Source organism: Siphateles boraxobius, unplaced genomic scaffold, assembly GCF_051911475.1.
Source record: "Siphateles boraxobius isolate OS27281-9 unplaced genomic scaffold, OSU_SipBor_1 6, whole genome shotgun sequence".
Taxonomy (NCBI): Eukaryota; Metazoa; Chordata; class Actinopteri; order Cypriniformes; family Leuciscidae; genus Siphateles; species Siphateles boraxobius.
In genome coordinates this window covers 35,078,468-35,215,000 of record NW_027509186.1, presented here as the reverse complement: position 1 = coordinate 35,215,000, position 136,533 = coordinate 35,078,468, and the positions used below count along the sequence as shown (strand labels likewise).

Sequence of the window (136,533 nt, the reverse complement as noted above, 5' to 3'; positions counted from 1 at the left end):
TCAGTGACCTATTAGGCTACCTTGACAGAGGTTAGTGCTCTCCGAGTGCTTTTCTAGTTATTGAATATTTTTTCACCGCTGGTTGGATTATAACTTTGTGACATGAACAACAAAATGATGACATGGCATCGGCGATGATGTGAAGTTACAGAGAATAAAGTTACAGCTCGAAGCAGGGAGGATCAGGGGCAGGTTAGCAAAGCTATTTAAAACATCGCCTGTCAATTAGCATAATGCTATCTGAATGGACCTCTGAGAGGAAGTCCCGCCCTGGCGGCTGACAGGAGTTTATATTGTGATAGCCTAGCCTCTAAATGTTTAATCTGTCACTCTTACTTACCATTCTCCGGGTATTTTCTTTTCAACGCCAGTTCGACCATCTTCTTTCCCCGGCTTTGTGCCATCTCAAACAAAATTTGTGTGAAGTTAGAAGGGTAAAAATGTTAAAACCGTCCCGTGAGGATGCCGTGAAATCAGCTGTGTGTTCACCATGGCAACAGTAACTACACTGCGCAGCAACACGGTTATTTTTTGTTAGGTAAAACATAACAAGAATACAGTAATGGATGTTACTGTATTCTTGCTTTGTTTCACTAGGGCTTTTTGCAGTTACTGTAGAAACGACTACCATTTTTCTCCAAAACAACACACATTTGAGATAAGATGTTTTGTCACATAACAAAGGATGCCTTGAATGTCATGAAAATGATAATAACTCATTTTTGACCAAAAATGCAGTTACTGCCTTTTTGCTTTGTAGGGCAGTGCTGTAGTACAGTCGGTGAAATGAAAAGATGCTATTCTTATTCTAGAATGAAATACTGATTCATCATTATTGTAATACTCCCTGTTGTTAATATTAGGACAATGAGTTATGAGTGACAATAGTTATAAGTGTATGCTTTCTGAGTGAGATTTGATGCCAGTTTCATGCTGGAACAAGCTTATTTTGAGACATAAATGAAATGCTTTGTTGGTTTAGTTGAGTTTTGGAGGTGAACAACTATAAAATCATCCACATGAGTGTTCGTGATCATTGAAGAAAAAACATTGTGCTGCGAGTCAGAATCTAATAAGCCTAATGGAAAGAGCTGTGGAAACATGTCTGGTGTTTAACAGTGACGCGTGTATCATCAAGCAGCAGAGCATATTCTTCTTTGGCAACTTGTACACAGACAAAGACATCGTACCAGCTGAAGTCCACGATATACAAACAATGCCAATCCAGCAGTCATCCTCACACTGAAGTAGAGGCATCACAGAGAGACATTGGTGTAAAAGACAACAGGCCCGTTGCTTTCGATCCAAAGACACTGATTTAATGTTAGTCAAACAGGAGATTATTAGAACTGAGACTATAAAAGAACCCAAGCTAAGTACAAAAATTAAATGACATACAATGCTATATTTTGTGTTATATTTCCTTGGCAGTTCATTACAAAAAAATTAACTAAAGAGATAGTTCACCCAAAAATAAAAATGATACCATGATTTACTCACCCTCAGTCCATCATATGTGTATATGACTTTCTTCTTTCAGACAAACACAATCTGAGTTATATTTAATAATATCCTAGTTCTTACCAGCTTTATGATGGTAGTGAATGAGGGACGAGATTTTGAAGGCATAAAAAAATGCTTTCATCATAAAAATAATGCTTCTGATAATAATCCCAGAAACGGCTTCTGGGGGTTAATAAAGGCCTTCTGAAGTGAAGTGATGGGTTTTTGTAAGAAACATATCCATATTTAAAACTAGGTTTTTTTTTTGGGTCGGGGGGCTTCAAAATCTCACCCTCCATTCACTCCCATTATAAAGCTTGGATGAGCAAGGATGGTTTTAAATATAACTCAGATTGTGTTTGTCTGAAAGAAAATAGTTATATACACCTAGAATGGCTTGAGGAGTAAATCCATTTAATAACACTTCTGCAAGGGTGTTTCTAATGCAATGGCTGAGGAAGTGAAAAAAAAATGATTGTATGCATTTTGACTGCAATTACAATTACTTAACATTGTTAATTATTAAATTATTCATTTTCATATTTATGTTCCTGCGCATTATTTCGGGCTCAAGGCAATTGCCTGCCTTAAATCCATTTACTTGGAGAGCTTTATTGGAGGAACCCATGACAGTTTTAGAGTTCTTGGAGGAATTATTAATTGTTTTATTTCTTATTGACCATTTTGAGGAAGTCCAACATACATGTCCAACATGGCGACACACAAAGATGTTCAGTGACATTATTATAGGAGTCAGTGCTGCAAGTGTGAACTGTTTTAATTGGTCTGTTCGTGGTGTTGAAGAAGAGGGCTGGTCGAGTGTCAGAATAAAAAGCATCTACTTCCTCTTCCTCATCACTCCTGCTTCACTGCAGACTCACACAACATCTCTGAACCTTCTCATCTCAGCAACAGATAACATGGTAAGTCATATTCATACTTCTTTATCAATTAATAATTGTTAGCTAAAGCACCACAGTTGCTCAAGTTTTTTGGAAAACTCATAATTTTTACCAAAAATATTCAGAAAAGGTGGGCATAAGATATCAAGGAAAATTCTATTCCTACAACTAACAGAATGCTGTTTTAAATTTCTATGTAATTTCTATGCACTTTGTGTGTACTGTGTATACTTTTGTATAAGTATTTGTATTTGTGTGTTTGCTTGAGGTTTTCGCTGTCCCACTGAGGATCATCCTGAGTAGTTAATACCATATAGCAACTGTCAAAATGATTGATTGACAGGTGGGCGTGGCTTTCCTTTGATCTTCCCCCGCCCCTTCCGGTTCCTCCCCTTCCTGTCCCGCCCCTTGTCCCGCCCCTTCCGGTTCCTCCCCTTCCTGTTACCTTTGACCTAGTTCCGCCCCTTCCTGTTACCTTTGACCTAGTTCCGCCCCTTGCGGTTACAGCTTCTGTCAAAATGATGGATGGTTACCTTTGACCTAGTTCCGCCCCTTGCGGTTACAGCTTCTGTCAAAATGATGGATGTGTGACAGTTAGTTTGGTCGTTTGAAGTTCATTTGATCAAGAAAAGGGAGGTATTGGCCTTTGATATTAACATAAGCTTTGATGTTACAGTTACAAAGTGATGTGACAGTTAGTTTGAGATGTATTGGCTTTGATGGTGACAGTTACTTTGATTGTTTGAAGTTGGTGTTTTGGTCACCGCATTCCTGAGCTTTATCAAGGGGAGCTGTGAAAGTGATAAGAAAAAATGCTGGAAGTTTATCTGTTCTGTAAAAGAATATAAAATAAAACCTCACACAAAAAGTTTGAATAAAATGTAGAATTATTCACTGAACCAAGCATTTCAGTTTAAATAAAATGGAGCCACAAAAATAAAAAATTTACAACTATTCACTGAACCAAGCATTTCAGTTTAAATAAAATGGTGAAAGTTTATCTGTTCTTTAAAAGAATATAAAATAAAACCTCACACAAAAAGTTTAAATAAAATGGAGTCACAAAAATATTCCAAACAGTTAAAAATGTATTAGAGAGTTGAAGAAAAAAACATACAGCTTATGTAAAACCTCACATAAAAAGTTTAAATAAAATGGAGTCACAAAAATATTCCAAACAGTTAAAAATGTATTAGAGAGTTGAAGAAAAAACATACAGCTTATGTAAAACCTCACACAAAAAGTTTAAATAAAATGGAGCCACAAAAGTATTGCAAACAATCCAATGTATGAATGATCTGACTCTGTCTCAAAAACATAGGGAGCACGCGCGTCTATGTGTGTGTGTGTGTGTGTGTGTGTGTGTCAAAGCAGGAATTTCCCCACCTCCGCATTGCTGAGGACCTTGAAAGTTTATCTCACACAGAAGTTGAAAAAGCATTATGTTCATTTAAATGAAATGATTATAAAATTTACATTTAGTCATTCACAAATATTTGACACTGACTCAAGTTGAAAAACCATGCTGTTCAATTAAAAGTATATAAATTAAACAAAAATAAAATCATCTTACTGTTTCACCATGGTTGAAAAAAACCCACAAGTGTTTCCCCTGAAGTCTTTTCTCTCTGTCACACCAGCGTGTGGCTGGCCTAGTATCTGTTTTTGTGACACGTTCCTGAGCCCATTGAAAAGCATTGTGTTCCTTTAGAAGTGTATAAATTAAAATATATCATATATAAAATAAATAGTTTACTAATTGTTGTTCATTTAAAATCTTACTAAATTACTGAAGTTGAAAATCATGCCGTTCATTAAAAAATCTTACTAAATTAATGAAGTTGAAAAGCATTCTGTTCATTTAAAATAAATAATTTACAAATTTACTGTACCAATTATGTTAGATTTAGATAAAAATAAAATCATCTTACATTTTCACCAGGGTTGAAGAAAAAAATCACACAGGTAGTGCCTGCCAGCATGGACAGTGTGCGTGACAAATAAGTGATATCATCGCTGTTTTCGAACCACCGGTAATAAATTACTTTTAATTCATAAGACTTATTTTCAGGAGTGACAGTTATCAAAAGGTCTGCCTAAATGCTGGGAATGTGAATTGGCCTTGAACCTGAACAGTTCCATTCATAGAGTACTGAAAGAATATAGTGGACACACAGCTCCGCCGTTTTCCCATAGTTTTCCACAGGCTCTTACTGTAAAAGGCTATAAAATAGCCAAGACACATGGTCGTGTGCCATACCCCATGTCTGGACCAAAAACTTTTGCACCCTCTCTTCTATGACCACCTCATCAAAAATGCAAAACAGTGAGTACTTTCTCTATAATTAATTTATGCTACGGTGCTGTTTATCTGTAATATGCAATGATGTTTAATCTGAAAAATTGTTTATACATAAGGAAAAGACGGTATAATTCATTAGTGGTGATACAGATATTAAAATGTATCTACTATATTAATTTATCAAAGTGGTTTAAAAATATGGATCATTGTATTATGATATTGATGTGATACAGATATTAACATGTATCTACTATATTAATTTATCAAAGTATGATTTTTTTTTTAAAAATATGGAGCATTGTATTATGATATCGATGTGATACAGATATTAACACGTATCTACTATATTAATTTATCAAAGTATGATTTTTTTAAATATGGAGCATTGTATTATGATTATGTATTATGTTTTTTTTTTAAACCATATTACAAAAGTATCAGTTTAACACGACTGTTTTACAGCAATGTTTATCCATATCACAAAAGTATCAGTTTAACATGACTGTTTTACAGCAATGTTTATTTTGCATTATGCTATGTTGTTTTAACTGTTGTATTTTTTATCCGATGTAACTAAAATCTGCAGCATTGTTTATTTAAGCTGCGGGGTTTCCATAAAGGACCTTAAAATAAATGTTTTGGATTTATTCAGTTTTAAATCTTATTTAGAGATTATTTTAGTCAGACATGCTTATATGTGAATAGGCCTATTTAATTCCTCTTCAGTTACTTACTTCTTAAATTTTGCTAGGTTACTTTTTAATTCTTCTTTTACTCTGTCTTTGATTTTAACTTTTAGCAATTTGCATGATAAAATTGTTTAAAATGTAAGCTATAAATATGAATGTCACAATGTGATAACCAAAATATATAAAAATCAAGTCAAAGCTATTTATATAGGCTAGCACTTTTCATTGCCATTTAAAATAACATGGTCTTTCCTTTTCTCTCTAGAGACAGCAAACACTGCAGGACAATCAGGCACCCAAGTAACATGTTAGTATGGTTTATATTTTATTTTTAATGAGAAAACATTATAGAGCGCAACAGGCGGTATCTGGGAGTAAAAACATTTACTTTCTCCATACGGAAATTAATTTAAAAGACAGACCTACTGTGAGCTAAGAGGTTGTTAATACATGGTATTTGCTTCTGATCAAGCCTTCAGCTTATTTTTTTTGTAATTAATCATGTTTTACAGTTGAACTCCAGGTGAATACTACATTACCCATGAGCCATGATGCTGTAGTGAAAATTATGTCAAACATAGTTTTAAAAAAAAAAGCAACACACTCCAAAATAGCTCTGCCCCCTCCCATGAAGCACTGCGAATGACATAATCTCCCTACCCTCTCAAAATACTGAAATGTTTGTATAAGCTATATATGTGTATTTATATATAAATATATATATTTTTTAAAATCACTATGGGAAATAAGAATGAAAAAGGGGTAGGGGAGGCACTGTTGCACTCTATGTATAATGAACAATTGACAGATGAACTGACAGATATTTTATGTAAACAGGCAAAATCTCTGCATCTGATGGTGGCCATGTGTTTTCACCGATCATAACTGGTTTAACTCTTGGCTCCTTTGAGATCAACATGACTTCTGCCAAATCAAATGTACCGGCACATTGTAAGTGTAATAAAACAGTTTCGCCTATGTATTAAATTAATCTTAATTAACCAGTCCGAGTTAACTATTTGGGACCAATTTTAAGGAAGGTTACATTCTGGTCTAACAGAGTCATGTACAAATTTGCAATACAGAATTGTTTTGTGTTTTTGGTACTATTGGATCGAGTTTTCTAGAATTTATTTTATGTGCTGTCCTGCTCCTGGATTATTCAGACTCAGAATTGTAACTATTACTATAGCCTTTATCAGCCATTTATTTTACTGCAGACTTATCAACCTTATTTATTTACTGCAGATTTTATCAAAGCAACTAATTAACTCAATTCATGGCAGCAATAATTAAAGAAGAAAAAAAAAATGAACAATTGACAGATGAACTGACAGATATTTTATGTAAACAGGCAAAATCTCTACATCTGATGATGGCCATGTGTTTTCGCCGATCATAACTGGTTCAAGCTCCTTTGAGATCAATATGACTTCTGCCAAATCAAATGTGCCAGCAAATTGTAAGTGTAATACACGAGAAACTATTAAAACAGTTTTTTTGCGTATGTAATGTATAAAATTAATCTTAATTAAGCAGTCCGAGTTAACTATTTGGGACTAATTTTAAGGAAAGTTACATTCTGATCTAACAGCATCATGTACAAATTTGAAATATTTTTGGTACTATTGGATCGAGTTTTGTAGAATAAACCCCAGATTAATTTATTTTATGCGGTGTCATGCTCCTGGATTATTCAGACTCAGAATTGTAACTATAGCCTTTTATTTTACGGCACTTATTTATTTTACTACAGATTTGATCAAAGCCAAATACTGTCCAAAAGGGACGACTGGGAAAGAAGAGAAACAGGTCAATACAAGGTTAGATTCAATCTTTATATTCTTTCCCATTTTGCCTTCATTTTCCTTTTCCTGTTTTAATTTTTCAATTTTTATATTCTCAGATCATCAAGGGTTTCTGAAAGCAAACACCAGTCAGTTGGTCGAAAAAATGAAGAACATTGATTCAATCATTGACAATCTTGATTGCTCAATGAATCAGTTACAAATGTGCGAGCGAATCCGACATGAAGACGAGGGAACCGCTGGACTATGTGAATTGTGAAAGCATTTTCAACGACCTGGTCAACGCTTTGTTCAAGCATGAAGAATCTCTCATGAAGAAACTGCAATAACCACTGTTGTAGCCTATTGTTTGGCATTATGTACTTAAATAGTTTTTTTAAATTGATTGGTGATGGAGTTTTAATTTTTGTATTTAGAACCAAGTATATTGCACAAGTAAGAAGAAACCAAACTGGCCATATAATGATATATTGCACATAATAAACAATGGCAAAATTTGTATTCCTTAAAAAACAGGCAATGTTTGAGAACCCTAATATTGGTGTAATCTCTGCGAGGTCTCAACCACAAACGCAAAACTTTGTGGTGGGTGATACGGGCATAGCTTTACTAAAGGAAAATATTATGGAAGTAATTTTCAAACTATATTTTATTTATTTATATTATGGTTTTCATGTTGATTTAAAGTTTTTGTTATTAACTAATACCTTTATTTTTTACATCCAGCACAAAATTTTGTTCAAAAATCGTTCTCTGACCCCAAATAATCAGATAATGTTGTGTTCACAATCTATAATTAGATATTCTCCTGCTTAGTATGTGTGTAAATAGTTGTGCTTAAATATTTGGATGTATTTTTACAAGCCAACATATTTTGTCACACTGTAGCGATTTTTATATAACATATTTTGTCACACACTTGTAAAGACTATGGCCTACCTTTAAAACATAATCTTTATACAGGAATCACCCGTGTCCAAAACATCCATGTAAGATTCAAAAGACCAAATCACTAAGAAGACAGGGGATGAAAAGCACCGTTTATAATAAATACACAAAGTATTAATGCAAAAAGTAAGTGTATGCTGTTTCACACTTAAACTATTACAACAGAATCACATCTGACTATGCAGATAAAATTGCACATAAGTAAATTCTAGTGATCAACTTGCTAAAGAGTCAATACAACATGAGCCATTTAAAGCAAATACGAAAAGCCACTTGTGTACAAAAACAAAAAGAAGCAAGATGTAAACGGCCTAATTGACTATATAAAATGTCAATTACAAACATACAAAACTGATCACAAGTGGCTTTTCGTATTTGCTTTAAATGGCTCATGTTGTATTGACTCTTTAGCAAGTTGATCACTAGAATTTACTTATGTGCAATTTTATCTGCATAGTCAGATGTGATTCTGTTGTAATAGTTTAAGTGTGAAACAGCATACACTTACTTTTTGCATTAATACTTTGTGTATTTATTATAAACGGTGCTTTTCATCCCCTGTCTTCTTAGTGATTTGGTCTTTTGAATCTTACATGGATGTTTTGGACACGGGTGATTCCTGTATAAAGATTATGTTTTAAAGGTAGGCCATAGTCTTTACAAGTGTGTGACAAAATATGTTATATAAAAATCGCTACAGTGTGACAAAATATGTTGGCTTGTAAAAATACATCCAAATATTTAAGCACAACTATTTACACACATACTAAGCAGGAGAATATCTAATTATAGATTGTGAACACAACATTATCTGATTATTTGGGGTCAGAGAACGATTTTTGAACAAAATTTTGTGCTGGATGTAAAAAATAAAGGTATTAGTTAATAACAAAAACTTTAAATCAACATGAAAACCATAATATAAATAAATAAAATATAGTTTGAAAATTACTTCCATAATATTTTCCTTTAGTAAAGCTATGCCCGTATCACCCACCACAAAGTTTTGCGTTTGTGGTTGAGACCTCGCAGAGATTACACCAATATTAGGGTTCTCAAACATTGCCTGTTTTTTAAGGAATACAAATTTTGCCATTGTTTATTATGTGCAATATATCATTATATGGCCAGTTTGGTTTCTTCTTACTTGTGCAATATACTTGGTTCTAAATACAAAAATTAAAACTCCATCACCAATCAATTTAAAAAAACTATTTAAGTACATAATGCCAAACAATAGGCTACAACAGTGGTTATTGCAGTTTCTTCATGAGAGATTCTTCATGCTTGAACAAAGCGTTGACCAGGTCGTTGAAAATGCTTTCACAATTCACATAGTCCAGCGGTTCCCTCGTCTTCATGTCGGATTCGCTCGCACATTTGTAACTGATTCATTGAGCAATCAAGATTGTCAATGATTGAATCAATGTTCTTCATTTTTTCGACCAACTGACTGGTGTTTGCTTTCAGAAACCCTTGATGATCTGAGAATATAAAAATTGAAAAATTAAAACAGGAAAAGGAAAATGAAGGCAAAATGGGAAAGAATATAAAGATTGAATCTAACCTTGTATTGACCTGTTTCTCTTCTTTCCCAGTCGTCCCTTTTGGACAGTATTTGGCTTTGATCAAATCTGTAGTAAAATAAATAAGTGCCGTAAAATAAAAGGCTATAGTTACAATTCTGAGTCTGAATAATCCAGGAGCATGACACCGCATAAAATAAATTAATCTGGGGTTTATTCTACAAAACTCGATCCAATAGTACCAAAAATATTTCAAATTTGTACATGATGCTGTTAGATCAGAATGTAACTTTCCTTAAAATTAGTCCCAAATAGTTAACTCGGACTGCTTAATTAAGATTAATTTTATACATTACATACGCAAAAAAACTGTTTTAATAGTTTCTCGTGTATTACACTTACAATTTGCTGGCACATTTGATTTGGCAGAAGTCATATTGATCTCAAAGGAGCTTGAACCAGTTATGATCGGCGAAAACACATGGCCATCATCAGATGTAGAGATTTTGCCTGTTTACATAAAATATCTGTCAGTTCATCTGTCAATTGTTCATTTTTTTTTTCTTCTTTAATTATTGCTGCCATGAATTGAGTTAATTAGTTGCTTTGATAAAATCTGCAGTAAATAAATAAGGTTGATAAGTCTGCAGTAAAATAAATGGCTGATAAAGGCTATAGTAATAGTTACAATTCTGAGTCTGAATAATCCAGGAGCAGGACAGCACATAAAATAAATTCTAGAAAACTCGATCCAATAGTACCAAAAACACAAAACAATTCTGTATTGCAAATTTGTACATGACTCTGTTAGACCAGAATGTAACCTTCCTTAAAATTGGTCCCAAATAGTTAACTCGGACTGGTTAATTAAGATTAATTTAATACATAGGCGAAACTGTTTTATTACACTTACAATGTGCCGGTACATTTGATTTGGCAGAAGTCATGTTGATCTCAAAGGAGCCAAGAGTTAAACCAGTTATGATCGGTGAAAACACATGGCCACCATCAGATGCAGAGATTTTGCCTGTTTACATAAAATATCTGTCAGTTCATCTGTCAATTGTTCATTATACATAGAGTGCAACAGTGCCTCCCCTACCCCTTTTTCATTCTTATTTCCCATAGTGATTTTAAAAAATATATATATTTATATATAAATACACATATATAGCTTATACAAACATTTCAGTATTTTGAGAGGGTAGGGAGATTATGTCATTCGCAGTGCTTCATGGGAGGGGGCAGAGCTATTTTGGAGTGTGTTGCTTTTTTTTTTTAAAACTATGTTTGACATAATTTTCACTACAGCATCATTGCTCATGGGTAATGTAGTATTCACCTGGAGTTCAACTGTAAAACATGATTAATTACAAAAAAAATAAGCTGAAGGCTTGATCAGAAGCAAATACCATGTATTAACAACCTCTTAGCTCACAGTAGGTCTGTCTTTTAAATTAATTTCCGTATGGAGAAAGTAAATGTTTTTACTCCCAGATACCGCCTGTTGCGCTCTATAATGTTTTCTCATTAAAAATAAAATATAAACCATACTAACATGTTACTTGGGTGCCTGATTGTCCTGCAGTGTTTGCTGTCTCTAGAGAGAAAAGGAAAGACCATGTTATTTTAAATGGCAATGAAAAGTGCTAGCCTATATAAATAGCTTTGACTTGATTTTTATATATTTTGGTTATCACATTGTGCCATTCATATTTATAGCTTACATTTTAAACAATTTTATCATGCAAATTGCTAAAAGTTAAAATCAAAGACAGAGTAAAAGAAGAATTAAAAAGTAACCTAGCAAAATTTAAGAAGTAAGTAACTGAAGAGGAATTAAATAGGCCTATTCACATATAAGCATGTCTGACTAAAATAATCTCTAAATAAGATTTAAAACTGAATAAATCCAAAACATTTATTTTAAGGTCCTTTATGGAAACCCCGCAGCTTAAATAAACAATGCTGCAGATTTTAGTTACATCGGATAAAAAATACAACAGTTAAAACAACATAGCATAATGCAAAATAAACATTGCTGTAAAACAGTCATGTTAAACTGATACTTTTGTGATATGGATAAACATTGCTGTAAAACAGTCGTGTTAAACTGATACTTTTGTAATATGGTTTAAAAAAAAAAACATAATACATAATCATAATACAATGCTCCATATTTAAAAAAATCATACTTTGATAAATTAATATAGTAGATACGTGTTAATATCTGTATCACATCGATATCATAATACAATGCTCCATATTTTTAAACCACTTTGATAAATTAATATAGTAGATACATTTTAATATCTGTATCACCACTAATGAATTATACCGTCTTTTCCTTATGTATAAACAATTTTTCAGATTAAACATCATTGCATATTACAGATAAACAGCACCGTAGCATAAATTAATTATAGAGAAAGTACTCACTGTTTTGCATTTTTGATGAGGTGGTCATAGAAGAGAGGGTGCAAAAGTTTTTGGTCCAGACATGGGGTATGGCACACGACCATGTGTCTTGGCTATTTTATAGCCTTTTACAGTAAGAGCCTGTGGAAAACTATGGGAAAACGGCGGAGCTGTGTGTCCACTATATTCTTTCAGTACTCTATGAATGGAACTGTTCAGGTTCAAGGCCAATTCACATTCCCAGCATTTAGGCAGACCTTTTGATAACTGTCACTCCTGAAAATAAGTCTTATGAATTAAAAGTAATTTATTACCGGTGGTTCGAAAACAGCGATGATATCACTTATTTGTCACGCACACTGTCCATGCTGGCAGGCACTACCTGTGTGATTTTTTTCTTCAACCCTGGTGAAAATGTAAGATGATTTTATTTTTATCTAAATCTAACATAATTGGTACAGTAAATTTGTAAATTATTTATTTTAAATGAACAGAATGCTTTTCAACTTCATTAATTTAGTAAGATTTTTTAATGAACGGCATGATTTTCAACTTCAGTAATTTAGTAAGATTTTAAATGAACAACAATTAGTAAACTATTTATTTTATATATGATATATTTTAATTTATACACTTTTAAAGGAACACAATGCTTTTCAATGGGCTCAGGAACGTGTCACAAAAACAGATACTAGGCCAGCCACACGCTGGTGTGACAGAGAGAAAAGACTTCAGGGGAAACACTTGTGGGTTTTTTTCAACCATGGTGAAACAGTAAGATGATTTTATTTTTGTTTAATTTATATACTTTTAATTGAACAGCATGGTTTTTCAACTTGAGTCAGTGTCAAATATTTGTGAATGACTAAATGTAAATTTTATAATCGTTTCATTTAAATGAACATAATGCTTTTTCAACTTCTGTGTGAGATAAACTTTCAAGGTCCTCAGCAATGCGGAGGTGGGGAAATTCCTGCTTTGACACACACACACACACACACACACACACATAGACGCGCGTGCTCCCTATGTTTTTGAGACAGAGTCAGATCATTCATACATTGGATTGTTTGCAATACTTTTGTGGCTCCATTTTATTTAAACTTTTTGTGTGAGGTTTTACATAAGCTGTATGTTTTTTCTTCAACTCTCTAATACATTTTTAACTGTTTGGAATATTTTTGTGACTCCATTTTATTTAAACTTTTTGTGTGAGGTTTTACATAAGCTGTATGTTTTTTCTTCAACTCTCTAATACATTTTTAACTGTTTGGAATATTTTTGTGACTCCATTTTATTTAAACTTTTTGTGTGAGGTTTTATTTTATATTCTTTTAAAGAACAGATAAACTTTCACCATTTTATTTAAACTGAAATGCTTGGTTCAGTGAATAGTTGTAAATTTTTTATTTTTGTGGCTCCATTTTATTTAAACTGAAATGCTTGGTTCAGTGAATAATTCTACATTTTATTCAAACTTTTTGTGTGAGGTTTTATTTTATATTCTTTTACAGAACAGATAAACTTCCAGCATTTTTTCTTATCACTTTCACAGCTCCCCTTGATAAAGCTCAGGAATGCGGTGACCAAAACACCAACTTCAAACAATCAAAGTAACTGTCACCATCAAAGCCAATACATCTCAAACTAACTGTCACATCACTTTGTAACTGTAACATCAAAGCTTATGTTAATATCAAAGGCCAATACCTCCCTTTTCTTGATCAAATGAACTTCAAACGACCAAACTAACTGTCACACATCCATCATTTTGACAGAAGCTGTAACCGCAAGGGGCGGAACTAGGTCAAAGGTAACAGGAAGGGGCGGAACTAGGTCAAAGGTAACAGGAAGGGGAGGAACCGGAAGGGGCGGGACAAGGGGCGGGACAGGAAGGGGAGGAACCGGAAGGGGCGTGGGGAAGATCAAAGGAAAGCCACGCCCACCTGTCAATCAATCATTTTGACAGTTGCTATATGGTATTAACTACTATCCTGCTCTGCCTGCTTCACTTCAGCACTTGTGCTGTAGGTCAGGATGTGAAGCCAGTAATCCTCCAGCGTATTATAACGCGATTTCATGCGAAGTAAGTGTCTTTGATTGAACATATTAGTAGAATGTACAAATTTAAAAAAAAAAGAAACAAAGAAAATTACATATACACAACCAAAAATATATAAAGAAATTACAAGAAATATATAAAGAAAAAACGAAAAAGTAGTGGATTTAGTACAACAAAGGTTGTTATAAGTTATAAATCAGAAGTATTTGTCTTTTATAATTAAATAATCATGTATAATTTTAACATTAAACTTTACATGTATTTATTATAATAATAATACATAATTACATACTAATATATACATTACTTTGTAATTTTTAATTTTTAACACACAACATTACATTCCCACTGCTTTCATTTCCAGCTTGGGTTTAGGACAATACACTGTTGTGTTCAGAGTCGAGAGGAACACATGTCTTCAAGATTCTAACTTTCCAGATCAGAACTTACTGGATCAAGTGAGAGAAACTATTCAGAACAATGCGGTTTATCGGAGTAATAACCTCATTGCTGCAAAGGTTGATAAAAATACAGACCAACATTCAGAGTTTCGCCTGATGGATTATCTGGGGGACATCTTGAATGTTGCAAATCAATGTGTGGTTTATTTCACTGTAAATTCACCCTGTTTGTCAAGATGCCTATCAGATAATCCAGGCAACATTCAAGCCAGTCTTACACAGTTGCAAAACTATACTGGAATTAAAGCCCTTGCATTCCGATACTACTGGGAAGACGGTAGCAGGGAGGATGTGATAGCCAGACTGAAGGAGATTGCCCCTGCTTTGCCTTATTATTATTGTAAGCTAAACAAATACCGATGTAACCGCCTGTAATGCTTATACTGACAGTTGCTTTCCTCACACATAGACAGTTTTATTTAGCTGAGGATTTTTTCTTTTTTACAATTGCAGTAAACATTAAAATTGGCAAATAAATTCTACAATCTGTGAAATGCATAAATTGTGATATTGCGTGCTTGATTAGCTGATTGGTATTGTTATAGTAAACTAATGTCAGCATGTCTGCTTACTGCTGGAGCAAATAATAATACCTTTTACTGAGCATCATTCATGGTTCAGAGTATCATCTCATTTAAACACTCTATAAGTACACGTTTTTCAGTAATATGGATGATATCCTTCCATTATCTTGTACTTTTAAGCTGTTGTATGAATATGAAATTATATATATATTTAGCACAGATTTAGATGACACATAAATACATAATTATGGGACCAGAGGTTCAGTGTGATCTTAACTCTACACGACTGTAATGACCGAAAAAAAATGCCAGATCATTGATGTGTCAAACAGATAATAAAAGTATTTTTTTATACAAATGCTGTTTGTACAAGCCACACAGCAACATTTGAAATCATATTTCATAAAGTACAATCAGCATCAGGTTTATTATAGGCATGTTATTATAGAATAAAATATAATAATAATAATAATAATAATAATAATTCTGCCCTGGCTGTAAATACCTATTTCATCCAGGATGATCCGGTCAATCAAACCTGAACACACACATTCAGTCAGTGGAGAAAGGTACAGCTGCTCCTCATTCACACACACACACACACACACACACACACACACACACACACACACACACACACACACACACAGACTCCACAGGCTCCCTGGGGTCTCGACGCCTCTCTCTGCCCAGAGCAGCTCATGACCCTCTCGATGGAGGTCAGGATCCACTCATGAAAACTATTAAATTCAGTCAGCTGGAGATCAGAATCAGAAAGAGCTTTATTGCCAAGTGTGCTTGCACACACAAGGAATTTTCCTTGGTACTGAAAATGAAACATCTCCCACAGCATATTACCCTGAGGAAAAGAGAGACTGTATGAGGGCAGATGCGTCTGGATGCATGAGAGGAACCGGTGTCAGGTGGAATTTAGTCAATACGAGCATTGGGGGGGGGGGGGGGGGGGGGGTTAAATAATAAAATGCTGAGGGTCCCTGCTGTAAACCCCAAGGGTACTGTATTGCATCCAAACAGATGCCCTAAGAATGTGTCTTTCACCAACAACAAACAGCATAATATCGACACATTGGGTTTCTTTTATTTGTGTCTTGAATATGACACATCACCCAGTCGATTGTGGATGAAAGAAATGAAACATCATCCCACGTCACGGTTAATTTGCTGCTGGTGTGCGCGTGGGTTAAGGTATTATGATAATGCTGTTTATTAAGCCTGTTCTGTGGGGATATGGACACTAGATGGCGATATAAGATCAGAGCTCGATTCAATACCCGGCTCTCCGCTCCTCAAAATGTTCTGCTAATCATTATAATAATAATAATGTTGAAATACTTCAAAATAATAGCATTTTTATCCTTAACTTTATCATCTTATTATATCATTTATTCATAATATTTATTATTTTTTATTTTTTATATTATTATTGGTCGATGCATATTTTATAATATTTTTAATAATTATAATAATAATTGAAATTATTAAATGTTTAAAATGAAGATTATATTGGTATAATAATTAGCTATAATTAAATAACAAAATATTACATATACACATATATGCTATATGTAATTAAATTAAAGCTATTTTAAATAATAATTGTAATTTGAATCCATCCTAATGCAATTTTTAACTTTTTTTGTGTACCCACAAGGATAAAATATACATAACATGTTTACATTATTAATATTAATAATAGTTATTATTATAATTATTTTAGACAATCTACTATTTTAAATAATTGTTTTAATGTGTAATCTACATATTTGTTTTTCGAAGAAACTTTTTATTATTAATAATAATGCTTGGACAACAATAACATAAGAACATTGCCAAGAAATAATACAAGTAATAGAAATAAACAAATGCAAATTGAAAACGATACATAATTTCAAAATAATATATATACACACATCTATAATTTAAATAAATGACCACTTCTTTCTTTCTTGATTGATTGATGGGTACGTCACTACAGAATGCCACGCCCCCTCCAGCAGAGATCGCTGAGTGCGCGTCTCGTGCGCCTCAAGATCAGTCGCGCGGAGCAGCACGAGTGACGAGGAGGAATAAATAGGAATAACGGAGAGACAGTTACTGGACGAATGGCATTCATGGCCGGGATTATTTACCCGTTTACCTCGCTTTTCCTGGGGATTTGTGCAGGTCTGTCCGCTCCATGGAATTATCCGGAGAATGAAGGTAAGAGGGGTTGCAATAAAAGAGGAAAAGTTTAGGGCGCACAGTAAAACCCAGGCGCACATGCAAGTAAAACGGTAACGATATTGGCCAGTTAACAAATCCCTCAAGTTAAGAAAAAACGTCGGGCTAAGTTTCTTACAATTTTAAGGAGTTTTAAAGAAGTGTTAAAGGAGTTTGTTGCAAGTGATGTCTGGAAATATAATGCACGATACACACAGCAGGACAATTGACATGTTAACAGCTTTAAAACAAAATACTAATCATATAGATATGCCACATATTTATTATTTACATTTTAGATTTTTTTTTTTTTTAGATCTTTTAATTATTCACTATTCTGTTTATCCTTCCCCTAATTAGTAGGCTATTTATAAAGTCATATTGTCTTTAATTTTACCTTGAAGGTAATCTGGGCCCTTTTTTTTTGTCTTGCGATCACAATAATGAAATAGTAATAATTTGATTTCTGGAAATATAAACATTATCCTACATACAATATTACACATCATAATAATAACTGTTGCTTTATAATTATTATATCTTGTGTGGTCTGGAGTGCTTTTTGTTAAACAGTAATTTTTTTGTAATTTTCAAGAAAAAAAATTCTTTATGTTTTGATGTCTCTTAATTTGAAATTTGATCATTCCTTTGTCGATTACTATTGTTTAATGATTTATAAACCATTTTCCTACTTAAGTCAGTGCAGAGATCAAACCCTTGTGCACTTGTCTGTCACTTTTTGGCCTCCTTTGTAGCTGTTGTCATTATTTATCAGAGATGTATGCCTTCAAAACTTTAGTTTTCTCCACTATAGGGTAAAACACACAAGCTTTGGTGATCTCATTCTCAAGTCTTCTGTCTTATTCTCCTTCAGTCCCGCTGCTGGATTCCAGATCAGTGCTGGGAGAACTGGCATGGGTCGCCAGCCCGACGGAAGGAGGGGTGAGTCAAAAAACCTGTCTCTTGCAGGGTTCCCACGCGTCCTGGAAAACCTGGAAAACCTGGAAAATGAAAGACCAATTTTCCAGTCCTGGAAAACACATGGAAAATGGGAAAAAAAGTAAAATGTCCTGGAAACTTTTGTGTTGTCCTGGAAAATAATTTTCCCTCCTTGTGGATGAACGCAAACGGGTTAAACATTTTACGCATGAATGTCTGTTTTCAGCTGCCTTCAAAGGGTAATATTGGGCTGAAGCGCTTGTCTGCTTTCATTTCTGCATGTAGCCAGCACAGCGCCCCACGTGACACAAACCTGCCAATATGTACGCATTTTGCGTAGCAAGTACGCAATTTGACATCTCAGTATGTAGGACTTGCCCCTGTAAACTACGGACATGTGACAACATGATGCAGCAGCGTGGTGAAGCACTTTCAGCTAATCATTGTAGAAAAGCGGAGAATAACGAGTCTACCGAACCTACAACGTAACATTCCCGTCCCTCTCCTCCTGCCCTCTGCCTGAATGTTCCCCATTCGCTGCAGTTGGGCTTAAAAAGGTAAACTGTGTGTGTGTGTGTGTGTAGGCCTGTCGCGATAGTCAATAAATCAATTAATCGCACGATAAAAAAATGAGCTCGATAATCTTTCCGGTCGCAATAATTTCCATTTGCATGCTTGTGTGTTTTCCTCGTCTCTCTCTACCAAAGAGACTGGATGACAACTCTCGGTTTCTTAGCGTGAACTAGAGCTTAGATTCTCTGCCCGAGCCCGAACTTGACCCGACCCGCGGGCCGATATTTCCCGACACTATCCTCGGGCCGGGCCCTTGATCTAGAGACGTACGCACTCCCAACGCAATAGAGTGCGGCGCGGCACTAGATTTGATGGCCGAGTGCGGGCGCGGCCGGTAATGCACTCACTCTGTGTGTGCGGATTGCGGGAGAATAAAACGCAGGGATGCAAACAGCGCGCTTTTCGGCGCCTCACGCTTTTTTCACTTCAGTTTGGGTGACTTGGGTCTGAGACTGAGAGGGTCTTATTATAATTTCACAAAGTCATCTGAAGCCATTCCATAGCTTAATGTGAGGGACAGAAGTCTATTTACATCATTAAATTAAAGTTTACGGAAACTCGTAAGAAACTCGGAGAAAGTACAATAGAGAAAGATTGAGATGAATAACCATTTAAGCAATATCTGGTTAAATGTACAAAATATAAGGTACAATTGTAGAAAATAGCAATTCTCCAAAGCTTGGGATATATGATATATACCGGTATTTTACCCTAGTTTGTCAGAATATTTTACTTCAGATCCATTTCATACACCAGTAGGCTAAATGGATTTTGCATTTAAACACATTTAGCTTTACAAAAGGTCTATCCATTTCAGCAATATAATTGACAAAAACGGTTACAAAGATTTGATAAATCAAAATAATTTAGAGTCAAAAACACATAACTCATCAGTTTATGCCATTATGTATACCAGATGCGTAATGTGCCTTGGTGCGGGCAGATGCAATTAATTTAGAATTCCGATAATAGTTCATATTTTCTAACGTTAGTGACTGATTGCGAATACAGCTTGACTGTGAGAGTTTGGACTTTTAAACTGATATCAGCAAGTAAAATAGCAGTGTATGAACTAAAGTAGAGAATAACTTCTGTTTTAGTAGTGTGGCATTGCAAGTAGAGGAAAGCAGGTGGCATTGTGAAAGACAACAATCTTTGCACAACTATAATACAGAAATAACGGTATAGGTACAATATCACATTTGTTTCAAAATATATCTCGATATGATAATATCGGTATATCGCCCAGCCTTAGTTGTGATAACTTGATTCGCACTGTAGCAGCTGAAAAAGTCTTGAAAATGTCCTGGAAAAGTCCTGGAAAATCATTTCAAGAAAAGAGTGGGAACCCTGTCTTGCTCCCTCTTTCTCCATCTCCCGTTCCAACTCTTTAGTATTCATACGTATAGTTCTAACACATTTTCATATGTTTAGATAGATACAATACAATATGCAAGATACAAACACATCTAAACATAAAGGTTGAAGAACCTTTAACATCCTTAGAATGTTTCCATTGCACTAAAGGTTATTTAGAGTGAAATGGATTCTTTATTGAACCCAATGGTTCTTCTATGACATCACTGTGAAAACGCCCTTTTGGAACCTTTATTTTTAGTGATACAATATCAATGTACTGAAAGCGTCTTAATTGTTAAGCCTTTAAGGCTTGCAAATGTTTACAAATCATTTGAAGTTCATAGAATATTAAATTAATGGGTAAATTGCATTGTATTATTATTAAGATTAATTGAAGATGTTAAACACATCCCATTTATTTAACACATTTACAGATGTACCAAATTTGTTATAACAGTTTAATTTTTTTCTGCTTTGATGGTTAAACTACACTACACTAGTGTAGGATTTACTGTGAAACAATTTTCACTCAGAAATTACAACTAAATTTCTCAAATAATGACAAGTAACACTATGAATTAAACTTTTAAGTAGAAAGACTGGAAGAGTATTTTCTGGTAAAACATACTCAAATAAACTTTTTTTTTTTACTTTGAATAGTTTCAGAGTGCAGATGACTATTTTTGTTAGATCCATCTGGAGTTCTTTAATGAATAAATTTTCCATTTATAATGTCTTTTTAGGCAAAGTTTCTCATCCTTTACTCAGAAGTGTCATGGTTTGAGTGTTTGAGTTTTAAACTCACTGTTTCAATATAACCAGTTTTCAAAGGGATTTATAAACTTTTACGTATCGCATGTATAAGCATTTACATTTTTGATGCTGTCAGTAAGTTGATATTCAACGTTTCAGTGTCCAAAAATGTTCCTGTCACGTATGAATACCTCCAAATACGAATGAGATCACCCTGCTCTCTCCACTTCCCTGTGATGTAAATTTTGGAAAGCTAGGTTACAGCGACGGGCGTCAAATTTCCTAAATAGTAGAGGGAGACAGAAATGCCCTTTGTTAGGAAACTCTATCCCTTTTCTCTCAAAAGAGGTAGGGGGGAGAGACTTGGCAACCCAGAGGCAGAGAAAAGGTCTGTGTGTGTGTGTGTGTGTGTGTGTGTGTGTGTGTGTGTGTGTGTGTGTGTGTGTGTGTGTGTGTGTGTGTGTGTGTGTGTGTGTGTGTGTGTGTGTATGTGTATGTGTATGTGTATGTGTGTGTGTGTGTGTGTGTGTGTGTGTGTGATTTTAGATCGAGGGGGTCAGCGGGTTCTGTCCTATAATGTATGCTTCTTGGGATCTCTGCACTTTTCGGAGCCCCTCATCACCAATTAGCCGTTTAACATCTTCAGATCAGGTGGATCTAAATGACCACATCAGCGATTCAATAAAACACACAGAATTCCCTTTCACTACAGAGCAGCTCGGCTTCCTTTCGCATCGATCCAAGTTTCGTTGAGCTCCTGAGTTCCTCTCTCTCTGTGATCTTCTCCGTGATGGACAGGCCTTTGGCACGGACGGTGGGCGGGCATTCAGACTTTAATACGGCCAATTAGCTCTTTTCCCCTCTCGTCCTGTTATCGGCATCTCCGGCTTCTTATCTCTGCGCTGCTCCTCTGGGCCTCCAGAGTTACACGGATGAAGGGACGAGCCGAACGGAGACAATCACGGCCCCTGTCGGATGCCAGATCGCTGTCAGTCTTATTATCCCACAAACGCTCAATTAGGTTTAGCGCACGATGAATAATTCCTGGAGATTATTAAGGGCCGTCAGGATGGTCTTTGTGGGACTGTGGCTACTGATATCACAGGAAGAACTAAAAAAAATATTACATTGGTATTGTGCATATGCATTCTGTGGACATCACACTACACAATGCCTATTTGGCACAATACATTTTTGACAAAACAATTTTTTTTTTTGCTTTATAAAAATTGCTAATCAATTTAAAAGCTATCTGTACTTATTAACTGAGATGTGCACACTTGTAAGTCACTTTGGATAAAATCGTCTGCCAAATCAATAAATGCACTTACTTTACCTTCAAAAGTTTGGAATAATTATGTTTTTTTGTAATTAATCATCTTATATTAGAATAATAATATTAGAATGATTTTCATGCGACACTGAAGACTAGAGTAATGATGCTGAAAAATTCAGCTTTAATCACAGGAGTAAATTACATTTTGCAATATATTTAAATAGAAAAAAATATTTTGAATTTGAAAAATATTTCGCAATATTGCCGATTTTACATTTTTTTGTTTACGTGTTTTACGTATATTTTATGACATTTTTAATGAAATAAATGCAACCATGGTGAGCGCAAGATACTTCTTTCAGAAACATAAAAAAATGTTAATTATTCCAAACTTTTGACCGCAGGTTAACATAATACCCAGTCAGACTCTTGGGTATTAGCAGTGTTTAGAGTAAGTTCCTTTGCTGTAATAAAAGTCATTACTGCTGATTAGATGATGAAAACTCAATGAGTCCAATCAGTGGCTGTAATGCTGGTGTAGCAGACGCTGAGAAGTGTTAGGCTGTGCAACATTAATGAATGTCTAGAGTTGTTATTGTATCTGAGGCTAGTCGAAGAAGAAGAATACTGATTTTCTGAGGTTGGTTCAGGCAAACTTATACTCAAGCCTGTAAGAGTGAAACAGATGTTATGTTTCAGATCTAAATGTACTCTACACTTCCCATGGTTCAGTCCCGTTTTCACTCTAAGTGACCTCATGTTTGTTTAGTTAAATGGTCGGTAGTTTTCTGTTTTTTGGGAGTCTGGCGAGTATCATACTTTATATTAGGGATGCGCCGTTTTTACATTTTTGGCCAATACCGATAAACGATATTTCTTTTAATTTGAAAGCTGATAACCGTTATATTAGCCGATATATCTAAATCCAAATTTTTATATAATTTTTGAGAGCCTGATGACAAAAACAAAAGACTGAACATTAAAAGCCATGTCATAAGCCCCAAATTATAATGTTCTCATTATAATTTTATGTAGCCTCTACGACAGACTTGCGCTGCACATGTTGCACTTGACCCTTTCACACCGGACGCGTAACGAAAAAGCGAAACGGAAAAGCGAATAGTTCGCGTGCGAATAGTTCACGTCAAAACCATTCACATCAGCCGCGACACGATTTTGTGATGTTCAAAGCTTCAACATTCCAAAACTTTCGCGCCGACAGCTGAGAAAACATGGACACTTCATCATCATCATCATCATCCAGTGAAGACGAGCTTTTCATTTTCTTTAAAAGACAGAAAAGAAGGTTTTGTGTGCACCCAATCTTAAAGAACAGAGAGTCTGAAGGGGGGAGTATGCTAATCTTGTAAAGGAGCTAAAACTTTGCCACAAAGAACCGGCCAAAGTAAGGATTATGCATTAAACATTTGAATTGTTTATTAATAAACTAGTGTTTTCTTTCAGTTTTCGGTATGACACGCGCTCCAGTTCATGCGCCTCCCTGTACTAATTATATTGTCTACTATATTTGCTTCTTATTTATTAATCCAGGCAATTTGTTGATGAAAATTTGATTAAAATTAAGATACAATTTATACAAAACGAAATTCGCTTTAAAGAAATGCTTTCTACAAAACAAATCTTAATAAGTTGCATATACATGCATGCAAAAATAATATGAAACACACAACCATGAATGTTGAAAATATTCAAAATCAATTATTTCTCTCCTAGTCAAAAATATTATAGGCTAAATCATCAGCACGCACTTCATCAACTCACCGGAGACACCAACTATCCCAGCTATTTTATCCCATTCCTCGTTCTTTTGTAACTGGTCCCTATAAGCAAACAACGTCATGTCATAAATGATAGGGTATGCGTGCGTTGAGATGCGGAATAGGCAAAATAAAAATGCTGTCATTATAAAAGGTTTCTAGTTTCAATGTATTGCTTGTTTTTAGTTTACATTTCATGTTGTGACACTTCTCTTCTCTCGCACATAATGCTGCTACGTCAGAGCGGCCAAAGCGTCAACAAGCTTCACCTTTGTTTCCTTGTATGTGATTGGCTGAAGCCTTTTCTGTCGCTGCAAAAGTAAAAAAAAAAATCGACATCGAAGCGAAAAAAATAAAAGTCGATTTTTCGCCGCAGCACATTCGCATTCGGTGTGGAAGCACTCATTAGACAAACAGCTGATCAAAAAATAAAACCATAGCGCGAATTATTTGTGCGTCAAAATCGCGTCCAGTGTGAAAGTACCTTTAGTGAGTAAATTCTTTGAAGAACTTACTTGTGAATTTGTGAATCCAAACGAGATCCGCTGTTTCTGATTCAGTAAAAAGAACCGGCTTAAAAGAGTAATTTGTTTGTGAATCGGAAAAGGACAACTCAGTAGTAAGACTTGTTTTTTGTCTCATTACCTTTCATTTAATCACATCATTCTATATAGGGCACAGCTGATTGGTTCCTGCTGTATCAGTAGCCAATGAGCTCACTGTTCAACTTTCAAATACTTGGTCAGTAGGGCTGTAACGATAAAGATTCGGTTCGTATAACGATTTTTGACCCATGATTCGATACAAACCTCGATTTTTTTTTTTTTTTTTTGAGGAGGAGGAGGCTGTTGGAGAAGAGAAAAGAAGAGATTTTGAGGGAAAAAAGAGATTTTTATTAAATAACATTTGAAAAACCTACAGGTAAATCTTCTATAAATATCTCTATAAAAGAGTCTTCATTTTCTTTTGTTTGCCTACTCCAGTTCTTGTTAAAACTCACTAGATATTTTTATTCTGTGCATTTTGGGCACTTTTTGTATGAAATCATATTTATTTCATCCATCAAAAGCGTGCTTTCACTTTAATTGAGTGTGAAAATAGACTCAGTGCCGAAACCCCCGCTTCACTGCTGCTCACGTGCTACCGGTTGCACACCGCAAAAAAAAACACGCTGCTCACGCGACGCTTGCGGTTTGAAACGGCCGTTACAGGTGAAATTAAAGAATTTATCTTCAACTAGTTTTGTTGTGTTGGTCTACATATTTTATAATGTTAACTTCAAATTAGGGCTGGGCGATATGGCCTAAAAAAAAAATCCCCGATTTTTTCACAAAAAATCCGATTTACGATTTAAATCGATTTTTTTCTCTCCGTACTTAAAATCAATCTGCAGATGACAAAGAAATTGTTCAAAACAAGTTTTAACTTTATTTTGTTTTAATATTCCCTTCTGGGATTTGATCTCCATTAAAGTGCAATCAGAAACAACAAGCCAAAAAGACAAGAGGACAGGCCCTGTCTTTGAAAACATTGAAAATGTAACATAAAATAAAATGGGTGGATTGGGATTGGGGGGGATGTGTAAAAAAACAAAAGACTTCCATCACAATAAGTGTATTGTGATTGTCAAATTATTTGGTAACTAAATATAATTTTATTAAGTTTACTGGTTTGCTACTGTTTTTATTATTGCTTAACACAAATTTCACAATTTCAATTCACTTCTTGTGATTTGATTCTGATCTTGATTCAATATAAATTCCTTTGGATAAATAGGTACGTAGTAGCTACGTACTACTACCTAAGAACTATCGTACTACTATCTAAAAGTAGATACGTTAATGTGTTAATTGTTCTCCCCAAAAAAAAAAAATCACCTAATGCTGTAAACATACAGAGAGCCCTGTCAGCTGGTATTATTAAAGGTTAAAACTAACTCAAATTAAATATAATGCGTTTTTTATTTTATAATGCGTCTTACTAACATGCGTGCTATGGGTCATTAAAAGCCATCCTGAGGTAAATGTAATGTTACGTGACATGTTGTTCTCCAGCTGTTTTATGGACATCTTGCGGTTGAAAAACACTGATCGATCGATTTTATTACATCTCGGTAAGTTTGTAGTAAAGAGTAACAGATGTTCGGTTCACGTGCCGCTTGAACTGAGATCTGTCAGCGTTCTTTCACGTCACATTTACAAGCGCCAAAACGGTGTTTATTGTTTGAATTTTGTAATAAAACTGACAGAATCTGAGAGCTGAGAATCTGTTTCATATCGATAGTAACCTGCTCTGTCTTGTCTGTCGGTGTCCGTGTCCTCTTTGCTTCGCGATTTTTCTCTGCGTGAGAAAAGGGATGTGTGGCGTGAGAGCGTGTAAAAAGTGACAGAATTCCGTCTCTCACAGTGAACTCGTGAGAGTTGGGAGCCCTGCAGATTCAGCTTGTAAATGTTTTCGGCGGGTGTGCTTCTGCTGCCGCGGTCTTGCTCATTTGCCATGTTGTTTGTGTATCTCTATCATGGCAAGCGCTGAGCCCGGTCGGAACTACGGGAGCCCAGATGGGAGCGTCGGCGGTTGTTAAAGAGAAAACCGATTTTCATTCAAAAAAATCGGCGTAAACTACACATTCGAGTTAATCGATAAAATCGATTTATCGCCCAGCCCTACTTCAAATAATACTAATAGTAATTTAAAGATGTGGTAGCATTGGATCTGGACGGGAAGGATAACTCTGGGAGTTGGAAGGGGTGTGTCGCGATTCTGCCTTCTCACACCGCGACACAGGTTCGCACGATTTCGGTTTCATATTGGATAACGTTACAGCCCTATTGGTCAGCATTTGCAGTGTGCTTTCAGAAACCCTCCACCTTCCCCAGCTCCACCTGTATAGATCTGCTACGGAATTGAGAAGGTCTTAAAAATTATGAAAATCATTTATTTATTTCTCATTCCTAACATTGTTCTTGTGCTGTCTCATGCAGTGGGAAGAGGTGAGCATCATGGATGAGAAGAACATCCCCATCCGAACATACCAGGTTTGTAATGTAATGGAGCCCAGTCAGAACAACTGGCTCAGGACTCACTGGATACGGCGTGGCCCGGCCCAGCGTATCTACATTGAGATTAAATTCACCCTGCGTGACTGTAACAGCCTGCCCGGCGTCATCGGCACCTGCAAAGAGACGTTCAACCTCTACTACCTCGAGTCTGACTCTGATAACGAGCGATACACTCACGAGAGCCGCTTTGCTAAGATCGACACGGTGGCGGCGGACGAGAGCTTCACGCAGGTGGATATTGGTGATCGGATCATGAAGTTGAACACTGAGGTTCGGGATGTCGGCGTTATGAGCCGTACGGGCTTCTATCTGGCCTTTCAGGATGTAGGGGCTTGTATCGCGCTGGTTTCTGTTCGTGTGTTCTACAAAAAGTGTCCGCTAGCCGTGAGGAACCTAGCGCAGTTTCCTGACACCGTAACTGGGGCGGACACGTCATCCCTGGTGGAGGTGCGCGGCTCCTGTGTGAATAATTCGGAAGAACAGGAGGTTCCCAAAATGTACTGTGGTGCCGATGGAGAGTGGCTGGTGCCCATCGGGAATTGCCTGTGTAACCCTGGATACGAGGAAAGGAATGAGCAATGTCAAGGTAAGACACTTCTGATGTTACAGTCAAACTAGCGCAACCGATCTTGGACAAAATGTTAGAATTTTTCAGTTCTTGAGTTGTAATTTTGAATTGAACTGGCCACAGTCAAGTTCCAGAATAATTATTTTTATTTTCTCTATAATGGAATTGATTTTTAATAATAACTTGTAGTTGTAATTATGTAATAATTGTAAATATTAACATAATTGATGGTATATGCTTTTGTTGAAGCCATCCGGCAGCATTGTTATCAAAATTCCTGATGTTAAACTACATTACCCATGATTCTGCAAAGAAATCTCCACCTATCATTTGATCTCTTAAAAAATAGGAGGAAAAAAATAATTTACTGCTGCTCACTCACTCCGAAGAAGCACTGCGAAGGACGTAGAGTCAGTTTCCCTATGCTCTCAAATTACTCAACGTAAAATATATTGTATCTGTATGTATAATCAACATCTTTGAATAATTTTTTTAAATATTTATCCCTCATTTTTTATTTGATTATGCCATTCGCAATGGAATTGTAGTTCTTTCCCTCGTTAAAGCTTTTAATTACACAGTCTTGTGCATTTATCTTTTTCGTTTGATTTTCAAATACTTTTTTGCTTCACATCAAAGTTTGTGATGTTTTAATCATAGAGCTGGTTGACTTGGTTCATAACTCTTAAATGAAGACTTTTTAAAAATCCCTATGGGAGAAGTGAATGGGAAAAATACTTCCAGATCCGAGGCCGTTGAAAAAGTGGGTGGTGGTGTCTGTTGCATTCTATAAAGTTTCAAACATCTAATTAAACTTTTCTATTTAAAAAATGCCGTTATGAGTTTCTTAAAATTTTAAAATTCATTTTAATACTACTTCCTTACATGCAAATTGAAATTCTGCATCATGTTTGTTAATTTTAAATTAAGTTCAAATTCACTTCTGAATGGCGCACAACACTGCCATCCGTCTTTTTCCTTTCTTCTTTCAAGCATCTGTCATCAGGTGGTAATAATAGCACTTCTGATTGGTTTATCAGCATTTGTGGTTGTATAATAAGGAGGACTGAGATCGTTCCTCCCATGAGACCGTTACGTGAGAACAAGAGATGCTGATTACAAACAGAGAGGACGAGAGGAGAGTGCTGTCCTCAACAAAGTGTTCTCACGGAACTAAGTTCATTATAATCATACTAGTTAGGCTCTGGACTTTGTAATTAACAGATTTTTGGCAACTTCATGCGACATAATAGGATGTGGATGTGTGTGTGTGAGAGAGAGAGAGGGATCGCAAGAGAAAGATGGAATGAGTTGAGGCATGTTATCAAGAATCTAAAAATGGCAGAGGGCCCCGAATGTGATGAATGGATCCTTGGAGGAGAAAAAATGTAATTATCTTTAAAACTGACATCTCATTCTGCCATAGATCAAGCAAAATAAGAGCCTGTGACAATAATAAATACGTGTCACACAGAAGTGTTGACAGAGAAAAGGGAAAGTAGGACTTCTCTTGTGCTTAATGACTTCTAGACATGTGCTGCTATTTGTAGATGTGCCGCAAAGACTTCACTGCAAACACTTTTCGTGGTTTCCATCGTGATGATGAGGGAAAGCCGGCGCCACCCTTGACCTTTGCCCCGAGAGGTCACAGATCAAAGGTTACGTTCTCGATCAGGCCGCAAGTGCAGTCATCTGGAGCTGTTTCAGGTTTCCTCAAGAGTGCGTCAAGTCCACGATGAGTTGAATTTCCAAAAGAGTTTTTGGAGAGGAATTGTGTCAGAGGCCGATTATTAGTTATTCAGATTATGAGCTTGCATGAATATGGATGACATCGAATCCACATTAGCCTAATTATTCTGAAAATTAAAGAAAAAAGTTGTTTTCACACTTTGCATAGATATTTTTTTGTGACATTTCCAATATTTCCTACTATGGATGTCAATGTTAATTAGATTAATTAATAGCCACATTGTGTAACTAATATATAATAATATATAATATATATATATATATATATATAATATAATATATATATATATATATATATATATATGTATATATATATATGTATATATATATATAATATAATATAATATATATATATATATATATATATAATGTATATATATATATACATTGTATTATATATTATTTTTTTAAGTAGCAGTTCAGTAAACAATTCTTTTTAAAGTAACAGTTGTTGCATTTCTTTTTGTCATCATCAGCTGATTGAGACTCTTCAAAATGGAAAGGCTTTGCTTGACTTGTATGTGTTTTTTTTATTTTTTTTTTATTCATACGGACAGTTTTTATTCTCCGGCATTATATCGCTGCTTCTTTCAGTTACTTTAAAATGAAGCGAAAACTTTTTCACACCATATAGCCATGTCTAACAAAACATCTCACACACATTTTATAGGTCTGTTGCTAAAAACATTAAGTTTAATGCATGCTATTATTTAGAAAAAGTTACCTCTGTATATACATTAACAGTACTGTGTGAAAAACAGCAATGCATCGCTTCAGTAGTTTCTTCTGTAGAGCTGCATTGCATGTGAAACTATCTGTGGGATGCAGTCGACACTATTGTTGGGCTTCTTCGGGGTTGACGTTGTGCTGAAAGGAATCTGCAGTTGCAATAGAGTCTCGGGGTTCTGTGAGAGTTTTTGGGGGTTCACTGGGGGGGGAGCTGAAGAAGAGGTCTGGGGCAGGTCAAAGGTCACTGACTCTTTCATCCATCTCTGACGCTTGGCTGACAGCTGGAGAGGAGAAATTTATTAAGACATCAAAACTCTTGACAGCTGAGGTTCCACAGGATGCCATGGAGACTCGGGAGCTGTGATCTCGGCTCCTGGTCTCTATATTGGCCCGATGGGGAACGGCAAGAGTGAAGCTGCTGTTTGTTCTGTGTGATTTAAAGCCGCCTGTTGCATGATCAACAACACACACAGGAAAGATACATCTTGACAGTCTCAATTGTTTTTTAGACAGAAATTATATTCAAGGGAGAACAAATATGGATTTATATTTATTTCTTCTGCTTGATCTTATGTGTCTGAGTTTTAGAAGAGTTATTAGACTGTAAATTAGATTTTGAAATTAAAAGGATAAATAATAAGTAAATAAAACATATATTTTACTGAAAAATAATGCAATATATTCTTTGTCTGTCAGTTGGTTCTTTCAATTCCAGAACAGTTGCACTACTTTTGGCTCGGAGGTTTACACTTGGCATGCAAATGCAATCTCTTTAAAGGTTATGCCCCTTTTCACAACATGTAATATAAATCTATGGTGTCTTCAGAATGTGTGTGTTAAATTTCAGTTCAAAATACCCCCAGATGATTTATTATAGCTTGTCAAATTTGCCCCTTTTTGAGTGTGAGCGAAAATGTGCCATTTTTGTGTGTAAATGCAAATGAGCTGCTGCTCCCCACCTCTGTTCAGAAGACAGCCGATCCTTTACACGAGCTTCGGATAGTCTGTCAATAACAAAACGGTGAATCTCACTCATCCAAAATCTCAGTGTAACAAGGTTCGTTGTAATGGCAAGAAGGAGGCGGGAACCGGCGAACATTCAACAATGTAATAACAAATAAACAAATACAAAAACGAAAGTAAAGACGGCAGTTCCTCACGGTCGACTGCCGCCACACATAATATAACAAAACATCAAATAAAATCCAGGCCTGGCCTCTCTCGATCTCCACTGTCGTCGCTCCTCTTTTTATGCTTCCGCTTCTCAGTGAGAGATACGAGACCGGTGGGTCGCGAAGGTGTCGCTCATCAGTAATCACGCTACCGTCCTCGTGCTGCTCTCTCACGGCCCTCGACCTCGTCCTGCTCCCCACACTCAGAAATAACCAGTAGTGGAGTGCAGTCTTACAGAGACTCAGAAGAGGTTGCAACTTCACGTTTCTGAATGGTTAGTGGATACATTTATGCAGTTGTTGTGGAGTTACATTGATCTCATCGACTTGCATGTACCGTCAGGTTTAACTTTTACACAAGTTGGCACAGTTCCCTGAGGTCTTTATAAGACAGCTGTGGCATTTTTTGGTCAAATAGTGTTGAGTGCTCGTCTGTGCAGTAACGACAGAACTGCGTTAGAACTGGTTACACTGTTGTCGCTTTCGAAAACCAAATGGTGGCGTGTAAAATAATTTTGTATTTACACAAAATAATACAATAGTGTTATAAATGAAGTCCAACTGCTACTAAGGCTTAAATTTGAAAGTACCCATTTTATGTTTTATCTAATCTGAGCTATCCACGAGCAATCTCTGAGCTTTAACATGTCCTCTGGGTAATGAAGGAAAGGACAGGAGCGGAAGGAATCAACCTTTTCTTCATCACTTTCCTTGTGCTTTTTTTCTCGTGCCATTTATTTGAGCTGAGGGAAAGTCGGTGTTCCAGCTTTTTGTTGCCTCTTTTTTTTTTTTTTTTGACATGCCTGAACGGTTTAACCACACACCAGGCTAAAAGGAACAGGTCAGAGTTTACCTCTGCCTGAAGAGCTCGGGACAACACAACCCAGTTCCTCACCAGAGGAAACAGAGATAGAAAGAGTCCTGTGTGTGCGAGTCGAACATCATTACAGAGGTGTTGAGAGATGTTTCTGGTCTGGATGGTGTTCTGTTCCCTCAGTTCTTTATCTCCAAATGTCTCTCTCAACGCCGACTCTCCCCCCTCTAAAAGGAGCGTGACAGAACCGAGAGGGACGGCACCACCGTAACATTGATATAATGTTGCAGCTCGCTGACAGTCCCTTATATTAACCAGACTTAATGGACTCTCTGGAAGTCTTACAAGGGAACGACAGGAGACGTGTTGCCTCGGCTGACCTGAATTTCCCTCTCTCGTTTCAGTCAAATTCAGCTCTGAATCAGTGCACCAATACATCACCTACCCACCCTCATGTTGCTCAAATAGGGAGTATTTAGCAAACTTCTTAATTTAAGAGACAAAAACAATTATCCATGACATGTGCTGTGTATTTCAAGTCTTCAAAAGTCATGCATTTTTCCTAAAAGCAACAAAACATTTGGTATATCGTGCACAGGTCATACATCATTATTATTATTATTACTTTTTTTTATTGAGAGGATCCTTCATTTTTAAGTAGATTTAAAATGTTTAATGCAAGAAGCTAAGTACCATATAATTATGCTTGTTTATACTTGTACAAATTATACTTGTACTTCCCACACTGTTTATATAATTTATTGTTTATATATTGTTATTCATAATATATTGTTTATAAAATCCCATATTTAAACCTGGCAGACGTGAATAGCAAATAAATTTTAGGCTCTTTCTCACCCAAAGTTCGAAGTTGACTTCAGCAAACTTGGTATATAGTGCATGATATGAATTACTTTTTCGGTACTTTGCCACTTTTTTGAAGCTTGAAACTTTTCTTAAAGTTTTTTTTTGAAAATGTTTCATTTTGTGCTTCATGAAGACAAAAAAAGTCAGATAATGTGGTTTGGTTATAGTGTTTTAACCATCAGCGTTGGGTTTCGGTATCTTGCTGGAAGTTCTGTATTGTTTTCTCTGTCAGACTCACTTTCCTTCTGCCTTTGAATTTGTCTTTTATTTTCTGTCAAGAGGGGGTTAAAAAGACAGAGAGAGATAGACATCCAGTATGAGGAAGGAGGAACAACAAAAGACAGAAAGACAGCGAGAATAAAGGAGGTGATCGCAGAGAAAAACAGATTTGTCAGCACACAGGGAAGGTCAGCGCCCTCCTCTCAGACAGGAAAAGACGAGAGAATGAAAAGGAGCTGATGTCTAGTGAAAGAGAGGTTTTTAGGTGGTCTTTGATTTCTTTTCCTCATCATTCACTTCGCGTTCCCTTTAAACATCCCTTTGATGTGATGACAGACGCTGTCTCTTTCTCTCTCTCTCTCTGTGTTTCGCTCTTCGCTCTCCTGTAACAATGGGCTGTGATTGCGAGGTTTTGAGTTGTAATCTTAAGCTCGTCAAACCGTAGGAGGTGTGTAGGTGGTCTTTTCTCAGTTTTAGTCTTCTTTGTGATAGAATGATGGATGTAAAGAGGTGTGAAAACTTAATGTGTTAGATAGATACTCTTTTAATACAGTGAGAAAGTCTGTTCCAAAACCTAGTGAACTCCCTTGCTGTTCTTCTAAGACAGCATTGTAACTGTACAGTAACAAAGCAAAACTATAGTAAGCAATAAAAAAAATTAAAAAACATAGTACACACAAATATCACTGAACTATTTTATTTGTTTTTTTTCAGAATACTGCATACATTTTTCTGTGCAAAGCATGCATGTACATTTATGAATACAGCATATGGGTGCTGGCTGTCTTCTGGAGCAGGGATAACATCCGGATTATTTCTATGATGTCCTAAAATGATGTCCTCGCTATGTTTTGAAACAGATCGATACTAATTTAGCACAAACAGACATCAGTGGTTTAGCAATTGACCCACTGAAGCTTCAGGCACAAAGATGTTCAATATCATTATGACATATTTGTTTATGTCAGCCAATAATTTACTGTATCAGGAAGCATAAATTGATCACATAGTTTTGCTGTGTGTGTGTGTGTGTGTGCGTATGTGTGTGTGCACGTATTTGTGTAAAAATAATTATTGCTTTTTTTGCAGTGCAAGGAACCATAACTTTTCAAGATATTTTAACTTTTAGAAGATTCAAAATATTCAATGCAAGAAGTTAAATTTAAATAAATTTCTCCATAGACACCTATTGTTTTATATTTTCCACACTGTTTACAATATAATATTTTAATATATTATTATTAATTATTAATTAATATATTATAAATTATTATTTTACGTAAAAATAATATAAATATGTTATTTACATATATTTATGTAAGACTCATCGACTTGATATTGAGTTATGATGCAGTCAAATCATTGAAATAGATTTCGAATCAAATAATTGAAATGAACAGTTTGAACTGATTCACAGAAATGAATCAACTTGCCCAACTCAATGCTCAGCCCTAATGCACATAGTACATGACAACATACCATAGACTTCTATTGTTTGTCTTCAATTGTTGTTATAGAGAAACGGCTGTTGAATTTTTTGAATCACTGAAACATTTTTATTATATTTATGAAGGATTTTTTGCTTTGAGTATATCCACATAGAGACACATGGTCAGTTCTCTCAATTTACTGTGACCTCATTCCTAAAGGTCAAGAGAAAGTTCCATAGGTTAAAGGTCAAAATAAGCGAGTTTGTCATGCCACTGCTCCCATATTCATCATGTTGCACCGCCACCACAGCATCATTACGTGAACGTGTTTGTACTATAGGTGTGTTTTTTCTTATTGTGTGTTTGTTTTCCCAACAAATAAATAGAAACGTACCAAATTCCCTGTTGTTCACCCACTTCCCTTAAACACGCACATACACACACATGCACAATAGAAGGTGTTGCAGCTCCAGACAGTCTGTCGTCCCACATTTCCAGAGTTTTAGATAAACAAACTAAAAATACACACCCTAATTTTTTTACCCTGGCCCTATAAGTCACATACACACATGGGATCAAAACAGAAAACTCATCCCATGATGTATCATGCTATCATTGTGTGGCATTGTTTTGTAGGGAATGCCAAAAATGGTTGTGCATGAAGAGTATTTATAGATTCACCTGAACTCTGTGTGTGTGTGTGTGTGTGTGTGTGTGTGTGTGTGTGTGTGTGTGTGTGTGTGTGTGTGTGTGTGTGTGTGTGTGTGTGTGTGTGTGTGTGTGTGTGTGTGTGTGTGTGTGGCCTGGTAAACCCTACCTACAAAATGTCCCCATAAGGATGGCAATATCTGAAATCCTTGTTTGTGTGGGGACATTTTTTGGTCCCCATGAGGAAAACAGCTTATAAATCATACTAAGTGATGTTTTTTGAAAATGTAAAAATGCAGAAAGGTTTCTGTGATGGGTAGGTTTAGGGGTAGGGTTAGTGTAAGTGAATAGAATATACAGTTTGTACAGTATAAAAATCATTATGTCTATGGAAAGTCCCCATAAAACATGGAAACACTACGTGTGTGTGTGTGTGTGTGTGTGTGTGTGTGTGTGTGTGTGTGTGTGTGTGTGTGTGTGTGTGTGTGTGTGTGTGTGTGTGTGTGTGTGTGTGTGTGTGTGTGTGTGTGTGTGTGTGAACTCATTTGCATATCCTCCAGTGCCAAAACTTCCTGTATTAGAAAATACTGCCACAACTTTTGATGTTTAACAATACGTGCAGACCTTGCCAGACACACACTCATCTTTCTCTAATCACTCCATTCTTTTCTTTTCACGTTAGTTGCTATTAAAACCCTGTGGTTTTATTAATTGTGCTCGGATTTTAAAGACCCCAGCAGCCCTACAGGGTGTACTCGATTTTACCACAGATAAACGCGCAGTAAATTTTGGGAAATTCCTCTCTCTGAATGGTGGAAGTTGGTGTACGTGTTCAGGGGAGCTTGAAGTTCAGGTCATTTCAGGAAGTCTCGCATCAATAAATTCAAAAACCTGCCAAATCTGTTTTATTAAAACAACAAGCTTTGACACAATATACCAACAGTATTGTGGTTTCATAATGTATATTAATAAATAATTCAGCTGCACCTTTGATGAAGTAAATGATGTGTTCATGTTGAGTGTTGTTGAGGCGAGGTCAAGCTCAGGTGACGTGTCAAATTTACACTGCAAAGGTGGCATAAACGCGCTTCTGAAATAGCATTTTGGTGTCTTTAATTTACACAGACTGTTTAATGCTGCTCAGAGGTGGCATAAATGCATTTACACAGCAATTCTCACTGTATACTTTTAGTTCTAGAGGCTAAAGTGGGTCCGGCAGGCATTATTTAGTCAGGCTTTTATGTGGCATTATGTCTTGACATCGAATTTTTGAGCAGGCACAGAGCAGCCTTAACTCAGCTTTGTAAAGAAGCCTTTAGAAATGTTGTTATTCACTGAAAATCTTTCAGGTGAAGAATTTATTCAGAATTTTGTACTTTCCTTCCAAAACAGTTTCCTCATGTTTATCGCGTTCGGGATCTCGATTCAAACACCCGCATGATCTCATTCTTAAATGAGAATGATTTGGCCATGTCTATTAAACATTTGCGATCAAAATAGAGCAAATCATCTGCTTCAAATAACGATTGTATTAATTACATTGTTACTGTTAAAAATGTATTTGTCATTGAATCAGTAATTCAAGAGATTCGTTCAGAAATCCTGATTCATCCAGTAATGAAACAAGTAAAGTATTTATGTAGTTATTAAATAATGTATTTAAATGAATCAAACATTTTAAATGCAGCAATTAACATTTTGTCAGAACCTCTAGTAAAATACATGTTGTTTTGTTTAGTTGTCGGTTCAGAATCGTGATCTCAGTTTGAAACAAAAAATATATTTAGCAATTTATCCAGAATCGTGCAGCTCTATATTATATTATTTATTAATATTGTGAATTAGCTTTTGTTTTTATATTTTCAGTTTTTTATTTAAATTTTAGTTTTTAATTTAGTTTTTCAATATTTTTTGTGCTTTAATATTTATATTTAGCTTTAGAAAAATATATACTAGACGTTTTTTTCTGTCATAACTAACAACTTCTGATTTACCAAGCAAATTGATTGGTTTTATTGTTCAGAGGTTGTCCTTTTATAGCTTAGCAAACCTAACCGAGATTCTTGACCAAATAATAAGATTTTAGAGCTAAAAATTAAATGTCAATAGCAGCTCAGAAATAAATAGCAGCTCAGATCATTTGGTGAATTTGATGAGAAATATCTGAGTTCATATAGATAGATTCTTCCTAAATCTGAATCACTGTTGAAACCCTACAGGAGATGCATGTGAGAAACTGAGATTCTTTATTTTTGCCATTTGCTCTTGATTTAATCTCATTGCTTTCTAGGAGCAACAGTTGAGATATTACGAAGATCTCATGTGATGCTTTTCTCTGCTTGGGTAGTTGAGATGCCAGAACGAGGACCAGTATCAAAAACTCCACATGACCATCGATATCTACTGAAGAGTTAAAGGAGATGTGCTTTAGTTCTGGTTAATACTATTACTAGAGCTGGTCGGAGGCATCGGGAGATGGACGACTTCCTCTGGTAATGAGAATAGAGTTTGTTAAGGTGAAGTCGGGCTTGTATGAATCTGTTAGTGTTGTAGGCCTCAGGGTGGGGTCAAGGTCAACATGTGGAGCGAGTGAGTCATCAATCAATGTGATCCGCTCGCCCTCTGCATGTTTGTCATCAATCACACTGATGGACCTGTGTGTGTGTGGGGGGGGGGGTTCAGAGGTAATTGTTAATTAGTGACTAAACCATGTAGAACAACAGATGCCAGACTATGAGACAAGAAGCCAATTGATGTTTCTTTCACTTTGTGTGTGTGTGTGTGTGTGTGTGTGTGTGTGTGTGTGTGTGTGTGTGTGTGTGTGTGTGTGTGTGTGTGTGTGTGTGTGTGTGTGTGTGTGTGTGTGTAATGATGGTTTGCAGAGCACTAGGATTTTTTTAGACAAAAACATCAAGATCAGGTTCCTCTCCTGAGGGCATGGGACACACACACACACACACACACACACACACACTTATCTAGCTATCTAAATTGAGACTTCCCATTGACTTCTGTTTTTTCTTAAAGGGGATAGTTCACCTGAAAATTATCTCATCGTCATATAACACCAAATTATTATTTTTTGTGGGGAAAACAATTGTTCATCTTTTCCATACAGTGAAAACAACTTAAAAAAACTAATTTTAATTTTTGTGGACTTAAATTTCAGTCCTCAGTTCCTCAAACAAAGTTGTATACATCAAATAATCCTTTAAAACAATTATCATGGCTTCCACTAAAATATGAAGCAGCACAACTGTTTTCAACATTGATAACAATAATAAATGTTTCTTTAGCAGCAAATCATCATATTAGGCATGATTTCTGAAGGATCATGTGACACTGAAGACTGGAGTAATGATGCTAAAAATTCAGCTTTGATCACAGCAATAAATTACATTTTGCAATATATTCAAATAGAAAACAGTTATTTTACATTGTAATAATAATGTATGGTTGCTCAAATAAATTCAGCCTTGGTGAGCATAAGACACTTCTTTCAAAAACATTACAAAATATGACCTTAAACTTTTGACCAGTAGTGTTTCATAGACGAAAAGGTCAAACAGATTTGACATACAAGTAAAATGCAAGTAAATAATGCCAGCATTTTCATTTCAAATGCATAATTTATCCTCTTAACATGAGCGTCTGTGTTGTATAGGATAGGATGAAGACTTGGAAATAAGTGACAACAGTTTTAGAGTAGATTAAAGAAAATAAGAGAAGAGAAAATCAGAACAAGACGGACATTCAGGATGTTTAATAAAAGAATAAGTGTGTGTGTGTGTGTGTGTGTGTGTGTGTGTGTGTGTGTGTGTGTGTGTGTGTGTGTGTGTGTGTGTGTGTGTGTGTGTGTGTGTGTGTGTGTGTGTGTGTGTGTGTTTTGAGGAGTGATTTTCAGTCCACCCACAGATGCAGTCCGTCTCTCATCGTGACTCGTCCATCTCTCAGCGTCTCACTAATGGAAAGACGTTGATTTGAGGGCTCAGAAATGTAATGATATGCTGCTCTTCATCCTGCAGATGTCAGAAAATGCTGGAATGTGTGTTGGAAACCAGAAGACGCTTTTCTTTGTCCCCTTATCTCAAAGGGTCTTGTCATGTAGTGTGTGTTTGGATGTCTGTGAAGGGTTTTCTCTACAGAAAAATTCATTCAGTTCAGTGAAGATTAAGTTCAGTGGGAAGAGCGAATGAGAGATGATTTCCTCTTCCTTTGGCGTTTCCAGCACCTCTGGATCAATCTTAAACTGAGATTAGAGATTGATGGTGATAATCTGTCGGGAGGTCTGTTCCCTTCATTAGGATTAGCAGAGGAACATCTAAGAGCCTTAGGAGATCCTTGTGGCGTTTATTTTTCCCTTCCAGTTTCTGTTTTATTTATCCTAGAAGGTTTCTAGCAACTTTTTAACCTTATAAAGTGTACTGTATTATATTTGATACATGGATTTTCCTAAACTCTTTGCTGAATCTGTTGCACACAATCCACTACACAACCTATGTCGTCTGATATATAGTTTTTATAGGTTTATATGTTCTTATCAAGTAAAAGGCATTCTAAAAATGTCCACTTTTGGGTCATGGTGCACGTGTCTTTTTGCTGTAAAATCTGATATTGTAAATGTAAGTGTAAGAAAAACTTTTATATTGTAATTAATATTTTATATAATTTTTTTTTGTTGTTGAAAAATCGTGTTAAAATGTGAACTAACAAATATGATACATTAGGTTTTTGAGTAGGATTGGGTAACGGTTGGGTTTTATCCGATACCAGTACCTACTCTGTATTTTTTAAACGGTCCCGGTGCTTAAACGGTTCTTGAAACGGTACTTAAAGGGATAGTTCACCCAAAAATGAAAATTCTGTCAGTAATTACTCACCCTCATGTTGTTCAACCCCGTGAGACCTTCGTTCATCTTCGGAACACGAATTAAGATATGAAGGTCATTTTTGGGTGAACTATCCCTTTAAGAAAACGAAACCGCACACACTTTGTCAAAAAAATAATACCCTTTTATGTACAGGGCCAAACTGGACACAATATGAACTTAAATCTTTAAACAATATAAATACAAGTAACATATATGGTAATAATAAATAAACCAATATAAAATAAAAATTCACATTTACATAATATCAAATAAAACAATATTGTATCAAACTATGTAATAATACTGGAGATTAACAGAAATTACTACCAGGGTAATCTAATCTCGACATGGCTACAGGTTCCCATGTTTTGTCTGCTTGAACCAGTCATGTAAGTTATCTGGTCGTTGCACTAGAACGGCAGCGCTTGGCAAGTTTGGTATTTCATTCTCACTGCGTCTTAGCTACGCAGCGTTGAGTGAGTGAACCTATGAAAGAGAACGTCTCTGGTTACTGATGTAACCTATGTTCTCTGAATAGGGAACGAGACACTGCGTTCACTGCCAAACTCCTCGCGCTGCCGACAAGCTTCCTTTTTCGGCAGAGAAATCTGAGGAGCAGATGATGCGCATGCCAATATAATAAGACGACGTGAGCGTCGAGGCGGCGCCCGCACCATCAGCCAATGGATTGGCGTGATTCTATATGTGCTTCAGACAATCGGCACACCCAGAGGGCTTTCTGACGCGTAATTTTACACGTGAAATGCAGCCAAACCTTGGAGCGTTTTGTCTTCGGCATCTTCATTAATCCCCTCGCAATCAGCTGACGTTCCCGGAGTCTCCCGCATATTGATAACGGCTCCCTGATGCCCGCAAATTAGTTAAAATGTCCCGCAATCTAGAGCGAGCGAGCAAGAGCGCGCATGCGAGAAAGAACAGACTATGTGCTTCAACAGTATGTGCGCGCACGGCGGAGAGGGAGAGAGACCTTGCGTGTGTGCGCCTCATGACACAGAGAGTCAGGCAGAAGGCCGTAACCAGGGTTTGAAAATTAGTGAGGTCCGGGTGTTGTGTAAATAATTGTGCTATAATGGTTAGGCCATTGCATGGACCCACATTTCCCCATGGATTAAGCTGCGACCCTTTTAAAAAAAAAAAGGAATTTTATTTGACAAATAAACCATTAAATGGCACTTTCTGGAGAGTTTTGTGCAAAGAAATATAGAAAAAAAGTTGGTCTAGCAAGTCTTATATTTCTGTAATTCACACAGATCAAACACAAATATGCTGACTGAATAGATTGCTAGTTGAGAAACACTGCTTTAATTAATGTTTTATGATCACTTTGTGAAAGGTTAAAACAGCATAAGCCGTCTTCCTGCTGGCCAGTATGTTATTTGTCATATTTCATTCTGTAACAAACAGATCTGTATTATGCTATTGTTTTTGATAGTGTTATACATTTCTTACAGATAATCACGATGATCCTTGCGTTTGTCTTACCGAATGTGGTAGCTTTATGCAATTACAGTTTGTCTATAAGCTTTTTTTTTATTAATGCCGACAGTAAAATGTTGCCAGATATTACTACGAAAAACAAGCAAAACAAAATAATAATAATAATAATCCGAAATAAGTTCAAAGCTTGTGTTTTGGAAATAAGATTAATATGTCACTAAACCTAACATACAACTTTCCACTTTAATAACTTCCTAAAGTGTCACATTAAATCAGAAAAACAGGTCCTGGAGACTACTGCCACCTTTACCTTAGGTGGATCTGGCAACACGTAGGAACACTCACAACGCGCTCTCAAGCCCCGTTCACTGCGCTAGCTTCTCGCAACAACATGAATTGCAAACACTCATGTGAGGTGGTTTAAACACGGCTAATTAATCATTCAGAGAGCTTGACATTTTATTTTTGAATGTAAAAAAATGACCGAGGTCCGGACCTCGGTGACCTCATAGCTGGCTACAATGGTCAGGCACCGAAATGTTCGTTCTTATTCGATCTGGTTACCACCGTTTACGTCGGAACCGGTTCCCTATTGGCACCGCATTTCGGTACCCAACCCTATTTTTGAGGAATGTTTATTTGTACATCTTTCAATCATCATTGTATTGCTCCCAAAATAAAAATTACAGAGCTTTGATCATACAATTAAGCATTTAAATATCATCTTACTAAGACATATTATTGGGAGATTAATAGCTGACATGCAGTTTATGCATGTAAGATCAGAATTTCATTTTACTTTTTAACCATATAAATTACATCATCAAATTGCATATTTTTGCCAGTTTGGGCCTCTGAATGAAATGTAGGGTTTTTTTCCTCATCTCCATATTCTCACTATATCATAATACTACATGGTAGTATGGTATATGATCCATAAAAGCCTGACGTTTCAAATATGATCCTCGACAAACAAACAAAAAAAGCATATACAAAGTTTTTTTAATATTTTTTTCTCTAAAGGTTCAATAAACTGTTTCATTTTTAAACAATTAGATTTTTATGTCATATGTCAGGCTTTACATGGTTAAGTATCCATGAATGACTCGCTGCGTTCGTATTTTATTTAATACTGTTTAATATTGTAAATAAAAAAATTGCATTAATGACTGAAATAAGTTATTAAGGGGCCGTTTACACAACACAGTTTTCAACTAAAAATGGAAATTTTTGTATGCGTTTTGGCCGTTCATTTATTTTACACGACTTTTTGGGGGCCTGAAAATGCAAACTTTTGAAAACAGGCTTCAAAGTACAAGTTTTTGAAAACAATACAATTATCATTTCTGTAAACTACAAAAACGTGAATTTGTGAAAACCGTGACGTCATGCGCATGCGTATTACGTGTTCAGTCAATAGGTTCGTAGTGTTTCTTTACAAAGTGACAGCCAACTACTGGCCTGGCATGAAAAATACAGCGTTTTCAGTCGTTTTCACGGGTCTTATGAACGATGATCATTTTGAAAGAGTTGTTGTTTGTACGTGACAAATGCAAAGGAAAAACGTTTCCATTTTTATTTCTCGTTGTCATGTAAACACCTTAAAAAACATGACTTTTGGGTGGCTGAAAGTATTTGACTTTTATGAAATCTATCTGTTTGCATTCCCATTCATGGCTACTTTTGAATGGTTATTAATGCAAAAAAATGCTTTTTGCTATCATGTTTTAGTTATTACATCTACCAGTAGGACATAACAGGATCATGCTATTGCTAACCAGCCAAACCTTGACCTCATGTTCCCATTGTTTCTGTTTGGTCTCTGGAGTCGGATAGAAGTTTATAGTAGTGTGCTGGAGTCTATGGCATCTTTCATCCTCCCAGTTTTCATCCATATGTACACAGACGTCTAAACACTGAGCGATGTGCACGCGGGTGTTTGCACGTAAATGAGTGATAAAGGACGATAAAAAACAGTGATGTTTTTCAGGCAGGGAGGAGGAGTAGGAGGACACGACACACTAGATTATTTAAACATCACACATTCTTTATTTATGATGTCAAAATATGTTTTACTCAGATATATGGATGGGAGAATTAAAGGTGACTGGTGCATGCTGGGAAAACACCCAGAATTCCTCATTCATCATCCTCTGGTCTGTCTCTCGTTCTCTTGACTTCACCTCCCTTTCCTGGCTTTTCTCTCCATCATAAATGCATTATTGTTTTGTGTGTGGAAAACTGGCGGCTTTTCATGTTCCAGCTTTGTCTGCTTAATAAACTTTATCATTATTTCATAATCCAATCATTTAATAATGATTAATAATAATGTGATTCATACGTGTTATCTGGGTAACAGTATTCACACAGAGTTAACGTCACCCTGTATCTCTCTTCTCTCGTAGTGTGTAAGGTGGGCTACTACAGGTCTCTTTCTTCAGACAGTGGTTGTCGTAAATGTCCACTGCACAGTTACTCCATGAAAGAAGGAGACACTTCCTGTGACTGTGACAAGGGATATTACAGATCGGAGACGGATCCAGCTGCCATGCCTTGCACACGTGAGTTAAACGCAAACATATGCACCAGTTTGAAGTGGGTTAAACATGTTTTTGGAAACTGCTATGATGGTGATTTGCATGGACCTTGGAGTACCATGTAAATGGGTATTTAAGTGACTTTTAAAGATTTTACTTTAAAATGTATTTGAGTATTTTACTATATTGCGTAAAATAGTGAAGTTTCCATTTAATACGCATTTTTATTAATGCTACAACATGTAAGATTTTTGTAATAAAATATCCAAAAATCACTTGCACAGTGTGATATATTTCCTGCAGTTGTGTACTTACAATATCCCAAAAGTTTCCAAAGATTTTTAATTTCAGGGAAATTCCAATTTTAACTAATAGCACGTCCATGTTCACTTGTGACCTGTTAATGATGTAATATCCTCGTTATCCCTGGTTTGCGTTCGTACTGCCATAGTAACCATGGCGACAAACGTGGACAACTGCGCTACATCTAGCGGCACGCTCACGCTGTTGTTGTTTCGTTCAAACATTATGGACCATGGCAAGCAGACTTTGGGACAAAAGGAGAACTAAAACGAGGATCAATATCAGCGTGGCGTTGAGGTGTCGAAATGAATCGTTTCTACGATGCATCTCGATGCAGACGAGGACGATTCGGTATCGGTTCAGTAATAGACCATAACTGATTATAATGTACTGACGCTTTTCTGACGTCATTTATCGCGTATGTGCTTTGTCGCGGTAGCATACAACGGCAGAGGGAGGCGAGTGCGAGTAATTAAAATTGCTCCAACTACTTTAAAAGTCTACATCTGGGCACATTTTGGCTTTTATGAACAACCTGGTAAGCACGACCTGGAGAAGGCACGCGCTGTGTGTAAATTATGTCACGCACAAATAAAATATGCAGGGGGTGATACCACTAACTTGAGAAACCACGTGAGGCGTTTTCACTTCGAGCTGTTAACGCCTGGCAGAGTCTGACTGCTTGTATTTATTGACAAAATTGTATACATGTGAAGTGAAATTGAAAATTGAGGATGCAGTGCATCGTGATATCGAATTGAACTGAATCGATGACATGATAATCATAATCGAACCAAACCGTGAGACCAGTGTAGGTTCACACCCCTAGCGTGGCGTTTTCGAGATGCCGAGAGCTCCACGTCCGTGACAAACTTCGACTTGACAGAGACGCCACTCTTGCATGGTCTTTTTTAGACAGGTTAGCAAATGTACATAAAACTAATCAATGTTATATAGCTCAACATGATGAAATGTTAGAATATGATCTGTATGTTATTCTAATGTTGATCTAGCTTACTGCTAGTCTCATACAGACAACAAACTAACACATAGAATAACATTATTACTTTCAACACACTCAAATGCAGTTTAGTGTGATAGTGTAGACCAGGCGCGTCGTTAGACATGTTTTTTTTATAGCCCCGGATCTCAAAAAAATTAATTTATTGATAATTATTATTATTTTTTAATAAATTTGTATTTATTTAAAAAAATGACCGGGTCTTTTAATCTATCCTTCGGAATCATGTATTAAAGATGATTAAAATGTGTTCAAGCAGATCAAAGTTACTGTGGTTACAATATGCTTGCATTTAGAGTGCGCACCAGAGGAGAGAGAGAGAGAGAGAGCCTGAAAGAGCCATCGGTTAACTTACAGCTTTAGGGCTTGACTGTCATTGTTGTTTGTGGCTTCTAGTGGTAGCTGGACATTAGAGGGGGAAGGTATACTATATACTATATGAAGCCATACTATAGTATAATGTGAGATTATTCCAGATCACGTAAACGTTTCCCTCCGCTGCGGCTGTCAGTCATTCTCCATTTATGAGCATCTATCTCCTTCAGAGCACTATAATTGTTCTTCACGCGCACAGTAACTGAAATTTAAAACTGTTAAAAGAAAGGGCTCAATAAACTATTGCATAGATAAATACTGTATAATACACTATGCATCGATATGCCTTTCCCTTGTGCTTTGAACTTTTCTGCGCGCTGTGACTCCTTGTTGCTTCAAGCGCATCATTCTGTGCTCGGGATGCGCATACGCGCTTTGTGCCTCACTGTATGAGTCTTTCATAATTATATCATAATACTTTTGCGCAATGAAAGATTATTAATAGCCTTTTTTGTTCTGTTCTGTCCTATCTATCATATGTTGCTGCCTCGTTAAACAGCTGTGCTATACATTTAAAAATGTCTTCATTTTATAGTAGACTATATACATGATAAATGATCTTTCTGATTTTTATCTTATTTTTCATTAATGTATTTTACAACAATACAAAGAGCAATGTGTAACGTTTTACCAGATTTAGTGCTACACTTATTGTCTCTTTGTTCTCCACTAAATAATGTTTTTTTCACTAAATGTTCATATTTTATACAATTATGGTTTTTCTAGACTAAATTTTACTGAGTTATCCACTAATCTAGTTTATAATATAATTTTTGTATTAGGTTATGATCATATTTTTTTTGGATTTGTTGTTTTTATTTATAATGAAGTTGTCTGTATTAAGTAGATTGTGTTTAACACACAAAAGAGTGAAACACACAAAACACAGAGTTATAGAAATTCTACTTGATTTACAAAAAAACTGCGCTGGTATCGGATCGGTATCGGTCGATACACAAAATTTTTGGTATTGGATCGGTTCAGAAAAAATGGTATCGGGACATCCCTAATATTTTCTGGTAGGCTATATCTAAGTTACACAGGAGCTCTGTTGACAGGCTTAGCTTGATGAATTGAGCCGTTGAACACAGCAGGAGAGAACGCAACGTTAGCCAGCTAGCTAAAGCTCCGGTGGAAAATTATTAGCCAACGCTTCGGAGGCCATATTTTTTTTGACTCATGGCTGAAGTTAAGTTTCTCCAGCTCTCCGCAGGTTGGCAAAAATGCATTTCAAAATGCATCAGATTGATGCTTTAAAATATGGAATATTTAAAATTTTCTTCCGAGGGAGCATGCCCCCGGATCCCCCTAGAGGTGTAATATCCTTCTTACCTTTTTCAGCCCTGACCTGTTTTCATGCCTGCATAGTTCCTTTTCCAGACTTATACAAGCAGACTGTTGGAGTGATTTATGTGTGTGTGTGTGTGTGTGTGTCTATAAATAGATAAATAGATATAGATAAATGAAGATAGATAAATATCTATATACACAGTATATATGTATAGTTTTATATTCATTTTTTTAAATATTATTTAATATTCATGTATTATTTATTTGTGTTTCTGTGAATAGCTGTTACAGTTCTACAAATAAAGCATTGTATCTTTTTACCTATCATTTAAACTGCTACAAAAAATGCACCTGAATGCAGGAAATGAAGTGTTTAATGCCCAACGTTCCCGGGGGGAGGTCCCCCAGACCCCCCATTTATATTATTATTGCTTATTATTATGTGCCTCTGAGTAGAAGTAGTAGTTACCAAAAGCGGGGGTGGGTGGGTGGTGGGGACTGGGCTAAGCCCCCAATGTATCAAGACCCTAGCAACGCCCCTGGTGTAGACCAAGTGGAAAAGCGCTGCGTTACCTCACAAGTTTTATTCGTCTAATAAACTGACCTGTGTGAGTATTAATACAGCACTTGCGTGTAGTTCGGTAGAATGAAATGTCCTTATTCCTTTATATCTGCAGGACTCGAGTATGGCGCTGCTATCTGTCTCTCATTAGCAATCGCGCCCTGCTTCATACCACAGACATGTTAAAAACATCAATGTATTCACTCATCCATAAACATTATTAGATCCATCAGCATGATGACAAGTTCCATAATTCCGCTTATCAACCTACGCCTTTGTTATTGTAAGAGGTAAGCGACCCCAAGCGGCGAAAAAAATATGTATTGTAGCTTTAATAAAAAAAGTATAAATATATATTTTAAAAACCAGATTTTCCCTCTTGAACAATTTATAGCTGCATAATGTCATTTCATTTCCAAATTAAGTTTGAATTAATTACAAATTAGCTTTAAAAGGATAAAAACATATTGTCTGAAAAATGTAAATATAAAGAAATTACTAATTGAAAGCAAAATTTCTATGTTGTTCATGGGCATGTGATTATTTCTGTTTACATCCTTTTATGTGCAGCAGATGTTCCTCGCATCAAATAAATTAATTTAAATGAGACTGTATCAGTCTCACTCTACCAGCTGTCCGTCTGTCCTCTCTCTCTCTCTCTCTGTCTCTCTCTCTCTCTCTCTCTCTCTCTCTCTCTCTCTCTCTCTCTCTTCCTCTCTCTCTCTCTCTCTCTCTCTCTCTGTCTCTCTCTCTCTCTCTCTCTCTCTCTCTCTCTCTTCCTCTCTCTTCCTCTCTCTCTCTCTCTCTCTCTTCCTCTCTTCCTCTCTCTCTCTCTCTCTCTCTCTCTCTCTCTCTCTCTCTCTCTCTCTCTCTCTCTCTCTCTCTCTCTCTCCCTCTCCCATACTAATGACCAGCTCTGTCTCTTTGTATAACAGACGCTGTTTCTCCTCTCCTTCGATTTTTGTTTTTTCTCTCATCCTCCTATTCATTGGGGATGAAAAGTTTTAAAGTATACAAAACGGTACACACACACACACACACACACACACACACACACACACACACACACACACACACACACACACACACACACACACACACACACACACACACACACACACACACACATACTAATAAAATGTAACTATGGAACAATAATAAGTGTGGCTCATCCATCATAATTTACATAATTCTAATTAATTTTATTTTGATTTACAATAAATATTTACAGTAAAATATATGTAATATCTAAATTTATGTATGTATATATATATATATATATATATATATATGGCTGCATTTATTTGATCAGAAATACAGTAAAAAACAATATTGTGAAAAATGATTACAGATTGAAAATAACAATTTACTACTGCAATATATTTGATAATGTAATTCATTATGTGATCAAAGCTGCAACAGCATTACACTTCATTGTCACATGTCATTCAGAAATTAGTATAATATGTTGATCTCCTGCGCAATAAATATTTCTAAGTATTATCAGAGTTGAAAACATTTGTGCTTCTTAATATTTTTGTGGAAACATACATATATGTAACATTGTTATTTCAAAATAGACCAATTTTCCATTATATCTCTAGCTAAATGAAATTGCAGCCTATTTTTATTTGAGGTATATGCACTCAGACTCTAAATCTCTTTCTCTCTGTTAATCGCAGGTCCTCCATCCGCTCCACACAATCTGATATCGAATGTCAACGAGACGTCGGTGCTGTTGGAATGGAGTCCGCCCCTCTCATCCGGAGGCCGTCAGGATCTCACATATAACGTGGTGTGTAAGCAGTGTGTGCGAGACACGCAAAGATGCGTGCTGTGCGGGGACGACGTGCGATACTCTCCTCAGCGTCTGAGTCTGCGCTCCACGCGGGTGTCCGTTCACCAGCTGCAGGCGCACACCAACTACACCTTCCAGATCTGGGCCGTCAACGGGGTGTCCAAACACAACCCCAGCCTGGAGCAGGCCGTGTCCGTCACGCTCACCACCAACCAGGCTGGTAAGTCTGTGTGTGTCTCCAAACATGCTCAAATGTAATCATGCCAAAAGTTTAGAATAATTAATAAAAAAAAATAAGTTTTTGAAATAAGTTTCTTCTGCTCACAAAGGCTGCATTTATTTGATCAAAAATATACTAAAAACAGTAATATTGTGAAATATTATTACAATTTAGAATAACTGTTTTTTATTGTAATATATTTTAAAATGTAATTTATTGCTGTGATCAAAGCTGAATTTTCAGCATCATTACTCCAGTCTTCAGTGTCACATGATCCTTCAGAAATCAGTATAATATTGCTGATTTGCTGCTCAAGAAACATTTCTGATTATTTAAAACAGTTCAATATTTTAACATTTCAACATCTGCTCAATATTTTAGTTGAAACTGATTGAAAAGTGAAATAGATCAAAAGTGACAGTAAATACATATATACAAAATTAAGCAGCAAAAACTGTTTTCAACATAAATAATAAGAACCATTCATATTTGAGCACCAATAATAGAGCAAATCAGCTGATTTGATGCTGAAAATTCTGCTTTGATCACACGAATAAATTACATTTTAAAATATATTCAAATGGAAAATAGTTATTTTAAATTTAAAAATAAAATTTCTCAATATTACTGTTTTTACTGTATTTTAGATCAAATGAATAAAGCCCTGGTGAGCAGAAGATATTTTTTTCAAAAACTTTTCCAAACTTTTGGTAATTACAATATTTTTCACCTAATCTTCAGAGAAAAGATTTCACAAGGTTCAGTTTCACTCGTCTAATCACCTCAGAGAACTTCTGCATGACCTTTCTGCTCCATTACAAACACACACACATGTAGAGCGTCAAATACACTCTATTTTGATTCATGACTGTGTGTGCGTGCAATTGCCGACTTGTGATATGCGGTCTGTGCTCTTGATGGTGTCTTGGGTTTCCATCGGAATAGCGCGTTAGCTGGAGATCCGGAACTTTCTGTGACAACCCAAGCCTGTAAATCAGCCTGAGGGATCGGAGTGTGGAGTTTAGGGTGTAGGGTGTAGGGCGTAGTGAGGAAGGGTGGGGTTTTGTCATGCATTGACGTGCCTTTGGCTACAGAACAGAAGACCTGAATATATGTGTCCTACTCAGACGTGCACTGGGCAGCTGTGTGTGTGTGTGTGTATTTACAATAATTAACATATGCTTCTTAACGTAGATGCTACTGACATAACGTTTAATACTTATACACAAAACACAATATATTCCTGCTGTCGTAGTCAGATTTTTTAAAGTTTCATGGAATGGGAAGCTGCGTAAAACCTCCTTAAACATGGTAAAAAAAATACTGTAACATGCTGTTTATTAGAGATCCGCGGATGGGCTATTATTTCATCCGCAACCGCATCACAAAACTCATCATCCGTCCGCCATCCATCCGCACCAAAGCTTTTGACCCGCCATCCGCTGATACAAGGCGCTGCTGATGACAGCCGCGAGACCAGAAACCGTCCGCCACCCGCCCGAATTTAATTAAAATATTTTTTTTGTCACGTCATCCGCCCGATCCGCGGTTTATCCGCGGAGTCCACGACTATAACCGCCAACCGCGCATCTCTACTGTTTATTGCTTTATAAATCTGATAAAAGACACTAATGTTCACTTTTCAAATTACTCATACTCCTCTAATAAGAGAAAAAACCAACAATTATTTTGTATTGCAGATAACTGTTTGCTAACAAACGATACAGCATCACTGCAGCGCATAATGAGACTTTTGTGACAATATATGCAAACTTGTATTTGTGTTTATTTTGCAGAAACCTTTACAACCAAATACACCTATTTTCCAAGTCTGATCAGTATTCAAATATTATTATAAAACTTTGTATGTGAAATTTGTATTTGAGCAGTGAAGACGTATATCATATCGCTCGTCTTCTGGGTGTTTTAAATTTTATACACTGCAATTCTCAGCTTTTTTGTTTCTATAAAACAATATTATGCCAAAAAAAATTATGTATTATGTAAATACTGACTTCCCCAGCATGCGCTTAAGGTGTTTAATAAATGGGCATATAGTATGATGCTCCTAAATCATTATTACTGTATCTTAACATAAATCTTAAAGCTTGAGTGTTCACAATGAGCGAGCGCAGATTCTCATCTTTCCTTTGACGTTATCTCAGCCAGACACACACACACCCACAACTCCATTACGGCCCATATCTGTCAGAGCAGACGGCATGATGGATGTGTGTTAGAGATGAGTGTGTTAGGTGGTTGAAGGGGGGCGGTGACCCCTGTGTTTTTGGCTGGAGGGGGTCGTCTCCGAATCCCCCCGAGGGACGCCCCTAAATCACGTTTAGTCTGTCGGGCCTGGCAGAGGAAGACGGATCTGTGAGATGGAAGAGGGCCGCTGTCGAGCTGCTGCTACAGCTGGCGGGGGATCCAATTGTTTAACAGTCACACACGCTAATGCATGAAACTCTAGCTTCAGCACTTGAATTTAGGAAGCTTATAGATGAATCTGTGCACTTTTTGTACATTTTCAATGCTGATGGTGGGGGTGTGAAATTGGTCTGGATAGTAGGGGCGCTGCATGATTAATCGAAATAAAAATGAAATCGTGTTACGGCTTAGTGCAGTTATCAAATCACAAAGGCTGTAATCTAATTAAATACATGTACAGCATGTTTCAGAGTGAAGCACATCACTGTGTTCATTTACACGTGCAGTTCATCATCATGTGTCTTCAGTGTCTCAGAGCGGCTCGGTTCACAGTAAATGCTGCTCCACATGAACTCATATCTGCATTTGCTTTGAGTTTGGGTCGTTTATAATGTGCATTTGAAAACGCAACATGTGCCAATCATCTTCCTAAACTTTTAATGAGCGCTTATAAACCGGCTGTTGTCAACAAAAGAGAATATTTAAAGGAATAGTTCACCCAAAAATGAAAATTCTGTCAGTAATTACTCACCCTCATGTTGTTCCAACCCTGTAAGACCTTCGTTCATCTTCGGAACACAAATTAAGATATGTTTGATTAAATCTGAAAGCTGGATCACTCCTCCATAGGCTTCTCTGTAATTACTAACTTTTCTGGGCCGGCAAGTTTCAAAGACAATGTTTAAAATAGTCCAAGTGACTTCAGTGGCTCAACGATAAGTTTATCAAGCGACAAGAATACTTTTTGTGCGCAAAAAAACAAAGATAATGACTTTATTCAACTATTGATTTTCTTCTGTGTGGGCCTCTGAAGTGAGTTCACGTAGTGTAACAGCGCAGCGCTTCTGGGTTGTACGTCAGAACGTAGGCTCACTATTGGCCAGCATCACACACGTGACCAGCGTCTGCCAATATTGAGCCTACGTTCTGATGTGGTTTCTTGTGTTTTTTGGTAGGTGGATGTTAGGTGATTGATTGAATGCTCTAGATTGTTCCTAGGTAGTTCATGTTTCACACTAGAGCATTATGCACATATAACATCTTTTTTATATAAAAAAAACTCTTTAATTTTTTTCATTTTCAGTCACCTGAAACGTTGTGAAGACAAAACATCACATTTTCTGAAACATTGTGGCCTTAGATTTATAAGTTTGTTCAACCCCAAATATGAGCAATAGTAATAGTCATGCTTGAATTAACACCCTTAATTAGCCAAAATACGCAGAAGGGCATGTGTAGCACTTCGCCAAAGACAGCATTTGGATTCTGTGGAAATATGGCAAGCTTTCTGTGGTTTAGATATCTGGAGTTGTTCTGTTTGGTAGAGGAAAATAATACAATATAGAGAATTTTCTTCTTCCTTCACATCCCCCAGTTCTGTTTTCACTTTCTTTTGCTGTTTTTCTCTTTTATCATTGTGTTTTCGACTCTGTGTGATGTGTCTTTGGAAAAGCAGAGAAGTCAACGCACATCTCTGTTGTGTCTGATTCTGTCTGTTTGACTTTCTCACCCTCAACAAAAACAGCTTCGGGGGGAAAAGAAACCAAACAGACAATAGCGGTCTTAACTCCAAATCCACGGTTTAGAAGAAGAAAAGGTCTCCTTGTCCTCTGGGTTTATCCTTTCTCTCTCTGTTTGTTTCTGATGTGATAAAAGAAAGACAGATGTCTCAGGAAAACCTGACAAAAGTAAAATTTTGTAAACGTAAACCTTTTATAAATATACAGGTCCTTCTCAAAAAATTAGCAAATTGTGATTAAGTTCATTATTTTCCATAATGTAATGATAAAAATTACACTTTCATATATTTTAGATTCATTGCACACCAACTGAAATATTTCAGGTCTTTTATTGTTTTAATACCGATGATTTTGGCATACAGCTCATGAAAACCCAAAATTCCTATCTCAAAAAATTAGCATATTTCATCCGACCAATACAATTTTTAATACAAAAAAAGTCAACCTTCCAATAATTATGTTCAGTTATGGACTCAATACTTGGTCGGGAATCCTTTTGCAGAAATGACTGCTTCAATGCGGCGTGGCATAGAGGCAATCAGCCTGTGGCACTGCTGAGGTGTTATGGAGGCCCAGGATGCTTCGATACCGGCCTTAAGCTCATCCAGAGTGTTGGGTCTTGCGTCTCTCAACTTTCTCTTCACAATATCCCACAGATTCTCTATGGGGTTCAGGTCAGGAGAGTTGGCAGGCCAATTGAGCACAGTAATACCATGGTCAGTAAACCATTTACCAGTGGTTTTGGCACTGTGAGCAGGTACCAGGTCGTGCTGAAAAATGAAATCTTCATCTCCATAAAGCTTTTCAGCAGATGGAAGCATGAAGTGCTCCAAAATCTCCTGATAGCTAGCTGCATTGACCCTGCCCTTGATAAAACACAGTGGACCAACACCAGCAGCTGACATGGCACCCCAGACCATCACTGACTGTGGGTACTTGACACTGGACTTCAGGCATTTTGGCATTTCCTTCTCCCCAGTCTTCCTCCAGACTCTGGCACCTTGATTTCCGAATGACATGCAAAATTTGCTTTCATCCGAAAAAAGTACTTTGGACCACTGAGCAAAAGTCCAGTGCTGCTTCTCTGTAGCCCAGGTCAGGCGCTTCTGCCGCTGTTTCTGGTTCAAAAGTGGCTTGACCTGGGGAATGCGGCACCTGTAGCCCATTTCCTGCACACGCCTGTGCACGGTGACTCTGGATGTTTCTACTCCAGACTCAGTCCACTGCTTCCGCAGGTCCCCCAAGGTCTGGAATCGGTCCTTCTCCACAATCTTCCTCAGGGTCCGGTCACCTCTTCTCGTTGTGCAGTGTTTTTTGCCACACTTTTTACTTCCCACTGACTTCCCACTGAGGTGCCTTGATACAGCACTCTGGGAACAGCCTATTTGTTCAGAGATTTCTTTCTGTGTCTTACCCTCTTGCTTGAGGGTGTCAATGATGGCCTTCTGGACAGCAGTCAGGTCAGCAGTCTTACCCATGATTGCGGTTTTGAGTAATAAACCAGGCTGGGAGTTTTTAAAAGCCTCAGGAATCTTTTGCAGGTGTTTAGAGTTAATTAGTTGATTCAGATGATTAGGTTAATAACTTGTTTAGAGACCCTTTTCATGATATGCTAATTTTTTGAGATAGGAATTTTGGGTTTTCATGAGCTGTATGCCAAAATCATCAGTATTAAAACAATAAAAGACCTGAAATATTTCAGTTGGTGTGCAATGAATCTAAAATATATGAAAGTTTAATTTTTATCATTATATTATGGAAAATAACGAACTTTATCAAAATATGCTAATTTTTTGAGAAGGACCTGTATGAACTCCTTCTGTCTCTCTTCAGCTCCCTCTACGGTCATGACTGTTGAGAGTAAGGACATCACCCGCCACACGCTCTCTCTGTTCTGGGACGAACCCGAGAAGCCCAACGGTGTCATACTGGAATATGAGGTTAAATACTACGAGAAGGTGAATGATGGGAAACATTTTCTTCTATTGTATTTTAAAGTTCATATCTTTTTAATTTTAGGTGCACTGTTCCTTTAAGAGACAATATAGCATTCCCCTGTGGATACTTGCTGTCTGGATAAACAGGAAGTGAAGTTTTATTGGAGTTAAAATAGCCCTCAAACGTCCCTCTATTGACCTCTTACCTTCCTCCTGTCTTCCGTTCTCTGTCTCTTTATTTTTAAATCTCAGGATCAGAATGAGAGGAGTTACCGCATCGTAAAGACGATGTCTCGTAATGCTGATATTAAAGATCTGACCCCGCTGACCTCCTACGTGTTTCACGTGCGCGCTCGCACCGCCGCGGGCTACGGAGAGTTCAGTGCCCCCTTCGAGTTCAGCACCAACACTGGTGGGTGTAAAGCTCATATTCAACAGTGTGTTTTTAAATTAACTGGAATGATCTAGAATCAAATATATATTTATACTACTCAAATAAAATGAATAAAAACTATATTCGAAATCTGTTTAGTTGTTAGTCACTGGCATTGGAGGCTGACTAAACTGATGAAAAATATGAAATATTTTAGGGCTGATATTTAAAATGATGCGATTATTTCTGATAAATTACAATTGTATTTTTAGAAAGCTGTTTAAAAAAAGGGTTATTTGTAGGACTACGATTTGGCCAAAAATGTTTGTTAAACGCATCTAACATAAAAGTTTGTGTTTTGACAGCCCTAGTTTGATTATATATTATAATATATTATTATATTATACAAGTATAATATCAATTATTATTGATACAATATTACTATAAAATAATACTAATTATTATTATTATTATTATTACTAACAGTTTTATTATTACTTTTATTATCATTACTAAATAAGAAGAATACACAGGATCATGAGCTGCTCATTTGTAAATAAGCACAGTTCTGCGCTTAACTCTGAAACATGCAGCGCATGTATTTATTAAAATAAATCGCAGCCTTGTGATTTGATAATTCCACTAAACCATATCACAATTTCAGTTTTATTTTGATTAGTCGTGCACCACTAGGTTCATTATTTGCAGTATTGTTCCATTAAGAGCCTTTGTGGTTCAAAAGATTCTTCATAGTGACAAATGTTCTTTAAACAGTTTTTCATACTGAGTACAAAACGTTGTTGCTTTTTAAGTTCTTCCTGGCACTTTTTTGTGTATATGAATGCAGTGTTTGTGTTTCTCTCAGTCGCAGCTCCTGTTGTTGGAGGATTCATGAGCTCTGCTGTGCTGCTGCTGCTGGTGGCCGGATGTGTGGTGGTTCTCCTCCTCATCCTCATCATTACCTTCATCATCACCAAAAGGTGACTATTTTTTCTGTACCGATAGGCCAGTGTTGATATTGTTAACTAAAAACTACAACTATTAAAATTAACTGAAATAAAGCTGCCATAAAATAAAATATGAATTTTAGATAACATTTTCTATTAAACTTACTAAAACTGAAATAAAAATAATTTAAAGCCAAATACAAATATTCAGAACAAAACAATAATAAAAAATAAAAATGACAAAAGCTCATAATATTACTAAAACATACTAAAATAACACTGATAGAACAATAAAGGAATAAATGCTAAATAATTGTGTATATTTTCATCTCAGGAGGAGCAAATACAGCAAAACTAAACAGGCCGAGGAGAAAAACCTGAAGCCAGGTAAGCAAACACCTTTTATTAGTCCGCAGCTGGAACAAAAAATTAAAATTTTCCATTCTCAAACGTTCTGTTAAATTTCCCGGCAGGGGTGAGAATATATGTGGACCCTTTCACCTATGAAGACCCCAATCAGGCCATCAGGGATTTCGCTAAGGAAATCAGTACCTCCTGTATCAAGATCGAGAAGGTGATCGGCATCGGTACGTTAACAATCCTTTTATGTCTTTAGTATGTCATCTGTTAATGAGAGATGCATGTAAATATAACTTCCTGTGACTGTAGGTGAATTTGGCGAGGTGTGTAGCGGCCGGCTGAAACTTCCTGGAAAGCGTGAGATCTGTGTGGCCATCAAGACGCTGAAGGCGGGGTTTACCGAGCAGCAGAGGCTGGACTTCCTGAGCGAGGCCAGTGTCATTGGCCAGTTTGAACATCCCAATATCATTCACCTGGAGGGCGTGGTCACCAAATGTGAGTCAACATTGACATCAAGGGCTTTTGTTTGTCTTCTGCATTCATTTTTAATTTGGGATGTCTTCATGAGCTTTGACTTGCCTTAAAGGGATAGTTCACATTAGAAATTAAAATTCTCCCTCATGACATCCCTGATGTATATGACTTTCTTTCTTCAGATAAACACAAACAAAGATTTTTATGAAAGTAATCAATCTTTGTGAGTCCATATAATGCAAGTGAATGGGTGCCGCTTAGTTGACGCTTCAGAAGCAATAATTTATAGTAAACAAGTTACAAAATATTAATATTGTTCGCACAAACTAGGGATGGGCATTCGATTAAATTTTCTTAGTCGATCGTCGGGAGAATTAACGATCGACTATCGATTAATCATTAATATTTTTTTATTCAAATTCATTATTTATTTAACTTTTTATAAATTAAAAAGGCAATGAAAATACAAAAATACAGCGTGTTTTTCCTCGATTAGATCTTTATTACAAGATGATCAACTTGTGGCAGTAAAACTGGACGTTCGGTTAGGCTAAACTTGAAGATATATATGCACTGCGGTGCTCGAAAGCAACGGAACCTGCAGCTGTGAGTTGGCGTTCTTAAACAGAGACCCTTGTTTGTTCCAAAATAATAAATAATAATAAAAAATCATGTTAAACAATAACTTAACCAAAAACATAATAATACTTAGATCTGACAGGTTTTGTCAAAATGTAACTCAAAACTATCCAAGAACGAAGTCGAGAAAGAGGGTGAGAGAGATTACTGGAACAATCAATTAGGCTAGGCTACTTAACAAAGCCTCATATAAAATAACTAGTAACTCACATACAACTTCTACACCAGTCTACTGATTTTTGTTGAGAAAGATAAGCATGTTGATGACATGATCTGGGGTCAGACGCGACCGCAACTTGACCGTCAAGCCTCGTTTACACTTTCGCCTGGCTCTGCAGCGCGAGTCTCCGCAGACTGCGCGCGCACCTACCCAAACAGACGAGGCGTTTATACTCGACGCGCTCGCCTGTGAAACACCGAATACCGCAATGACGTCATTTTTGCCGCGCTAACCTTCGCGCTCGTGCGGACGCCTCGAGTGTAAACAAGGCTTCAGTCCAGCCGCTGAAAACACCTGCTCTGAGGAGACTGACGTTGCCGGGATGCACAGGTACCTCCGCGCTAACTTGACCAGCCCGGGGAACACGTTCACTTTCCGCAGCAGCATTAGTTTAATGATAATCGATAACAAATTAACGTGATCGACGAAATTCTTAATGATCAATAATCGATCGTCGATTAAACATGCCCATCCCTAGCACAAACATCTATTGTTTCGCTTAAAAAATATACATTTTTCCCCTTGGGGTCGTTTGGATTTCTGTCATGGATATCGTCATTACCATTATGGATTAGCTCAACTACTTAGTTTCAATAAAAGCTGTTTTTGGACTAATGAAGAACTTTTGAGTTCTGAAACTTACTGGATATTTTATAGTACAATATCTTCTTATATGTCGAAAGATCAATTCTCAGTCATGACCCCTTTAAGTAGAATTGTATTTAATGGAAACCTTTTTACCATTTGTTACGTGAGGCAAAAAAGTTAGAATCAAGGATAAACAGCATTTTAACAACATCTGCTCGAGTATATAAAGTCTGCTATTGGATCATTGAGGGTAAACATCATATTATGCCACTACATTACAGAGAGCTTACCACCTTCTAGCTACTTTCTGCCTTAAGAACAAATGGTGCAACCAAATATAGTTGCAAACTAACTAGTTGTTACTAAGTTTCTAGTTTGTACTTTACGTTCCAATGTAAGAAGTTAGGAACGGCTGGTGAAACCCTATCCAGAACACTACATGGTCAAAAGACTGGATATTAAGTAGGCTTAAACCCCCTAAAGAAACCGGCTGGTGATGTCGTTTTCCTTTTGATGTGCTAATGGTCGTGTGTGTTTATGTATGCATGTCCAGCTTATCAGTGTGTTTGCTTGCTGAGCGTGTCCTGACAAAAACTGCTGTGTGATGCACACACACTCACCCTTGTGGTCTCCAGATGGAGTGGGCCGCTCCAAGGGGCTAATGTGAGCTAAAAAGCACAGCAGACTCATTAATCACTTCGTCAGGCCTAAATGTGTTTGGGGGTTAGAGTGTCACCCTATATCTCTAACCTACAGCCATTACTGTGTGTGTGTGTGTGTGTGTGTGTGTGTGTGTGTGTGTGTGTGTGTGTGTGTGTGTGTGTGTGTGTGTGTGTGTGTGTGTGTGTGTGTGTGTGTGTGTGTGTGTGTGTGTGTGTGTGTGTGTGTGTGTGTGTGTGTGTGCGCGTGTGCGAGAGTGAGAGAAAGTTAGCCTTCACACACTTCACATTTGGCTTCTTATTAGTCTTGGCTTTCCTTCTACTTTATTTTTCTGTTTACTTACTTTTCTAAATGTCATTTCATGTTTAGTAAACCAGCACTAGTTTATCCCTAAAAGAATGTAATAAAAAAATGTAAAAAATTGTTTTGTGAGTTTAATTAAAAGGTTCTTTTTTGCAATGTCAGAAGCACAATGTCATAACATTTTATTTTTTTATATATATAAATATATTATATTATTTATTATATTATTTATAAATTGTGTATTTGAAAATATATAAAAGTTGAATTAAAAGATTTGCAATGTCAGAGACAAAATGTCATTACATAAATTTAGATTTTTTAATAGCTTTTTTAAAATATTGTATATATAAATGTTTTATATTATATATTATATATAAATTGTGTATATGAAAATATTTAAGAATATACATATTAAAATGTTATTATTTAAAAATGTTTATAAAACATTTAAAAAAATATTTTATAATATATTTGTTTGTATATGTTGATTATAATCACAATGCACACACACGCATATATATATATATAGTTAATATATATAATAGTTTTATATAACAGTTTCTTTTTGAATGTTATTGTTATGTATTTGTGTATATGTGTTTATTTCCCACACTCGGCTGTACATGCTGAAAGAAACTTCATGTCTTGAGCAGCAGGCGACATCAAAACCGTTGATTTATAATTCCTTAGTAAATTAAATTGGTGGGAGACATTTCTAACAGGTGAATACCAGCCAGCACTGTCAATCTTTAATTTAATTTTAGCTCATAAATGTCCCCATGAAACTATAAAGCCGTCTTAAGTGTCCTGCTTTGTGTTACAGCAGAGTTAATAGAGTTAAATACTTCATTTGCATAATGTAAATTAGTATGAAGTGAATATAAATATGTAAATAAGGCAATGTGGTATCACTGGGCCTCTCAGTATCTCTCCTCAATGATTCAACAGCATTTCTTTGCGACTATTTGACGTAGAACTTCTGGTACTCTTGTTTCAAATGCAAGTTATCAGTGTTTTTGTTTTTTAATAAAATATTTATGTTTTGATGGAGATTCTAACCATTATCTTGCAGAGTTCATTGTCAAACATACACATACTTGTAGGCACAACCATACACGCAAAACTTGACAAAGTCAGTAAACACCTCATTAGCATTCTAATAGGGTGGGCGTAAAGGGGCGGGGCTGGGAAACTCAGACAGTGAGTGTGAGGGGTCAGAGGTCACCTGCTCCTCAGGCACTCTGGAAGAGCTGTCAGTCAAACTCGCCTCAAGGTCATCAGAAAGGCCAGCCCAACAAAGATGGCCGACAATGTGTCTGGTCGAGCTTTATTTACCGCACTTCCTCTATAGGAAAGGAGCATTGGTGAGTGTCAATCAGCAGGCCTGCTGTCAGTGTGTGTTGATTCTGTTTGAATTACTGATATTCATGTTCTGTGCCGAGTGTTTACATCAGTTTGTTTGTCACTGAGTTTTGTGCGATGTATGATAAGTTTCAAGAAACAGTGTTGCATACGCCCAATGCATCTCTGGCATTCAAATATTGTCAGTGGGAAAGTTTGTGCTTTTAAAATAGATTTATATGTATTCAATTAGCAGACGCCTTTATTCAAAGCAACTTACAAATAAGGAATGCAACAAAATGATTCATCCTAATTAGGCATTAACATGCTATAATACAAAATTCCACGATTGTTCAGGCTAGATTTGTTGTATTTTTTTTTATAGAAACTTGGATTTATTTAGTTTAATTGTTCTCTTTTTGTCTCTATTTCATTGCAGGCAAGCCAGTTATGATTATCACTGAGTACATGGAGAACGGCTCACTGGACATGTTTCTCAGAGTAAGATTGTGTTTGTGTGTCTATACAGTATGTTTCTCGATTAAAATTAAATATATATCTTAAATTCTGCATTCATTTTCAAATTTTAACATTCTCTGGATAAATAAAAATATATTTAGGCATAGATAGATAGATAGATAGATAGATAGATTGATTGATTGATTGATTGATTGATTGATTGATTACCAAGGTGTCACTATTCAGGTCTGAAGTGTTGCTTCCTCTTTCAGAAGAATGACGGTCGCTTCACCGTTATCCAGCTGGTGGGCATCCTGAGAGGAATCGCGTCCGGTATGAAATACCTATCCGACATGAGTTACGTTCACAGGGACCTCGCAGCACGCAACATCCTAGTAAACAGCAACCTGGTGTGCAAAGTCTCGGATTTTGGGATGTCCAGAGTGCTGGAAGATGAACCAGAAGGAGCGTATACTACCAGGGTACGAGTGTTTACATTTATACATTTATAATGTAACACTAACACTTTACAATAAGGTCCTATTCGTTAACATTAGCTAATGCATTAACTAACATTGAGCAATACAATTTTTTTTTTTTTTTTTTTTTTTTAATCTTTGTTAACATATAGTTAACAATAACAACACTTGTTCCAATACTGTTATATGGAGTTTCAGCCTTCTGGGAATGTCACTTATTTAAATTAGTGGGTTGGAATTTACTGTTGTTTAAATACCCGTTCACACCAAGGAAAATAACTGTGATGATAACGATAAAGATATAGTTCTATTAATCATTCTAAATATCAAAGAATAGCAGAGTCGACACCACAACTATAACAATAATAGCACTGAGAAACAATATTGTTGGAATCACTTTCAGAACGATTTTTTCAGCTGATAAACAATAAAAACATTGACAGCCAATCAGAATCCATCCTGCTTTAAAGATGGATTGTGTGGACTGAATCTGGTTATAGTTATCATGGTGTAACATGAACATGAACCTGTCAATCACAGGGAGGAAAGATTCCAATCCGCTGGACGGCTCCAGAAGCCATCATGTACAGGAAGTTCACCTCGGCCAGTGACGTGTGGAGTTATGGCATCGTCATGTGGGAAGTGATGTCATATGGCGAACGACCATATTGGGACATGAGCAACCAGGATGTAAGTGGCACTGTACCACAAATCTAATTAATTACGAGAGCTTGTCATGCCATCTGCACTGGCGTTCCCATGGTACGCTTAGAAGAGTATTAATACTTTGCTTTATCGTGCTATTGTGTGCCATGCCAAGTTATACAAACCAACTGAATGCGGTAGTTCAGAAAGATCAGCAACTCATTTCCTCTCTCCTGTTTCCTAGGTGATAAAGGCAATAGAGGAAGGCTACCGGTTGCCGCCGCCCATGGAGTGCCCGCTGGCTCTGCATCAGCTCATGCTGGAGTGCTGGATGAGGGAACGCGCAGACAGACCCAAATTCAGCCAGATAGTCAACATGCTGGACAAACTCATACGCAATCCTGCCACGCTCAAGAGGACGGCAGGAGACGCCAGCAGGTGCACATCAACACTTTTATTCTTGTTGAGACTTTTGCATTCACTTTTTTTGCTGTTTTGGGTGTATTTTGGTGCAAATCCTAAAATATGTGTTTGGCTTTTGTAGATACTTATTAAAACAAAAATCCCTTTTGAGCTTTTATTAGGTTTATCTATTCTTCTGGGGACATAAAGTTCATCTCGACAGGAAGCTACTTATAATTGCTGTACACTAGATAGAAAGATAGAATGCTCAATTGCATGTATCATTGAGTCCTAAAATATTTCAGAATGCATTTTAGTTAACAAAAATTCTAGATAAATCCTGTCATTAGCAACAGTTTAAAGAAAACCCAGTTAGCAGTATGTACAACGGCATCATGTTTTTGCAATACATGCATACTGTATAGCATACAAATGTTTGGAAATTAATACTTTTATTCAGAAAGGATGCATTAAATTCATCAAAGGTAACATTAAAGACATTTATGTTAAAAAAAAAAACTTCTATTTCAAATAAATGCTGTTTTTTTAACTTACTATTCATCAAAGAATCCTGAAATGTATCACAGTTTCCACAAGAAATATTAAGCAGCAAAACTGTTTTCAAAATTTTTTTTTTCTTAGCAGCAAATCACCATATTAGAATGATTTCTGAAGGATCATGTGACACTGAAGACAGGAGTAATGATGCTGAAAATCAGCTTTGCATCACCAAAATTAATTACATTTTAAAATATATTCAAATTATTTTAAATTTGTAATAATATATATTTTTTAATTATTACAAAAAAATTCAGCCTTTTTTGAGCATAGAAACATTAAAAAATCAGACCAAAAACAGACCACAGAGTTATGAACAGTAGTGTATGTTTATGGCTTAACCTTAAAATATGCTTTTTAACATTTGCATATAAAAATTATGATTTTATTGAGTTCCTTTATAAAGTTTCCATTATAAAGCCCCTGTTTTTCTAAGGGGAATTTTTAGAGAAGTAATCTCTATTTTAAGTGTAGCAAAACAAGCAAAGTCATGCAAACACGCATAACGCTACATATATATATATATATATATATATATATATATATATATATATATATATATATATATAAACACATAAATTCTGGCAAGTTCATTTTCTCTGGAATAAAATGTATTATGTAATGTTGTTGCCCTCAGGCCCCACCCATCCATGCTTCACCACGCCCCCTCTGAAGGCTCCGCCCCTTCTTTGGGTTCTGTGGACGAATGGCTGAAAATCATTGGACTTGACCAATACAGAGAAAACTTCAACACAGCAGGATACTGCAGCTTAGAGAGCGTCATACCCATGAGTCATGAGTGAGCATCACAACACATTACACACCTAATTACACATCATGATGAGCTTGAAGATGACTATAGCTTACCAAAAATCCCCTGTGGTGCTCTTTTACAGGGATCTGGCCAAAATGGGAATCTCATGCAGTGCACATCAGAGGAAGATCCTGAGCAGCGTGCAGGATTTATTGTCTGGACTGCATCGAAAACAAGACACAAAGATTCCTGTCTGATTTGTGACGAAGGGAAAAAAACAATGCATCATGTTGGTTAGCATGAATTACAAGAGAGACGGAATATTTCACATCACTCTTGCACTTTAATGGAATATGAATGGTATGAAGATCAGAATGAATGAGCTAAACTGCACTTTTCTGGACCGCTCTGTGCTTTTACGAGGATTTTTTTTTTCATTTTCTTCCCTGATTGTCTTCATGATGTCTAAGGATTTTTAAACTGGCCTTTTGCCGACAATTAAAATGACTTAATGCGTCTCTCCGGATGAGATGTTTCTGACCCTCTTGATCCAGGCAGCAAGGCAGTATTTTTTGTCAGGAGAAAGTTTGGGAAGTGTCCTCCTTGTGTAAGTGGAAAGAACCATTTAAACTAAGTGCAAACAGACTACGACGCCTTTCTCTTCAGGATCTTTTCAGGATGGCCGAGTCTCGTCATCCGCAGGAGGGAATTGTTCCCTGTGGATCAAATTTGAACGTTATATTCAAATGGTTCTTTTGCCTCGGGAGATTTTGAGCCATTGTAAACTAATCTAACAGACCTTTTGGACAGTGTGTGCTTGTTTTATGAAGGCCAGATGGAGTTTTTAGAGGCATTGCTGAATGGAAAATTATATTGCTTTTTTTGTTGAAAAAAATAAAAAATAAATAAGGGGAATTTGAAGATAGATCCAGATAAGATTTAGTCTTCAGTTACTCATGTTCTGTGTATTCAATCTTTGCATTTTTTAAGTAACAAAGTAAATAACTTGATCTGACGGTTCTTCCTGGTTTCTTTTTGTCAATCCTTTATTTTCTTTATTTTCCCCTCTTTTCAATTCCATTTAATTTACTTCTGTGTCTCTACCTTTTGAGTTCCATTGAATCTACAACCAGAGGTCATGCGCAAATAATTAAATCTGTGTATGTAATTTGATAAAATGTTCGAAACTGCTGAATTGAATCATTGCAAGAATTTCATAGTCACAGATCTATTTTTAAAACGTTTTTCACTGTACATAATCTAGGATTTTGTTTGTACATATGATAGTTTTTAATAGTTTTTTTCATGATGTATATAATACCAGCAGTCGTTTTCATGTACAGCTTCTGACTTCTGTCATTTTCTTCCTTTTTTCCCCTTTACATGTGCAAAAAATATGTTAACGTAATGTATTTAATTTTCACAGTGAGCATAATATTCATGTTGCAGTAAAATTAACATTGTAAAACAGCAGTATATTTAAGAATGGTTTGGTAACAGGTTGAAGAATCTTTACACAGTTTTCACAGTTTCTGTATTTCCACCTTTAGGTGCACCTAACTTATGAGCTTTATTTATGATCTTTTTGTATCTAGTTCTTAAAATAAAATTTCATAGAAATTGTTTGTAGTTAACACTATAAGTATCCAGAAAAAAATGCATATCCATTGTACAATATCCATATATAGTAAGTATGACATCCTTTCCATGAGTTAATGATGGTTACTGTATTTTATGAGTTATCCCACTCTTTTTTTTTAAGGGTTATCTTAAACATTATTTTTTGTGTTTTTCTGTTTTTATGATGACTTTTTCAGTATCATGGAGATCAAATTCAAGTCTGACTCTTCCAGATCATTCTCAAGTAGATCGATCTCTTTCAGGTGGGATGGATTTGATTTCAGAGCTTCGGTCAGTGCCTTCACACCTTCATGTGTAACATTACAGTTGGACAACCTAAAGAAAGCAAAGGGGTTTTCAGACAGTGGAAAAGTTAACCAATAATGGTATAAATGGTTAAGTTTTTGTGGAAATCTGATTAGGTTTCATTTCTTTTACCTTAGCTTCTCTAGTTTACAGTGAGGATTTTGTAGTCCGACACAGAGCTTCTTCACACATGAGTCTCGTAGATCATTAATACTCAGATCCAGATCTGTCAGATTGGAGGTCTTTGAGCTAATAACTGAAGCCAGAACAGTGCAACTTTTCTCTGTCATTCCACATTTGTCCAACCTGAGAAAGAAATGAATTGTAACATAATGCTTCGTTTTCCAACTTTATCAGAAACATGCACTGATTTCTATATCTGAACCTCAGTGTTTTCAGTCTACAGTTTGGATCGTGGAGAACAGCAGACAGCAGCTCCACTCCCTGATCTCCAGGTCTGTTGTTTCCCAGGTCCAGCTCTCTCAGCTGAGCGTTTGACTGCAGAGCTGAAGCCAGCGATTCAAAGCCTTCTGCATTGATTTTGCAAGTTGAAAGTCTAACAAGTCAAAAAGTTCTTTATTATACAAATTATAGTACACAATATTATTTTAAAGCAATCATTCACCCCCAAGAAAGTTATTAATTCTGTCATTTACACATAAGAACTTTTCTTTTCTCCATTCAAATTGAATGGTAATTTAAATTCCAACCTCAAAACATCATAAAAGTAGACCACATTGATAACGCTTTACTGAAATGTAGTTTTAAACATAACATAAGTTTAAGAGTGAGAGTGGGGTGTTGCTCTGTAATAACATTTCGAAACCGCGACCACATTTTGAACGCGTTGCGATTCGTCACGTGACACGCCAGAAACAATGGGCATCAATGACGTTGATTATAGGCTACAGAAACGCATGTCCAAGTTGTTCTTCAGATAAAGTTATCGTACAGCTTTAGAAGGCTTGAAATATTGCCTACCAGTCATATGGGGTCTTTTTATTAAAAAATTTGTGTCTTTTATTTAGTGTGACATTTTATATAAACGCCAACTGTAATTTTATGGAAACGCTGCCTAATAAAACCTCCTTTTGGATTTAAACGAAAAAAGAAATCTGCATTGTAACGATGGTAAGTAAATAATTTAAATTTGTAGGTGAATTAATACTCTAAAGTTCATGAATTCAAAAGTCAACACATTTACTTTTCGACTAACATCATCAAGGCCTTAGATTTTCTCTCCATTGACCGTTTATAATGCATAACACTTTTAAAATTAATCGATTCAGATAAAGGTCAAAACTTACTAAATAAGTTTGTTGTAACTTACTTTAGTATTTCCAATGCACACTGAACTTTCTCCAGGGCAGCACAGAGATGTTTCACTCCTGAGTCTCCTATGTTATTCCAGCTCAGGTCCAGCACTTTCAGATGAGAAGGGTTTAAACTCAGAGCTGAGCTCAGGAAAACACAGCCTTCTTCTGTCACTCCGCAATTCTTCAGACTACAGATAAGTGAAAATAAGTTCATTATCATTCTGAATAAGAAGGTATGCTGTAATTTAAAGTATGCAAATACCATCTATGCATTTGAAATACTAAATATAGCCTACAATATCTGGAGCTTAGAGAGTAAACCTACTTAATTGATTCCAGCCTACACTTTGTGTCCTGTAGTCCAGCATTAGGAAGAACGGCAAATTGAAGATCGGGATCACAATCATCAGAACCCAGACTCCTCCTGACAATGGATTTATATGTTTGATTAAAACTTGTAAATGTAAACAGGGTTCATTTTGGTTCATTGAAAACTCATACACTAATTCTTTTAAGTCATAGTGTGATCTTTTCAATCCAATACAGAGTATTTCCACTCCAGAGTCCTGCAGGTTGTTGTGGCTCAAGTCCAGCTCTCTGAGATTAGATATTGATGGAAGAACAGCAGAAAGCACCGCACAGCCCTTTTCTGTGATATTACAGTCATGCATCCTGCCAGAACAAATATATTAATTGCATCAGCAGTTTAGACTAAGGTAGATGCTATGTACTGTGTATATAATGGTAGATACTGTTGCAACAAATATAAATGGCATAAAATAGCATCTTTAAAATAGTGATTTATAGTGTAAATAGAAGTAATAAATAAATAAATAAATACATTTTATTTATAATGCACTTTACATTTCAAAGAAATCTAAAAGTGCTCAAAGTAATGTGCTATTTGTAAAATATCTCTTTTTTCATATCATTGACTTCATGTATGCAAGCAACTAAATGTTCTCACCAGATCATTTTTGACAACTTGATCACAGGAAGCAACCAGAACACAGCTGTGTCCGATCTTCCGTATTTACGAAGTTCAAACTCATTGAACTTCTCATTTGATGTCATTAAGATGTACACCAGAGCTGACCAGAGATGTGGGGACAGAGTGTCGCTGTTTATTTTTCCGGAGGTCAGATAGCTTTGGATTTCAGTAATAAGAGAATGATCATTGAGTTCATTCAGACAGTGGAAAAAGACAAGAGTCATTTCTGAGCAAGGGATTGTTTTTATTGTTTGCTTGATATACTCAATAGTTTTCTCTCTTTCCGGGGAGCTTCCTGTCTTCTTCACCAAAAGCCCTTTTAGGAGCTTGTGATTTGACTCCAGTGAAAGTCCCATAAGGAAGCGAAGGAAAAGATCGAGATGTCCATTCATAGTTTCTAAAGATTTTTTAACTGCACACTTGTGCAAGCTCAACATTGTCATGGTCGTTTCAGATTCATGTGCTTCAAGCACGTTTTTGCCATTGTTGTGGAAGGAGAGATGCACATATAGAGCCGCTAGATGTTCCTGAATACTCAGATGAACAAAGCAGAAGATTTTCCCCTGATACCAGCCAAACTCCTCTCTGAAGATCTGAGTGCAAAATCCTGAGTACACCGATGCTTCTGTCACATCAACACCACAGTCTATCAGGTCTTCCTCATAAAAGATCACATTGCCTCTTTCCAGTTGCTCGTATGCCAGTTTCCCTAGTTTGAAGATCATCTCTTTATCTTTGTCCTCCTTCTCAGTATACTTTGTGTCTTTGATGCTAATCTGTGCCATCAGGAAGTGTGTGTACATTTGAGTGAGAGTCTTGGGAATCTCTCCAGTCTCTGCTTCGCTCAGCATCTTCTCCAGAACAGTGGCTGAGATCCAGCAGAACACTGGGATGTGGCACATGATGTAGAGGCTCCTTGATGACTTCAGGTGTGTGATGATTGCATTGGCCAGACTCTGATCACTGATTCTCTTCCTGAAGTATTCTTCCTTCTGTGGATCATTGAAGCCTCGTACCTCTGTCACTCGATGGACACACTCAGACGGGACGAGATCGGCTGCTGCTGGTCTGGAGGTGATCCAGATGAGAGCAGAGGGAAGCAGATTCCCCGTAATGAGGTTCGTCAACAGCACGTCCACTGAGACTGATTCACTTACATCACACAACCTCACATCGCTCTGAAAATCCAGAGACAGACGACACTCGTCCAGACCATCAAAGATGAACAACACTTTATATTTGTCACTGGATATATCAATTTCTTTTGTTTCAGGGAAAAAGACATGAAGAAGATCTGCAAGACTGAGTGTTTTGTCCTTCATCAGATTGATCTCTCTGAAAGGAAGTGGAAATATGAGCTGGACGTCCTGATTCTCTTTCTCTTCAGCCCAGTCCAGGATGAACTTCTGCACAGAGACTGTTTTTCCAATGCCAGCGACTCCCTTTGTCAGCACAGTTCTGATGGGTTTATGTTGTCCAGGTAAAGGTCTAAAGATGTCATTGCATTTCATTGGTAGTGTTGCTCCTGCTGCAGCCTTCAATGATTTCTCTATCCTTTTAATTTCATGTTCATTACTGATCTCTCCATTTCCACCCTCTGTGATGTAAAGCTCTGTGTAGATCTCATTCAGGAGTGTTTGGTTTCCCTGCTTTGCAAATCCTTCCAAAATGTAGAGATGCTTCTTTTTTATGTTTAATTTCAACCTTTGAATCTTGACTTCATGTGTTTCTGATTCATGTCTGTTAAATATATGTTTGTTAGTAGCAACAACTAAGCGCAAATTCAGACACTATAAATTAGTCTTGATACATTTAACCTACTGATATCCAATGCATCTTCCAGGAAAGTTGCTAATATTTTCAGCATCTTGATCTGAATTTCTGTGTAAATCACTTATAGACGACAAAAAAAAAGTTTGTTATTTGAATCTTTTCTCATACATGAACATACAAGCCACAAAGAGAAAATGAAAAAATCCAGTCACACCACAATAACTGTCATTTTCTCGTCTTTCAAGTCAGTGTAAAGTACTCTAATGCTTTCTTATTCATAAGATGCTTTAAGTTTTTGTTTGTCTGAGAACTTTAGAGACTTTGTGTGCATCTGTCTGTCTACCACAGCACTGCAGTTCTGAATTCCTTTAGCATTAATCGTCATTACCTTTTTCCAATGGGAGCTGATCCATTTTTCAGTTGAATTGGTATTTTCATTGATCGATCGCTCTTCATAGACAAAACGCTTGGGGCAGGCGAGTCTGATTTCTCCTGCTGAAGACTGACAGTGAAACGAACAAAAAAAACAGTTTTTTAAGTGAAGTGTAATTGTAGTGTTTTAGAGACTGTAAACAACAAAATATTGAAGTGATCAGAAAATGATTGGAAACTCCCTCCTCAATATGAATGTGCAGTATTGCAGTTCTGAATGTCTTTAGCATAAATCGTCATTACCATTTTCCAGTGGGAGCTGATCCGGTTTTCAGTTGAATTGGTGTTTTCATTGATCGATCACTCTTTATAGACAAAGCACTAGGGGCAGGTGAGTCTGATTTCGCCTGCTGAAGACTGACAGTGAAACGAACAAAACAATAGTTTTTTAAGTGAAGTGTAATTGTAGTGTTTTAGAGAAGGTTAACAACAAACCATTGAGGAGAAGAAGTGATCACAAAATGGCTTGAAACTCCAGTGTGAAACACAAATATGCAGTATTGCAGATCTTTGGCATAAATCGTCATTACCTTTTTCCCATGGCTGATCCATTTTTCAGTTGAATTGGTATTTTCATTGATCGGTCACTCTTCATGGACAAAACACTAAGGCCAGAATAGTCTGATCTCTCCATCAAACTGGAAAACAGGAAACACAAGATCATGTCATGCTATATTATGTAAATTAGGGTGAATGTTATCACGCTCGTGACATTACAGCTCAAATAGCAAGGACTTTTTACTGAAGAAATTGTCACTTTTCTGCTTTTAGTAATCCATCCAGCTTGCCTAAGCATATACACTAAGACTTTTTTTATTTTTACATGCCACATATGGTCTCCATTTATATAGAATTAATTAGGGTACTAAGTGTCTGCATCTTTCTTCATTTGGTTAAAATATTCCCTGTAAGGGTGATTAGAAAACTTGAAATTATGTAAAAATTACTTTGTTGTTGTAGATGTGTCTTATTAATTCAGTGAATAGGCATTTGTACTGATCTGTCACTCCTTATATACAGAACTCTGGGTGCAGGTAAATCTGATCTCTCCTGACCAAAACGGTCAGATGCAACATTACATCACAATTAGTGAAATTAGAAATTAAATTGTTAAATAATTTAGAATTTAATCCCAGCTAGTATCTAGACATATGATAGCTGTACAGTTTCTCCTCCAAATAATCATAGCTTCTTTTAACCAAACTGATGTTGACATTGATCTGTAAATCAGCTAACAATCTTGTTCTATCCTAATTCTGTAAACATACAAATTTATACATGTGCAGAAACAAATTAAAAATATTTTTCTCACCCATTCAATCCACTGACAGAGGTGCTGGAATCATTGTCACCTTTAGTATTTATTAGGGACATGCTGTTTGTCCATATGTCTCACCTTTGTTTTTTTTTTTAAATAAGATTATCAGGAGAAAATAAAGCTTTTTATGCTTAAAGTTTTTGCAACATAGAATGCTGTAAAAGTGAAAGAAACTTTTGGTTAGGCACGCAAGCGTTCTTTTAAGAACTGGTTTTACTTGATTTTTACTAGAGTCTGATGTGTAACATGTTAGTTACTACATAATATTTGACTGAACTTACGTATACAAATATAGTTTGTGGTCATTCAAGATTGTATGTTTAACTTCCTAGAGAAAGCATAAAGATTATTCATGTTTTTTAACATACAACTCAACATTTTGTGAGATTCTGCAAATAAGAATATTGAAAACATTAATAATTCTTTAAATCACAGTTTCAGGTGTATTTTAGCTTTTAACTCAAGAAAATCCATGTTGCCATGTTGTTATCTATCAAACGCTGCAGTGATACTTACCTTGTGTCTTCTGAATTCAACTTGTCGGTTCTCGGGAATAAGTCGAACTGAACGATGTTTTTTGTTTTGTCATGGGTAACCTGCTCCTCCACATGTTGTGGCATCAAGGAAGTTGGCAATGGCCCAGAGTCTCAGCCTCCCCTTACGAAAAAGAAGTATACTTCAAGTCCATTTTATGAAGTATACTTAAGTAATGTTCAAGTATATTTTTAAGTATAATTATGTAGTGACTAATGTCAATATGTACTAGTAGTAAAATTGTAAGTGTACTATTTTAATACTGCTTGGGACTAAATTGGCCCACTTTTAGTATAAAATGGTATAAGTGTACTATAAGTGTAACTGTAGAATAGAGTCATACTATTCAGTAGCCCTCTGCTTGTTTCCATGGCAAGGACCCACCCAATCTCACCTGATCTCACTTCCTCCTAATCAATGGTTCACTTTATAAGCCCCACCCATTCCTTTGTTCTGCTGGCAGCAACACAAACCACATGTGAGGACCCTCAGTCTCTGTGATTCAGATACTATCCATGGTTGTGCGTGATAAAAAAAAACATAACCGTCAAGCCCCATCATCTCACGTTGCTCCTCATGTGTGAACAGTGGCAATAAATGGCTTAAACGGAATCCTTTGTCCCTTCTCCATTCTTATCGATGTACCATGGTGATGCTCAAACTCCTGTGAACCAAAGCTAGATAGATTTTACAAGTGGTCCTTCGAGCCGGAGCCTGAGCATTGTCATGGCTGAAGGGAACTCACCTCTAACCCATGGAGCACTTAATCCTCGACGCAAGATTCGTCCACCCAAGCGCCTGGAGGACTATGAAGTTGGCTATGAGAATAGAGTTACCAACCCAGATTGCACACATGTTCCACATGAGGGTCAACAGGAAGAACTTCAAGTAGATGATGAGGAAGAGAATCCTGAGCACTCTGAAAACAGAATACGCTATATTAATCCTAGTGAGACTCCACCACCTCCTACCCCCGTCACCAGACCATTTCCATCTACATTTGCCACCAGACAGCAAGACGGCACTCCAGAACTGAGCCAAGCTGACATAGTTAAACAGTTACTTGAAACCGTGACAATGGTGAAGCAGCAAGGAAGGATGTTGCAGCGTCTCATGGAGAGACATGAAGCTTCAAGCCCAGAAGGCAGCTATTCCTCTGCAACCAGTCAACAAGACGATCACTCACATGAACGAAATCAGATGACAGTGGGGTCACCCCCACCACCGCCAGCTCTTTGCCATGAACCAACAGCCTTAGCTATGGCTCAGCCCAGAAACCCTCGAAGAGGAAATGAAGTATCAGGGCTTACTCAGGTAGTTTCACGCCCCCTTTACTCACAAAATCGCCCTTCTCCTTCAGTCCATCAATCAGACCTCTTGCATGAACTAGCCCGGCATCAGCTTGCACCTCCTCTACCTCCTGTTCCTCTACAGTCCAGACCCATGTATTCTCTCGGAGGAGCTGCAGCACCCCCTGCTGACAGGCATAGGCGTTACAGACCAGTTGAACCTCCTAAGTTTCCTGACCTTACCAGAGAGGATGAGGTGCAATATAGAATGTTGCGAATGGCACTGACCAACCTACTGGATCCACATGAAACTGAGGAATTTAAGTATCACATTCTTCTCGACCATCTGAAGGTGGACCAGGCCAGACGTTTGGCTTTAGCCTATTCATATGCGCCCCAGCCATTCACCGAAGCCTTAAGGGCACTAGATGAACGCTATGGCCAACCACGCCAGTTGGTACTTAAAGAACTGAGGAACATCATGGCCCTTCCTCCTGTACGCCCCGGAGATGGTCATGCCCTAGATGTCTTTGCCCTGCGAGTCCAAGCACTAGTTGGGCTGTTAAGAACTATGGCTAGCCAAGGCACTGCTGAACTCCTCTGTGGCTCACATGTAGACAGGCTATTGGAGAAACTCCCGAACGAACAGGTTAGCCGCTTTAAACGCCATATGCACAGGAACCAAGTAGATGCCAACTATGCCCTCATCGACCTCTCTGAATGGCTGCAAGTAGAGTCCCGTTGTCAACCCAGGCGGGATTACACAGGTCCAAATCCCTCTCGAGTACACCGACCATTTGCTTCTACTCAAGCAACTACAACTATACTCCACGGAGCAAACGGCATCAGTGAGCGTGGGGATCCCCAAATGCCTTTAAGGTCTTCGTGTGCCTACTGTAGCTCTTCAAGTCATCACATAAGTCACTGTGCTGATTTCAAGGCCCTCAGCAAACAACAAGTTATAGGATGGATCAAGGAAAATAGGAGGTGTTGGCGCTGTGCCCGACCACATGTTGCAGCTAAGTGCACACTAAACAGAGACTGTAATATATGTAAGCGGAGACATCTACAAATACTCTGCGAAATTAACAAGAAACCTGATACAAATTCCTACCTTGTTAATTCCACAGCTCACACCCTGTACCTAGATCGCCCAAGTCATACTGGTCAAGTCCTTTTGAAGCTGGTTAAAGTCATCTTGCGAAATGGCAGACGCACCATGGAGACGTTCGCCCTCCTGGATGATGGTTCAGAAAGAACTATCCTTTTGCAATCAGCAGCTCACAGCCTACAGCTTGATGGAGAACCAGAGGATTTAGCGCTCAGAACTGTGAGACAAGGAGTGGAGATCCTCCAGGGGGCTACCGTTTCCTTCAAGGTGAGCTCTGCTTCAAGTTCTGGTGAACTCGATATTAACCATGCCTTTACTGCTGATCGACTTGCCTTGTCGGAGCACACACACCCTGTTCTTTCCCTTCAACGGAAATATAGACACTTATATGGACTGCCATTGACACCAATGCATAAGGTCACCCCACTACTTTTAATTGGTTCAGACCATAACCACTTGATTTCACCTATTGCCCCAGTTCGATTCGGTCCATCAGGAGCACCAGCAGCTGTTAAGACTCATCTGGGCTGGACATTGCAAGGTCCAACGGGGGAGATTGAATCTCTCCCTTCTGTTGCTACATGCTTCCATACCTCCATTGCCTCTCGATGTGATGAGTTGTATCAAAATGTGGAAAGGCTCTGGCAATTGGACACAATTCCCAGTCGAAATGAAAAGGCAGCCACTCGGTCCAAGCTGGACAATCAGGCAGTGAATTTGCTTGAGGTAGCCACAAAGAGAGTTCTAGTGGATGGAGTCTATCGCTATGCGACACCCCTCTTGAGGATCCCAGATGCGCCCCCCTTAAAGGCCCCTCCACAGGCCACCATGGCCCGACTGCGTGCCATTGAATCCAAGTTGGCGAAGGATCCTAAGAAAGCAGCAGCCTATAACACTGAGGTCTCCAAACTTGAACAGGCAGGTCATGTTAAAATGATTACCACAGAGGAAGCTGAAGGCTCAGCTGAGGCCTGGTATATACCCCATCACATGGTGACACATAATGATAAGAATCGCCTTGTTTTTGACTGTTCGTTTGACTACCGAGGCCAAAACTTGAACAAGATCTTACTACCTGGACCTACACTGGGGCCTTCCCTCCTTGGAGTCTTACTCCGTTTTCGAGAACATGCTGTCGCCATTAGTGGCGACATACAGGGCATGTTTCATCAAGTCCAGCTTTTGACCAAAGACAAGCCCCTCCTTCGTTTTCTTTGGCGGGACAAGAGGAAGGATGCCCCTCCAACCATCTACGAATGGCAAGTCCTTCCCTTTGGGACTACTTGTAGCCCCTGTTGTGCTATCTTTGCCCTTCAAAGGCACATCGAAAATCATACTCAGCCGAATGACTCGGTGCGCCATTCAGTAGAGAGGGGATTCTACGTTGATAACTGCCTTCAAAGCTACCCCACAGTTGCTATGGCCCGTCAGACTCTCGATCAGTTGAGGTCAATTTTGTCCACTGGAGGCTTTAACATTCGACAGTGGGCCAGTAATGACCCGATGGTCATCAGTCACTTACCACCAGAAGCAAGATCTAAAAATAGTGAGTTCTGGCTCTCTAGAGATACTATGCCCTCAACGGAATGTACTCTTGGGCTGCTGTGGAATTGCCAGACAGATCGTCTCGGTTACAGAGGCCAGGCAACAGAATCATCCACCATAACAATGCGGTACATTTACCATGTCCTTGCCAGCCTCTATGACCCCTTAGGGTACCTTATCCCTTATACGACCAGGGCAAAGGTCCTAGTCCAGCGGCTGTGGGACAAGCGACGAGATTGGGATGATCCCTTATTACCCTGTGACCTACTTTCTGCTTGGAACTCCTGGAGTGATGAACTGTCAATTCTCCCGACAGTAACCATGCCTCGATGTTATACGTCTATCAGTGCCCCACTGCCCTCTACACAAGATCTTCACATATTTTGTGATGCATCGGAATCTGCTTATGGTGCAGTGGCATACCTTCGGTCGGAGGGTGGGAACCAAGTTCAAGTAGCCTTCTTGCTTGCTAAATCTCGTGTGGCACCAAAGAAACAGCAGTCCATTCCTAGATTAGAGCTCTGTGCTGCATTAGTTGGTTCCCGTCTTTGTGACTTTCTCAGAACAGAACTGACTCTCCCTATCAGACGTACCATCCTTTGGTCAGATTCAACCACTGTACTTACTTGGTTGCGGACCGATTCATGCCGCTTTAAGGTCTTCGTTGGTACTAGAGTGTCTGAGATACAAGAACTTACTAACTGCCAAGACTGGAGGTACGTCAATACAGCCGATAATCCAGCTGATGACCTTACGAGGGGTAAAGCCCTTGGAGAGCTCCAACGGCCCAACCGGTGGAGCCAAGGCCCTCATTTCCTTTCTCAACCCCCTGGTACCTGGCCTCAACCCCCTGATGGCTCCAACAATGGAGATCAACATCACCTTGAAATTAAACCTTCCTTTTGTGGAGCAGTTGGCACTATCAGGTCGGTCCCAGACTTCAGCCTTTATGGAACTTATCAAGCCCTCCTTGATGCTTCTGTCCAGTTGAAGCACCCCCAAACGCTCAGGTAACCTCAACTCCAGCAGATTACCTTCAGGTAGAGACAGAAATTCTGAGACAGGCACAGATGGATAGCTTTGGAGAAGACCTCACCTATATCAAGGCCAAAAAAACCCTATTGTCAACTAGTCGCCTACTCACCCTTGCACCCGAAGTTTGTACGGACACAGGTCTTATTCGGGTCGGAGGCAGGTTACGGCAGGTTGAACAGGAACCTAACGCCATTCATCCCATTGTCCTCGATCCCAAGCATCCAGTGTCTAAGCTGCTCATCCAGGAATATGATGAAAGACTGAAACATCCTGGCCCAGAGAGAGTATTTGCAGAGCTCCGCAGGCGGTTCTGGATTTTGAGAGGGAGAGAGGCAATACGGAAATATCAACGTGGTTGTGCCCAGTGCCAACGGTGGCGTGCAAGGCCCGTTGTCCCCAGGATGGCAGACCTTCCTATAGCTCGTCTCCAGTTGTACAAGCCCGCCTTCTACTCAACGGGGATGGATTGTTTTGGACCTTATAATGTCAAGCTTGGACGTCGGACCGAGAAGCGGTGGGGCATTATATTTAAGTGTCTAACGACTCGCTGTGTGCACTTGGACCTCCTCTGTAGTCTCGATACAGATTCTTTCCTCCTGGCCCTACGCCGTTTTACAGCCCGTAGGGGCACTCCCTTCGAAATCTGGTCGGACCAGGGTACTAACTTTAACTCTCTGGGGTCGAGAAACGCGCCGGCGCGTTTTGCTGTTTTTTTTCCACATAGCAGCAACATAGACTTAAAATACTCCGTCATTTTTGGTCATATAAATAAAATCAATACATGATTATAAACTATAGAGGGTCTTCTTTTTTTTGTGTACACTCACATTAACATCAAAACCGTGTGCTTTTGTAAAATGAAGAAAATAAACAGGGTGTGCTTTCTGCCTCTCTGTCTCCGTTAAATTTTTTTCTGGTGCATGTCTCTAAACTTAAACAAAGCTCAGCGAATACTATTCACACAAGCATGAGCAAAATATCTTTATAATCATTTAAGTTTGTACTTTTAAAATATCTAATTCAAAACTAAAATAAATATTCTCTGTTTATGTAATCTATTAAAAAAGAGAGAGGTGTCAGCCGATCTCATTATCGTTCTCTCAGCTCATTATTCTGCTAATGTGACACGCCCACGGAGAGCGCGCGCTATTCAAACGCAAATGATCTGAAGCAACACATGCAAAGTGTCAACGCCCCTCATAAACGCAACATAAACACAACAAATGTAATCATCAGATTAATGTAGCCTACTATTTCTTCTTGCGAGGCTGTGTGAGGAGTAATCCTGGTACATTTACCTCAGAACATGTGCTGTTTTTTTTCATTACGAGGAGCAACGGATCCATCTGATAAGTAAGTTCTTTATTATTATTGTTCTAATCGCGATATCATAGTGTATGTAAACCGCAAAAAGACTGTTTAAATATGAATCGCGTCTGTGTGTGAATGAATGAACTGAACAGTTTTTACCAAACCCTATTGCTATACTGAGATGAGTGAAAATCGACTGAAATATGTTGAAATAACGTTAAAATGTCTTTGTATTAGCAACGTATTAAACTGCAAATTAATATTTATATGCCCTAATATAGGCTATCATAAAAACAACAAACGATATGCCTATGTTACAGACGAAATATGAAAGACAACATTTCGTTGACTAGTTTTTGGATAGATTATTAACTGTTTACTGTAGCCTAAACTATAGACTACTGCCACATTGAATAAGCTTTTGTTCACCAATTTCTGCTCAAATGTTAAATATATTAGGCTATGTTTGTTTTGTCGAAAATAAAGTCATCAACTAGGATGCTATTATAGTGTTTGTTCCAATGTAGGCTTTATTCAAACTAATGAATCCTTAACTTTGAAATATGTATGATAAAATGTATACTTTAGTTTTTACAAAGAAATATTACACTTGAAATATTGTTATTTTAATTGTTGCTGTAATTGTAACCTTTTTAATAAAATAGCAAATAATATATTTACAAGGTAGATGTAAACAAAATCTTAAAATGTCAATATAAGCCTTCTCTTCAAATTATTTGTATTGTGTTTTATTAGTGACAAATTTGGGGAGAGGATACATATCCAAAACTTTCTGAAAATACAGTATGAGAATTAACTACACAATTACTAGAAATGTTCACCTTGGATATTATACAATTTGCAAGCAAAAATACAAGTGGAAAAATACTATTTTTTTATAGATGTTTCCAACTGTGAACCAATTTTGTAGTATATATACACATTTCTTTTCTTGTGTCCTTGTATTCTTACTTGTGGCTCAGTGACACACCTGTGAAAAGCTCATTATGCAGGCTCATTAAGCAGGTCTTTTGTCTTCACAGGTGTGAATCAGACCATTATACATGAGTCACGCCCATTTCGCATATTGCCTTTCCAAACAAAAAGTGTTTTACTAAATTTAAATCAATGTATTGTTTTATGTGAATGATTTGGAAGGATGATTTTCAGATCATTTTGAAGCAAAAATTCTAGGCGAGAACATCCATTAGTCAAAGGTCTTGTGGACACATATTTAGTATGTGTTTTGTGGCCTTATTTCAGAGACTTTAAGTTTTAGTTTTTTCAATAACCATGCATAAACAATATTCTCTCAAAAATACAAACATGTACATACATCTTGCTAATATATTATGGTAGCCCAGTTTGTGCTATATAGAGTGAATTTACACCTTTGCCATTAACAGATTTTATAAATAACTGAAAAAAGCACAAATGTTAGAGCATGTCAGAATGCTCCAGGACCCCAAAAACACATAGGACCCCAGAGGGTTAAGGGAGGAGAGAGGGAACTTAGGGAGGCCTTCATAGCACTCAGTCCATCCCTGCAAGTCCAACTCCATCAACAAAGGATTCAATTCCATTTCAACCCTCCCTATGCCCCTCATTTTGGAGGAATATGGGAAAGAGAGATTCGTTCTGTCAAACAGGCCCTGCAGAGCTCCCTAGGCGCCCAGTTGGTGACAGTAGAAGTCCTGCACACTTTGTTGATAGAAGTTGAAAACATCCTTAACTCTAAGCCTCTTGGCTACGCATCCTCGGACATTGCCGATCCTGACCCAGTTACCCCAAATCTTCTTCTGATGGGGCGGCGAGATTCCTCCCTGCCTTTGGTCTCCTATCCGAGCTCTGACCTCCTTAGTCGCCGGCAGTGGCGTCATAGCCAGGTGTTGGCAGATCACTTTTGGGCCCATTTTATTAAGCGCTACCTCCCCCATCTTCAATGCAGACAAAAGTGGCAAACACACAAAGAGAATTTGCAGCTTAATACAGTGGTTATGATCATGGACCCACAATTGCCTAGGGCCCTTTGGACTGTTGGTTGCATTACAAAGGTTTTTCCAAGTAAGGATGGTCAGGTCAGGACGGCGGAAGTAATGGTAGGGAACAGATCTTATGTCCGCCCAGTTTCTCGACTGATTAAACTCCCTGCCATCCCCGATGATCCTCCAGATCACTCCTCTTAGTATGACTCTTGGGAGAGCAAATCCCTATGGGATTTGGGGGCGGCTGTAGAATAGAGTCATACTATTCAGTAGCCCTCTGCTTGTTTCCATGGCAAGGACCCACCCAATCTCACCTGATCTCACTTCCTCCTAATCAATGGTTCACTTTATAAGCCCCACCCATTCCTTTGTTCTGCTGGCAGCAACACAAACCACATGTGAGGACCCTCAGTCTCTGTGATTCAGATACTATCCATGGTTGTGCGTGATAAAAAAAAACCATAACCGTCAAGCCTCATCATCTCACGTTGCTCCTCATGTGTGAACAGTGGCAATAAATGGCTTAAACGGAATCCTTTGTCCCTTCTCCATTCTTATCGATGTACCATGGTGATGCTCAAACTCCTGTGAACCAAAGCTAGATAGATTTTACAGTAACATTAGTAAACTTTAAGTGCACGACTAGTTCATAATTACGTTTCTCATTTGTACTGCAAGTGAACTTATGGGTATACTAGTAGTTTACTATTTTAATACTTGTAGCAAATTTTTAGTTTATGAAAGTACACTTTGAAGTATAATCTCAGCAAACTAATAGTTAAGTAGTTTTATACTACAAGTATTCTTTAAGTGAACTTAACATCATACTTGTAGTTTACTAATTATATATTATTTTTGCTCTTTTTGTGTACTCAGTAAACTACTAGTTTAGTAGTTTTATACTGCAATTATACTTGCACGGTTTCTTTTGGTGTACTCTCAGTAAACTACTAGTTTAGTAGTTTTATACTGCAAGTGTACTTGCACAGTTTCTTTTGGTGCACTCTCAGTAAACTACTAGTGTAGTAGTTTAATACTACAAGTTTTCTTTAAGTGAACTTAACATTATACTTATAGTTTACTAAATATATTATTTTTGCACTTGCAGTAGGCCTATACTACTATGTTCAAATGTAATTTTTTTATACTTGAAAAAAAAGTTAAACTGTACTTTAATTTTAAAAACATTTTAGTAGCTTCATGCATACTTTTTTATCAACACTTGAATGTTTGTTTTAACGTTTCACAAAGAAAGGCAACATTTTAAATAAAAAAGTTGAAAAAATAAATTTTTTGTCAAGGACATACTCCTTGAACATTCAGAATGATAATCAAAACACAGATGGAGTAGATTGAGTCCAACACCCCCAAAGCTTCACAGTTGTTGTCTCTTCATGTGTAACGCTTCATTTCATTTGGAAACATTAAGCAGTTTTGATTTACATGCTGTTGAATGTTTGATGATAACGTTATTTTACATTTGAGTGAGCAATCTTATATCACTTGTTTCAGCTTCTTCTTCTCCTGTGTTTTAATCCGGAAATTCTGTACTAGAAGATCTGTCATAGCGCCCTCTACAGTATAACAGTGAAAACGTGGATAACTGGAAAATTCAGTCAATGGTGAGGAAAGAGTAAAGTAGAATTAAAGTAAATTCCTATGTGCACTACCAGTGGACTAGCCTACACAAAAATTCAGATACGCAGAATTAGAAACATATCAGTTTTATATCAATATAAAACATAAGACTGTATATGAAAACAGATGTAAAAAAGTATATTTAATAGGCTACTCGATCAAAAGAGTTAACACAACTACAAGCCAAGTGTACTTTGAATACTTAATTATACTTTTAAGTATATCTCGATCAAAAGATTGAGACCAATTACAGGCCAAATATACTTGGACTTTTCTCTCAGTCAGGTATTCTGAAGTGTAATTTTAAGTATATTTTTTGAGAAGTATATAAAATGTAGACTGAAAATATGCTTTCTTATTTTAAGTTGAAAAGAAGTATACTAATAGAACACTTGAATAAACTTATTTTTCTTAAGGGATTATTATCCCGGATACTCAATCAAAATAGTAAACACAAGTGCAAGCCAAGAATACTTAGAATACTTATTTATACTTTTAAGTATATCTCGATCAACAAGTATAGGCCAAATATACTTTGACTTTTCTGTCAGTATAAGTCAAGTATACTTAAGTGCAATTTGAAGTATATTTCTGAGAAGTACATAAAAAGTAGACTGAAAATATACTTTCTTATTTTTAGTTTAAAAGAAGTATACTAATAGCACACTTGAATAAACTTCTTTTTCGTAAGGGTCGGGCTAACTGACTGATGCTAATTGCAATAAAAAACGGAAAACACAAGCAGCTTCTCAATGTAATGATTTCTAGTATAATTGGCTGGTTTTTGGCAGTGCGAATATGGACACAGCGACACACCAGTCTGCCTGGAAACAAAGTTATGTTTACAAGGTCCCTAGTGATTACTGATGGCAATTTCAATAGTGAGTACAATTTCTCCTCATAATAATCATCTCTTCTTTTAACCAAACTGATGCTGACATTGATCCGTAAATCAGTTATGAATCTAGTTCTATCCTAAGTCTGTAAACTTACAAATTTATACATGTGTAACCGCTCACCCGGGTCATATTCGCCTCGCTCTGTGCTGGCCTCGAACCCAGGTCTCTGGCATCAGAGTTAGGCGCTATAACAAGGAGGCTAAAGACTGCTGCCTCTAGCATCTGCGATTACTAGCCGGTCTCCGTTACACACACCCCCCTAAACCTCACTCCCATCCAAGTCACGGCACTAATGTAACACCTCCACCCGTGTCCTACCCTCCCCGCTCTGTGCAGGCCTCGAACCCAGGTCTCCGGCGTCAGAGTTAGGCGCTCTAACAAGGAGGCTAAAGACTACTTCCTATAGCATCTGCGACTACTAGCTGGCCTCCGTTACACTCACCCCCCTAAACCTTACCCCCATCAGGGTCACGACACCAATGTAACCCCTCCACCCGGGTCCTACTCGACCCACTCTGTGCAGGCCTCGAACCCAGGTCTCCGGCGTCAGAGTTAGGCGCTCTAACAAGGAGGCTAAAGACTACTTCCTCTAGTATCTGTGACTACTAGCTGGCCTCCGTTACACATGTGCAAAAACTAAATAATTAAATATGTTTTTCTCACCCATTCAATCCACTAACAGAGGTGCTGATTAGTGATTGCAAAAACAAAACACTGCTTTATGAAGCTTCGAATGGTAGTTAATAGTCTCTTATTGGCCCCTTTAGCTGAGCCATTCAAAACAAACCCTGAAAATGTATAAAAGAGCATATACTCTTGATAATCTTATTAGATGATTAGATAATTGCATTTGAAAGATTTTACTTTCAATAAAAAAAATTGCAATAGATTTGCAAAAGGTGATTTTATGCATGTTTGGCCTGGGTTTTTGTTGCATTTACACTGTTCTAACCACTAGGGTTCACCGTGGAGACGGGTGTCGGATTGTTTCGAAGCCTCGACACAATATGGCACATTTGCTTCAACTGTTTCAGTTTAGTGATGGGAAGTTCGGATCATTTTACTGACTCGGATCTTTGAGTCTCGTTCAGCAAAATGAACGAATCTTTTTTTAAAGTCATTTCATTCATTTCAGCAGAATATAATTAAAATTTAAATATGTTAAATAGCCCAAAACATCTAGTAGCCTATAGTAAGTATACTTACAAAAATGTTGATTCCATTTGAAATAAATAAATAAAAATAAACTATAGGGTAATGCAGCCAAAGCCAAATTATAAGAAACCGAAATGTTAATTGATTAGTCCCGAGGCATATTAAAGTTTCGTTCAAAATGAACGAATCGTTCATGAACGACACATCACAATTTCAGTGTTCCATGAAGCCTCAATCTGCCCACCACTACCTGTGACGTAAGGTGAACTTAAAAACAAAGGAGTGCTGGATCAAAAAGCAGTCTTTCAATGACAAACACAAAAACTAGAGAACCAGGTACAGAATGAGTGCACCAAACATAACATCCATGTAGGATCAAGACTTGGACAAGGACAAGGAACACAAGAAACACTAGGGTATAAATACAAAATGGCTAACCGGCTGACAAGGTACAGGTGTAGGTGATTAATAGTCATGGAAACAAATGAGGGTAACTATGGAAACAAACAACTAAGCAAACAGGACCTAAACACAGGAAGTGAACACAGAAACAATAGGAACAAAAAATACACTTCAATAAAATTCCTTTACAAAACAAAGGACGACAAGACTGGCATACATGACATTATCAGCTTTTGAGGATGAAATAATTTGTTTGTTTGTTTTCAGTTTGAAAGGTTAATTACATCAAATCTATGAAGCATATTATGTGTTTTGTTTGAAACACTCAGTGATACGTATATTAGATTACCACAAATTGAACCTAAGATGTATGGAGAAGAGAAAGGTAGGACATTAAAAATAATAGTGACAGCAAAGGAACGATGCACAGACTTCAGTATAGGGTTAGGTTTATCTGCAGTGCTAGACTGAAAAACCTGATTCTGTTAAAGGGATAGTTCACCCAAAAATGCAAATTCTGTCAGTAATTACTCACCCTCATGTTGTTCCAACCCCGTAAGACCTTCATTCATCTTCGGGAACACAAATTAAGATATTTTTGACTAAATCTGAGAGCTGGATCACTCCTCCATAGGCTTTTAAGGGATTGAAACTTGTTCCCCGAAAAGTTATTAAAGACATCGTTAAAATAGTCCAAGTGACTACAGTGGCTCAATCTTAAGTTTATCAAATGACGAGAATACTTTTTGTGCACAAAAACAAAACAAAAATAACGACTTTATTTCAACTATTAATTTCCTTCTCTGTGGGCCTCGAGTCAGTTCACTAGTATAATAGCGTAAGCTTCTGTGTTGTACGTCACACGCATCACACACATGACCAGCGTCGGCCAATAGTGAGCGTACGTGTGACGTAGCACTACGCAATCACACCACGTTAACTGACTAGAGGCCCATAGAGAAGGAAATGAATAGTTGAAATAAAGTTGTTATTTTTTATTTTTTTTGAGCACAAAATGTATTCTCGTCGCTTGATAAACTTAAGATTGAGCCACTGTAGTCACTTGGACTATTTTAACAATGTCTTTAAAAACTTTTCGGGGCTGGCAAGTTTCAATCCCTCAGAAGCCTATGAAGGAGTGATCCAGCTCTCAGATTTAGTCAAAAATATCTTAATTCGTGTTCCGAAGATGAATGAAGGTCTTACGGGGTTGGAACAACATGAGGGTGAGTAATTACTGACAGAATTTGCATTTTTGGGTGAACTAACCCTTTAACTGTAATGCATTTAAACAGAGAGAGAAGGTCCTTTGACTGGTATATCTTTGTAGAGTAAGAGGATGCCAGTGCAATGCTTAATGTTTGCTTCTTAATATCCCTGTTCTACCAGGACTAGCCTGGCCAGTCAGGCTTGTTTGGAAAATAAAAGAAAACTGAGAGACAGAAGACGTAAATGTAAATGTTTAGCAGTGCACATGTTGAGCTTGACCTGTGCTGACTGTTCCCTTTGTTTGTAAATCTAGCATCTTGGAATGTCTGGTATTCTTACTTTGAAATCCATTATTACATTTTTGTTGATGAGTATGATCATTTGTAGGCAGCGTCCATAGGCAAGCAATAAAAGCTTGGTCCCATGGTGGATTTTAAACCTGTTCAGTAGTAACGATGATTATATTGATGTTTTCGGTTGTAACATTTTCTTTTAATAAGCAAGAAAGATTTACCTTGTTTATTATTGTTATTTTTTTTAATAAACAAATTTAAAACATTTCATTTAAAGTTTATCCCGTGTATCCTGAAACATGGATTTCTCTGGGCTGAGCCCCGGATATCCACTCACCCTAGAACCGCCCCTGGTTATAACTTATTTTGTCATCTTTCTTATATCCATCAGTTCAAGCCTGTTATAGCAGATCCTGTCCAAATGATAGCTTAAAACTTTACTGATGAGTTTTATGAAGTTTATTGTACATCTCACAAAAGATGAAGCATCTGTTTTCAGTCTAGAAAATCACTGAAAGAGCTGAATAAATCACAGTACAAGAAGTGCTCATTAAAGTCTCCATAAACTCTCTCTCCCTTACATTATCATCAACATACACAACGAATTACACAAAACCTACAACTAATAGTGAACTAATATACAGGTGCTGGTCATATAATTAGAATATTAAAGTTGATTTATTTCAAGAATTCAACGTAACAGGTGAAACTAATATATTATATAGACTCATTACATGCAAAGTGAGATATTTCAAGACTTTATTTGTTATAATTTTGATGATTATGGCTTACAGCTTATGAAACCCACAAAATCAAAATCCCAGAAAATTAGAATATTACGTGAAATCACACAGTAATTACACAGGAATACCATAGTCATTGAACCAGGTTTTGGTTATTTTGGCAGTGTGGGCAGGTGCAAATCCTGCTGGAAAATGAAGTTATATATAGTCTATATATAATATATTAGTCTACTAATAATATATTAGTTTCACCTGTTAAGTTGAATTCTTGAAATGAATCAACTTTTTGATGATATTCTAATTATATGACCAGCTCCTGTATATAGAGAGTTTTCATTGTTAATTCATGGTAACTAATGTATTTATCTAATGTTAACAATTGGAACCTTATTTTAAATTGTTAACGGAAATGTATAATGCTCTTTAAATACAGGATATAAAACCATATTATCTGTAATGTTGCTCCATGTTGTAATCGACATGCATGTTTGTAGAGCCGTCTATAGGATCCCAGTAGATGTGGATATAAAAACACTTTTCTAACTTTATTTAGGCCTCATATTCCCTGGTCGCATACAGGTGACTCACACGTGTACACTGTGTGGACGGACATCGCCTTCTTACATCAACACAGAATAACTGAAATGCTTATACATATATCCAAACTTCCAGTCCATACAAAATGTGATTTGCCTTTACCTTAAATTAAATTATAATATCATGATTTGATTTGCAAAAACATCTTAATATATTTTTTCAATATATAGAACATTTAATACATTTTTACAATTGTGTGATTACTCATTGTTCAAAGTTAAGTGTTTATTTCTCGAGTTGTCTTTAGAATTGGTGCTTTTTGATGACTTTTCCAGGATCATGGAGATCACATTCAAGTCTAACTCTTCCAGATCATTCTCATGCAGATCAATTTCTTTCAGGTGGGATGGATTTGATTTCAGAGCTTCGGTCAGTGCCGTCACACCTTCATGCGTAACATTACATTTGGACAACCTGAAGGAAGCATAGTGGATTTGTAAGCACAGATGTTACTTCTTACTTTAACAGTTGCTTAATCTGTTTTGAATGGCTTTAGATCTAAGATTGAACAACATAAGTTTTTTCCATACATTTACCTCATTTACCACATAGTAGTTATATTTGTTATGTCTCTGTAGTGGTATTAGTGGAATATATAACCTTTTTACATGAAAATGTTAAAATATAAACATTAGTGGTGGGCATAGATTTTTTTTTTTAATATAGATTAATCTCACTGTAATCTTGGAATTAATCTAGATTAATCTAGATTAAAATGGCTCATTTAAATTCTGTCGAAGGCATTCAGAATATGTGTGCTACCCAAATAATGACTAAAAGTAGGCCTAAGTCTTTGAGAATGGGTTTCTCAAGCCAGGTGGCGCATTAGACCAGGGGCTCATCTCCTGTTTCCAAAATGCATCACAAACTGATTGAGAAAGCTGTTCTACTATGATAATTGGTGATGAAAATAATTCAAGTTCAATCAGATGTACTTGTGTTTACTATTGGATACATCTTTACATCTAACTGATAGAACTGTGCTGACCGGCTTGCCTCGGTTGCACTCAAACATAGTAGTTTAACATTACATCAGTGCAGTGAAATGAGAGAGTGCGCGCGCGCGACGGGGTCTCTGTCTCTCTCTCTCTCTCTCTCTCTCTCTCTGCTCGTTCTTTCAGTTAAACATGTGCCCTGTCACAAGCGCAGCAGTTCATCTACATTACTCACCGAACTTGAGAGAGCAAGACAGCGCTTAGTGTGGAGATGGTGAAGTCTTGTACACTTTCGCCTGGCTCCGAAGTGAGAGAGTGCGCGCGCGCGAGCGGGTCTCTTTCTCTCTCTCTCTCTCTCTCTCTCTCTCTCTCTCTCTCTCTCTCTCTCTCTCTCTCTCTCTCTCTCTCTCGTTCTTTCAGTTAAACATTTGCCCTGTCACGAGCGCAGCAGTTCATCTACATTACTCACCGAACTTAATGCAGGAAAACCCCTGTTTATGCAAACAGGAAACAGCATAATTTGTCTCGTTTAGTAAAATAAAGCCAAGCTTTAGATCGTCTTTTCCACTCCATGTTTACCTCCTCTGCTCAAATCGCTTTGACATCACGAATGACGCACAGATGCGTATAGGACGTCACGCTTTGGTGCGCGATAAAGGACAAAAGGGAAAGTTGAGTTCGCGTCTGTATATTATGGCTGGGACTCTGAGCAGGAGCATCGATAAGGGGAATCGTTAACGTCGAGGGCATACAATATCGATGGTTCGTAAAACTTAGAACCGGTTTTGGAGTGGAACCGGTTTTCAATTCCCATCCCTACCCCCTACAGTGCAATTCGGCTAGGTATAAGTTACATCAGTGCTAAAATATCAAGGTGAAAGTCATCATAGCCTGCGTAGTAGCCTATAGACCCAGCTCAGCTCCCAACCCAACTTTGAGAAGAGATTAACAGCGATATTTTTTTTTTATCGCCCGATAAGAGTCTCATGTTAACGCAGCACGTTAACGCCGATAACGGCCCATCACCAATAAACATTAATTTAGGATTGAGGGTAATAGTTAAATAAACAGCAAATAATCTTGCCTCAGGGTCTCCAGTTTACAGTGAGGATGATACAGTCCAACAGAGATCAACATCACATTATGTTATGTTATGTTATGTTATGTTATGTTATGTTATGTTATGTTATGTTATGTTATGCTATGTTATGTTATGTTAAACTTACTTTAGTATTTCCAGTGCACACTGAACTTTCTCCAGAGCAGCACAGAGATGTTTCACTCCTGAGTCTCCAATATTATTCCAGCTCAGGTCCAGCACTTTCAGATGAGAAGGGTTTAAACTCAGAGCTGAGCTCAGTAAAATACAGCTTGCTTCTGTTATGCCACAGTTCTTCAGGCTACAGAGAAGAGACAATATGTATGTAGTCTCAATCTAATGGCAAATATGCATGTTGCGCATTTTGTTTGAAAAATGATTATTATTCAGAGATTTAATTGAACCTACTTCAAAGATTCCAGTCTACAGTCTTTGTCCTGTAGTCCAGCACTGAGACATACATAATCTGTATAGTCTTTCTTCTCCTTACATACTTCATTTATATTGATCTGCTTAATGATGAACCATTTCTTCACCCTGAAGTGAGATTGAAACATTCATCAAATATCTTCTTATGTGAACAGTGTCATTTGTAATATAATGTTCTGACAGTTTTTTTTCCCCTTAGAAACATACAGTGATTGCATGTTGTGAGATCTCTTAAGTCCATTACAGAGTATTTCTACTCCTGAGTCCTGCAGGTTGTTGTGGCTCAAGTCCATCTCTCTCACATTGGATTGTGATGAAAGAACTATAGACAGCGTTGCACAGCCTTCATATGTGATATTACAATCATTCAACCTGTAAAAATTACAAGTAGCCTATATTATTTTGCTTTTTTAGCAGTGGCTAAAAGGGAGATGCTATTTACACTGAGTTTAAGTTGTGGAAGATACTGTTTGAAGATACTGTTTGAAACTCCTAGCATAAATAGCAACAATTAGTTTTCACTAAGTGGAGCACCACCACTCCATATACACAGCATACAGAGCCTGCATAGGGCACCAACTACTAAGGTGGGCCTCACCCAAATCCAAAGTGGATAGGGCAGTGACTAGTGGTCGCCTTGACTAAGTGTAAATATTGATAAATGCTACTCATGATAAGTGTAAATAGAAGTAATTTTGCTATTTGTACTAAAAGTAAAATATCTGAACAATGGTGAGCCAAGATAGTGAAAATAGCCTTCGCTAACATAGTCGATTAGCCGCATTCAGTGTAAATAGACATGGCCATTTATTTTGATATATTATTAATATTGAACACATCATATAAGCAGTTAAATGTTCTCACAAGATCTTTTTCGACAACTTGATCACTGGAAGCAGCCAGATCAAGGCTGCATCTAATCTTCCATATTTACGAAGTTCAAACTCATCGAACTTCTCATTTGATGCCATTAAGAAGTACACCAGAGCCAACCAGAGATGTGGGGACAGCGTGTCGCTGTTTATTTTTCCAGTGGTTAGATAGCTTTGGATTTCAGTAATGAGGGAATGTTCATTGAGTTCATTCAGACAGTGGAACAAAACAAGAGTCATTTCTGAGCAAGGGATTATTTTTAACTTTTCCTTGAGATACTCAATAGTTTTCTCTCTTTCCAGGGAGCTTCCTGTCTTCTTCACCAAAAGCCCTTTTAGGAGGCTCTCGTTCATTGAATGTCCCATGAGAAAGCGAAGAAAAAGATCAAAATGTCCATTCATGCATGCAACAGTTTTATCAACTGCACACTTGTGTAAGCTGAACATTGTCACGGTCGTTTGAGATTCATGTGCTTCAAGCACGTTTTTGCCGTTGTTTTGGAAGGAGAGGTGTACATATAGAGCCGCTAGATGTTCCTGAATACTCAGATGAACAAAGCAGAAGACTTTCCCCTGATACCAGCTAGACTCCTCTCTGAAGATCTGAGTGCACAATCCTGAGTACACTGATGCTTCTGTCACATCAACACCACACTCTCTCAGGTCTTCCTCATAGAAGATCACATTGCCTTTCACAAGCTGCTGAAAAGCCAGTTTCCCTAATTTAAAAATCATCTCTCTGTCTGTGTCCTTCTTTTCATTGTACTTTGTGTCTTTGATGCTAATCTGTGTCATCAGGAAGTGTGTGTACATCTGAGTGAGAGTCTTGGGAATCTCTCCAGTCTCTGCTTCGCTCAGCATCTTCTCCAGAACAGTGGCTGAGATCCAGCAGAACACTGGGATGTGGCACATGATGTAGAGGCTCCTTGATGACTTCAGGTGTGTGATGATTCCATTGGCCAGACTCTGATCACTGACACTCTTCCTGAAGTATTCCTCCTTCTGTGGATCATTGAAGCCTCGTACCTCTGTCACTCGATGTACACACTCAGACGGGACGAGATCGGCTGCTGCTGGTCTGGAGGTGATCCAGATGAGAGCAGAGGGAAGCAGATTCCCCGTAATGAGGTTCGTCAACAGCACGTCCACTGAGGCTGATTCACTTACATCACACAACCTCACATCGCTCTGAAAATCCAGAGACGGACGACACTCGTCCAGACCATCAAAGATGAACAACACTTTATATTTGTCACTGGATATTTCCATTTCTTTAGTTTCAGGGAAAAAGACATAAAGAAGATCTGCAAGACTGAGTGTTTTGTCCTTCATCAGATTGATCTCTCTGAAAGGAAGTGGAAATATGAGCTGGACGTCCTGATTTTCTTTCTCTTCAGCCCAGTCCAGGATGAACTTCTGCACAGAGACTGTTTTTCCAATGCCAGCGACTCCCTTTGTCAGCACAGTTCTGATGGGTTTGTGTTGTCCAGGTAAAGGTCTAAAGATGTCATTGCATTTGATTGGTATTGTTGCTCCTTCAGCAGCCTTCAGTGATTTCTCTATCCTTTTAATTTCATGTTCATTACTGATCTCTCCATTTCCACCCTCTGTGATATAAAGCTCTGTGTAGATCTCATTCAGGAGTGTTGGGTTTCCCTGCTTTGCAAATCCTTCAAGAATGTAGAGATGCTTCATTTTCATGCAAGATTTAAATTTTTGGTGGATCTCTGGATCAGGAGTTTGTGCATCATATCTGTAAAAATATAATCTTATAAGTTCCATTATATTCAAACATCAATATATTTATAACATAAATATCTTAAACACTATATATGTATTTTCCTTTATTGTAATCTCTTTTAATATAATGATTGTGGCTAATTTAATTAGATAGCTTTTTCTGAAGACTGTGACTGAACAATTTGCCAGAAATATGAGTAATGATTCTAATAAGCAATGTCCATTATTAATTGAATAATTATTTAAATATTGTTTTAATATGTGTAATTTCTTAGATCATGTGAGAGATCTGCATGATGGCAACTTGTCACTGATCAAGGAAGTCTGAGATCCTCTGCTGTTCATTGCTGAAACCCTGCAGCTGGTGAGAGTTAATGGCTAATCCTTATTCACTGTGATTGACATTTTGAATGAGATCCGAATGAAACAATACCTCTTGTGTGGTATATTTGATTCATCTTTCATTTGTATTGCACTGGGATCAGGTGAATTAGATATCTCTAGGGAACTGAAAAAGACATTATTAATAGAAATTAAATTCAAATCAATTTGAGTTTTCTCTCCATTGCTTAGATGTATTTCTTATTTTAAAAAAATGGTCAAAACTATAAACATTCTCAAAAAATGTTAAATAATACAAAAAAACACTTTTTATAAATGCTTTCTGTTCTATCAAAACTTTGGCCTCAGATTCACAAAAATCAACCAATGAACAGTAACTTAGTTAGTAAAGAATGTGTGTTTTTGAGCTTTGGTTTATTGTATCTCAATCCATTACTCATTCCTCCTAAATGAGACTGAGGTTAAACCTGTGCTTAATAAAGACAGTTCAGTGTAGACCACTGTGGAACATTCAGGAATTTGGAAAATGGTGAAAATTGGTGAGGAATATTTATAGATTTGAGAAATTAACTTTTTCTTAAATAAAGTAATGGTTTGAGAATAATAGAATAAGTTTTAGGGCCCTATCTTGCAACCAGCGCAATTGACTTTGTACACCATATTGTACATGTATCAATGTATCATCCGACGCACAGAGGACTTTTCCCTCCACAGATGCACGTCGGTAAATTAGGGAATGAACTTGCGCTCCCGGGGGCGTTTCAGCGAAAAGAGGAAGCGTGATCCGACGCAAACGTTCCCTGGTGCTATTTTGCAGTTTCAGAAAACAATTCCGCCACAGACCTGGACAAACCTAGTCTAAAGTCAGTGGCGCGTTATTCAGATTCTATTTTAAGGGCGCATGCTTGGCCATATTGTAGCGTGTGCACAACGCACATAAACTTTTCTTCTCTCATTTAAACAGACGCAGCAGTTCCCATTTTGGCAAACCATACATAATTACAAGGAAAAATATTACCACACGAGGGAAATCATTGTGATGTTCATGAAGATGTGAAAAAATAGGCATAAATCTAGCTTACACATTTACCCAAATTATTATATGACTGTTTAATCAAAACTTATTTGGGTGGGTTTCTCCCATCCCCATACAATGTCACTTCTCTGTCTTTTACAGCCCTGACAAGAACGTCGGTCTCCTCGGCTGTGAACCGCTCCTGGCGTGCATCTGGCAAATCCGCCATCATAATGGCAATCCGCCATGGAACAAGCGCGCCTGCTTTTAAAGGGAATGTGAGATGCCGCTCTGATTGGTTTATTTCACGTTACGCCCAAACCACACCTATGAGAAAAGTAGCTACTTTAGACCAACCCATTTTAGATTTGCGTTGGGCGCAAGAGTCATTTATCCCGCCGGTATAATAGCAACAGCGCCAGAGATCCACCCACAAAGTTACTTGCGTTTAGCGTTTGATACTTGCGTTTTAGATTGTTAAAATAGGGCCCTTAGTGTGTAAGGGATTAAGGAAAAAGACATTTAAACATTTATGAACAAAGTGTTATTTATGGCTGGAAGGCTACAATTATCACAACAATAGCTAAATAGAAAAAAAAATAGATATACCTTCGGTCAAACTGAGAATATGAACCATTTTTTAATTGAATTGGTATTTTCATCGATTTGTCACTTTTCAGGGACCAAACACTGGGATCAGATGAATGTGGTCTTTCTTGAGAACTGGAAAAGACAATATAATCCATCTCACCATTAAACAACAATGATCATGTGCTTCCAAGTAAAATTCAATGTCATCAAGATTTGTTCAGGACAATATCATTTAAAAGCAAAAATCATTTTGATTGAATGATTTTGATGCCAAAATCATCGAAACTACATCTCATAAAAATAGTTATTCACCTCTGATCAAACTGAGAATCTCCATTTTTTAACTGAATTGGTATTTTCATTGATTTGTCACTTTTCATGGACAAAACACTAGGGACAGGTAAATCTGACCTCTCCAGAGACCTGAAAAACAACAAACTTTTTCCCGGAAAGTTTATGTTCTTGTCAACAAAATATTTGGTTTCATTAATCTTTAGTAATGAAAGGTTATTTGCATCGAAAACATTATTTACATCATGCTACAGGATTAAAAGCAGCACAGCTATGAAGCCACATGCAAAAATAAATGTAATTGGATTTACCTTTGTTTAAACTGAGAATCTTCAGCTTTTAACTGAATTGGTATTTTCATTGATTTGTTACTCTTCATGGATAAAACACTGACAGTTGAATGTGATTTTTCTTCAAAACTGAAAAAAGAATCCATCTTCAAAGTTCAGAGCAATTCAGCATCACTTTTACTCAAATTATATAAAGATTGTCAATGCCTTTTGTAATAAAATGCAATTAGCTGTACTGGGTTATAAGCAGTATAATTTTATCTCAAATTGTAAACTGTTGGTTTGAAGTGAATTTGCTTTGATCTGTCACTTAATCAAATAAATATAAAGAATATGCTTCTTTAAAATATTATCATATAGTATATACTAAAATATATTATATATTATAATATATATTTTTTATATTTTATTTATATCTATATAAATATGATTCATGTACAAATGATTAAAAAATATTTATCTCACCTTTTCTCTCCATCACAAGTGTTGTGATAATAAGTGTCTTCTTCAGCATTCATTTTGGTGTTTATGTTTTCACAACTGCTAAACAGATTTATTCTGAATTCTGTGTCCATCACAATAAAAGATTAAAGAAAATATATATTTTACTCTCTCAAACACTTTATGAAATCAAATGACTGGGAATGAGGAAGAAAAACAATGAAGGACACAAATAAATCAAGCTGGTTTGACTGGTTTTTGAGTTATTTCCTGGTTTGTTAATAGTTCACATACTTTCAGGTTGTGTAAGGCTTTGACTGTTTGACAGTGTCTTACTGCACGTAAATACATACATTTTGTCATTATAAAAGTAGATTTAAGTTGAAGTGGAAGCATAGCGTTTATTTTGTGCTGTTTATAACACTTAAACTTGAATGTATTCTGCAAAAAATATAACTGAAAAGCTTCAGATTAGACCTTGTCAAATGTATTTGAGTCTTCACTCTTTAACTCAAAACGATTTATCCTGCCTAATGTAATCTATCAAAGATTTGTCTCTCAGTCAGTGCAGTTGTACTTACCATGTGTGCTCTGGATTCCACTCGCTGTCTTTTAAACAACAGGATGATGGTGTTTTCTGTTTTACCTGTGAAGGAGGAGCTAAATCTTATATGAAACTAACCGGTTTATGATTCATCACAGATGGAGGAGATACTGTATGAACCACATTACCAAGTTTAAATGAGAACCACTGCTAGAAAGCAATAATGTTGCTGCAACTTGTGGAGTATTGAAATTACTGTTTTGTTCATCTACCAATATGTTTGTAGGCCTATTTGATTTATTTTTAAAATGTTTTTTTTTTTTTATCAGCTTTCTCTTCATTTTAAAGCCTCTTTATTGTTACTGTGTTTATCTAATGAAATACTTGATGACATTCATCCCATCTCCTCTAATCCCTAATTTTATATCTTGTAATCAAAGATAATCAGCCGCACGTCAATAAGGGGGCTTTCACACTGGCAGTTTAGTTCGGAACGGGGCACGGTTCGCATGAAAAATCGCTAATGTGAACGCTGTCATGTGAACCCGGGTGCGCACTGGGTCCCGAACCCGAGACAACCTGGAGGAGGTGGTCTCAGTTCGGTTGCTCCCGAACCGTGCTGCGGTTCGCGTGCATGTGAAAGCAACACAGACTCGGGTGCGCACTTGTTCAGGAAGTAAAGTGTCCTGCGCATGCGTTCTGGCGATTATGATGTATCTTGTTAAAGGGTACATATCATGCTTTTAAATTTTTCCTTTTTACATATAAAACATACATTTGTGGTCTATATAAAGCGAAACTGCAATTCTTGGGTCTGAATTCCTCATTATTATAGCTCCACAGGCCCCTATTTCACTCCTTTTCTGATGTGCTTCTGTGAGTGACTCCTTTTGAAGCGGCCCCTTTAAATGCAAAGGAGCTGTGTCACACCCCGCCCGCTCTCCAGGGTGCTGAGTTGACAGTCGGTTCAACTCCACCCCGTTCGGCCATTTTTGTAGTTTGATTAGTGATATACGATCTTATAGCGTCACAGAACATTTATACTATATTTATATTATATACAGTACACACACATATATGATGTAAACAAAACAAAAATTCTACAAACGATTAGTCGTGATTAATCATTATGCAGCCTTATAAAATGTACAGCATAGCAGTTACCACATAATGCAAACCTTTACTTTTGACATGAGGCTGGAGTGTTCTTATAGAAAGCTGTGTCCCAATTGAGCACCTCTGGGGTTTTGTTTGACAGCCTTTGTCAGCAAATGTTGGTTTGTGACTTGTTGGTTTAGCCCTCTAAATAAAGTGAAAGTCGATTAACGTTATTTCTCTTGTTAAAACAATCACACTAAAAAGATAAATGACTACGGTTACTTACTAATCTTACCACTAAAAATCTGTATGGATAATATTATACGTTTAGAAAAGCATCAGAAAACACAGCAGCTAAATGACCATTGATGAAACTCAAGAACAATAATACTTCAGACATGTAACGTTACTTCAAAAAAACAAAAACAAAGAAATACGAAGGCACTGCTAAACCATGACCACCATGTGTTTTAAGAAAGTAAACTATTTTTATTAAAGATATTTACAGCTTACCGAAGTGATCTGTTCGTCGTCTCCAAAGATAGATGGAATTGACCCCTCATTCAAACGAAGTCGATCGGCAAACCCTTCTTTATACTGGCCAAGGTTGTTGAAGTCGGAATCGTCGAAGTGCTTCGCGCACACGAAAATGACTTTACCAAAAGATGTGGGAACATTTCCTTGGTAAATAAAACTCAACCAGGCACTTCGAAGAGGTTCTGATGCTGGGAGACGGTGTAACGAAGCGTGTGGGTCACTACATCCAACAACCGAACATTTTGACTTGAGCTCTCGACACTTCTGCATCATTGAGCTTGGACTACAAAATCGGAGCGAGGAATAATAATGGCGGATTGATCGAAATGTTGGGCCGGTAGTCAATGTCCTTATTTGGTAGTTCCGCTGCAAATACTGTGACGTAATTGTTCAGAAAACGTCATAGAAAACAGAAAAATCTGAACTGGGTGAACAATAAGACCAAAACAGAATATAAAGATATAAACGAAACACCTGAAGAGAATAATTTCAACTTTTCTGCACTTTTAAACACTCCAAATATACAACAAAATGCATTTAAGGGCTAAAAAAAGTGGTTTTAGCATGATATGTCCCCTTTAAATAAAACACACGTAAGAGATGAAGATTTACCCTGGATACGAGCAAGAGTGAGTCTGCAGTGTATTCGCGTATAGTGCGTGCAATCAGGGCAACAAATTAATAGAAATCCACTGTCTCCTCAAAAGAGTCCATTTGCAAGCAGCAGAAAGACAGCTTATGCGACACACACACACACACACACACACACACACACACACACACACATACTTAACCTGCGTTGTTACTCAGCTATGCATAATAGCACCAAATTAATAAAAAAAACACAATATATTGACCTGCGTCGTGTTTTCTATCATGCGCCGTGCACGTTTGGAATGACGTAAGATGCACGCAAACGCACCAGAGTTGGATAGAATCAAGTTGAGTATGAAACCAGACCAACGCTGCGGGGGGCGCCGGGAACAATCACGCCTGGGCTCGGACCGTAGCAAACGGGCCCAGTGTAAAAGCCCCCTAAGTGTCCTAAAATCTAGATGGAGGGCAAACCTCAATGAATACTTGTCAAGTCGACCTTTAAAGAAAACTGTAGTCACAGTGTGTTGTTTTAATATTATTGTTTTTTTATATTTTACTTTTTTTTAAAGTATTCTGACGTAATTGATCCAGTGACCGTCGGTAGCGTGCAAAAGTCTTCACTGAAATTTATCTTGATAAGATGGCTTTACAATACATCTATATTTGAGGTATAGATTTGACCTCAGAAAGTTTCAAAAGCTCATAAAGGCGTTTAAAAACATTACAGCTGGTTTTTCAGGTATGCAACTTGCATAAATGCACACAATCTTATATTGTTTACAGATAAGTTAAAGGTGAATTTTGTAAAAAAAAAAAAAAATAGCTCTCGGATTTCATCTAAAAATATCTTCATTTGTGTTCCTTTGTTACGGATTTGGAAAGACATGAGGGTGAATAATTAATGACAGAATTTTAATTTTTGGGTGAGCTATCCCTTTAAGGTCCACGGATATTGGCCCTGCCAGGCAAGTTGTTAGCCTTGGCTCGCATTGGCCTGAAAATTGCAAGCGGTAGCACATAAAACCTGGTAAATTAGTTATTTTCATTGTCACAGTTTCTATGGTACTTCTATGACCAGAGGTGTCAAGTCCAGGTTCAGAAAGTAAAATTCCTCCTCAGTATTTTGTTCCAATCACCTGGATTTGCTAATTAGCACAGTTTTTCAGCCAGGAGATAGAACTAATTAGTGAAATCAGCTGGCTGAGTTAATGGGTGGAATAACCATATGGCAGGACTTTTACTTTCTGACCCCTGGAATTGACACCTCTGTCTATGACCATGAATAGTGTTCTTTTATGTGTAGATCAAAAAATGTAACAAATTGTTTGTATATGGTATACTTTATTTTTATTTAACAAATTGTATATATATATATATATATATATATATATATATATATATACATGTGTAATATAATTCAGAATACAGCTTATCAAAACAATCAAAGCTTACACTTTGTTAAGATTTCTGTTAGAGTTTTTTTTTCTGTTTTTATGATGACTTTTCCAGGATCTTGGAGATCACATTCAAGTCTGACTCTTCCAGATCATTCTAAAGCAGATCGATCTCTTTCAGGTGGGATGGATTTGATTTCAGAGCTTCGGTCAGTGCCGTCACACCTTCATGTGTAACATTACAGTTGGACAACCTGAAGAAAGCAGAGTGGATTTGTAAGCACGGGTCAGTGGTTCATTACTTTTTAGATTAAGAGCTTAATCAGATCTGAATAGTTTTTGGATCCAAATTTGCCAAAGTAATGCAAGTAATAGTTTTCCAGCCATTTACCTCAGCTTCTCTAGTTTACAGTAAGGACTTTGCAGGCCGACACAGAGCTTCTTCACACCTGAGTCTCGTAGATCATTAATACTCAGATCCAGATCTGTCAGATTGGAGGTCTTTGAGCTGAGAACTGAAGCCAGAGCAGTGCAACTTTTCTCTGTCATTCCACATTTATCCAACCTGATATTAAGATGGATACCTGATGGATTTTTTTTTCTTTTTTAATATAATTGTACGTTTTAATATTGACATTATTCAAGACAATACCATTTGGAAGATACCTGTTATTAACTCTTTATATAAAATTGTGTTATAACTCACTTCAGCATTTCCCATGCACACTGAACTTTCTCCAGAGCAGCACAGAGATGTTTCACTCCTGAGTCTCCTATGTTATTCCAGCTAAGGTCCAGCGCTTTCAGATGTGAATGGTTTAAACTCAGGGCTGAGCTCAGGAAATCACAGCCTGCATCTGTTACTCCACAGTTCTTCAGGCCATGATGAGAAGAGGTAATATGTTTGACACCTCAAGACATTACATATACAGTTGAATTACAGGTCCTACATTCGCTGTACATAAATATATTTGTGCCATATAAATGTCACACTGTTTTGTAAAAATATGAATGCATGATTAAATAATATTAAATAGTTCAATTAAATTATTATTTGTTCAGAAATCCGAAACCACAGCTCTTGCTTTATTATTTGTTATGTGCATGAAACAGTGTCACGCACTCTGAAGACGTAACTAACACTACTTAAGGAGATTATAGCTGACGAAACTGAATGTGGATGCACATGAAGCTCCTGCGTGGAGTTTAGAGAGGGAACAGTGGGGCCAGTTGCATTAACTTTGCCAATATGTTAAGACTGTTGCTGCGGTAGAAATTGCATACTGTATAGTAGGTACTAAATTTTGACTTGAAGCTTGCTTCACAACCATTAAAAAAAGTATGTTCTATATAGTATGAAGTATGAATTAAATTCAGACGTACTACTCACATACTGACACCGCACACACAGAGTTTATCGCCTTCTGTATAGTATGGAGGTAGGCATATTCAGACGCAGGGTGTGTCTTAAGAACTAGTCTAACTAACGAGCAGTTAACCAAGCAATAATCCGTCTTACTTTTCAGATTCAAATTAGACCAATCTACATTTCTGGGTAACTGACTAATAAAAATGATGACCGTTCTTAAAGAATATAATTAGTTGGCTTACTTGGTAGACTAGTCCAAGCATTATGCAACCAGCCATGGAGAACTTACTTCAGATATTCCAGGCTGCACTCTGTGTCTTGTAGTCCAGCAGTGCTGTGAGTCAAAAGAAACTCATATTCTTTGTTCCCATGTTTATGCAGTCTTTTATGCTGGCTATGTGAACCACATCTTGGTGCTATAACTGTCTTGTGCTTCTTTCTTTCAATTTCCTTTATTCTGATATGAGAAACAATTCATTAAATTGTGTAAACACAATATACAGTAGAACACAGTTATAGGTAATAATATTCCAATAGTTCTCTTAAATTAATCTTAGCGTACAGTGATGGTCCTTGGGGTGCAAGGAAGTGCACATCCTTTATCTGTGATATTATTGTCATTCAACTTGACAAAATACAAATACATATATTTTAGTTTATTTGTATATGAATTATTCTGTACAGACATACATTCAAAAAAATGTTTTCAAAATGCTCACCGGGCCTTTGTGGGTAATTTGATCACAGGATGCAGCCGTTCTATGGTGTCATCTGATCTGCCATATTTTTGAAGTGTAAACTCTTCAGTTTTTTCACCGGATGTCGATAAAATATACATCAGAGCTGGCCAGAGATCTGGGGGGATGTTTTGTTTTCCACAATTAATGAAGCTTTGTAATTCCTCAATCAATGAATGATCATTAAGTTCATTTAAAGAGTGGAACAGAACAAGACAATAATTTGGACAAAACTGTTTTGGTTTCTTACTTGAGATACTCAATGGTTTTCTCTCTTTCCAGGGAGCTGTCTGTCTTCTTCAACAATAGCCCTGCTAGAAGGCTGTGATTTGACTCCAGTGAAAGTCCCACGAGGAAGCGAAGGAAAAGATCGAGATGTCCATTCCTGCTCTCCAAGGCTTTTTTAACTGCACACTTGTGTAAGCTTAACATTGTCACAGGCGTTTCAGATTCATGTGCTTCAGGCACGTTTTTCCCATTGACTTGGAAGGAGAGGTGTACATATAGAGCCGCTAGATGTTCCTGAAACTCAGATGAACAAAGCAGAAGACTTTCCCCTGATACCAGCCAAACTCCTCTCTGAAGATCTGAGTGCACAATCCTGAGTACACTGATGCTTCTGTCGCATCAACGCCACACTCTCTCAGGTCTTCCTCATAGAAGATCACATTGCCTTTCACAAGCTGCTGAAAAGCCACTTTCCCTAATTTAAAAATCATCTCTCTGTCTGTGTCCTTCTTTTGATTGTACTTTGTGTCTTTGATGCTAATCTGTGTCATCAGGAAGTGTGTGTACATTTGAGTGAGAGTCTTGGGAATCTCTCCAGTCTCTGCTTCGCTCAGCATCTTCTCCAGAACAGTGGCTGAGATCCAGCAGAACACTGGGATGTGGCGCATGATGTAGAGGCTCCTTGATTACTTCAAGTGTGTGATGATTGCATTGGCCAGACTCTGATCACTGATTTTCTTCCTGAAGTATTCTTCCTTCTGTGGATCATTGAAGCCTCGTACCTCTGTCACTCGATGGACACACTCAGACGGGACGAGATCGGCTGCTGCTGGTCTGGAGGTGATCCAGATGAGAGCAGAGGGAAGCAGATTCCCCGTAATGAGGTTCGTCAGCAGCTCGTCCACTGAGGTTTTTTTGGTCACATCCCGTAGAATCTCATTGCTGTGAAAGTTTAAGGGAAGACGGCACTCATCCAGACCATCAAAGATGAAAACGACAGAGGAGTTTTGAATCAGATGTAAACTTATCTCTCCCATAAAGAAGGTTTGAAGAAGACCCACTAAACTAAACTTTTTGTCCTTCATTAGATTGATCTGAAAGGAAGTGGAAATATGAGCTGGACGTCCTGATTCTCTTTCTCTTCAGCCCAGTCCAGGATGAACTTCTGCACAGAGACTGTTTTTCCAATGCCAGCGACCCCCTTCGTCAGCACAGTTCTGATGGGTTTGTCTTGTCCAGGTAAAGGTCTAAAGATGTCATTGCATTTGATTGGTATTGTTGCTCCTGCTGCACTCTTTAATGTTTTTTCTATCATTGTAAGCTCATGTTTATTATTGATCTCTCCAGTTTCTCCCTCTATGATGTAAAGCTCTGTGTAGATCTCATTCAGGAGTGTTGGGTTTTCCTGCTTTCCCAATCCCTCAAAAACATACTGATGCTTCATTATGATGTAAGATTTTAATCTTTGGTAGATCTCTGGATCATGTGTTTGCTGGTGATGTCTGTAAAGATAAAATCTTTTCATAAGAAAATGATAAAACCACAAAGACTTTCTCATTGTTAGGAAATACATGTGTTCTGTGCATAGTTGAGTGTAAACGTAAAACTATAATATTCTAACAATGTTAAGTTATTTATTGCTTTTCAAATAATGAAGGCTGTGGCCTTTATATTTTGTCTAAGTGGGTTTGTAACAACACATATATATATAAAGTTGCACTGAAAATTAAGATTAATGTCATAGACAAGATATTAATTGAAAATTAGCCTAAATGTTAGTTTGTTCTTTACACAAATCTATTCAAAGTATTTGTATTAACTACTTTCCAGTTTTCACTGTTGTTTATTATGTGTTATTTCAGATCAGCTGAGAGGAACTGAGATAAACATGAAGGCAGTCTGAGATAATCTGCTGTCTTGCTGAAACCCTGCAGCTGGTGAGAGTTAACTGCAAATCATCTGTACTCGTCCTCATTCACTGCGTTTGACATGGTGAGTAATTAGATCCCCGTCTCTGAACTATGAAGCACAGTAAGTGCACTTCTCTAGCTTAAATCAACACTAACAGGTGAACTGATGTGCTGGTGAAACCAGACCTTTGGTGTGGTAAATTTGTTTCATCTTTCGATTGAATTGGGATCTGTACTTCACTGGAATCAGGTAAATGTGATTTCTCCAGGGAACTGAAAAAGACAAAAATAAATTTATTGCTGTTTACTCTCCATCACTTAGATGCATATCATAAAAAAAATAGTTATGTCGAAACCAAATGCTTCACTCAAACACATCTTCTATCAAAACCAAACTTTGACCTAATTTTCACAAAAAACAGTTTTGCTACTTAGTGGAGAATGTGTTTTTTGAGTTCATGTTGTTATGTTTATATTCAATGCTATTTTTTTCCTGAAAGAGAACGTGGTTAAACACGTGCTTAATTAAAAGAGGTTGGGCAGAGGAAAAAATGATTATTCGTAGTTTTGAAATATGCCTTTGATTTGAGAGCAGAAGTATTAGTTTGAGATCCATAGAATCAATTTTAGTGTGTAAAGAGTTGAGGAAAAACTTCAACAAAGTTGTATTTATTGCTATATGGATACAATTATCACAGCTATTCCATGTGCAAACATAAAAGCAAATAGATTTAATTTATTGGCATTTTCATTTGTCACTTTTCAGGGACAAAACACTGGGATCTGTCAAATGTGATATTTCCTTTGTACTGAAAAAAAAATCATAATCCATCTCACCATGGTTTAAAACTTTTTTCTAGCACACATCTCAATGGCATCAAAATTTAATGAAAATCAGTTGCAAGCAATTTTTTAGTTTGTATCTACTATAGCACCAAAATAATAGGTAATCTTTCCTTAGTACTGAAAAAAATCATAACCCATCTCACCATAGTTTAAAATAATTATTATTTTCTAGCAAATATCTCAGTGACATCAAAATTTAAGGAAAATCAGTTGCAATTTTTAGTTTGTATCTTCTTCACTACAGTACCAAAATAAAAGGTAATGTAAGTTATGTCACATAAAATATATACTGTATTTACCTTTGATCAATTCCATCTTTGAACTGAATTGGCATTTTCATTGATTTGTCACTTTTCAGGGACAAAACACTGAGATTTGTCAAATGTGATCTTTCCTTAGTACTGAAAAAAAAAACATAATCCATCTCACCATAGTTTAAAATAATAATAATTTTCTACCAAACATCTCAATGGCATCAAAATTGAAGAAAAATCAGTTGCAAGCAATTTATTTTTAGTTTGTATCTACTTCACTACAGTACCAAAATAATAGTCATATAAAACATATATATGTACCTTTGATCAAATCCATCTTTCAACTGAATTGGCATTTTCATTGATTTGTCGCTTTTCAGGGACAAAACACTAGGATCAGGTGAATGTGGTCTTTCCCGCTGAACACTGTCAGATACAACAGAATCCGTCTTCATAGTTCAAAGCAATTCAGCATCGCTTTCACTCAAATTATATTAAGAGGGACAATGGCTTTTGTAATAAAAAGGTACATTTTTAAAATGTATTTAGCTATGCTAGGTTATAAGCAGTATGATTTAAACTCTAACGTTAAACTGAGCTGCAAGGTTTTAACTGAATTTGCTTTTATCTGTACAATTTTGAACAAATAAAACTTAAAACTTAAAAAATATTTTGCTCACCTTTTCTCTCCATCGCAAGTGTTGTGATCATTAGTGTCTTCTTCAACATTCATTATGTTTTGCTAACAGCTGAACAGATTTATTCTGAATTCGGTGTCCATCACAATCAAATTAAAAAGAGCGAATGAGGAAGAAAAACAAATGACATGACTAAAACTGCCTTCAGAAACGTCTCGGTTACGTATGTAACCCTCGTTCCCTGAGTAGGGAACGGAGACGTTACGTCAGATGACGACGAATGGGGTTTCGCTTAGAACGCCCTATCGACTTCGAGTATTACAAAACGAGCCAATGGCAAAGAAATGCCATGGGTCTGCGGAATTTGCATAGCGTATCTCCGCCTTACCTCGTGGGTATAAAAGAAGGACGCCGGCAACAGGCAGATATGTTTCTTCGCTGAGGAGCCAAGACTGAGCTCAGGTGATCCCCGCGGTACAGCGGAGAGTGGCAGGAAGACGTAACGTCTCCGTTCCCTACTCAGGGAACGAGGGTTACATACGTAACCGAGACGTTCGCTTTCGTTGTCACTCCGAGTTACGTCGGATGACGACGAATGAGGTTACCAGTCTAATCACGCCACCTCAGCTGTCTTCCAGTGCCCTGCGTAAATCTGAGATCCCTGTCGTGAGACTGGCACGGACGAAGGACTCCTATTTAGCCCAGGAATACCAAGGTACACTGGGGAGCATATCCCAAAGTTTAGGGGAAATATGCAATTACTGCCAACCCAGAGGGGGGGACTTAGAGAATACACATATGACCCGAAGGAGACATATGGAGAACACTGGGGTGTCCAGCCGCAGGTGGAATATTTCAACCCCAGGGGTGGCAAGGTGGCTTGCCAAGGGAAAGACACATGCTCAAGAGGCTTACAGTGGAAATACACATGTGGGGGTCGCTCAGAAGAGGGACCATGCACACGGGAGGCACCTAGCCGACGCGCAGGCAATAGACACTGGCGCCGATGTCAGGAGTGCTGGAGGAGCTCAGGGATTTCGGGAAGCTCACCTGAGGAGAATATCGCACGTATCCAGTCCGTGGAGTGGAATGGCGAGCAAGCGAAGACACCTGAGCGGGTCCGGTACTAGCTGGTTGAAGCGAGTACACGAGAGGACACTGGCTCCACTCGGAGATTATAGAATCTGGCGAATGTGTTAGGTGTCGCCCAGCCTGCAGCTCTGCAGATGTCTGTTAGCGAGGCGCCATGCGCTAGAGCCCAAGAGGATGCCACACTCCGGGTGGAGTGGGCAGTCACACCAAAGGGGGCACGGTCGACCTTGCTGCTGGTATGCCTAAGCAATGGCGTCCACTATCCAGTGAGACAACCTTTGCTTTGAGAGAGCCTTTCCCTTCAGCTTCCCACCATAACAGACAAAGAGCTGGTCTGAGGTCCTGAAACACTACGTCCTGTCTACATAGGCGCGGAGAGCGCGTACTGGACAGAGCAGTGCAAGGCTGGGTCTGCCTCCTCCAGGGGCAGCGCTTGCAGGTTCACCACCTGGTCCCGGAAGGGAGTGGTAGGAACCTTGGGCACGTATCCAGGCCGGGGTCTCAGGATCACGTGAGAGTAAGCCGGCCCGAACTCCAGGCTCGCTTCGTCAACGGAGAATGCGTGCAGGTCCCCTACCCTCTTGATGGAGGCCAGTGCAACCAGGAGCGCTGTCTTCATAGACAGGAATTTAAGCTCAACTGATTGCAGGGGCTCAAATGGAGCACTCTTCAGGGCAGTTAGAACCAGTGAGAGGTCCGAAGAGGGAACGAGAGGAGGGCGAGGCAGATTTAGTCTCCTCGCTCCTCTCAGGAACCTGATAACCAGGTCGTGCTTCCCCACCGACTTACCTTCGATGAGGTCATGGTGTGCGGCAATAGCAGCAACGTAGACCTTCAGGGTGGAGGGAGACAGCCTTCGCTCCAGCCCCTGTTGAAGGAAGGAAAGCACAACGCTGATCGAGCATCTCCGGGGGTCTTCTCGGTGAGAAGAGCACCAGCTGACGAAGAGGTTCCACTTCAACGCATAGACGTGTCACGTGGACGACGCCCTAGCGGAAGTGATGGTAGCCACCACCGCTGGTGGTAGGGTACTCAAACCTGCCTCGTCCCATCGAGGAGCCACACGTGGAGGTTCCAGAGATCGGTACGAGGGTGCCATAGGTGGCCCCGTCCCTGAAGAAGAAGGTTCTTCCTCAGAGGGATCGGCCAGGGAGGTGCTGTCGCGAGGAGTACTAGTTCGGAGAACCAGGTCCAGGCGGGCCAGTACGGCGCGACCAGAATGACCTGCTCCTCGTCCTCCCTGACCTTGCGCAAGGTCTGCGCAAGAAGGCTCACTGGGGGAAACGCATACTTGCGGCCCTGCGGCCAGCTGTGCGCCAGAGCATCCGTGCCGAGCGTGCCCTCGGTCAGGGAATAAAACTGGGCGCAATGGGTCGAGTCGTGGGAGGCAAACAGATCTATCTTTGCGTCCCCGAACTGGTCCCAAATCAGCTGGACCGACTGGGGATGGAGTCGCCATTCTCCAGGGAGTGGCTGAAGCCGTGAGAGCTCGTAGGCTGCACAGTTCAGGGCTCTGGGGATATAAATGGCATGAAGCGACCTCAGATGCTTCTGACTCCATTTGGGGAGGTGGCGAGCGAGTTGCGACAAACGGCGGGAGCGTAGACCACCTTGATGGTTGATGTACGCTACAGTGGCGGTATTGTCTGAGCGGACTAGTACGTGTTGGTTCTTGAGCACGGCCCGGAAGCGGCGCAAAGCAAGATGTACGGCCAGCAACTCGAGGCAATTGACATGCCAGAGGCGACGGGGTCCTGTCCAGGAGCCCGCGGCAGCACGTCCATTGCACATGGCACCCCAGCCCGTGGAGGAGGCATCTGTCATTACAACAACATGCCGCGAAGCTCGTTCCAGGGGCACTCCGGCCTGTAGAAAACTGAGGTTCGACCACGGGGTGAAGGTATGACGGCAGGTCGGAGTAACTGTTACTCGGAGGGTGCCGTGTTGCCATGCCCACCTCGGGACTCGGTCGCGAAGCCAAAGCTGAAGCGGTCTCATACGAAGCAATCCGAGCGGCGTTGCCGCGGCTGCAGAAGCCATATGCCCCAGGAGCCTCTGAAAAAGTTTCAGTGGAACCGCACTCTTGCCCTCGAACTGTCTCAGGCAAGTCAGCAGTGACTGCGCGCGCGCTAGCTCGTAAGCTGCGCGGACATGGCGAACCGAGTCGATATCCATACCGAGAAAAGAGATCCTCTGCACGGGGCAAAGTTTGCTCTTCTCCCAGTTGACCCGAAGGCCCAGACGAGCCAGGTGCCGAAGCATTAGGTCCCTGTGTTCGCAACCTGAACTCGAGAGTGAGCTATGATCAGCCAGTCGTCGATATAACTCAGGATGCGCACCCCGTGTTCCCGAAGGGGAACAAGGGCAGCCTCGACGACCTTCGTGAAGATGCGAGGAGACAGGGCTAGCCCGAAAGGGAAAACCGCGTACTGGATGCCTGACCCTGAAAGAAAACCGAAGGAACGGTCTGTGTCAAGGAGAATAGAGACATGAAGTAGGCGTCCTTCAGGTCGATCGCTGCAAACCAATCCTGGGCCGTATGCATTCGAAAATGCGTTTGAGCATCTTGAACGGCATCCTGTGAAGGGAGCGGTTCAGCACGCGCAAGTCCAGGATTGGCCGTAACCCACCGGTTTTCTTGGGGACAATGAAGTAGGGGCTGTAGAAGCCGGACCTCATCTCGGCTGGAGGGACAGACTCGATTGCACCCTTCGCCAGCAGGGTGGCAATCTCTGCTCTCCTGATGGGGACATAGCCACCGACAAAAGTGGAGCGGACTCCCCAAGCGGGGAGGAGACCGTGCGAACTGAATCGCATAGCCGAACCTGATGGTCCGCGCGACCCAGCGGGACAGACGGGGAAGCTTTAACCAGGCTCCCAGGAACTGAACCAGCGGGATCATGCGAACCACAGGCGTCCCCCCGGAGGAGCAGCGAAGCGGAGTAACTGGCCCAGACGTGGACGGCATAGCGGCCCGATGTGGGGGCACAGTTAGCAACCGCGCCCTGGCAGAGGGCCAGGGGAGGACCAGGCTGGTCGTCCCGCGGGGGCCTGCTCTGCCAGGGGTCTGGCGACAGAGGGGGACAGGGGCGAAGCGGTCCGTGGACGGCACGCCATGTCAACCACCTCTGGGACAGAGGGGGACGAGGAGAGCACGGCTTGTGGGCGGCGCTCTGTGACGTCCGAGAACTCTGTGCTCAGAGACGGGAGAGTCAGCTCTTTGGAGAATAAGGATTCTTCCCCGGCCCTCCCCCGGGGAAAGGAGTGGTCCTGCTACCAACTCCTGGAAAGAATTGAGTCCCATCTCTGAGGCGCCCAACTCAAGAGCGTGCCCAACTCAACTTAACCCGGCGTGTAGCGGGGTGCGGGGCTGGAGAGGACTGTGGCGTCCGACCGCGGCCTCCAGAGCCGACCCGGGTGAACGGGCGGGGGGGCGCCCTCGGCGGTGGGCAGACGAGGGATCTGAGCGGACGGCGGGGCCTACTCATGGGCGGCTGAGAGCTGTTGGGCAAGCCCTCAACCGCACCGCCGAAGAGGCCGACCTGGGATATGGGAATGTCGGACAGACGGGTCCGCGCGACATCCAGCACATCAGACAGGTTCAGCCACAGAATGGTGAGCATCACCTGACCCAGGGAGCGTACGGCCACTTTCGTCACTCAGAGAGCAAGGTCAGTGGCGGCGCGCAGCTCAGTAAAGAGCCCTGGGTCAGTCCCGCCCTCATGCAGGTCCATGAGCATCTGGGTCAGGTGGACCAGCAGAATGATCATGGCATGCAGTGAGGCGGCTGCCAGTCCCGTGGCGCTATAGGATCTCGCCACAAGCGTAGACGAAAAACTACAGGCCACGGGCGGGTGCTTAGGATTGCGCCGAGAAGAAGCACTCTGAGGACACATAGCATCGCAACAGAGCGTTCAGCCGGGGGGACCCCAGTGTACCCATGGGCAGCGGCCCCATCGAGGGGAGGAAAGGCGGATGAGATCAGCGAGCGGTCCCGAGAAGACAAGGGGGTCTTCTTGGACTTCGAGGTCTCATCATGCACGTCCGGGAAGAGAGGTATTGGGGTTTGCCGTGGACGAGGGTCGGCGGCCTTACCCAAAACCCATCGTCCCAGGAAAGCATGGTCGTCATCTCCGGATCAGACTCAGGCACAGCCATATGCACACCGGAAGGTGGCAGCTGTGACGAGCCCTCACTTCCAGAAGACTCAAACCCACCTAGTGATGCTGCAACAGACATGGCATCTTCCTCTGTAGCTTCAACTGAAACACGCGGGCCACCAGAGGGTAGACTCGCGGGAATCAGCAGTTCACTAGCGGGCACCGTCATTGAAGAGGGGGGCTGGGGTCACGGACACATAGTCGGCGCCTTGATCCAGACCGTAACCCTCAGGTCACCCTGGCCACCAGCCGAAGATCGGGGGGTGGATAAGGGGACTCTCACTCTTGCGAGTTCACCGAGTCTCGACCTATATATGACGCGATGATCACGTTCCCAGCGAGAACATGAGTCACCCACGAGCGCTGTTCAAGCATGATCAAAGCCCAAACACACTAGACAGCGCTCGTGCCCAAAAGAGTCCGATACCAGTCCGCTGCAACCAGAAATGCACGGGCGAGCCGTCTTTAAAAAGACGTGCCGCGTGCGAGCTCTTTTATGAGAGGAGAAAAAAACTCTGCGATGTTGAAGCACACAGGGAGACACACACACACTGGCAGATCACTGCACAGATCAGCAGGCACTGTGAGCTCGCTGCAGATCGCTGTCACACCAACACCGGAGAGAGAAGCTCGTCTCGTAGAGCGAAGTCAGAGATGACTGTGGAGCGAAGAAATACTCTTGGCTCCGAAGCGAAAACATATCTGCCTGTTGCTGGCGTCCTCCTTTTATACCCACGAGGTAAGGCGGAGATACGCTATGCAAATTCCGCAGACCCATGGGATTTCTTTGCCATTGGCTCGTTTTGTAATACTCGAAGTCGATAGGCGTTCTAAGCGAAACCCCATTCGTCGTCATCCGACGTAACTCGGAGTGACAACGAAAGGGAACTGGTTTAACTGGTTCATGAGATGTTGGTAAAGTACCTTCCTGGTTTAGTTAGTTCATATACTTTCAGGTAATGTAAGTATTTTTGTTTGGCTGACTGAACATAAATAAAGAAATTTAATGATGATACATTAAGACGTGATTGCAGTGGAAGTGTAGAGTTTGCTTTTTAGAACACTCAAATGTATTCTAAAGATAATATAACTGGAATAACTTGAGATTTTGTAGCATCAAATGTATATAAGTCTTTACTCTTTAACTCAAAAGAATTTCTCCTGCCTAGGTTATCAAACATTCTTCTCTCGGTCTGTCCAGTTTGTGCTCTGGATTCCACTCACTGTTTCCTCATGAAACAACAGAATGATTGTGTTTTCCTTTTTCTTGTTTGGGCTTTTACCTGTGAAGGCGGAGCTAAATAATCTATTTTTTTTTTTAAACTGACGGGTTTGTGATTCATCAGCCTACAGATGGAGCAGATACTGGGCTACAGTGTGAACCACATTACATTACTAAGTGACGGATGAATTTGCACCAAAATACAGTTAAGTTTGATTGAAAACCATGCTATAAAACACTATGGCATGGTTTTACAGACAGGGCTTAGATTAAGCCAAGGTTCAATAAGGACATTTAAGTAGATTTTTTAAACGTGCCTTAGAAAAAAACATTACTGGTGTGTATCTTGAGACAAAATAATGACACTGACATATTATAAGATATATCACTGCAAATTGTTTTCAGTCAAGACAGCTAAGACATGTTGGGACTAGTTTAAGCCTTGTCTATGACACCGGCCATATAGGTATGTGTAGACTATACAGTATAAACAAGTTTGATTATTTTTGTTCGTCTTCTGATTGTTCTATTTGATTTTTTTTTAATTGATTTTTTAGCAGCATTCTCTTAATTTCTCTTAAAACTGATTTATTGTTAACATAATCTTTATGATTTAGCAAACTCCCCTCTAAACCTGAAAGAGAAGGGTTTATGAGCTTTTTTGAATGTTGAAACATTTAACTATTTTGTTTGAACATTGTGTTTTCCAAACAAAACTTGTAAAAATAAAATTAAAAAAACAACAATAAAGGCATTTGCTGATGAAGGTCTAGTCAGATTTTATATCATGTTATCATAAAAGATCATAAGCCACAGTTCAGTAAGATCTAGATAGAGGGTAGACCTCTGTGAATACTTATCACGTGAATTTTCAGAGACTGCTCAGTCACCGTGTGTTGTTATGATGATTTTTTTGTTAATCTTTTGTGAATATTGTGCCATAATTTATTCTGCAAGCTTTGGTGGCACTGTTTCGTATGGAAGCTTGTTTCCGCCACAGAATGAAAAAGGTAATTGCTACTTTTTTTTTCACAATTGCGAGTTTACATCTTCTGACTCAGAATTGTGTGATATAAAGTCGCAATTGCAGGTTATAAAGTCAGAATTGCATGATATGGAGACTGGGGATGGTTGTAACACGGGGAGAGTTGCAACACCATCAATTCCACCAATTAGGAATAAGATAATAAGTCATGTGATTACTTCAGTATTTTCACATGCAGAATATATAGAGAAAAAACATTTTTTTGGGGTTAAAAAGTAAAAAATTTGACCAAGACTATATTTTGTTTAGTATCTGTACTATTGCAGATAACATTGTATGACTTATATTAGATGAAATAGTAGTTTCGTAGGCAATATGTGATGCATTTCACCCCTGCTAATTTCAAACCACTATGCTAATACAGCTAGCTAAACATTGGCTGACTGGGGTGGGGTGGGTTGTAACACTTAATCAAAAAGTGTAACAACCATCCCCTTACTAAGAATATAGAATTTTCTTGATTTTAATGTTTTTAAAGAATAGTTAGGATATGGAAAAGAAAGACTGACAGAGGTGTCTCTGCCAGTGTTTTATATAAAGTGGTTTGCATGGAGCAATTTAACAACTCAAAGCCAAAGAAAATTTGGGTGAAATGCACCCAGGATTACCAGCATCGTTCATCTGACAGAACTGTGACTCTGATTAAGGCGAGACACGGTAGGCAAAAACATCGTTTTTTTTTCACTGGTCAATTTTGAGATTTTAGGATATTTGTCTTCAATAACATGTCTTCTTTCAGACTTGTGGTGAAAAAAAGTCAGAAATACACATTTAGGTCTTTATTTTACTACACTTTGCCTGTTTGCGTCTGTAGATTTCTCATAAACTCATCAAAAGTTGTCGTTATAAATCATCCTTCTGCTCCGCGATCGCGATCTGCACTCTGTCATCACACACACCGTTAGAAAGCTTGCTCTCTGCTGTACAATACTGCCGGATCCAAATATGGTCATTTCCTTTTTATCAGCAACCAATCGCGAAAGTAAAAGGGGGGATTTTACTCTAAATGCGCGATCTCATTGGCTGATGCTAATTCTTTAAAGCCCGTTTTCTCAAAATGACTTTTCTCTCTCACTCCAAGTCCGAAATCTCCACGTCAGTAGCACCTATATACACCAAACTTTCCAGTCTTGTACCTAGTTATATTATGAAGACATTTACAGAGGGATTTGTAAATATATTATTCTTAGCCTGATTTACATAACATTTTATTCCAAAAAACATGTCGAAAATCATTTTTTTAAGGCTATTGGCAGTATATTCTGATTTACAGGATAACAAAAGTAGATATCCATAAATCCCTCTGTAATTTTTTTCCCATCTAATATGTGAACACAATGAAAAAATAATTTTGAACCTGGCTTTATCCAATACTCAGATTTCGTTTTTTAAAATATATGCAGATTTGCACATATTTAATTAGATAATGTCTAATTTGCATATTTAAACATTAAATTACAGAAAACTTGTAATACATTTTTTTCTCATCTTTATGTAGGTAATCAACTGGCAAAGTTTCATGGTGATATCTGCTAGTTAAAAAAAAAATACCCTATTCACCTGTAGTGTCTCGCCTTAAGAATATACACACATAGACACACACGCACATTAACATGTTATTTTTTGTTAGACTTAAAGATGTACAAAGATGTTCTTTAATCTGACATTGTAGTAGTGTTTATTAAGTATACCGTTAAGTACGTTTGTTTAGTAGATTAATTTACACACACAAACATGTTTTTTTTATCTAAAGATGTACAAAGTTGTTATTTAATAAGGTACATTGTAGTAGCCTAGTGTTATTATTAAGTGTTACTGTTAAGTTTCTAGTTGACAAATTTAAACACACACGTGAGTCAAGCAGTCATAGTCTGTTATTGAGAGAAAGAGACATTGTTTTTTTATTTAAATAAATCTGTTTTTGAACAATATCATATGGTATAGCATCCATTTTTACTTGTCTATTGTTACAACTTAGCCTACTCCAGCATGTGTTACAACCTACCCCAGTAGTGGGGTAGGTTGTAACAAAGGAACACCATGTATTTGACGTCAACTCACAAGGTCTGTGATATTCTTGTGGAGGGTTGAATTGGTTCCATCTGGAGTAAACAAATGTGGGTACTTTGTATAAATGTTTGAGAACTCAGGCTAAAAAATTCAGCGAGTTATAGGTGCTGAAGCAAAAGGTGTTACAACTAGTCAGAACACTAAAGTCAGAATTGTGAGATATAAACTATTCTGAGGGAAAAAATTCAGTCTTTTTTAGAATTGGACTTTATAACTCGCAATTGCGAGTTTATATCTCACAATTCTGGGAAAAGATGTCAGAATTGCAAGATATGAACTTGTAATTATGTGTTATAACGTCAGAATTGCGTGATATAAAGTCGCAATTGCGAGAAAAAAAGTCAGAATTGTACGTTTTTTCTCTCGCAATTCTGACTTTATATCTCGCAATTCTGAGAAATAAAGTCAGAATTGTGAGATGTAAACTCGCAATTGTGAGAAAAAAAGTCGCAATTATCTTTTAAAATGTTTTATTCTGTGGCGGAAACAAACTTTCATAGATAGCTTTACATCATTTGTTGTCGTGATAGTAGTTACTGCACAGTGATCGCTTAAAAAAATCATAAACTCTTCCGTCGATTTTACCTCAGAAAGTTTCAAACCCCAGCTGATTATTCAGGTATAAAAAACAGGCCTTCAAACATACACAGTCATCTCATTAACAAATAAGTTAAGATCAATATAGCCTACCTCAATGTGTTTTTGTTATAAAACTGGAAAAGGTGTTTTGAATATGTTGTATACTAAGATCTATTCTAGAGTGTTTGTTGATAATAATGATTGTTAAAGACATGGCTCTCTTTCAAGCTTCTAAAGCCCCGTTTACACCAACAACGATATGCCTGCCTAACTATAACGATAACTTTAGCGTCCACAACAGCGGATGATGGTTCTGTTTATTCTAAGCGCGTGCTTGTGATGTGGACTCTGCTAGTCTTTAATATTGAGAATGATTTTTAGAACTATAATCTTTATCGTTATCGTTTATCGGGCCTTAACACTTTTTTTGTTTATGCTTACAGTGTTTATATGTCTGTTGTATTTTCCCTCCTGTGCAGTCTAGTTTTATGGATTATAGACAGCAATTGTGGTTAATCAATTTTCCGGTTATTTTATGATACTCATTTGAATTTTACACAGCAGTCGCGTTGCTCATACCTGTATGTTTATTGCACTGTTTTCTTCAGATGTAAGCTACATATTCATTATTTTTATGACAAGAGGCATGAGATCATCTCAATGATTCAATTCAATTCAAATTCAAATTTATTTGTATAGCGCTTTTCACAATACACATTGTCTCAAAGCAGCTTTACAGAAAGTGCATTTCGGAAATGTACATAGAAAAATACAGTTAGTTAATCATGTATTAATTTATGGCATAACATATCGCCGGCTTTGAGTCGTCTCTTCACAGGCGTCGAGTCGTCTCTTCACAGGCGTTGGGGCATCTGAAGTCTCCGTCAGAGGCTGGATACAAACTGGAGCTGTAATAATAATGATGTAATAATTCTCTCAGAATTTCCCAGTATGTTAATGCAAATAAGCTTCTAGTAAGGGTGTCATGAATATGCAGATGTTTTCCAGAAAAGGGTAACAAATTATTTCGCTGCTGCAGCAAAAAAAAAAAAAAAAAAAAAAAAAAAAAAAAAAATATATATATATATATATATATATATATATATTTCAATTATAATTCAATTACAGGCATTTATAATATTGTATTAGGATTCTAAGCATTAAAACGTGGTCTTAAATTATAGCTTCGGGTTTAGTCCTTTAAGTATAATCTATAAACCTCTATTAAAACCCAAATTAAGAGGAAACATTTGTGCACTTTGAGAAATCCTCCTGAAACACATCGCACTCATATTCATCTCTCCACAGGTCACTGCAGCGCCCTGCAGTTCTCCCCTGCAGAACCGTAATCCTGTTAGAACCAACGAGCAGCCAAGCGTACTGGAATGTGCCATGACAAGGAGAGATCGGGTGGTTGAGTGTTTGATTTTTCTCCTTTTTAAAACAGTCAATTTGATAAACATTTGCATAATCCATAAATGTGAGGAACAGCAGGTGCATTCATTACAAATGAAGAGTGCAGCCAAAATGAGTGAGTATATTTGTGTGTGTGTGTGTGTGTCCACTGGTAGTGTGTTAACGTCCCGGGTTACGTATGTAACCCTAGTTCCCTGAAGGAACGAGACTCTACTTGAAACGCTGCGGGAACGACTCTTGCGTTGTGCGTCATGAAGCACGTATGGATTCAGCCCAATGGCGAGACGGAACGTCACGAGTGACGTCATCGACCAGGAAACTATAAAGCACACCCCTGAACACAATGGCGACAGCTTCTGGAATAAGTCTGAAGCAAGTCGATCAAGGGAATGCAGGGAGTAAGGCAACGACACGCAGCGTCTCGTTCCTTCAGGGAACTAGGGTTACATACGTAACCCGGGACGTTCCATTTCAGGAACGTCGAGCTGCGTGAAACGCTGCGGGAACGCTAATACCCATAAGAGCAAGTGACCGACTGTGTGAATCAAAGATTAAATTCAGCCGAAAGCACCTGCGCCCCAGGGGTGGAGCTGAGGTCTAGGTCATAAAACCTGACGAAAGTATGCGGTGAGGACCAGCCTGCCGCATCACAAACGTCCTGGAGGGAGACTCCTGACAATAAGGCTTTGGAAGCCGCCATACTCCTGGTAGAGTGAGCTCGGACAGCCAAAGGTGAAGGCTGACCAACCGACTCATAGGCAGAGCAATCGGCAATCGGGGGAGCAGAGCAATCGGGGGAAAGGCGTACCTCGGCCACGCCTGCACCATAGCGTCCAACCCCAGCGGCACGACCATACTGCATCCAAAGGAGCTCCACCACCTCGGGGTGGAGTCTACATTCCCCGGGCCTCGGCCCCTGCCTCGACAGGATGTCCGCTCCCCGATTTAAATACCCCGGGAGATAAATCGCCCTCAATGAGAGAAGCTTCCCCTGGGACCATAGAAGGATCCGGCGAGCCAGATTTTATAACGGGCGAGAGCACAGACCCCCCTGATGGTTTATGTAAGAGATCACTGATGTGTTGTCGGACCGGACAAGAACATGATGACCTCTCAGGTCTGGCAGGAAGCGCTTCAGAGCCTGAAACACTGCCAACCTCTCTAGACAATTTATATGCCAAAATCGATGATGGTCCTGCCACAGACCCTGGGCTGGGCGACCACTCATGATCGCCCCCCAGCCTGTGAGGGAAGCATATGTCGTTAGCGTTACACGACGACAAAGAGCTCCCAACACAGGTCCCTGGGACAGAAACCAAGGATCCCTCCACATGACCAGAGCACGGAGACAACTCCGTGTAACTTTGATCACGCGGAGGGGGTTTCCCCTCGGGGAGAACCCCTTGGTCCTGAGCCACCACTGTAATGGTCTCATGTACAGCAGGCCGCAGGGTATAACACTGGACGCTGCTGCCATCAGACCCAGCAGTCTCTGGAACTGCTTTACAGTGAGCAACTGGCCTAGCTTTACTCTTTTTACAGCTGAGAGAATCGATGCCGAGCCGCTTGCTGCTGCGATTGAGCGAGAATCAACCAATCGTCTATGTAGTTCAGTATACGAATGCCCTGGAGCCGCAGCGGGACTAGCGCTGCGTCCATGCACTTCGTGAACGTGCGGGGAGATAAAGCTAGGCCAAACGGAAGAACACGATATTGGTACGCTTCGCCCCCGAAAGCGAACCTCAGGAACTTCCTGTGTTGCGGAAGGATGGAGATGTGGAAGTATGCGTCCTTCAGATCTATCGTGACAAACCAGTCCTCGGACCTGATTTGTGACACGATTTGCTTTAGCGTAAGCATCTTGAATGTGAGCTTGGCTACAGCACGATTTAATAGGCGCAGATCTAAAATTGGACGCAACCCCCCATCCTTTGGAACGATGAAATATCGACTGTAATAACCTGACTCCTCGCTGGGAGGAGGAACCTGTTCTATAGCCTCCTTTTGAAGGAGCGTTTTCACCTCTTGTTCCATTACCAGAGCCTGCTCGGGGCCCACCACGGTGGGCAGGACCCCGTTGAATCGAGGAGGAGGAGATCTGAACTGAATGGCATAACCCCTTTCTATCGAATGCAGAACCCACTGAGATATTTTTGGAAGACTTTTCCACTCTGCCAGAAAATCTACTAAGGCTACCAGCCTCTCGAGGCTGGCCTCTGGAATATTTTGAGCAGCAGACACAGCGCCCTGTAACGGCGCACCGGCAGGGGAAGACTGGTCTGACTGCTCTAAACCCCTCCTCAGAGGGGGCGAGCGTCCCTCGGGAAAGCGCTCGCTGGGCCCGTCTGCGCCCCGACACGAAGGCGGGGTTGGCAGAAGGGACCCCTGAGGCCACCGTGAGAGAACGGGCACCGTCTGAAGCGGTGAACACCTCCCTCTCACGGTGGGGACCACTGTCAGCATCCTGACACCAGTGGCGTCAGGACTTCTTAGACGAAGCCTTCCTAGCCATAGTGACTGTCCTCAGATCAGTCTTACCACTAGAAGGCTTCGCCTGAGACTGTCGCGTCTGTTCCCACTGTTTAGAAGGGGGGCCACGAGACGCGACACTCTGCCTTTGTTGCGCCCTATGTGAGGAGCTAGTCGACGGCTTGGTCTGCCCTCGCCCAGCAGACCCTGGGACATGAACTTTAAGTGGGAGGAATTTTTGAAAAGCTGCAGCTTGTTTCTTTTCTTCCTGAAATTTATCTATGACCGTGTTTACCGCGTCACAGAATAAACCAGATGGAGAAAGTGGAGCATCCAAAAGAAAAGCTTTCTCTTTATCCTTCATATCAGACAGATTAAGCCACAAGTGTCTCTCTGCGGCCACCAGGGCTGCCATAGAACGGGCCATTAGTTTAGCCGATTCCCTGGTGGCACGCAGAGATAGATCTGCAGCCTGACGCAGTTCTCAAACCACGTCAGTGCTGACCTCCTCACTCTCACTCATATCTTTTAAAAGATCGGCTTGGTATGCCTGCAATATTGACATCGTGTGCAGACACGCCGAAGCCTGACCAGCCGCCGAATAAGCCTTACCCACCAGAGCCGAAGTATTTCTGAGAGGCTTGGTGGGTAAAGCTGGTTTCTTAAGAGACGAGGAAGACTCAGCAGAAAGATGGCTAGCTAGAGTCTCCTCCGCCTTGGGCATCGCCCCATAACCATATAACTTAGCCCCCGATATATTAGAATATGTGGAAGTCTGGGGGCTAAACACACGATAAGAGGCGGGTCTCTTCCACGACCTCGACACCTCGGTGTGGAGATCGGGAAGAAACGGAAGGCACCGCCGTGGAGGCTGATCGCGTGAAGGCAAAAATCGTTCGTCAAGCTTGCTTTTAGAAACATATTCCTGCCTAACAGCTGGCCACTCAATGCTTAGTTTTGACACAGCACGAGTGAGCACCTCCATAAGCTCCTCGTGTTAAGGGGAATGAGGTGACGAGTCCTCAACATCCCCTGTCTCAATACTGACAACATCCAGCTCCTCAGAACTGGATAGCTGCAGTATTGGTGCCTCAGCCTGGGGGGAAGAAACCGCAATGCGTGCTTCCACACCCGGAACTGAGGCACTGGAACTGGCAGGTAAATGCTGAGATAAGGCAGAGCCCGTCTCAAACCCCGCTGACAGATCCATTTGCGATCCCCAAGACAGGCGCCGCCGCTCTGCCTCGACAGAAGCGGGACCCGAGCGGTGGGGAGCGCGAACCGAACCACTCTCCTCGAAGAGTGATCGGCGGGAGCGGAGCGTTCTTAATGGAAAACGCTCGCAATGCTCACAATCAGCCCCCTCGAGAGCTGACTGGGCATGCTGCACTCCCAAACAAACAACACACAGATCGTGTGTATCCCCACCCGTGAGAAAACGAGTACAGGGGGGAACACACTTTCTGTATTGCTGCTCGCTCGTCATACTGATATATGTGAATATATATATAGTTTTTTAAGTGAAAAACTCCTGCCTAGCAATCACTAAGAACAGAGAAAAACACAGGGACAGATTCACACACAGAGCGCTTGCTGAAGACAACAGAAGCTGTCGCCATTGTGTTCAGGGGTGTGCTTTATAGTTTCCTGGTCGATGACGTCACTCGTGAGGTTCCGTCTCGCCATTGGGCTGATTCCATACGTGCTTCATGACGCACAACGCAAGAGGCGTTCCCGCAGCGTTTCACGCAGCTCGACGTTCCTGAAAGGGAACTACACTTTCGTGTGCTCGCTGAGAGCTGTATTTTGTCCACATTCACTCTGAGAGAATGTCAGTCCAACTTTTATAACACCAAACAATCTATACACAAATAAACAAGCATCTTCACTGCCAGAACAGGAAATGAGCTTAAATTATTTGTAATGATGGGATTTATAGGTTTGATGACCGTTGATATTATCAAAGGTGCATATAGTTCACTTAAAAAAAAAATGAAGAAAAATGACGAGATATTAAGTCTTGTTTTTAGAGAATTTTAATGAGGTTTATGCTTGAAACAAGAAAAACTAATGTTTTCCTATGGGTTCAGAAAAATAAAGCTGTTTTCCCTTTGAATTAAGTTTATTTTTTTCAAATATTTCTTCATTATACATTTTTTAGCAAAACCTTATTAAATTATTTTTGATAAACAATGTACTATCTCATGCTATTTCCTTCTCTAGTAAAGAGTCTTGTTTTATGCATGTTTGCATATTTATGCTAAAAAACAAGACTGATTTATTTTGTTGCAATGTTCATTCTGTAGGCTAGGCCTTGTGACTTTATAGTTAAAGTCACATTAAACAGCATTTGCAACTCATTTTTCTTCAGTTTACATATTTCCGAGCAAGAGATGTACAGAAATGTATTGAATGGCGAAAAGTCTATAGTTGGTCATTTAAATTGATAAATTTAGACAACAATTTCAATCTGAAAGAAAAGTGATTGGCCTTCTAAAGGCAAAGCAAGTTAAATACACCTTGATGACACATCATAAAGACAAACATTTCTTTCTTTTAATCATTCACAACAAGAGCAGAAACATGTTTTTTCTGTAAATATAGATGTGCATTATTTGTTTTTTAACACACACACACACACACACACACACACACACACACACACACACACACACACACACACACACACACACACACACACACACACACACACACACACACACACACACACACACACACACACACACACACAAACTTGCCTGCTCTGTTGTGTCCTGTACGACCTGCTGATTTTCAGTGGTCACATGCAAAATGTGTTGATTAGAGAAGAGAGGAGAATGCCAGACATACCACTGCGACACACACTACTCTGTGTTGTCTTTTGCATTATTGTGAAAAACTGAATCACCATTTAATCTCAGTGGAGAGAGCTGTGATCATCTCTCTAGTTTGAGGAGTAAGAACTTCCTGTGAAGAGGAAAACATCCCGTCTGTGTGATTAATTTTTTTCTCTCCTATATATTACTCCAGCCAGGTGAGTACTAGTAATACAAAAATGGCAAGTTTTCTCTTAAAACTATGAGTTCCAAAATGATTGGAGCTGTACGTATTTTCCGGAAGTCGAAGTGCACTTTTTATCGATCCGTCTGAAACGTGTTCAAGTCATGTTTAAAAGGTACTAAAGTGCTTCAATAAGATATTTCAAGGCAGGTCTCATCGCTGGATTCGACAAAGTTGAAGCAAAGGTTTGTACCATTGTACTAAACCTTAAAATGTATTTAGACAGGGGACCTATTATGCCCCTTTTCACAAGATAAGAACATCTTAGTCTCTGGTGTCCCAGAATGTGTCTGTGAAGTTTCAGCTTAAAATTCCTCACAGATCATTTATAGCTTGTCAAATCTGCCCCTACTGCTGCTCCCCGCCCCCTTTCCAGAAGAGGGCGGAGCCTTTACAGCTCATGCTTCAGATACTTCGGCAGCAACAAAACTGGAGAATCTCATGCAGCCAAAATGTCAGAAACGTGATGTTCAGCTTTATATGTGCGAACCGCAGTCGGACACTGATGGAGAGACTCCAACTGGACGTTTCAGAATGGTTAGTGGATACATTTATGTAGTTGTTGTGGACTTAAGTTGATTCAACTCATCGACTAGCATGTACCGTCATGTTAATCTAAAAAAAATTCAGAAACAACTTGTGCAAATTCAGCGTTGAACTGACCCTCATTTGTGAAGCAGTCTGGTGTGAAATGATTTTCGCAATATATCACACTTTAACGACTTTTTTCGGCACATTTCCTTCATAAATGAAATTCAAACACGGTGTCCTCAGTGGCTCAGATGCAAGGAGTCTATGGAGACTCTATTGTTCGCTGGTATATCCAATAACTCAATATTTGTAATGTTTTTGGCGCAGAGCCGCAGACATTGTTAATCTACAGCTGCTACAGCAATGAAACAAAAATGGCGATTGCTGTGATTCACTTAGGGCGGGATCTATGATAAAAGGGTAGATCGTCACCAGTTGTGGGAATGATAAAAAAGGATTGGGTGGATTTTAACTATTATAGGCTGGTTGTCACTGTGGACACACATCTGTGTTCAAACACCTTATAAAACTGCAGATCCCCTTTAAGCAACACTGAAAATATATCAATGGCATTATAATAGATAACAAAATATCAAATAATGTTGCATTTATTGCAAAGAAAGTAATTTTTCATTTAAACATTTAACAATAATAATCTTTCATTTTCAGATCAACCAACACCTAAACATCGCATATTAAAAGTGAGCTGTGGTCAGTGACTTTACATGATGTCTAAACGCGCGGTTCTTCTGGTGGTTGTCTGGCTAGATCTGAATAGGTAAGCACATGTGGCTCCGTTTATGAATATCGACTGTTTATGAATTGCTCAACCTTAAAAGTCTTCAAAGCATGTCTTCATGTCCACGTAACCAAAATATCCATGAACACAAAGCACTGGTGTACTTCCAGAGAGAGTCTGAGAGCGAGAGAAAGGCATTGCAGAGTGGTGTTCCTCATCAATTTCCTCTCTAATCCCTCCATAATTCCCTCTGAGTAATAAAATATCAGTCGAGACAGCTTTTCCTCCTCTTCTGGAAAAATTCCCGACTGACTTTCGTGAGAGAGGGATTTGGGAAGATTAAGGAGTAGTATGTAAATGACATGAGAGGGAAGGATTTAGGAAGAAGGACAGAGATGAGGAGACGGAGGATAGATCCAGGGAATTTCCCTTGGTATTTTTGCGATTGCATGAGAAAGCTGTGGTCAGCAGTGTTATTGTGCAGTAGAGATTTGACATTTAGTGTGAGAGACGTCAGGTTGCAGGACGCGAGAGCGCCGGTGACCACAGCAGGTCTCTGTTAGTTGTATGACCGCTTTAGGGCAGCGTAGCGGGATACAGGGAAGATGTGTTTAGCTCCAAATGCAACACAATTATGGACTATTATACAAACCAGCTGTTCAGAATCACAGCTTGTTGCCTTTTTTGGTAAGGCTGCTCAAAATGCTTCGATCAGTCAAAGTTCTTGATCAGACCCTGAATAAAACAACTAATGAAACACTTTAAAATAAATTGGTAAATTTCTGGGGTGATGAGTCTCACAAGACCTGTGTGTCTGGAACATATTTCACCCAAAAATTAAGAGAATTTATGTTTTGCTTAAGTTTATGAAAGCTGTTTCTAGGACCATTAGGAGTCGTTTAACAATTTGATTTCATTTTAATAACAATGAAGCACATTATTTCTCCCAGTGTTCATTATTTAAATACAAATTTTTTTAATTTGAAAGCATTTTTGTATCTGGGTTTAAAAAATAATTGTAATACATTATTTATACTGTGTTTTAGTAATGCGAATAATGTAAATAATGACAATTACATAAAAGAAAACTGAGCATTCTTTAAGCATTTTCTTTTTTTCTTCTTTTTTTTCTTTTAGGTTACGTTTTTATAATATTCATCCTGACATCTGAAGGCATTTTTTTTTTTATTCTATAGTTTTCATAGATATAAATATTAAGGCCAGCGATCAACTAAACTCAATCATCCCATAGTATGCACACGAGCATAGCACATGCTGGGACCTTCTCTGGCTCTTTCTTCTCCTCATCTCTCTCTCTCTTTCTTTCCTCTCCTAATTTCTCTTTTTCTTCACGGTATAGAGTTTTAAGCAGTCCCAGCTGTGTGATATTGCACGGCCAATTAACGAAAAACCATTTGGCTCAGTCTCAAATGAGACAACCACATGTACCCCTTTTCTCTCTTACACACACACATTTTTACTCCAGATTTCAAATGTAACTTTTTTGATTTTCTATATGTCTTACAAGATGCAGATAATTAACTAGCATAACTGATATGTTCTCCTTTGCAGATGCAGTGAAATTTAATGCATAAAACAAGGCGATATACAAGCTCATGAAAAATCCACACCATCTTCCTCTACTCAAAATTTCAACATCCCTGAATAACAGAGTAACTGCCCTAGACACGTGAATACTACTGTCTGATGAAAGACCTCATTTAGGAGCCAAGACCTTTGCAGTTTCCTGTTGATAGTGGATCACAGCTGGAGGTCAAAGGTCATCTGTATGTGTGTGTATCTGTGTCGCCTAACACTCTGACAAAGTATTCTTGATTTTTCATTCTGTCCAACATCCCTGATTATACTCTAAACATACCTTTTTAGAGGAGGGCTGAAGAGAGAGATTTAACCCTTTAGGCGCCAGAGGTTTTTTCCTAAAACGTCCAATTTTGACATCTTAATTTCAAAAGTCTATATATTAAAAGTGATAAAAGATAGAGACTTTCTGTAAATTGGAGAAATATTAAGGATGACCCAAAGTTTATGTAGGGATTACATTTTCCCATCTAATTTGCATATTATGACGTCATAGGGTGGCGGCAATCTTGGATTATAGAATTTTCATGAAAAGTCACGTTTAAATGATAAAATGCAGCACTTCTTTGCCCCCAAAATGTCCATCACCTTCTGTATGCTATATTGCACAATACTGAATGCTCAGGTATATATTAAGTATTAAACAAACTGTAAATCATTACTAATAAATGGTAGAAACAAACCGAATGCATGTAGTGGTTGGACTTTTGCTGTAGAGATTTTCCATTTACTAAATGCAGTAGGCACTCTGATTCCATGTATGGGGCACATATATATTATTCATATGACATACAAACACAAGTAGACAAGACCTGTTTAGTTCAAACGCTCACTCGCCACGGCAAGGCACAGATCATGAGTGAGATGATACGAGCAGCGCGGCCAGATCTGCCTCGCGCGCGCGCGCCGAGTATGCACAGCTCGGACTAACGTTACTGTCATTGTCATTGCGACTCCTCACCCTGCCTCCACGTTGCCTCCTAACTGTCCTATGAATACTTCGACCTCGTCTAACATACCCAGTGGTATTAGACAAAGTCTCCACCACAATACTGTCGCCGCGATTGTGATGGTAAGAGGCTCTGATAACTCACTCGCACACTAGCTCCGCTTTTGATCGCACTGATTCAATGCGCTCTAACTCGAACATTTTGTATAGAAACATTACGTTTTTTTGAGTCGGGGGTGAAGAATGACATGTCTGCCATCCAGTGGAGGGGATGTCGAACGAAATTTGACACCCAATTTGAAAAAAATCGGCCGTTTTATCCAATGCTCGATCTTGTCGAGTAAACTCGACCTTGGCGCCTAGAGGGTTAAGATTATTAATATAATATATTAGGATTATTCATGTTTTATTTTATTTTTGCGTTTGCATGTTTGTGACAAAGCACAGGTCATTATGTCCCAGCATCATAAATGAGTTTAGCCAGTCTCTATTTCTCTGTGAAACTGCTCAAAAACATGAAGATTAAGGCACCTTATTTTCAGTTTGGTAGCTTAAAGCGATAGTTCACCCAAAAATGAAAATTCTGTCATCATTTACTCACCCTCATGTCGTTCCAAACCCGAAAGACTTTCATTCATCTTCTGGAACACAAGAGAAAATCTTTTTGATGAAATCTCTCCCTCCATTGACAGCAATGAAAATACCAATTTGACACTTCAAAAAGTTCATAAAGAGATCATAAAACTAATCCATATGAATTGAGCGGTTTAGTCCATATTTTCTGAAGAGACTCAATCGCTTTATATGATAAACAGATTGAATTTAGGCTTTTATTGACATATAAACATTCATGTTCTAAAGAACCAATGAGGTTCAGTCTCGTTTTATGCATCACATTTGAGCTTAAACAAGAACCAATGAGGTTCAGTCTCGTTTTATGCATCACATTTGAGCTTAAACAAGAACCAATGAGGTTCAGTCTCGTTTTACGCATCACATTTGAGCTTAAACAAGAACCAATGAGGTTCATACTCATGTTACGCAGCACGTTTGAGCTTCTAAAGAACCAATGAGGTTCATTCTCGTGTAACGCATCACATTTGAGCTTAAACAAGAACCAATGAGATTCAGTCTCGTGTTACGCATCACATTTGAGCTTAAACAAGAACCATTGAGGTTCATTCTTGTGTTACGCAGCAAGTTTGAGCTTCTTAAGAACCAATGAGGTTCATTCTTGTGTAACGCAGCACGTTTTCACTGAAGTAAATGCTGATAAAAGATGCACAACAGATCATAAGTAGACAGTATTATTGAAATCGCATATTATCATTCTTGTAATCAGACTTAAGTTACGTATTAAGTTAAACAAAAATAAAAGTAATGGCCAATTTATTCACTCTGCAAAACCAATGTTACTTGCTGAATGTTAATTTTGGAGCATGTTTGAGCTCCACAGGTAGGCCTGTCCAATTTATTTCCAAATTTTCCTTTTATACACTGAAATCATGAAGTATAAAACCCATAAAATGCCTTCAGTTTCATAGAATGTTCTTAAGAACTTCAGCCAAAAAAAATCAGCTGGTTTGTGGTTTCACTTCACTTTGTCCTTTCAAGTTTTCCAGTGATCCGATAAAAGAGGTGAGTCTACATCAGAGTGCTTGAGTGTATTGTCATATCACGAGAATAACGCAAATTCATTTGAACATCTTTCAGACTGATGGAGAAGTTCAGCGTGGATCTGGAGATGTGGGGGAGGTGAAGGAGTATGTCAGGGAGTTTTCACGTGACTTCAGTCTACTCATAATAATCAGGTTCAGTTACACACAAGCACACTACGGCCTGGATCCCATTGGACACGCAGATAATGTAAAGAATGTAACCAGTAGGGGTGAAGCAGAAGAAAAGAGCGAGATCAAAGGGAGAATAAAAGTATGACAGATTCCTCCCCCTTATGTTTGTCAGTATAGAGATATGATGGAATGTAAAGAAAAAGAAGAAGGTGCTGGAGGACATTTTGTGTTTGATGAATTTGTGTAAAATTCTCTTTCAAGTTAATGCTCTTTCTCTCTTGCTATTTCTGCCTGTTTCTGTCACGCAGTCATCCTGTGGAGTCCAAAATCATTAGACCACTGATGAAAATAATTGTAATTTAAAGTTAAAAAGTTAAAAAACTCACATGTCAGATTAATATGCAGAGATGACTATAATTAACCCTCTTTTATAGTATTTCAAGTTGCCTGACATGGTAACATTTTCCAATATAATCTATTTAGCTGACCAATGGAACAGGTTGGAGTGATTGGGAAACCTTGTTAACAACAATCAGTATTTTTTGCAAATCTGTTTGGTGATGTTAGTGGTACAGAAATTACAATTTTCATGGCATTATATTTTCAAAGAAACTTTGAATTTAGAAATATTGGATGAATTTGAGAATGTAACTTTTTGATTAGTATTTGAAATGTCCCCGCTTTGACATTTCAAGACCTAATGGTCATGTTCTCCAGCTTAAATTTGAGATGTTCCAAACTGCGTCTTGAGCTTCATTGGAAGCAAGAATATCTGGCCTGAGTCACATGACCAATGTCACTCATTTACTTACATATGATTTGTGAATTATAAATGGTCTAACATAATCATTAGTTTAAATGTAAACATTTTTAAAATGTTTGTTCTCAGGTTTAAATATGGTCTCAGACTTGGATCCCACTACCAAACCAAATGACATCATTGTTTTAACACCTCATCACCCAACTCAGGACCTGATAGAGCTCCCTCACGTTTGTCCTTTTCCTGTCGGATTTGCTCCAGGGTGTTGTTTACTCAGCACTGAAATGTTTCTGTGTCACCATGGCTGTCCATGAGCTAGATCACAAACGCCAAAACCACATGATCTCACTCATCTTTACGACCTATTAACAACCCCACGACTTCAGCTGCAAACACACTGGAAACTATCAAGGCTTTACCACAATGTAACGCTTTATATGTGGAAACAGATTAATAACAGACAATGTTTCTCCAGCAGGCATGAGAGACGAGTCAGAAGTTTGGTTTCCTGATGCTAAAAACATCTTTCTTTAGGAGAGTGGACGCCCTCAGGGTAGTGTGTAGAATTAGACGTCTTTAATGAACATCCATGCCACCGCAGGAAACCCTGCCAAGTGATTAAATTGCTATAGCACATTTTACATTGCAGATTTTAAATCATTTGAAGCCAGTTTATCTGTCTGTCTGTCTATCGTTAGCTTGAGCTTTTTGTTTTTCCATTCTATCATTGTTTTTTGTTTGTTTTTCTTCCCACCATTGCCTTCAGCTTCATGATATTGAATGTATAAAGCTGAAGGTAACTGAATTGGATATAAACATTGCTCACACTCACACAATTAAAAAAATCAATTATATACACGTTAGATTGAGAAAAACAGGCTGGAACATTCAGATGAGCTTTTGGCAGTACCTGCATGTTTAATTCAACAATCCCAAACTATAACACACATAAACACACATCTGTCTTTCTCTCTCTCTGGCATTCTTCAGTGATTAAGACTTAAATTTAGTGATTTAAACAACGGATGCACACGTGCTGGTTGGTGCATTTTTAAAATGAAGTGAATGTTAAACCTTTAAAAATGTGTTGTTAAATGTGTGTACTGCACATTCAATGCTGTAAAGTAGATTGTTCTTATGTGCATGTCCATGATCTCACCAATAATATTTCACACAACATGCATTATTCTGCTCAATAAAACACATTGGAAAATAAATATCAGTGACAAATGCTCCTCTGAGGGGCTTTTAAGATTGTGGATGTGTTTTCTGTCACATTCCTCTGAGTTATAGTGAACTACCAATGAGATACAGAGGCACTTTAAATGACCTACACACACACACACACAATCCAACATGAGTCACATACACACTTCTTTTCAAGGCTTTTCCAGATGCCGTGACCTCTTTTTGAAGCATTGGCAGTAAAAAGCCTGTCTCTTCAATATCTAACTTTTGAATTTTTCCACGGAGAGGTTTTGAAATCTAAGATGACAGCATGACAGCTTGTCAAACAGGTAACTGACATTTTGACTATTTTCCTTTTGTTTTTGTTGGCTCACAAAAAATGTTCAAAGTATGTCCGTGTGTAGGTCAGTCTGCCACAAAGAATCAACACACAGGATACCACCATTGCTAAATTCATCTTTATAATTATATCAAGCGAATGGAAGTATACAGTAAATTAATTCTGTCAAATGGTTCTGGTTGAGCACAATCTCATGGGAACCCAAACATGCAATTAAACCATCAACTTTTGAATTATGAGCTCAGAAGGCAACCAAAACTAACTAGTTAATTCATATTTAATCTCTTCAAAGACTATTAAGACACAGTAACTCATAACTGGGATTGAACATGCAATGGTGTTTGCAACCTTTAAGCATTACATTTTAATGTAATTTTTTGTTTAATTAAGTGTTGAGTTTGCTTGTGTAACAAATTCTAAAACATTCTTAGTGTGTGGCGTAGGTGTGTTGCAGTATAAAAGACCTTATTGTGTGAGAAATATGTGTTTGTGCTACGGTATTCCCCGTACATGTGCAATGTGTGTGAGGAATGTGTGTGTGTGTGTGTGTGTGTGTGTGGGGTGGGGGGGGGGGGGGGGTGTAGGCTCTGAAAGCATTAGAAGTGTGTTTATCAAGTCAAGAATTCTCATCATATGGTATTTATTATTCTCAGTGTGTGAGATGCATGTTAAAGTGTTTTCACAGTTTGTAAATATTATTTCTGTGAGATAATGTTGTATGTTCAGTCAAAAACAGCTTAAATCTTGGGCTTCGTCTGCTGTACTAATTAAGGGCCAAGCACTGAAGGTGAAATTATATGTTGCCAAATTATGCACAAATGTTGTTGCCAAATTAAGCACAAATTTTGACCTTCAACATTTAACATTCATCATGCCAGAAACTTGCAGTTTAAGACAACACTTACTTGGTCAAATTAATTAACCTGACAAATTTTAGTTTAGATTTCCAAACATATCAAAAGATAGTCTATTTTCCTGTGAATTGGAAACTAATATAGAATCTCTATCTTTTCCATGATTTTAATTATTCAAATAAAAGTTAATATATGACCATGGGACCATGCTCTGAGAGTATCACTATAAATTACTGGACTATAAAATAATTGAAGCAACATAATCACTTCTTTGGATGAAGTGTGAAATGTATGTGCAACTAGTGGCACCAAATGCAATATATATATATATATATATATATATATATATATATATATATATATATATATATATATATATGCCAACAAATACATGAATTATTTAGAAGCTAAAAAAAAGATTGTATCAGTCTGCTTTATTTTATCTGAAATATGAATTCATCCACCCTTAAGAAAAGAAAGCGGAAAAAAATGGAGGTGAAATTTCGATGTAGAATTATACACACAGAATGAGGGATATTTGACCTTATGCAATTTTCAGGTCATTGGTTTTGCGTCTTGCGTGTCTGCGTTGATACAACATAACTGAACACATTTTTAACCCACTCTTCTCATATGCACACACACATCTATTCACAGATTTCTTCCAAAACACTGAATAATGAGTGAGATACAAATGTAGCGACTGACTGACTGACTGTTTACTTGAGTGTTTGTGGGTCTCAACCGGTTCTGTAAGTGATTGTGTTATTGAATTGCGATATGTGTGTGGATTTGTTCTGCCCGGGGGGTTCTGTGTCGTTTTGGCTCGGATCTGTTACACCCATCTGGTTTTGGAGCACAAAACTGAGAAGATCAGACCCAGCCAGAAATATTTCACTCGCTCACACACACACACACACACACACACACACACACACACACACACACACACACACACACACACACACACACACACACACACACACACACACACACACACACACACACACACACACACACACACACACACACACACACAAACAAAGCACAAACAGTTAGAACTTAATTTTATAACAAACAATTTCTTTCACATTAGAGTTCTTTTTTTTTTTTGCTTGCTTTCTTTATTCAGTAATAACTGAATTGAACCTTTTTTTCATTTTCTGACGACAATGCAAGTGGAAGTCACAGTAGTTTCTAGGGTATTCTGCATTGTTATTGTTCTGGCTGGTTGCTAGGTTGTTGATTACAGGCCTCTTGTATTCTGGTCTGTATGTACCAAAAATTCCAAGCGCAAAAATGTACTTTTACAAATCAACCTTTAAACGCACTTTTATCGCACTTCTCTTTAACCAGACATGATTTTGGGTATTGTTCCTTTTGCACAACATCAGTTATACACTTAATACTTAAGGTAAGAGTTTTAGATCAAACCTCTTAATATTATTGATCTAAACAAATAACATAAGCGATAAGAGAAAAAATTCAAAGGAACTCTCTTTATTTCTCTCTCTATTTCTCTCTCTCTGTCTCTCTCTCTCTGTGTGTGTGTGTATGTGTGTGTGTGTGTGTGTGTGTGTCTGCAGGAGGTGAGCTGGTACGACCTGCAGCTCAGTGTGTGTTGAGGAACAGGTGGAGATGGAAGACACCACTGAGACTGATATGGGGGTGTTTGGGCTCAACCATGTCATACCTGTGAGAACAGTGTGAATTGAGTCTCTGTCACTGTCTTCCAACATAGTCATGCTAGTAAGTGCTAGGATGTTCCTATTGCTACGAGGTTGCTAGGGTGTTTCTAGTCAGTAACATGGTGTTTTTGGTGGTTTCTTGTACACTGATTGGTGGTCGCTAGGGAACTGCCACGGAGTTCAGGCATTTGCTAAAATTTGCTAAATTATTATTTTGTGGTTGCTAGTGTATTTAGTCAGTAATCTGTGTCTTTTTTGTGTGTGTGTGGTTGTCTGTTGCTAGTGTGTTGCTAAGGAATTCAGGCTATTCAGTTACTAGAGTTTTCTAAATTATTGCTAGGTAGTTGCTAAGGTGTTCTGGGTGGTTGCTAGGGGATCACTATTGTGTTGTGTTTTCTATCATTCATGTCCACAGTACAAAATGGTGAGAGTACACGCTAAATATCAGAACTGAAAGTCTTTAGCTGTGTTTTGCGATAAGAACAACATGTTTATAGAAACACATTCACACACATTTGTTTACTAATTTCACCTCGTCTAAAATAATCAATGACTCTGTAAGAGTGTTGAGGGAGGAATGGGGAGAGAAACACAACGTTTGGCTGATGAACTGCAGAGGTCAGGATTTCTGAAACACTTCATGATCACTCAGCACCAGCATTCACTCGTCATTCTTTACCTCGCTCAATAACTCAATCACACACACACGTGCGGAAAAACCCACAGTGCGTTAATGTTAATGTTCCATAGCTTTCTGCACCCTTTATGTGAGTGTGTGGAGACCAATTCATGTTTTAGGATCTGTTTTTGACGGAGGAAACATCAGGTTGAAGAAAATGTTATGACAGAGCAGTGAGTGAAGCATCACAGATGTGACCACACACACATGCACAGAACTGAGAAAGCCTTATATGAAGACACATCATGAAGGCAATCGCTTATTAACATTACTGGAGACCAGATAAAGCTAAATGACAGAATTGAAATTTTGGGGCTGAACTATGCCTCTAAATATGAACATCAATAAAATATTTCACTGATACTGTTTTCTCATCAACACCCCCAAAGCGATCACCCCCCGCTCATCACCGAGACACATTTAAAATTTACTATAGGCTTCTGTATAATTTTAGACCAATAAGACATCTTACTCATTTAACATACTGCATTTTGCGTCCTGTATAGTGATATGCATTTTTCAGAGAATGTAAACTCAGTGTGAACAGCTCATACCTTTTTTGAAGATCTCCAACTGGGTCCATACACACCAAAAAACAAGCCATTTTTGGCATAATTGCTAAAGTAGAATTATGCAAAAGAAAGTGTTTTGTCTGGAGGCATAATCATTTCTGTATCATGCTTAATTTGGAAAGTTAATCTCCGTAGTTTCTAAACACTCACAGGCACACAAACCCACACTCTTACTCTCTTTAATTAAGATCGATTTCTCTGTCAAAGTCAGCAAATAAATGATCTTTTCTTTGGCGAGGAAGGCAGCGGCTAATTAAAATCATCTCGTAGAGATCACAAGGCCTCGGATTCCTTTACTTACATCCCAATACACACTCCTGGGGAAATTTTAGAGATTACTCTGGGACAGATTTTTGGCTGTTGTGATTGAGTTATTTGACAGGCAAGGCTAAAACCAGTCCGCATGATTTGCAATCTCATATTTAACAATAATGACTCAAATCCAAAGAGGCTTTCTGCATTTAGTATATATATATATATATATATATATATATATATATATATATATATATATATATAATGCTGATCAATGAACTGATGCTTGCACTACTTCTATAGTGCTGACTTAACCTGAAGTCAATTGACTAAATTCTTACTCTCAGAGCCAAAACCACAGACTAAAGTGTCCTGCCACCTTGTGGCCATCATGTGAAACACAAAATAAAAGTATTAAAGTCACTGTAAACCCGAATAAGTTGGCAAAACTCAAAAAATTTAAGGCAATCAGAAGTTTAAGTAAGATTTTTTGTACTTATACATTTGAATTGTTCTTATCTTTAATTTTTTGAATTCGTACACTATTTTCATACATTTAACTTAAAACTTTCATGTAATCTAAATGTGATCACTTTTATTAGTATAAACTTAGCTAGCTTTAACAAGCTAGTTTGCTAACATACTAATTTAATAACATGTTAACAATAGTATGTTATACAACAGCACTTGATGTAAGAGTGCAGCATTATAAAGGTTTTATTTGCTCTCAAATCAAGCTGCATGCACCACTTGTCACCATGATGGTAACTATCCTAAAACTAACATTAACAGAAATTTGTCTAAATTAGCATAACAAAAGATTAATCACTACTAAATCTACCACTTAACATTAATCTTGCACAAAAAAACTCCATTATATTAAACTTAATTTTAGAATTTACTCTCCCTTTCAAGTGCCATCGGTAAAGCACGCAGGGAAATAGACATCCCAGCCGTTTA

At 38.3% G+C, this 136,533-nt stretch overlaps 2 protein-coding genes and 1 pseudogene across 4 annotated transcripts; 1 reads left to right on the top strand and 2 right to left on the bottom strand.

The window, feature by feature from the left end:
* Positions 1–17,169: 17,169 nt before the first annotated feature.
* epha4l (eph receptor A4, like) lies at positions 17,170–66,440 on the top strand. Of its 2 annotated transcripts, XM_077206979.1 has the most exons (17): positions 17,170–17,363; positions 18,238–18,305; positions 27,023–27,686; positions 44,031–44,186; positions 49,396–49,731; positions 55,512–55,636; positions 55,868–56,027; positions 56,854–56,968; positions 57,270–57,322; positions 57,409–57,522; positions 57,605–57,790; positions 61,960–62,021; positions 62,252–62,461; positions 62,999–63,148; positions 63,348–63,541; positions 64,701–64,862; positions 64,960–66,440. In XM_077206979.1, exons 1-17 carry the CDS (start codon positions 17,267–17,269, stop codon positions 65,072–65,074), a joined length of 2,967 nt encoding a protein of 988 aa, XP_077063094.1. In that variant the 5' UTR covers positions 17,170–17,266; the 3' UTR covers positions 65,075–66,440. The 2 variants fall into 2 exon arrangements, with proteins under 2 accessions (XP_077063094.1, XP_077063096.1); XM_077206981.1 differs by lacking the exons at positions 17,170–17,363; positions 18,238–18,305 and adding an exon at positions 18,673–18,859.
* On the bottom strand, positions 66,084–97,181 carry LOC143716520 (uncharacterized). Its single transcript, XM_077209074.1, has 25 exons — positions 96,946–97,181; positions 96,389–96,488; positions 95,945–96,052; positions 95,655–95,780; positions 95,361–95,474; positions 93,828–93,902; positions 91,647–93,407; positions 90,990–91,154; positions 90,762–90,890; positions 90,481–90,654; positions 88,523–88,733; positions 81,101–81,335; positions 77,755–78,086; positions 74,418–74,581; positions 71,786–71,893; positions 71,499–71,612; positions 71,212–71,325; positions 70,872–70,943; positions 69,027–70,790; positions 68,561–68,731; positions 68,385–68,483; positions 68,074–68,247; positions 67,129–67,299; positions 66,876–67,049; positions 66,084–66,773 (listed from the first exon to the last, which is right to left on the bottom strand). Exons 2-25 carry the CDS (start codon positions 96,439–96,441, stop codon positions 66,617–66,619), a joined length of 6,765 nt encoding a protein of 2,254 aa, XP_077065189.1. The 5' UTR covers positions 96,442–96,488; positions 96,946–97,181; the 3' UTR covers positions 66,084–66,616.
* Positions 97,182–100,538: 3,357 nt separating this feature from the next.
* Positions 100,539–106,688, bottom strand: LOC143715294 (NACHT, LRR and PYD domains-containing protein 3-like; annotated as a pseudogene). The gene is made up of 8 exons (XR_013195710.1): positions 106,559–106,688; positions 106,200–106,304; positions 105,924–106,025; positions 104,965–105,051; positions 102,193–104,370; positions 101,241–101,414; positions 100,926–101,099; positions 100,539–100,788 (listed from the first exon to the last, which is right to left on the bottom strand). The product of XR_013195710.1 is annotated as an NACHT, LRR and PYD domains-containing protein 3-like (transcript).
* Positions 106,689–136,533: the final 29,845 nt, after the last annotated feature.

Bases quoted from the DNA above. Each gene is read 5' to 3' on its own strand.
- epha4l (XM_077206979.1), top strand. From the start codon at position 17,267: ATGGCATTCATGGCCGGGATTATTTACCCGTTTACCTCGCTTTTCCTG. The intron at 17,364-18,237 runs GTAAGAGGGGTT...ATTCTCCTTCAG, and splicing joins GAATTATCCGGAGAATGAAG to TCCCGCTGCTGGATTCCAGA. The intron at 56,028-56,853 runs GTGGGTGTAAAG...TGTTTCTCTCAG, and splicing joins CGAGTTCAGCACCAACACTG to TCGCAGCTCCTGTTGTTGGA.
- LOC143716520 (XM_077209074.1), bottom strand. From the start codon at position 96,441: ATGAATGCTGAAGAAGACACTTATTATCACAACACTTGTGATGGAGAG. The intron at 90,655-90,761 runs GTAGGTTCAATT...TCTTCTCTGTAG, and splicing joins TGTAGACTGGAATCTTTGAA to CCTGAAGAACTGTGGCATAA. The intron at 70,944-71,211 runs GTAATGACGATT...GTCGTCTATAAG, and splicing joins TCAGCTCCCATTGGAAAAAG to TGATTTACACAGAAATTCAG.